Here is a 144,179-nt window from a genome sequence, read left to right as displayed (position 1 = left end):
CAAAGATTGTATAGTTGTATGTATGTTGTGTTGCCTCCAGTGCCTCTGTTTTGTTCCATTGGTCTATATCTCTGTTTTGGTACCAGTACCATGCTGTTTTGATTACTGCAGCCTTGTAGTATAGTTTGAAATCCGGTAGTGTGATGCCCCCCGCTGTGTTCTTTTTGCTTAGAATTGACTTGGCTATGCGGGCTCTCTTTTGGTTCCATATGAAGTTCATGGTGGTTTTTTCCAGTTCTGTGAAGAAAGTCAATGGTAGCTTGATGGGGATAGCGTTGATTCTGTAAATTACTTTGGGCAGTATAGCCATTTTCACGATATTAATTCTCCCTAACCATGAACATGGAATGTTTCTCCATCTGTTTGTGTCCTCTCTGATTTCGTTGAGCAGTGGTTTGTAGTTCTCCTTGAAGAGGTCTCTTACGTTCCTTGTGAGTTGTATTCCAAGGTATTTTATTCTTTTTGTAGCAATTGCGAATGGCAGTTCGCTCTTGATTTGGCTTTCTTTAAGTCTGTTATTGGTGTAGACGAATGATTGTGATTTTTGCACATTGATTTTATAACCTGAGACTTTGCTAAAGTTGCTTATCAGTTTCAGGAGTTTTTGGGCTGAGGCAATGGGGTCTTCTAGGTATACTATCATGTCGTCTGCAAATAGAGACAATTTGGCTTCCACCTTTCCTATTTGAATACCCTTTATTTCTTTTTCTTGCCTGATTGCTCTGGCTAGAACTTCCAGTACTATATTGAATAGGAGTGGCGAAAGAGGGCATCCTTGTCTAGTGCCAGATTTCAAAGGGAATGCTTCCAGTTTTTGCCCATTCAGTATGATATTGGCTGTTGGTTTGTCATAAATAGCTTTTATTACTTTGAGATACGTTCCATCGATACCGAGTTTATTGAGGGTTTTTAGCATAAAGGGCTGTTGAATTCTGTCAAATGCCTTCTCTGCGTCAATTGAGATAATCATGTGGTTTTTGTTTTTGGTTCTGTTTAAGTGGTGAATTACATTTATAGACTTGCGTATGTTGAACCAGCCTTGCATCTCCGGGATGAATCCTACTTGATCATGATGAATAAGTTTTTTGATTTGCTGTTGCAATCGGCTTGCCAATATTTTATTGAAGATTTTTGCATCTATGTTCATCATGGATATTGGCCTGAAGTTTTCTTTTCTTGTTGGGTCTCTGCCAGGTTTTGGTATCAGAATGATGTTGGTCTCATAAAATGATTTGGGAAGGATTCCCTCTTTTTGGATTGTTTGAAATAGTTTTAGAAGAAATGGTGCCAGCTCTTCCTTGTGTGTCTGGTAGAATTCGGCTGTGAACCCGTCTGGACCTGGGCTTTTTTTGTGTGGTAGGCCCTTAATTGCTGCCTCAACTTCAGACCTTGTTATTGGTCTATTCATAGTTTCAGCTTCCTCCTGGTTTAGGCTTGGGAGGACACAGGAATCCAGGAATTTGTCCATTTCTTCCAGGTTTACTTGTTTATGTGCATAGAGTTGTTTGTAATATTCTCTGATGATGGTTTGAATTTCTGTGGAATCTGTGGTGATTTCCCCTTTATCATTTTTTATTGCATCTATTTGGTTGTTCTCTCTTTTCTTTTTAATCAATCTGGCTAGTGGTCTGTCTATTTTGTTGATCTTTTCAAAAAACCAGCTCTTGGATTTATTGATTTTTTGAAGGGTTTTTCGTGTCTCAATCTCCTTCAGCTCAGCTCTGATCTTAGTTATTTCTTGTCTTCTGCTGGGTTTTGAGTTTTTTTGGTCTTGGTCCTCTAGCTCTTTCAATTTTGACGATAGGGTGTCAATTTTGAATCTCTCCTTTCTCCTCATATGGGCACTTATTGCTATATACTTTCCTCTAGAGACTGCTTTAAATGTGTCCCAGAGGTTCTGGCACGTTTTGTCTTCGTTCTCATTGGTTTCGAAGAACTTCTTTATTTCTGCCTTCATTTCGTTGTTTACCCAGTCAACATTCAAGAGCCAGTTGTTCAGTTTCCATGAAGCTGTGCGGTTCTGGGTCGGTTTCTGAATTCTGAGTTCTAACTTGATTGCACTATGGTCTGAGAGGCTGTTTGTTATGATCTCAGTTGTTTTGCATTTGTTGAGCAGTGCTTTACTTCCAATTATGTGGTCAATTTTAGAGTAGGTGTGATGTGGTGCTGAGAAGAATGTGTATTCTGTGGATTTGGGGTGGAGAGTTCTGTAAATGTCTATCAGGTTTGCTTGCTCCAGGTCTGAGTTCAAGCCCTGGATATCCTTGTTGATTTTTTGTCTGGTAGATCTGTCTAGTATTGACAGTGGAGTGTTAAAGTCTCCCACTATTATTGTGTGAGAGTCTAAGTCCTTTTGTAAGTCCTTAAGAACTTGCCTTATGTATCTGGGTGCTCCTGCATTGGGTCCATATATGTTTAGGATCGTTAGCTCTTCTTGTTGTATCGATCCTTTTACCATTATGTAATGGCCTTCTTTGTCTCTTTTGATCTTTTTTGCTTTAAAGTCTATTTTATCGGAGATGAGAATTGCAACTCCTGCTTTTTTTTGCTCTCCATTTGCTTGGTAAATCTTCCTCCATCCCTTTATTTTGAGCCTTTGTGTATCCTTGCATGTGAGATGGGTTTCCTGGATACAGCACACTGATGGGTTTTGGATTTTTATCCAATTTGCCAGTCTGTGTCTTTTGATTGGTGCATTTAGTCCATTTACATTTAGGGTTAATATTGTTATGTGTGAATTTGATACTGCCATTTTGATGCTAAGTGGCTGTTTTGCCTGTTAGTTGTTGTAGATTCTTCATTATGTTGATGCTCTTTAGCATTCAGTGTGATTTTGGAATGGCTGGTACTGGTTGATCCTTTCTATGTGTAGTGCCTCTTTTAGGAGCTCTTGTAAAGCAGGCCTGGTGGTGACAAAATCTCTGAGTACTTGCTTGTTCGCAAAGGATTTTATTTTTCCTTCACTTCTGAAGCTCAGTTTGGCTGGATATGAAATTCTGGGTTGAAAGTTCTTTTCTTTAAGAATGTTGAATATTGGCCCCCACTCTCTTCTGGCTTGTAGTGTTTCTGCCGAGAGATCTGCTGTGAGTCTGATGGGCTTCCCTTTGTGGGTGACCCGACCTTTCTCTCTGGCTGCCCTTAGTATTCTCTCCTTTATTTCAACCCTGTTGAATCTGACGATTATGTGCCTTGGGGTTGCTCTTCTTGCGGAATATCTTTGTGGTGTTCTCTGAATTTCCTGCAATTGAGTGTTGGCCTGTCTTGCTAGGTGGGGGAAATTTTCCTGGATGATGTCCTGAAGAGTATTTTCCAGCTTGGATTCATTCTCTTCGTCCCCTTCTGGTACACCTATCAAACGTAGGTTAGGTCTTTTTACATAGTCCCACATTTCTTGGAGACTTTGTTCATTCCTTTTTGCGCTTTTGTCTCTAATCTTGGTTTCTCATTTTATTTCATTGAGTTGGTCTTCGACTTCAGATATTCTTTCTTCTGCTTGGTCAATTCGGCTATTGAAACTTGTGCATGCTTCGCGAAGTTCTCGTATTGTGTTTCTCAGCTCCTTTAATTCATTCATATTCCTCTCTAAGTTCTCCATTCTTGTTATCATTTCCTCAAATCTTTTTTCAAATCTTTTCTCAAGGTTCTTAGTTTCTTTGCATTGATTTAATACATGATCTTTTAGCTCACCAAAGTTTCTCATTATCCATCTTCTGAAGTCTAATTCCGTCATTTCGTCACAGTCATTCTCCGTCCAGCTTTGTTCCCTTGCTGGTGAGGAGTTTTGGTCCTTTCTAGGAGGCGAGGTGTTCTGGTTTCGGGGGGTGTTTTCCTCCTTTTTGCGCTGGTTTCTTCCCATCTTTGCAGATTTGTCCGCTGGTCGTCTGCGTAGTTGCTGACTTTTCGATTGGGTCTCTGAGTGGACACCCTGAATGTTGATGATGAAGTATTTCTGTTGCTTGGTTTTCCTTCTACCAGTCTAGCCCCTTCGCTGTACGAGTGCTGAGGTCCGCTCCAGACCCTGCTTGTCTGGGGTGCACCTCTAGCAGCTGTGGCACAGCGAGGGATGCTACCAGTTTCTTTTTCTGCTATCTTTGTCCCAGGATGGTGCCTGCCTAATGTCAGTCTTTTGGATATAGAAGGGTCAGGGAGCTGCTTGAGGAGACAGTTTGTACTTTATAGGGGTTTAATTGCTGAGCTGTGAGCTGTGTTGTTCATTCAGGGCTGTTAGGCTGCTATGTTTGATTCTGCTGCAACAGAGCTCATTAAAAAAACCCTTTTTTTTTCTCAAATGCTGTGTTGAGGGGTTTGGGCTTTATTTTTGGATGTCCGTTGAGGTCCTGCCCAGCTAGGATGCAGACTAGCCACTGTTTGCCTGCCGAGGCTCCGCCGTGCTGTTGTGAGGCTCGCCCCGGCTCCGCTGTTCTGCTGTTCTCCGTCACGCCCTGCGGTGGAGTCTCTCTGTTGTAGCGGGTTGCCTTGGCAATGGCAGGCTGCGTCAGCAGTGGGCGTGTATCTCAGTAGGGACGGGTTGCCTCAGCAATGGCTGGGTGCGTCAGCAGTGGGCGTGTATCTCAGTAGGGATGGGTTGCCTCGGCAACGGCTGGCTGCATCAGCAATGGGCGTGTATCTCAGTTGGGGCGGGTTACCTCGGTAATGGTGGCCGCCCCTCCCCCTCAGAGCTTCTCAGGCCGTCTGCTCGGGGCTTGTTTGAAATCGCCGTTTTGTTCGTCCCACTGGGCCAATCCTAACGCTCTGTTCCTGCAATCCCCTGGGCTGGCCCACTGTTCAAGTCTAGCTCAGTCTCAAGTCCAGCCCTCTCACGTCTCCAGTTGCCGGTTCAACGGGGCACCCGGACAAGTGCGCCCTGTGGGGAGCGCTGGGTAGGGCCGGCCGCCGCCACCCCGGCTGCCGGCTTCACCAGGCGTAATATCTGCCTGGTGTCCCGCGTCTCCTCTTCACTTGGGAATTTCCCCGTTCCATGAGCAACAAAGATCAGTCTGGAAATGCAGCTCAGACTCACCTCTCTGCAGACACAATGAGAACTCCAATCCTGGGTTGTTCTCACAGCGCCATCTTGAGTCCTCCCCCTCTTTTTTTTTTTTTTTTTTCAGAAGGAGTTTTGCTCTTGTTACCCAGGCTGGAGTGCAACGACACGATCTTAGCTCACCACAACCTCTACCTCCTGCATCCAGGCAATTCTCCTGCCTCAGCCTCCCGAGTAGCTGGGACTACAGGCATGTGCCACCATGCCCAGCGAATTTTTTGTATTTTTAGTAGAGACGGGGTTTCACCTTGTTGACCAGGATGGTCTCGATCTCTTGACCTCGTGATCTCCCCACCTCGGCCTCCCAAAGTGCTGGGATTACAGGCTTGAGCCACTGCGCCCGGCCCAACAGTCTTTTCTTTAAAAGACATTTCTATGTGGGTTGGCAGCATCAGAAAGGGGTTAGCTCAAGTGCCTGGGATTGGGAGTTGGGGACACGATGAACAGAGAGGCATGGAGAAGGCCGCAGCAGCTAACCCATAGTACATGCAAGTCAGGTCAAGAGGAGCAGGCACTGTGGGGTAGGCCAGGCCAGCTGAACCTGGCCCAACAGAGAGTGTTGCATCCACAGGTCTCTCCACTTACTCAATAAATCAGAGAAGGGAATATGGAAGCTGAGTCATTAATGGTCCAGTCCCAGGCATAGGTCACCTTCTAGGACACGGTTGTAGGCGTCACCAAATTCACTTCTTAGCAGCCCATAATCAAATAAGAGATGCCCTAGAACTATAATAATCCGGTTTCCTTGGAGCATCAGCTTCCCAAACAGATGGGATCCTCTAGATGGAGAAAGGTAATGAATCGCAGCTGCGAAGACCTGGTCAGATTCACCAAGAGACCTGGCCAGAATCAGTGACTATCATTGAAATCAAATCATCAATTTCTAAAAATGACATTTCTGAAGATAAACAACTCTATGACATTAAAATGGCAAAAATGGAAAGAAATGATTTCTGTAATTTGTCATTAAAAATGGAAATGTGAAAACAAACTGGAAAATGAAGAGAAACATTTAAGATAAGACACATTCACACACACAAAGTACATAGGAGAGTCTGTAGAAGTTATAAATACTGGGGATACTGTATTTGTCATGTTCACCTAGTACTTAGAGAGTCTTTCCATAAGCATTATTCAAATGTTAAAAGTTTAAAACATAATTTAGTTTAGTGGTCAGCAGGCAAACCATGTCAGTAACAGTAGTAAATGTACTCAAACCTTTTGTTAGAACATTCACCTGATTCAATTTGGAAGAACTCAGACAGGAGATAAACCATACAGTGATAGTGATAAGTATATCTAAGGGTATAAATAAAAAGACAAACACTATTGATATAAAGAAGATGCAAAATTCTTCAGTGGGGTTCTCACTACATGACATCACATAAATCACACTGGTGAGAAACCATAAGGAGGTAAATAATGCATAAGCATGTGAAAATGTCTTTACCTGGTTCCGTCACTTTTTTCCTATATCAGAGAACTCATACTGGAGATAAACTGTACATATGTAATCAGTTTGGAAAGTATTTGGTTTGTTTTATGTCTTAGTTTCTTTTTTTTAATAAGGCAATAATAAAAATGTAAGAAAACTGTACAATCAACCCTCAACGAAGTTTTTTCTTAAACTCTATCGGTATTGACTTTCATTTTGTATGCTCTATATCTTCCCTATTTTTTTCAAAGAAATAAAAAAAGAAGGAGAGAAAGAAAAAAGGAATGAAGGAGAGGAAGAAAGAGAGGGAGAGAGAACGGGAATGTTGCTTTCTTCTAAAAATGGGTATTGAAAACCTCTTTTATGCCAATAATTGTGCTTAATAATGGCCAATAGATATTTCATTTAAACCTATGAGTAGGTGTGATGCGGTACTGATAAGAATGTATATTTTGTGTATTTAAAGTGGAGAGTTCAATAAATGTTTATTAAGTTTACTTGTTCTGGATCTGAGTTCAAGTCCATGTCTTAGTTTCATTAGACATGAAATAAATCATAGCAAAGATGAACTCAGTGACAGTCCTGAACATGGAAAATCTTTCAGACAGAACACTCACCTCATTATGTAACAGAACTTTTGTAAGAGGGAGGCCCTATGAAGACAATGAATTTAGGAAGTCTTATATACAGAGATCTCATGTTTTTATGCATTATATAATTTACAATGGGATGAAATCATTAAAACGTAAAGGTTGTGGAAAATACTTGAGTTGAAGATGTCACCTTTTCTTCACATCAGAAAACCCTGCTGGAGAGAAGCCATATGAATGACTCAATTGTGGAAAATTCTTCAGCCAGAGTTCGGCCCTTATTGTGCATCAAAAAATAGAGAGAGAGCAATCATATAAATATTGTCAATGTAGGAGTCTTCACACAAAAGAATAACTTCATACAGCATCAAAATATTTCTCATATGGGAGAGGAATTTTTTTTAGATAGTCTTGCTCTGTCACCAGGCACCAGGCTAGAGTGCAGTGGTGCGATCTCGGCTCACTGCACCCTCTGCCTCCTGGGTTCAAGCAATTCTCCTGCCTCAGCCTCCTGAGTAGCTGGGTCTACAGGTGTGTGCCACCATGCCCAGCTAATTTTTGTGTTTTTAGTAGAGCCAGAGTTTTACTATGTTGGCCAGGATGGTCTTGATCTCTTGCCCTCCTGATCTGCCCACCTTGGCATCCCAAAGTGCTAGGAATATAGGCAGGAGCCACCGCACCTGGCCCAGGAGAGCCATTCTTAACATGTCATCGTTGTGGGACAGCTTTTGTTTATATATCTAAACATATTAGGTACCAGATGAAGCACATTACAAAAAACACTTGCTAATATAATGAATATGGAAAATTAGTCACAAGAGTAATAAATTTATTTTGCATCAAAGAGTCATTCTAATGAGAAACCCTGTACTACCCATGGAGAAATGTTTTAAACCATATTATCATCCCTATTATATACCAGAGAACTGATCCTAGAGAAACACACACACACACACACACACACACACACACACACACTCATGCATGCATGCACATTACATTTTAGGAAACAAGTACATCAAATATTCTTCTTTTAACTAATTGCACAAATATGTAAAAAATTAATTGGCCTGGCAGTACTGTTGAGCAAACCTTAAGGCTTGAATCTGGAAAGGAATCATTACGTATACAAGTTGTCGAGATACAACCGAGCTTCCTTAACTTCTTCAAAATAAATAAAAATGCTATTGTAGGGAGAACTGTTGTTGAGAAGACTAAAAAATGTATATAGTTTTTGCAACAGAAGTTGCAATAATATACAATCAATCACTATTCCAGTGAGTTAATGTGCCATTTAGTGGATTGCTCCACCCCTGGGGACAGTTGGTAGTTTTTAAACTGTTACATGTGTCTGCTATAAACCACATTTTGGTTTGTAGCAGGGAAATGAAAAGCAATCAAAGAACAGCACATTTGTACTACTCTTAGTACCTATTTTTAATATATTTGCACACTGGAAAGAATTAAAAGAGCAGCTACAGATTATAAGCAGAAGCAATTTGCCAGATAAAAGGACTATAAGGAAATTACATTTTTATGACTTATTCAGTGCTACTGTAATAATAATTTGGATAAAATTTTAAATATTTTTAAAAAGATGCTTTCTCTATTCTACTATGAAGGATGCTTGAATATAACTAGTTGGAAAACTTTCCCATGAATTCTAACTTGTTTTAGGTCAGAGTCACAGTTCTGCTCTGAGACATGGTTTTAAAAGTTCCTGAGAATTTAAGGATACTAAATTCTCTTTAACTTGGGACCTAGAAAAAACACTGGATGGTTCAAGGGAAGATCCCATTTGAGTGAAAGCATGTGGCTCGGCAATATTTATAGCAACTGGGCTCACATGAATAAACACAGCACTCACTGTACAAGGCTAACTTTCATATTAGTCTTTCAACTTCCTAAAGAAAACAGTTTAGAGCAGTGACTAGAGCTTGACTGCTCAGGTTCAAACCCCACCTCTTCCCCAAGTAGCTGGGCAATCTTGGGTATGGCACTTAGCTTCTCTGTGCCTGACTTACACACATTCTTCTTTGCTAAACAGGGATAATAAGTAGTACTTACTTCATATGATTGTTGTATTAAATGAGTAAATATATCAAGAGCTTAGAATAGTGCCTGACGCTTATGAAATGCTTTATTGTTACTAGTTGTATTTATTAATATTAAAAATATTGCTCTGGACTAATTTAAACCTGTTTGAGTACTTATATGGTGAACATAAACAGGTACGCTTTGACTTCACTTTGAGTCACATGTTTTCCGTCTTTGCCTAAGTCGGGAATTATCAACCTGGAAAATCACTGACACCTAGTGGGTGTATGGATTCATTGGTGAAGACAATAAACTCACTTTGAATACTATTTTTTTTACAGAAGAAAACAACATCCCCCAACTACACAAATGTGTTTTCATCATTTTATAATTTTAGTGTGTTTATAAAGTGTTTGATGTAATTAGGATACGAGGCCACCTGCTATGACAAAAGGCAACAGATCAAGGAGTTAAACAAGTTCCTTTTCCTCTCGTGTAACAGTTGGCATATACATAGTTCATATTTGATGTGGCTGTTCCATATCACAAATGTGGGCACCATCTATTGTATTACTCTGGCATCCTCAATGTACAGCTTCCATTTTGTAGTCTAGGTTCTCTTATTGTAACTCAACCCAGCCTGTGGGTAGTGGGGAAGCGGAAGTGAAGGCATGCCACTTCTCTCTAAGCATAGGGCCTAGAAGTTGCACACAAAACTCAGCTCATGCTTTACTGGATATAACTTTCTGAATAACCACATGTAGCTATAAGGAAGGCTAAAACACATATTGCCCTATGTCCAATTCAGGAGTTCTATCACTAAAAAAGTATGTGAGAATGAGTAAGAGGGCTGACAACTGTCTCTGCAACGGTGCTATCCTGTGAGGTTGAATTTAAATATAATGGAGATATCTGGAATTTGGAAAAAACCTGAGTCTACATGACATATGAGATTCATATTTATATGGCAATAGTTTTGGATATAAGGCATCGTAATATTCATCAGCATACAGGATGTTATTAACAACCTCATAGCATTAGAGAGGATTAAGGGACACAGTGTATCTAAAGCAATCATTCTAGAATAGACACACACTAAAGATCCATTCTCTTCCTTTTTCTCATCCTTCTGGATAGACTTGGCCTGTTGCTACCCCAGGTAATAATAAAACAGAACCGTTATCGTATGCTCTAGTTGGGCACAGACTGGGACTCTCTCTGCAAGTTAGATGTCCTTTGAATGGAGGCTGAAAATTGACAGTTGCTTGCTTCCTCTTCCAAAGTCAGTCTATCTGAGCTTAGAAGTACACCCAGAGCTCAAGCAAGGAAGGCTAAGGGACTGTTTCTTGGTTAGGCCACTTGGACTGTCAATACCTCCTAAGCCTTTTTCTCAGGTAACCTCTAGAATTTAAGAAAGAATTTGTCTTCATTTTGGGTCTCATGAAAAATCAATGTTATTTGTGTCACCAAGAAAAAATTCTGAAGCTATACATATTCTCACCAAGTCACTAAAACCTAATATAGCTATGTCCCTGCACTTTCAAAAACAGCTTATCTTCAACAACTGCCTTTGATCAGTCATGAGAACTTGTCATATCTATCTTCTATGACACAGAAGGCGTCTGAAGTGGCACCTAGCCTAGGAAGTACCTTCTAGACCCCAGAAATCTTCCCATTTCCTATTCTCTTTACACAAAAAAGTTTGTTTCAATTGCTTCACTTACAAAGAACAGAAAAGAAAGAAAAGAAAGCCATATTGGGGGAGGACTCAAGATGGCGCTGTGAGAACAACCCAGGATTGGAGCTCTTCTCGTTGAATCTGCAAACGGTGAGTCAGAGCGGCATTTCCAGACTGATCTTTGTTGCCCACAGAACGGGGAAACTCCCAAGTATAAAAAAAACACGGGACGCCAGGCAGTAGGTCTGCCTGGCGAAGCCGGCAGCCGGGGCAGCGGCGGCCGGCCCTACCCAGCAATCCCCACAGGGCGCGCTTGTCCGGGTGCCCTGTTGAACCGGCAACCTGAGACTTGAGAGGGCTGGACTTGAGACTGAACGAGACTTGGACAATAGGCCAGCCCAGGGGATTACAGGGATTGGGATACCCAGTGGGACGAACAAAACCGCGATTTCAAACTATCCCGAGCAGACGGTCCGAGACGCTCTGTGGGGGAGGGGCGTCCACCACTACCGAGGCAACCCGCCCCAACTGAGATACACGCCCACTGCTGACGCAGCCAGCCGTTGCCGAGGCAACCCGTCCCTATTGAGATACACGCCCACTGCTGACGCAGCCTGCCGTTGCTGAGGCAACACGCTACAACGAAGAGACTCCACCGAAGGGCATGGCGGAGACCACAGCAGAGCCGGCAGGAACAGCGCGAATCACACAACAGCAGGGCGGAGCCTCGGCAGCCAAACAGTGGCTAGTCTGCCGTCTAGCTGGGCAGGACACCTGATCAGACATCCAAAAATAAAGCCCAAACCCCTCAACACAGAGCATTTGAGAAAAAAAAAAGGGGGTTTTTTAATGAGCTCTGTTGCAGCAGAATCAAACATAGCAGCATAACAGCCCTGAATGAACAACAGAGTGCACAGCTCAGCAATTAAACCCCTATAAAGTACAAACTGTCTCCTCAAGCAGCTCCCTGACCCCTCTATATCCAAAAGACTGACATTAGGCAGGCATCATCCTGGGACAAAGAGAGCAGAAAAAGAAACTGGTAGCATCCCTCGCTGTGCCACAGCTACTAGAGGTGCAGGCCAGACAAGCAGGGTCTGGAGCGGACCTCAGCAGTCGTACAGCGAAGGGGCTAGACTGGTAGAAGGAAAACCAAGCAACAGAAATACTTCATCACCAACAATCTGGGTGTCCACTAAGAGACCCAATCAAAAAGTCAGCAACTACGCAGACGACAAGTGGATAAATCCACAAAGATGGGAAGAAACCAGTGCAAAAAGGAGGAAAACACCCGAAACCAGAACACCTCGCCTCCTAGAAAGGACCAAAACTCCTCACCAGCAAGGGAACAAAGCTGGACGGAGAATGACTGTGACGAAATGATGGAATTAGACTTCAGAAGATGGATAATGAGAAACTTTTGTGAGCTAAAAGATCATGTATTAAATCAATGCAAAGAAACTAAGAACCTTGAAAAAAGATTTGAAAAAAGATTCGAGGAAATAATAACAAGAATGGATAACTTAGAGAGGAATATGAATGAATTAAAGGAGCTGAAAAACACAATACGAGAACTTCGCGAAGCAAACACAAGTTTCAATAGCCGAATTGACCAAGCAGAAGAAAGAATATCTGAAGTCGAAGACCAACTCAATGAAATAAAACGAGAAACCAAGATCAGAGAAAAAAGCGCAAAAAGGAATGAATAAAGTCTCCAAGAAATGTGGGACTATGTGAAAAGACCTAACCAACGTTTGATAGGTGTACCAGAAGGGGACGAAGAGAATGAATCCAAGCTGGAAAATACTCTTCAGGACATCATCCAGGAAAATTTCCCCCACCTAGCAAGACAGGCCAACACTCAATTGCAGGAAATACAGAGAACACCACAAAGATATTACACAAGAAGAGCAACCCCAAGGCACATAATCGTCAGATTCAACAGGGTTGAAATAAAGGAGAGAATACTAAGGACAGCCAGAGAGAAAGGTCAGGTCACCCACAAAGGGAAGCCCATCAGACTCACAGCAGATCTCTCGGCAGAAACACTAAAAGCCAGAAGAGAGTGGGGGCCAATATTCAACATTCTTAAAGAAAAGAACTTTCAACCCAGAATTTCATATCCAGCCAAACTGAGCTTCAGAAGTGAAGGAAAAATAAAATCCTTTGCGAACAAGCAAGTACTCAGAGATTTTGTCACCACCAGGCCTGCTTTACAAGAGTTCCTAAAAGAGGCACTACACATAGAAAGGATCAACCAGTACTAGCCATTCCAAAATCACACTGAATGCTAAAGAGCATCAACATAATGAAGAATCTACAACAACTAACAGGCAAAACAGCCACTTAGCATCAAAATGGCAGTATCAAATTCACACATAACAATATTAACCCTAAATGTAAATGGACTAAATGCACCAATCAAAAGACACAGACTGGCAAATTGGATAAAAATCCAAAACCCATCAGTGTGCTGTATCCAGGAAACCCATCTCATATGCAAGGATACACAAAGGCTCAAAATAAAGGGATGGAGGAAGATTTACCAAGCTAATGGAAAGCAAAAAAAAGCAGGAGTTGCAATTCTCATCTCTGATAAAATAGACTTTAAAGCAACAAAGATCAAAAGAGACAAAGAAGGCCATTACATAATGGTAAAAGGATCAATACAACAAGAAGAGCTAACGATCCTAAACATATATGGACCCAATGCAGGAGCACCCAGATACATAAGGCAAGTTCTTAATGACTTACAAAAGGACTTAGACTCCCACACAATAATAGTGGGAGACTTTAACACTCCACTGTCAATACTAGACAGATCAACCAGACAGAAAATCAACAAGGATATCCAGGGCTTGAACTCAGACCTGGAGCAAGCAAACCTGATAGACATTTACAGAACTCTCCACCCCAAATCCACAGAATACACATTCTTCTCAGCACCACATCACACCTACTCTAAAATTGACCACATAATTGGAAGTAAAGCACTGCTCAACAAATGCAAAACAACTGAAATCATAACAATCAGCCTCTCAGACCACAGTGCAATCAAGTTAGAACTCAGAATTCAGAAACAGACCCAGAACCGCACAGCTTCATGGAAACTGAACAACTGGCTCTTGAATGTTGACTGGGTAAACAACGAAATGAAGGCAGAAATAAAGAAGTTCTTCGAAACCAATGAGAACGAAGACAAAACGTGCCAGAACCTCTGGGACACATTTAAAGCAGTCTCTAGAGGAAAGTATATAGCAATAAGTGCCCATATGAGGAGAATGGAGAGATCCAAAATTGACACCCTATCGTCAAAATTGAAAGAGCTAGAGGACCAAGACCAAAAAAACTCAAAACCCAGCAGAAGACAAGAAATAACTAAGATCAGAGCTGAGCTGAAGGAGATTGAGACACGAAAAACCCTTCAAAAAATCAATAAATCCAAGAGCTGGTTTTTTGAAAAGATCAACAAAATAGACAGACCACTAGCCAGATTGATTAAAAAGAAAAGAGAGAACAACCAAATAGATGCAATAAAAAATGATAAAGGGGAAATCACCACAGATTCCACAGAAATTCAAACCATCATCAGAGAATATTACAAACAACTCTATGTGCATAATCTAGTAAACCTGGAAGAAATGGACAAATTCCTGGATTCCTGTGTCCTCCCAAGCCTAAACCAGGAGGAAGCTGAAACTATGAATAGACCAATAACAAGGTCTGAAGTCGAGGCAGCAATTAAGAGCCTACCACACAAAAAAAGCCCAGGTCCAGACGGGTTCACAGCCGAATTCTACCAGACACACAAGGAAGAGCTGGCACCATTTCTTCTAAAACTATTTCAAACAATCCAAAAAGAGGGAATCCTTCCCAAATCATTTTATGAGACCAACATCATTCTGATACCAAAACCCGGCAGAGAACCAACAAGAAAAGAAAACTTCAGGCCAATATCCATGATGAACATAGATGCAAAAATCTTCAATAAAATATTGGCAAGCCGATTGCAACAGCAAATCAAAAAACTTATTCATCATGATCAAGTAGGATTCATCCCGGGGATGCAAGGCTGGTTCAACATACGCAAGTCTATAAATGTAATTCACCACATAAACAGAACCAAAAACAAAAACCACATGATTATCTCAATTGACGCAGAGAAGGCATTTGACAAAATTCAACAGCCCTTTATGCTAAAAACCCTCAATAAACTCGGTATCGATGGAACGTATCTCAAAGTAATAAAAGCTATTTATGACAAACCAACAGCCAATATCATACTGAATGGGCAAAAACTGGAAGCATTCCCTTTGAAATCTGGCACTAGACAAGGATGCCCTCTTTCGCCACTCCTATTCAATATAGTACTGGAAGTTCTAGCCAGAGCAATCAGGCAAGAAAAAGAAATAAAGGGTATTCAAATAGGAAAGGTGGAAGCCAAATTGTCTCTATTTGCAGACGACATGATAGTATACCTAGAAGACCCCATTGCCTCAGCCCAAAAGCTCCTGAAACTGATAAGCAACTTCAGCAAAGTCTCAGGATATAAAATCAATGTGCAAAAATCACAAGCATTCGTCTACACCAATAACAGACTTAAAGAAAGCCAAATCAAGAGCGAACTGCCATTCGCAATTGCTACAAAAAGAATAAAATACCTTGGAATACAACTCACAAGGAACGTAAGAGACCTCTTCAAGGAGAACTACAAACCACTGCTCAACGAAATCAGAGAGGACACAAACAGATGGAGAAACATTCCATGTTCATGGTTAGGAAGAATTAATATCGTGAAAATGGCTATACTGCCCAAAGTAATTTACAGAATCAACGCTATCCCCATCAAGCTACCATTGACTTTCTTCACAGAACTGGAAAAAACCACCATGAACTTCATATGGAACCAAAAGAGAGCCCGCATAGCCAAGTCAATTCTAAGCAAAAAGAACACAGCAGGGGGCATCACACTACCGGATTTCAAACTATACTACAAGGCTACAGTAACCAAAACAGCATGGTACTGGTACCAAAACAGAGATATAGACCAATGGAACAAAACAGAGGCACCGGAGGCAACACAACATACATACAACTATACAATCTTTGATAAACCTGACAAAAACAAGCAATGGGGCAAGGATTCCATGTTTAACAAATGGTGTTGGGAAAACTGGCTAGCCATGTACAGAAAGCAGAAACTGGACCCCTTCCTGACACCTTACACTAAAATTAACTCCAGATGGATTAAAGACTTAAACATAAGACCTGGAACCATAAAAACCCTAGAAGAAAATCTAGGCAAAACTATCCAGGACATAGGAGTAGGCAAGGACTTCATGAACAGAACACCAAAAGCATTGGCAACAAAAGCCAAAATAGACAAATGGGACCTAATCAAACTCCACAGCTTCTGCACGGCAAAAGAAACAGTCACTAGAGTGGATCGGCAACCAACAGAATGGGAAAAAATTTTTGCAGTGTACCCATCTGACAAAGGGCTGATATCCAGAATTTACAAAGAACTCAAACAGATTTACAGGAAAAAAACAAACAAGCCCATTCAAAAGTGGGCAAAGGATATGAACAGATACTTTACGAAAGAAGACATATATGAGGCCAACAATCATATGAAAAAATGCTCATCGTCACTGGTCATCAGAGAGATGCAAATCAAAACCACATTGAGATACCATCTCACGCCAGTTAGAATGGCGATCATTAAAAAATCTGGAGACAACAGATGCTGGAGAGGATGTGGAGAAAAAGGAACACTTTTACACTGTTGGTGGGAGTGTAAATTAGTTCAACCATTGTGGAAGATGGTGTGGCGATTCCTCAAGGCCTTAGAAATAGAAATTCCATTTGACCCAGCAATCCCATTACTGGGTATATATCCAAAAGACTATAAATCGTTCTACTATAAGGACACATGTACACGAATGTTCATTGCAGCACTGTTTACAATAGCAAAGAACTGGAATCAACCCAAATGCCCATTGATAATAGACTGGATTGGAAAAATGTGGCACATATACACCATGGAATATTATGCAGCAATCAGAAATGATGAGTTTGTGTCGTTTGTACGGACATGGATGAATCTGGAGAACTTCATCCTCAGCAACCTGACACAAGAACAGAAAATGAAACACCGCATATTCTCACTCATAGGTGGGTGATGAAAAATGAGAACACATGGACACAGAAAGGGGAGTACTAAACACTGGGGTCTATTGGGGGGAAAAGGGGAGGGCCAGTGGGAGGGGGAGGTGGGGAGGGATAGCCTGGGGAGAAAAGCCAAATGTGGGTGAAGGGGAGAAGAAAAGAAAGCACACTGCCATGTGTGTACCTACGCAACTGTCTTGCATGCTCTGCTCATGTACCCCAAAACCTATAATCCAATAAAAAATTTAAAAAAAAAAAAAAAAAAACACCAACACCTCACAGAACCAGAGAAATCTATTCTAAAATTCATTTGAACTAGAAAAAAAAATAGAAAAAGAAAAAGAAAAGCCTGTGTGTTAGTCTGTTTTCACACTTCTGAGAACGACATACCCAAGACGGACTGGACATTTGCAAAAGAAAGAGTTTTAACTGGACTTACAGTTCTAGGTGGCTGGGGAAGTTCCCATAATCATGGTGGAGGCAAAAGGCTCTTCTTACATGGCAGTGGCAAGAGAGAATGAGGAAGAGGCAAAAGCAGAAACCCCAGATAAACCCATCAGATCTCATGAGACTTATTTGCTATTACAGATTAGCACAGGAAAGACCAGTCCCCATGATTCAATTACCTCCCATTGGGTCCCTCCCACAACAGGTGAGAATTCTGGGAGGTAAAATTCAAGTTGAGATTTGAGTAGGGGCACAGCCAAACCGCATCATTCCAACCTGGCCCCTACCAAATTTCATGCCCTCACATTTTATTATGGGAAGGCAGATTAATTATGCCTTCCCAATAGTCTTAATTCATCTCAGCATTATTTCAAAAGTCGACAGTCCATCTTATCTGAGACAATGCAAGTCCCTTTTGCCTATAAGCCTGTAAAATTGAAAGCCAGTTAGTTACTTCCCAGCTAGTATGGGGGTACAGGCATTGGGAAAATACAGCCATTCCAAATGGGAGAAATTAGTCAAAACAAAAGGGCTACAGGCCCCATGGAAGTCTAAAATCCAACAGAACAGTCAAATCTTAAAGTTCCAAAATAATCTCCTTTGATTCCATGCCTTGCATCTGGGTCACATTGATGCAAGAGATGGGTTCCCATAGTCTTGGGCAGCTCTGCCCCTGTGACTTTGCAGGGTACAGCCTTCCTCCTGGCTGCTTTTATGGGCTGGCATTGAGTGTCTGTGGCTTTTCTAGGCACATGGTGTAAGATGTCAGCAGATGTACCATTCTGTGATCTGGGGGCTGGTGGCCCTCTTCTCATAGCTCCACTAGATGGTGCCCCAGTATGGACTCTGTGTGGGGGCTCCAACCCCACATTTCCCTTCAGCACTGCCCTGGCAGAGATTCTCCATGAGGGCCCCACCCCTGCAGCAAACCTCTGCCTGGGCAATCCAGGTGTTTCCATACATCTTTTGAAATCTAGGTGAAGGTTCCCAAACCTCAATTCTTGACTTCTGTGTACCCACACGCTCTACATGGAAGCTTTGAAGGTTTGGGCTTCCATCCTCTGAAGCCATGGTCCAAGCTATACCTTGTCCTCTTTTAATCATGGCTGGAATGGCTGGGACACAAGACACCAAGTCCCTAGGCTGCACACAACACTGACACCCTGAGCCTGGCCTATGAAACAATGTTTTCCTCCTACGCCTCTGGGCCTGTGATGAGAAGAGCTGCCATGGTGAAGACTTCTGACATTCCCTGGAGACATTTTCTCCTTTGCATTGGGAATTAACACTCAGCTCCTCATTACTTATGCAAATTTCTGCAGCCAGCTTAAATTTCTCGCAGTAAATGGGATTTTTATTTTTATTGCGTTTTTGGGCTACAAATTTTCCAAACTTTCATACTCTGTTTCCCTTACAAAACTGAATGCCTTTAACAGCATCAAGTCACATCTTGAATGCTTTGCTGCTTAGAAATTTGTTCTGCCAAATACCCTAGATCACCTCTTTCAAGTTTAAAATTCTACAGATCTCTAAGGGAGGGGCAAAATACCGGGAGTCTCTTTGCTAAAACATAACAAGAGTTACCTTTGCTCCAGTTCCAAACAAGTTCCTCATCTCCATCTGAGACCACCTACGGCTGGACTTTATTGTCCATATTGCTATCAGCATTTTGGGCAAAGCCATTCAACAAGTCTCTAGGAAGTTCCAAACTTTCCCACATTTTCCTTTCTTATTCTGAGCCCTCTAAACTATTACCCAGTTCCAAAGTCACTTCTGCATTTTAGGGTATCTTTTCAGCAACTCCCCACTCTACTGGAACTAATTTACTGTATTAGTTTGTTTTCACGTTTTCATGACAAAGACTTACTCAAGACTGGGCAATTTATGAAGAAAGAGGTTTAATTGAACTTACAGTTCCATGTGGCTGGAGAAGGTCTCACAATCATGGTAGAGGGCAAAAGGCAATTCTTCAATGATGGCAGCAAAAGAGAATTAGGAGGAAGCAAAAGTGGAAACCCCTGATAAACCCATCAGATATCATGAGACATATTCACTATCATGAGAATAGCATGAGAAAGACCTGCCTTCATGATTCAGTTAACTCCCACTGGGTCCCTTCCACAACATGTGGGAATTCTGGAAGATACAATTCAAGTTGAGATTTGGGTGGAAGCACAGCCAAACAACATCAGCTTGACTAGCCAAAGCAATTCCAAGAAAAAAGAAAAAAGCCAGAGGCATCACATTGCCCAACTTCAAATTATACTATAAGTTTTCAGTACTCAAGAGAGTTTGGTACAGGTATAAAAACAGACACATAGATCAATGGAACAGAATAGGGAGCCGAGAAATAAACACACAATTACAAACATTTGACCTTTTAGAAAATTAACAAAAATAAGCAATGGGAAAAGGATTATTTATTCCATAAATGGTTCGAAGATACTGGCTAGCTGTACGCAGAAGAATAAAACTGGACCCTTACGTGTTACCATGTATGAAAATTAACTCAAGATGGATGAAAAATTTGAATGTAAGACCTTAAACTATAAAAAATCCTTGATGAAAACTTAGGAAAGACCCTCTTTACATTTATTTTGTCAAAGAATTTATGGCTAAGTCCTCAAAAGCAAATTGTAACAGAAATAAAAATTGATAAGTGGGACTTAATTCAACTAAAGAGCTTCTTCCCAGCAAAAGAAACTATCAACAGAGTAAACAGACAGCACGCAGAATGGGAGAAAATATTTGTAAACTATGCATCTGACAAAAGTCTAATATCCAGAATCTGGAATGAACTTAAGCAAAAATAAATAATCCAAATAAGAAAATGAGCAAAAGGATATGACCTGACACTTTTCAAAAGAAGATACACAAGTGGCCAACAAACATATGAAAAAATGCTCAGCATCACTAGTCAACAGATAAATGCAAATAAAAACCACAATGAGATAGCATCTTACACCAGTCAGAATGGCAATTATTAAAAAGTCAAAAACAATACATGTTGGCAAGGCTGCAGAGAAAAGGGAATGCATTTAAACTGTTGGTGGGAATACGAACTACTTGAACCATTGTGGAAATCAGCTTGGAGATTTCTCAAAGAACTTAAAAGAGAACTACCATTCAATTCAGCAGTTCCACTACTAGGATATACCAAAGGAAAACAATTCATCCTGTCATTGATCCATGCACCCATATGTTCATGGTGGCACTATTCACAATAGCAAGGACATGGAATCAATCTAAGTGCCCATCAACAGTGGAATGGATAAATAAAATGTGGTTCATATAAACAGTGGAATACAATGCAGCAATAAAAAAAGAACAAAATCATGCCCTTTGCAGCAACATGGTTGGAGTTGGAGGCCATTAGCCTAAACACTAACTCAAAAACAGAACACAAAATATTGCATGTTCTCACATATAGGTGGGAGTTAAACATTGAATGTATGTGATTGTAAAGACAGGAACAACAGATGCCAGGGGTCACTAGACAGGGGACAGTTGGGGAGGGTCATGGGTTGAAGAATCACTTGATGGGTACTATGCTTATGGCCTGCATGATGAGATCTTTGAGACCCCAAACCTCAGAGTCATGTAATTCACCCATGCAGCTAATCTGTGTGTGTACCCTTTAATCTATACAAAAATTGAAATTAAAAAAAAAAAGATTATGACTCACTGAAGACTCAGATGATTATTAGCATTTTTAGGAATAGAGTGTTTTTAATTAAAATATGTACTATTTTAGACATATTAATGCTATTTCACACTTACTAAACTATGATATAGTGTAAACATGTCTTTTATATGCACTAGGAAATCAAAAGTTGTGTGACTTACATTACTGTGATTTATGTTTTATTGTGGTTGTCTGAAACCAAACCCTAATATCTGAGGTATGTTTGTAACATTGTTTATTTTACTTTATTTTTTATTTGGACGGCTTTCATGTATATTATCTATTTTTTTTTTTTTTAAGGCAGAGTTTCGCTCTTGTTACCCAGGCTGGAGTGCAATGGCGCGATATCAGCTCACCGTAACCTCCGCCTCCTGGGTTCAGGCAATTCTTCCGCCTCAGCCTTCTAAGTAGCTGGGATTACAGGCACACGCCACCATGCCCAGCTAAGTTTTTGTATTTTTTTAGTAGAGACGGGGTTTCACCATGTTGTCCAGGATGGTCTCGATCTCTTGACCTCGTGATCCACCCGCCTCGGCCTCCCAAAGTGCTGGGATTACAGGCGTGAGCCACCGCACCCGGCCATATTATCTAATTTAATTCTCACTAACATTGTAAATACTAGTTAGAATAGAAATGAAAATCTCCATTTCACAGATAATGGTAGACATGTTCCAAAAATTTGAAGGCTTGCCAATTCTGCAGAGACATCAAATGATGGAATAAATGTAAATGTATTACTTCTGCCTTCTAGTCCTACCCCCGGGTTCCTTGCATGCATTGCCCCATGATGTTTGTATGCCCAAATTAAAACTTGCTTGCCCTGTCTGGACAAACCTGGAGGAGTTACCTTTCCCTTTATTCAATCACTGTCAAGAGCATGCATTTAGATTCAGGGAAAATGCAGCTGATTAATATATTTACTCTGAGGTATGAAGGGCTCAAGAGACAGCTGAATGTATTAACCCTCCCAGGTATATTTTCATTTTTAACATAGAACTTTTCAGCAAGTCCAGGCAATGTGCTAAAAGCTGGAGGCTTGATTATATATATATATATATTTTTTTTTTTTGGAGGAAATTTGTCCCAGAGTTCCTGAGAGCTCTCCATCTGAGCAGCTGAATGGTTTTGCAACTACTCAAACAAAGTTCTCAGCAGCGCCTTGGGATACAAATTCATGTTGCACGAGAGCTTGTTGCTAGATGAAGTTACCTGTATCTCAGAAACATTCCCACGAGCTCTGCCATTATAATCATATGACCCTAGAATCCCCTTGTGCAATATTTCACATTTTCACATTCAATCTTCTTTCATGTGTGGATTTTGAACATATTTCAGCCTAATAATAGGGCAATTGAGATTTGTTCATTTACTTTATAGTAAGAGTCCAAAGAATAAGTGGACTATTGTCTTTAGAAAGGGAAGTAATAAAAATATATTGATTAAGTCACATTTAATGATATTTTATAAATCAGCAAATTCTGGCACCTGAATGCAATATCTGTTTTGCTCACTGTATCTGCTCAAATATCTGATACTTTTAATATCTGTGATGTAGAAACAACAGAGAAATGCATCAGGTGAAATTGGCAAATGTGGCCAAAGAAGGTAACACAAATAACTGACACTAACCGAGCACTAATTATGAGCCAGGGACTGTGTTAAGCACTTTACATACATGACCTTGTGCAGTACTCTCAAAATCTCTGTGAGGTGGGTTCTATTGCTATTCCAATTTTATAGATGTGAAAGTCAAAGTTTAGAGACTCTAACTTGCTCAAGAGGCAGATCACGTAAATTCAGTTGTGTCCAACTGACAGTAAAGTTTATTTTTCATGACTGTATCCTGTAAATTTTCAAGGAAAAATAGCTTGCAAGTTGAAGGAGATGAAATTTCAGGCTCGTTTCTGAAAGAATAAAGATGAAATTAGACTCTTCTGAGAATGTTGTCTCCACATGTGTACAGAGCTATCCAGGGTGCTTCCAAGTCCAAAATAACAGAAAACACGGGTAAGACTTTGTCATTCAGTTGATTTCTCACATGGGGCAAGTCTTCTACTAGTAGACAGAGAAGTGCTTTTAAATTGTGTGTTATAAGATTAAAAATGAAACATTAATTTTAAAGAGCTGGAAAAACAAAACAAAATAACAGCCAAGCAAACAAATGTTGGCGAGGGATCTAACGGTGCTGTTGTATTCCATATTAAAGGTTTATTCAATAAAGTCTTACCAAATGTTGCAAAAATCTGCACATAGGTTTTCAGGAGCACGTTCATTGCTTGTGCATACTTCCTGCTTGTTCTGAGTTTAGTACCTCATTCTGGTTATTTTCTCAGTGGAAACCAATCTCTTTCCTGACTTTGTTCTATAGCTCAAATATTACTTATTTACCGAACTCCAGCTTAAAGATGCCCCTAGTAGTTGACTTTGGTAATGGACAACTTTATTCAAATCTTTCAGTACCTTGAGTCAGGTTTAGTCACATGGGCTTTATATTTAATTGTCTCCTACTGTAAATGTTAAGAACATAAACTCCTAAAAGACAGAGGCCATTTTTCTTTTTCTCTCACCTTTCATACATCTCCTAGTAATTCTACACATAAGAATAAACACTCAAACATATTTTTAGAAGTTATTTATGGATGGCTTTGAATATAAAAACAGTGATAAGATTCATTCAAACAAGAGCTGACAATTAGGTTACTTAAAATCCCGGATACTACTGCATACACAGCTTAGGCTAAAATTAAAATGACTGACAATACAAAAGGTTAGCAAGGACATGGAGCAACTGAAACTAGAACATATTGTCCTGGGCCTGATTTGCCCCATCCTTGCCTTGGCATGTCCCTGCCCTGACCATACTATGGTCTTGCTTATCTGCTCTCTTCAAAGCCCAAAAGCCAGAAATCCAGTGGGTCCTCTCTGAAGGAGAGGTGTGTGGACAAGCATCCTTTTACAGTGTATGAGCCCATGCAAGACCACACTCACTTCCTGAAACTGATTAGATTGTACAGGAAGGGGTAAATTGGCTGATTAGATTTAGAGAGTACAGAAGGCCACACTTGGGGGCTCAAAGCTCAATAGACGAGTTTGAGATGAGATGCAAGAAAGTTGACTTAGCACAGGTTTTCAAAGAAATATTTTATATAAAACAATTATTTCATTAAATATATTTTTATTTTTCTCATTTTAATTTGTTTCTTTTGAAACAGTGTCTCACTCCTTTGCTCTGGTTGGAGTGCAATGGCTCAATCTCAGCTTACTGCAACCTCTGCCTACCTGGGTCAAGTGATTCTCCTGCCTCAATCTCCCAAGTAGCTGAGATTACAGGCACCTGCCATTATGCCCAGCTAATTTGCGTATTTTTAGGAGAGACAGGATTTCACCATGTTGGTCAGGCTGGTCTGGAACTCCTGACCTCAGGTGATCCTCCCACCTTGGCCTCCCAAAGTGCTGGGATTACAGGTATGAGCCACCGTGCCCAGCCACATGCAAACTTTTAAAATTTTGTTTCTTACTCTGAGTTTTAAAATTATAATTGTTTAAGTGCCTAGCCATTATTTATCTGAATATGCCCAAAGATAAAACATTAACTAAGATTACCAACACATCTGAACTGTGTAACTCTCTAGTTTCAAAAAGTGTATCGAGGGACTCAACTATGTTTTATATAATTGTATATATAATGCTTAGTGGATTTAGTTGGATCAGTCTTTTTTTCTTATTTTTACTATTTTATGACTATTTCATGATGATTGTTTTATATAAAAATAAAATCATTTTTTCAATTCATACACATTTTTGAATAATTTTAAAACAGATAGTTTACATATACATGTACATAAATATTAATAACAATGTATCAATATTTTTTAAATTATCTATTATTTACACAATAATAATCATTATTATTATTACCTTTTTTTGAGATGAAGTTTCCCTCTGTCACCCAGGCTGGAGTGCAATGGCATGATCTCAGTTCACTGCAACCTCTGCCTCCCAGATTCAAGCAATTCTCCTGCCTCAGCCTCCCAAGTGGCAGGGATTACAGGTGTCTGCCACTATGCCTGGCTAATTTTTGTATTTTTAGTAGAGATGGGGTTTCACCATGTTGGCCAGGCTGGTCTCAAACTGCTGACCTTAGGTGATCTGCCTCCCAGCATGCTGGAATTTCAGGCATTAGTCAAGATGCCTGACTGCTATTTATGCAATAATTATATGCATAATTATCGTTAATAGTGTATAAAAGATATTTTTAACACAGTTGTCATACTAATAGATTTTGTTGTTGTTTACCGTGATTTAATAAATCACCAATGTTTACACATAGTTGAATTAAGAAATTATCTAATGTTTGGGAATTTAGGTCATTTCTATAAACTTAAAATTAACAAACCTGCTAGAAATTGAAAAAGTAAAAATCTAAGTAAAAGTCACCATTTTACATATTAACAGATATTTTAAAAATTACATACTTTAGAAAAGCCAGCGTATTCTAGAAAAAGATCGAGTGGCTGTCTTTTTATTCAATCCATGGCATTGCAAATTAATATGTTTTCTGAAGTGTCATTTGATCAGCATTATGCTTCAAAAGTTAAGTAAAGGTAATCATAGATACATATATGCAGAGTTTTCCAGAAATGTTGTTCTTTGACACATTTAAGTGTCAAACACTTCTTAAAATATTGTATATTATCTACCTAAGTGTAGAGAAGAAAGACTTTCTAGTATTCTAACTTTTCAGTAAAATTTCAATGCTATGTTGTGCAGAATGCCCTGTATTAGACAGAAATAAACAATAAGCAACTTATGAGATGCATAAAAAAGAATACATAACAGTTGCAAATTCTAGTGCTAGAGGCTGAAAAAGTTACCATCTATTATACTACAATTATGTCATCATGCAGAATAGGTAAGAGGGAAAAATTGTATCTGATTACCTAACTAAAAATTATTGTTATGCAAGTGAAAAGATCACACATTTATTAATTATGAATTACATGCTAAAAACCGTTCTAAGTGCTTTACATGTTCTAGCTTACTTAATTCTTACAGCAACCCCATGAAATAAATAACATTTTATACTCATTTAAAGGTTAAGAAACCTAAGAACAGGAAACTACAATAATATGCCCATAGTTATACTCCAATTAAGTAGGGTTTGAACACAGGAAGTCTGTCTCTGAAAACGGCTTTCCTATCAGTGACATTATATATGTTGCCAAAGTATGTTCCTAAGTCACTGATCTGCATACAATATCTTGGGGAAAATGCTTCTTGCATGCTGGCAGAATTGATTGCAAGTTAACAAAGCTTTTTGGTCCATTTTATAGAATAATAATATTCACCTTGTCTCACATCTCTAATACTGTCTAACTCTCTATCAATGACATCACAAAAAGCCTATTGCATGCTCAGCCAAACCCCATAACAAAGGCATTGTTCAATTCCTACTGTGCAGTGCAGCTCTTCTGTTCAAAGCACAGAATGTCTCAGAGGGTCTCATATGTGTGCTTCTCTGTTTACTCACAAAATGAGTGTCTACTATGGACTTTCCATATTGGTAGGAATTGGAGCCAAAATAGTAACAAACCTATACATTCTGCACATGAGTCCCAAAAATTAAAGTAAATTAAAAAAAAAATCAAGACTCAGTCCTTAAGGAGCTCATGGTCTAGTAGGTGATACAAAGGAAGGGACAGTCATCCTGAAAGTCTTCCTAATAGAAGTAACACCTAAGCTGAAATCCAAAGGATGAGGGTAGTCTTATCTTTTCTGAGGGTAAAGTCTACATGACAGCAGTTGCCATGAGAAAAGATTTTGGGACCTAGAATAGTGGCTCATGCCTGTAATCCCAGCACTTTGGGAGGCCTGGATGGATTGACTAGTCAAGCAGCGAAGTTCAAGACCAGCCTGAGCAACATGGTGAATATCCATCTCGACAAAAAATACAAAAATCAGATAGGCATGATGGTGCATGCCTGTAATCTCACCTACTTGGGAGTCTTAGGTTGGATGACTGCCTGAGCCCAGGAGGTAGAGGTTGCATTGAGCCACTGGCTCTAACCTGGGTGACAGAGTGAGACCCTGTCACACACACACACACACACACCCACACCCACACACACACACACAAATTAGTTACGTTCTCTTGCTGGGTTGATGCCCTTCTATTTAATCCAGGCTAGAATGCTTTCTGAAATGCAAATGTGCCTATATTCCTACCTGCTTAACCTTATTTTGGGATTTTGATAAACTACAAGAAAGTAGTTACACTCTTCTGTATGTCTTCCAAAACTTACTTGAAGTATTTGATGCTCAATGTACAAATTATTCTTCCCTCAAATGCCTTTGATTTTAATCAGAGTGAGTTATTTATATTTCTTTAACTTGTCACAATCAACCATACTTCTATTATTTTTATATATGATTACCCTGTTAGTTGAAATATAAATAAATAAAATCACCTTAAAACAGTAAGTGGCATTGCTCAGTAGAATTGACAATCCACCAATTTATAACCCAGATATTCCATCTACCCGAAGATGCTGTCAGGAAAGAGAATCTCTTGAATATTTGCATGAGCAGACATGCTCACAAAACCAAAATATAAAAAGAAATCCAATGTACATCAGCAGAAAATGAATAAATTTATTATGCACCACTTACCCAACTTTGGGTTATCCACTACAAACTCACTCATGATTATTTACATAAATAGATCTGGATCCTTTAAATATTTTTTTTCTTTCCCAAGTGTTAAGATGTCAATCTTTGTGAGTAGAAGACATTGGAGAGAAATTCCAAAAATGTGCTTCCAATCTGCTTTGGAAATAACATCTCCTGTATCTGGGCCAGATGGTATGCAGGGGTACACCAGTTACCAGATTCTGTAGTTAAGGCTGCTGCTATAGCACTCACTTCTTCAAATTCATGGTGGCCAGGAGAACTCAGCAGCCAAGAGCTTCTTCTGATACTGGCCTTTTTTCAAACTTGCAGTGGAGTCCCTCTGAGATGACATTTCTTCCTAAACAGCTTTACAAGTGGCCCAGAAGGCAAGTTTCCAGGGAGTCCTGAAGTGTGGATTTAAACCAAAATTTTCACGTGCAACACCACAGCAACTTGTTAACATTCAGTGAGGCCAAGGTATGAGGGGATTCTTCACTGGCTTCTCAAACTTCACCCTGGAAACAATGGCAATTCCTTATATGTGCTCATCACGTATTATTTAGACTTCTCCTTACATTTTAGTAGACAATATTCCATTGCTCAAATTCTCTTATAATTAGTCATTCTTCATATTAACTTTCCCTATTCACATTATTATATGTTTTCTCTGTCTTGATAGACCATGAATCTTACTTTCATTTGTATAAATGCTATCTATCTATCTGTCTAAACCCTTAAAGATCTGTGGAAAAAAATTAAGTACCATAAAAATATACATGGCATGATTTCATTTATAAAAAAATAGCAAACTACATAAAACAAAAACATAAAACATGTAAATAATATAGCCATGTGTGATAAAATCATAAAGAATAACATAGGAAATAAAGATACAATTCAAGATAGTGAAAAAGCACAACCATTATGAATACATGGGGGACCCAAAGATATTGAAAATATTATTTTCTTAATATAGCTAGTAGGTTCACAAATGTTCATTTCATTACTACTTTTCTCTATCCTTGTGTGTTATATGATAGTGCTTTATGTAAATAAAATACATTTAATAAAAAATTATTTCTTATGCTATAGAGTGATTACATTTACTAAAAGTGTAATTTAATTAGTTTCTCAACCATGTGCTGAGATAGTGATCCTCTGAGCCCTGGGAGGCTAGGCAGGGCATGAGGCCTCTGGCTTGGAGCAGGTGTGCATGTTCCCCAGAGTGCTCTATGACATACTGATGTTTTCCTATGTGTGAAGTGACATGAACAGATTAGACTTGATTCCTTGATAATGCCAGATGAGAGTTTTACCATATTTACCCATTCCTCTTGGATTTAATACTGAGTTGATTCTTCCATTTCAGAATAACCTTGTCTAATTATAAATTGTTTTATATTTTTAGTCCATAACAAGAAAATAAAAGAAAAATATATACACAGATAAATATATAAGCACTCACATGACTGTATATAATGTCTAGCTTTATTTCTAATATACTAATTTAAACTTCATCAATATACCATGATGAGTCTTTCTGAGTGATATACCACAAAAATTCTATATGGGTTCGCTAAAGATTCCTCTCAGGCTGCTTCTTTCAAAGCCTCCGAAGCTGCCTGCACTGTGAAGGCTGCAACAGCAATCTTTCTCTTCACTTCTCCCTCAGTTTTGCAAAGATCCACTTTGGTTTCAGTATCAAACAAAGCATCAGAAATTCCTGAAAATGACTCCCTTGAATACTTGCTGTGGCTGCTTGGAGCATGGCTGACATGCCTGTTGATAAAACAGTATGGTGTTTATTAGTTGCCTAAATGATATAGAAGAGAAACACGAGAACATACTACAATTTTAACATTGAGTATTTCTAATTTGACAATTTGAACAAGTCACTTGTCAACTGAACTTCCACATTCAATCATCTCTAAAGACTAGTCTGGCCAGGGAAGGAAGCATAAGCCTGTAATCCCAGCACTTTGGGAGCCAGATGTGGGCTAATCATAAGGTCAGGGATGTGAGACTAGCCTGGAAAGCATGGTGAAACCCTGACTCTACTAAAAATACAAAAAATCAGCCAGGCATGGTGGCGCACACCTGTAGTCCCAGCTACTCCGGAGGCGGGAGAATTGCTTGAACCAGGCAGGCAGAGGTTGCCGTGAGCCGACCATGCCTGAGCTACACAGAGAGACTCTGTCTCAAAAAAAAATACTAGTCTATGAAATATGTATTAATTAATTATATTTTCACTTTGGGCAAAAACTTAAAGTGGTAAGTGGTTCAGTGCTGCAACAGTAACAGCAATATAGGAAACACAGCAATCATGCTTGATATCAGAGTATTTAGTTACAATTTCCCAAATTCTTCAAAATAAACTACACACAGTTGGTATTAGTATTTCACAGAGGAGAAAACTGAGGTCTGAGAAATCAAGTGACTGAATTATCTGTCTCAAGGCACATTACAAATAAGTCCTGATTTTTTAATGCATTATAATAAGTTATAGCACAACAGTGATCATTAAAGTCTTGTTTGTGATTAGGCAAACTTCTATTGCTTTTTTTGTTCTTTTTTAAAAAGTCACACTATCATGTTAGAATACCTACATAAAACATGAAGAATCATCAGAAACAGTTTTGTAATGTTTCACATGACCACGGCAGAAGAATATTTTATAGTACAAGCTAAGAGAGTTCATGCAACAGACCAAGAAGAGAAGAACAAACTCTGACATAAATAAATAAGCTCCAGAGCAGTGGCTCATGCTTTTAATCCAATAAATTTGGGAGGCTGAGGCGGGAGGACGGCTTGAGGCCAGGAGTTGGAGACCATCCTGGGCAACATAGGATGTTGGGCAACCTTATCCTGACAAATAAAAGTGAAAATATTAGCTGGGCATTGTCGCACATGACTAGTCCTAGTGATTTTGGAGCCTGAGGTGGGAAGATTGATTAAGCCCAGGAGTCTGAGGCCGCAGTGAGCTAAGATTGTACCACTGACCTCCAGCTTGGGAGACAGTGTGAGAACCTGTCGCTTAAGAACAGTGATGAAATAAGTGGGGGCAATGGGTAAGTTAAACATATGCTGTCATTGCCCAACCAATCAAACTTCCTAAAACATCCTCTGATTCCTGAGCCCGACCCTTTGATAATCACTGGACAGAAAGACAGAGCCATTTCTGGCTGTCCAATGACCTAACCCCTTCTGCAATACATATAAGACCAACCTGCAGATAGTCAATGTTTGGCAGAAAAAAATGTAATAATAGTCAAGATGTAGGAGGAAAAGCACCTCTAAACACCAAACATGTGAAAAAAATAAACATATGTTGATTATATACATTACATACAGAAGGATTTACTGAGTTTCATGTATACATAAACAAAAATATATTTAAAATAGGAAAGGGGCTAGAATTATACACATAAGAATATAACAATGATTTTATATTTTTCTGATGGAACTAGGGAGATATTTAATTTCTGCTGTGGCTTTCTTGATCTTTATGTTTTCTTTTTTTTTATTCTTCTTTTTTTATTGCATTTTAGGTTTTGGGGTACATGTGCAGAGCATGCAATACAGTTGCATAGGTACACACATGGCAGTGTGTTTTGTTTGCTTTCACCCCTTCACCCACATTTGGTGTTTCTCCCCAGGCTATCCCTCCCCAATTCCCCCTCCCACTGGCCCTCCCCTTTTCCCCCCAATAGACCCCAGTGTTTAGTACTCCCCTCTCTGTGTCCATGTGTTCTCATTTTTCATCACCCGCCTATGAGTGAGAATATGCGGTGTTTCATTTTCTGTTCTTGTGTCAGTTTGCTGAAAATGATGTTCTCCAGATTCATCCATGTCCCTACAAACGACACGAACTCATCATTTCTGATTGCTGCATAATATTCCATGGTGTATATGTGCCATATTTTCCCAATCCAGTCTATCATCAATGGGCATTTGGGTTGATTCCAGGTCTTTGCTATTGTAAAAAGTGCTGCAATAAACATTCGTGTGCATGCGTCGTTATATTAGAATGATTTATAGTCCTTTGGGTATATACCCAGTAATGGGATTGCTGGGTCAAATGGAATTTCTATTTCTCAGGCCTTGAGATATCGCCACACTGTCTTCCACAATGGTTGGGCTAATGTACACTCCCACCAACAGTGTAAAAGTGTTCCTTTTTCTCCACATCCTCTCCAGCATCTGTTGTCTCCAGATTTTTTAATGATCGCCATTCTAACTGGCGTGAGATGGTGTCACAATGTGGTTTTGATTTGCATCTCTCTGATGACCAGTGATGATGAGCATTTTTTCATGATTGTTGGCCTCATATATGTCTTCTTTCGTAAAGTGTCTGTTCATATCCTTTGCCCAATTTTGAATGGGCTTGTTTGTTTTTTTCCTGTAAATCTGTTTGAGTTCTTTGTAAATTCTCGATATCAGCCCTTTGTCAGATGGGTAAACTGCAAAAACTTTTTCCCATTCTGTTGGTTGCCGATGCACTCTAGTGATAGTTTCTTTTGCCGTGCAGAAGCTGTGGAGTTTGATTAGGTCCCATTTGTCTATTTTGGCTTTTGTTGCCAATGCTTTTGGTGTTTTGTTCATGAAGTCCTTGCCTACTCCTATGTCCTGGATAGTTTTGCCTAGATTTCCTTCTAGGGTTTTTATGGTGCCAGGTCTTATGTTTAAGTCTTTAATCCATCTGGAGTTAATTTTAGTGTAAGGTGTCAGGAAGGGGTCCAGTTTCTGCTTTCTGCACATGGCTAGCCAGTTTTCCCAACACCATTTGTTAAATAGGGAATCCTTTCCCCATTGCTTGTTTTTGTCAGGTTTATCAAAGATTGTATAGTTGTAGATATGTTGTGTTGCCTCCGGTGTCTCTGTTCTGTTCCATTGGTCTATATCTCTGTTTTGGTACCAGTACCATGCTGTTTTGATTACTGTAGCCTTGTAGTATAGATTCAAATCCGGTAGTGTGATGTCACCCGCTGTGTTTTTTGCTTAGAATTGATTTGGCTATGTGGGCTCTCTTTTGGTTCCATATGAAGTTCATGGTGGTTTTTTCCAGTTCTGTGAAGAAAGTCAATGGTAGCTTGATGGGTATAGCATTGATTCTGTAAATTACTTTGGGCAGTATAGCCATTTTCACGATATTAATTCTTCCTAACCATGAACATGGAATGTTTCTCGATCTGTTTGTGTCCTCTCTGATTTCGTTGAGCAGTGGTTTGTAGTTCTCCTTGAACAGGTCTCTTACGTTCCTTGTGAGTTGTATTCCAAGGTATTTTATTCTTTTTGTAGCAATTGTGAATGGCAGTTCGTTCTTGATTTTGCTTTCTTTAAGTCTGTTATTGGTGTAGACAAATGCTTGTGATTTTTGCACATTGATTTTATATCCTGAGACTTTGCTGAAGGTACTTATCAGTTTCAGGAGTTTTTGGGCTGAGGCAATGGGGTCTTCTAGGTATACTATCATGTCGTCTGCAAATAGAGACAATTTGGCTTCCACCTTTCCTATTTGAATACCCTTTATTTCTTTTTCTTGCCTGATTGCTCTGGCTAGAACTTCCAGTACTATATTGAATAGGAGGGGCGAAAGAGGGCATCCTTGTCTAGTGCCAGATTTCAAAGGGAATGCTTCCAGTTTTTGCCCATTCAGTATGATATTGGCTGTTGGTTTGTCATAAACAGCTTTTATTACTTTGAGATACGTTCCATCGATACCGAGTTTATTGAGGGTTTTTAGCATAAAGGGATGTTGTATTTTGTCAAATGCCTTCTCTGCGTCAATTGAGATAATCATGTGGTTTTTGTTTTTGGTTCTGTTTATGTGGTGAATTACGTTGATAGACTTGCATATGTTGAACCAGCCTTGCATCCCTGGGATGAATCCTACTTGATCATGATGAATAAGTTTTTTGATTTGCTGTTGCAATCGGCTTGCCAATATTTTACTGAAGATTTTTGCATCTATGTTCATCATGGATATTGGCCAGAAGTTTTCTTTTCTTGTTGGGTCTCTGCCGGGTTTTGGTATCAGGATGATGTTGGTCTCATAAAATGATTTGGGAAGGATTCCCTCTTTCTGGATTATTTGGAATAGTTTTAGAAGGAATGGTACCAGCTCCTCTTTGTGTGTCTGGTAGAATTCGGCTGTGAACCCGTCTGGACCTGGGCTTTTTTTGTGTGGTAGGCTCTTAATTGCTGCCTCAACTTCTAACCTTGTTATTGGTCTATTCATAGTTTCAGCTTTCTCCTGGTTTAGGCTTGGGAGGAAACAGGAGTCCAGGCATTTATCCATTTCTTCCAGGTTTACTAGTTTATGTGCATAGAGTTGTTTGTAATATTCTCTGATGATGGATTGAATTTCTGTGGAGTCTGTGGTGATTTCCCCTTTATCATTTTTATTGCATCTATTTGGTTGTTCTCTCTTTTCTTTTTAATCAATCTGGCTAGTGGTCTCTCTATGTGTCTCAATCTCCTTCAATTCAGCTCTGATCTTAGTTATTTCTTGTCTTCTGCTGGGTTTTGAGTTTTTTTGATCTTGCTCCTCTAGCTCTTTCAATTTTGATGATAGGGTGTCAATTTTGGATCTCTCCATTCTCCTCATATGGGCACTTATTGCTATATACCTTCCTCTAGAGACTGCTTTAAAGTGTCCCAGAGATTCTGGCATGTTGTGTCTTCATTCTCATTGGTTTCGAAGAACTGCTTTATTTCTGCCTTCATTTCATTGTTTATCCAGTCAACATTAAAGAGCCAGTTGTTCAGTTTCCATGAAGCTGTGCAGTTCTGGGTTGGTTTCTGAATTCTGAGTTCTAACTTGATTGCACTATGGTCTGAGAGGCTGTTTGTTATGATTTCAGTTGTTTTGCATTTGCTGAGCAGTGCTTTTTTTTTTTTTAAATTTTTATTGGATTATAGGTTTTGGGGTACATGAGCAGAGCATGCAAGACAGTTGCGTAGGTACACACATGGCAGTTTGCTTTGCTTTTCTTCTCCCCTTCACCCACATTTGGCATTTCTCCCCAGGCTATCCCTCCCCACCTCCCCCTCCCACTGGCCCTCCCCTTTTACCCCCAATAGACCCCAGTGTTTAGTACTCCCCTTTCTGTGTCCATGTGTTCTCATTTTTCATCACCCACCTATGAGTGAGAATATGCGGTGTTTCATTTTCTGTTCTTGTGTCAGTTTGCTGAGGATGATGTTTTCCAGATTCATCCATGTCCCTACAAACGACACAAACTCATCATTTCTGATTGCTGCATAATATTCCATGGTGTATATGTGCCACATTTTTCCAATCCAGTCTATTATCAATGGGCATTTTGGTTGATTCCAGGTCTTTGCTATTGTAAACAGTGCTGCAATGAACATTCGTGTACATGTGTCCTTATAGTAGAACGATTTATAGTCTTTTGGATATATACCCAGTAATGGGATTGCTGGGTCAAATGGAATTTCTATTTCTAAGGCCTTGAGGAATCGCCACACTGTCTTCCACAATGGTTGAACTAATTTACACTCCCACCAACAGTGTAAAAGTGTTCCTTTTTCTCCACATCCTCTCCAGCATCTGTTGTCTCCAGATTTTTTAATGATCGCCATTCTAACTGGCGTGAGATGGTATCTCAATGTGGTTTTGATTTGCATCTCTCTGATGACCAGTGACAATGAGCATTTTTTCATATGATTGTTGGCCTCATATATGTACTTCCAATTATGTGGTCAATTTTTGAGTAGGTGTGATGTGGTGCTGAGAAGAATGTATATTCTGTGGATTTGGGGTAGAGAGTTCTGTAAATGTCTATCAGGTTTGCTTGCTCCAGGTCTGATTTCAAGCCCTGGATATCCTTGTTGATTTTCTGTCTGGTTGATCTGTCTAATATTGACAGTGGAGTATTAAAGTCTCCCACTATTATTGTGTGGGAGTCTAAGTCTCTTTGTAAGTCATTAAGAACTTGCCTTATGTATCTGGGTGCTCCTGTATTGGGTCCATATATGTTTAGGATCATTAGCTCTTCTTGTTGTATCGATCCTTTTACCATTATGTAATGGCCTTCTTTGTCTCTTTTGATCTTTGTTGCTTTAAAGTCTATTTTATCAGAGATGAGAATTGCAACTCCTGCTTTTTTTTGCTCTCCATTTGCTTGGTAAATCTTCCTCCAACCCTTTATTTTGAGTCTTTGTGTATCCTTGCATGTGAGATGGGTTTCCTGAATACAGCACACTGATGGGTTTTGGATTTTTATCCAATTTGCCAGTCTGTGTCTTTTGATTGGTGCATTTAGTCCATTTACATTTAGGGTTAATATTGTTATGTGTGAATTTGATACTGCCATTTTGATGCTAAGTGGCCGTTTTGCCCGTTAGTTGTTGTAGATTCTTCATTATGTTGATGCTTTTTAGCATTTAGTGTGATTTTGGAATGGCTGGTACTTGTTGTTCCTTTCTATGTGTAGTGCCTCTTTCAGGAGCTCTTGTAAAGCAGGTCTGGTGGTGACAAAATCTCTGAGTACTTGCTTGTTCACAAAGGATTTTATTTTTCCTTCACTTCTGAAGCTCAGTTTGCCTGGATATGAAATTCTGGGTTGACAGTTCTTTTCTTTAAGAATGTTGAATATTGGCCCCCACTCTCTTCTGGCTTGTAGTGTTTCTGCCAAGAGATCTGCTGTGAGTCTGATGGGCTTCCCTTTGTGGGTGACCCGACCTTTCTCTCTGGCTGCCCTTAGTATTCTCTCCTTCATTTCGACCTTGTTGAATCTGATGATTATGTGCCTTGGGGTTGCTCTTCTTGTGGAATATCTTTGTGGTGTTCTCTGTATTTCCTGCATTTGAGTGTTGACCTGTCTTGCTAGGTGGGGGAAATTTTCCTGGATAATATCCTGAAGAGTATTTTCCAGCTTGAATTCATTCTCTTCGTCCCCTTCTGGTACACCTATCAAACGTAGGTTAGGTCTTTTCACATAGTCCCACATTTCTTGGAGACTTTGTTCATTCCTTTTTGCACTTTTTTCTCTAATCTTGGTTTCTCGTTTTATTTCGTTGAGTTGATCTTCGACTTCAGATATTCTTTCTTCTGCTTGGTCAATTCGGCTATTGAAACTTGTGCATGCTTCGCGAAGTTCTCGTATTGTGTTTTTCAGCTCCTTTAGTTCATTCATATTCCTCTGTAAGTTATCCATTCTTGTCATCATTTCCTCAAATCTTTTTTCATATCTTATTTCAAGGTTCTTAGTTTCTTTGCATTGATTTAATACATGTTCTTTTAGCTCACAAAAGTTTCTCATTATCCACCTTCTGAAGTCTAATTCCGTCGTTTCATCACAGTCATTCTCCGTCCAGCTTTGTTCCCTTGCTGGTGAGGAGTTTTGGTTCTTTCTAGGAGGCGAGGTGTTCTGGTTTCAGGTGTTTTCCTCCTTTTTGCACTGGTTTCTTCCCATCTTTGTGGATTTATCCACTTGTCGTCTGCGTAGTTGCTGACTTTTTGATTGGGTCTCTTAGTGGACACCCAGATTGTTGGTGATGAAGTATTTCTGTTACTTGGTTTTCCTTCTACCAGTCTAGCCCCTTCGCTGTATGACTGCTGAGGTCCACTCCAGGCCCTGCGTGTCTGGGGTGCACCTATAGCAGCTGCGGAACAGTGAGGGATGCTACCAGTTTCTTTTTCTGCTATCTTTGTCCCAGGATGATGCCTGCCAAATGTCAGTCTTTTGGATATAGAGGGGTCAGGGAGCTGCTTGAGGAGACAGTCTGTACTTTATAGGAGCTCAATTGCTGAGCTGTGAGCTCTGTTGTTCATTCAGGGCTGTTAAGCTGCTATGTTTGATTCTGCTGCAACAAAGCTCATTAAAAAAAACCTTTTTTTCTCAAATGCTCTGTCTTGGGGGGTTGGGGCTTTGTTTTTGGATGTCTGTTGAGGTGCCCTGCCCAGCTAGGAGGCAGTCTAATCACTATTTGACTGCCGAGGCTCCGCCCTGCTGTTGTGATGCTCGCCCTGTTGCTGCAGGCTCGGTCTCCGCCACGGGCTAGGTCCTGCAGCGGAGTCTCTCTGTTGTAACGGGTTGCCTCGGCAATGCAGGCTGTGTCAGCAGTGGGCATGTGTTTCAGCCGGGGTGGGTTGCCTCAGTAATGGTGGAAGCCCCTCCCCCATGGAGCACCTCAGGGACCGTCGCCACGGCAAGCGTCTGGAATCGCTGTTTTGTCTGTCCCATTGCGCTATCCCGCACACTGTGTCCCTGCAATCCCCTGGGCTGGCCCACTGCCCAAGTCCCTTTCAGTCTCAAGTTCAGCCCTCTCAAGTCTCAGGTTGCTGTTTCAACAGGGCACCCGGACAAGCACGCCCTGTGGGGAGCGCTGGGTAGGGCCAGCTGCCACCACCCCGGCTGCTGGCTTATCCAGGCAGAGCCTCTGCCTGGTGTCCCATGTCTCCTTTATACTTGGGAATTTCCTCGTTCTGTGGGCAACAAAGATCAGTCTGAAAATGCAGCTTTGACTCACCTCTCCGTGGATTAACCGAGAGCTTCAATCCTGGATTGTTCTCACAGCGCCATCTTGAGTTCCTCCCATCTTTATGTTTTCTAAAATAAACATACATTCTTTTAAAATAAGAAACAGAAAGATGCTGAAAATAAAGATATGCAAAAATTATATTATGTTGCATGACAATATATTATATTTATCATTTAATACATATATTTTCAAATGTTCTAATGGCTTGCAAGAAATCAACTATGCTATTTTTCCACAGTACAAAAAAAGAGGAAAATTGATATTATAAGAGGGACTTCTTTTTTCTTTTCCTACCTATAGAAAAGTCTATCTGGTAACCCTAAAGATCAGTAAATGCTCATTTCAGAAACATCAGGTGATCATTAATAATTCTCAAAAATATTGAAATGAAAAATAAAATGAATATAGTTTTAATTTTATGAAAATGTATTTCCATACACAAAATAAAATTTCAGAACAAACCTGAATTTAATCAGTCATCTCTGTGGATTGGTCCCAGGACTTTGATAGATATCAAAATTTGTGCATACTCAAGTTTTGCAGAAAAGACATGTATATATAAAGAGTCGGCCCTCCTCTTCTGTGGAATTAACAGGCTGACAGTGAACAAACCACTCAACAAATCAAACTGATATATCAATATAATAATCCAGATGGTAGTCAAAACCATTTAATATTTCACCTTTTCAAGTGATTTTCAGAATGATTTAAGTACGGCATTCTCAGAGTCAGGTAAGACTTTCTTGATCACATTGCTGTGCCTCAGTGAGGAAATGTAGCTGAGCATGTGAAGTCTGAAGCCACATCTGATCCCGTTGGGCTAACTGGCATAATATAACTCTCACCACATGCTTCATGCCCTTTGACATCCTGGTCTTCACATTGTTAAGACAGTTAAGTAGGCAATAATATAAAACAGAAAATAATTCCAAAAATCATGTCTTAGAGTCCAAATGGAATGTAACAGTTCTGTTTTATTTTGTTTTGTTTTTAGAAACAGATTCATAACTCTCTTACCTTACATTTTTCGTTAGCTCATTAGCTACATCTGAGCTTCTCAGATTCAAGCTCATGTCCTGAGTATCATTCTGTGATGAAAGTTGTAACATAACACAGCTACATGAAAAATGATTGTTGAGATTTGTTCCATAGAAATAAATTCACTCACTTAAGAGCCTTTACACTGAATTTATGTCTTTTCTACTTTGTGATATTTTTAGCAAAATCATTTTCTGTATGCAATACTAATATTTAAAAATACAAGTTAGGAAACAAAAAAAATTTGGCAAGTTAGAGTTCACCATCTTTAAAAGTAAAAAGTTGGCCATTCACATATGTGGTTCATTTCTTTCAATACTGTATTTTATTTTGTTTTCTTAAGAAATGGAGTCTTGCTTTTTCACAAGGCTGGATTGCAGAGGCTTGCTCATACCTCACTATGCCTCAAACTCCTGGGCTCAAGCAATCCTCCTTTCTCAATTTCTGAAGTACCTGGGATCACAGTGAATGATACTGTATTTTCTATCCACCTTTACTTGCTGATGCAAAATCTACAGATAGAAAGGGCTGACTGTATTTATTTTTAAAAAATAATGTGCCTAAGTAGACCTGGACACTTCAAGTTACTATTTTTCAAGCATAAAATGTATATTTTAAGAACCTATAATATGCAAATTAAGAACAATAGCATACATACCTACCATATCTTTAAAACTTATAAAATACTATTCTGCTGAGGCTTACAATAGCACAGAAACAGCTGCATATGCCAATGGGAAAAATGATAGTGATTATTATTTACACCAGAATAAATAGCTGATAACCTACATATGCAAACATAAACAAGACTTTCTTCACCTAGGTATCCTAGTAATCTACTCACAGAAGTAATATCAATATTAAAATAAGATAACCTACTAATGTTTAGTAAGATGCCTGACAAATTATAAATATTTACCAAGTGATAACTAATAATATTCTTATTTTTAAAACTAAACCTATTAGGAGCACGCAGCACAGTGTTTATTTCAGTCTTTCTACAATTTTTGGCTGTCTGCTATGATTTAAACACTTTCACAGAACTCACATTCCAAAAGGAGTGATGGTGTTGCTATTGCAATAAGAGTGATTCAACATAACTGAAAGTGTATCAACATGCCCTGAGTAGATGAACACTGAGTCACTGAATTCAGTGTACCAATTCCGTCACAACTTAATTAACTAATGAGAAACAATCATTACATTAAAAAAGCATTAATTATTTTATTCATTAATTTACCTCTTTCATTTTATAATTTAGTTTTACTAACAGTTAGCATTTACAACTAGCTGATCACTTTCTGTGAGCCAATTACTGTTTTGAATATTTACGCAATACGTGATTTTTAATCTTCAGAGCAATTCTGCAAGTTGGGCAGAGTAGAAGCCTCATTTCATAGTTGAGATAACAAAAGATCAGGAGTTAAATAACTTGCCTAAATTTGTACTAGTTTTAGAATGGAATAGGAGGTCTTTCAGTTGTACCCTGTTGACAAAGGAAAAATAGAAATAACTAAAACCCCCATAATTTGAATTTTGGCTAGGTTCAATATTTATGAATTTAGTATCATGAACTCAGATTCTGTAGTAGTATGTGGTAAATGAAACACAGAATCCCTGTTAGCAGCTCCCATAAACAGATGAGACAATCAAATGAAACAAAATTTTAATAAAATGCAATGGGCTTCTGAATCAAAATCACAATTAAAACATAATTTTAATAAAATGCTATGGGCTTCTGAATCAAAATCACTTTTGTAGGCAAAGGCAGGTGGATCACTTGATTTGGCTACAAATACAAAAATTTGATGTGGTTACACATATGTAAAGCATGTACACACACACATACACACACACACATTCTCTTTCTCTGTATCTTGTGTTAACACCCTGTATCCTTTGTTACAGGGGAAAGAAATGATACAAAAAAGAAAGATTAAGATATAGTTCTTCCTTTGTTTTCAAAGTTTTGGTTGGAAATTCAACATTCAGCTTAATTTACTTAGTGAGAAATTATTATGTGCAATGCACTGCTCAGTTGTTTCAGGAATTGTAAACATCAAATAGAGACACAGACTGGATCTTTACTATCATTTGGAGAAAATGAAACAAATATAGAAATGCTCAAGGAAGAAAAAGCTGTGTGTCCTAAACAAACCATATTTCTAATGATGAGGCATTTTGTCAAGGAGATAAAACATCGTTTTTCTTTTAAAGTTAGAAAATCAGCTTCATGGAATACACCGTGTTTGAAATTTACTGAAATTGTTATTCTTGTTATTGACTTCTTACCCACAAAAGAAATTGGAAAGAATTATAAACAATAAGGAAACCATTTTCCCAATATTTCCCTAAAGGTAACACAATTATTATACTAATTGATTAAATACCTTTAATTTTTTCTATATTTGTTAAAGTAATGAAGTTCTATTTACAATTTTATATGCTTTCTGCTTATTTTATATTTTGTCATAAATGTCTTCTTGTATTTATAATCATCAATTTTCATTTTTTATATTTCTTTATTGATTTATGTTTTTTTGGAGACAGAATCTCACTGTATCACCTAGGCTGGATTGCAGTGGCACGATCTCTGCTCACTGCAACCTCCACCTCAGGCACAGGCGATTCTCCTGCCTCGGCGTGTACTGTAGCTGGGACTACAGGTGCCTACCACCGCACCTGGCTAGAGCTTTCTAGAGTTTCTCCCTATACCCCTTGAGCTGGGATGAGCAGAGCCAGGTAATATAGGAGGGAATCCTATGTCGCACGGCTGCTTCTCAGCCTTTGGAAGGCTTCATCTGGAGCACTATGAGCAGGAGAAATAACCCTTCTGGAGTGGGGAGGAGAGGAGTGTCCTTAGATTAAATTCTTACATAACGATAAAAGTGAACTGCTGGGGGCTGGGGCTCAGGCTGTAATCCCAGCACTTTTGTAGGCCAAGGCAGGCGAATCACTTGAGGTCAGGAATTCCAGATAAATCTAGCCAACACGGTGAAACCCTCTCTCTACTAAAAATGAAAAAAAAAAAAAAAAAAAAGTTAGCCATGCCTGGCAGCGGGCACCTGTAATCCCAGATACTTGGGAGGCTGAGGCAGGAGAATTGCTTCAACTTCAGAGGCGGAAGTAGCTGTGAGCCGAGATCGTGCCATTGCACTCCAGCCTGGGTAACCAGTGAAACTCCGTCTCAAAACAAAAACAAAAACAAAAACACTTTTGTTTGGAAGAAACTTAATCAACTATGTTAACACCCACTACGCCCCCTGAAATCCAGTCAATTAGAGGAAAGAGGTGTGGTCTTCAGAGATGTATAAAAAGACACTTCGGGAGCCAAGCTCATTCTTCTCCAGCACCCACAGAGAGGCTTTGCAACTGGCCTTGGAGACTTCTAAAAGCTACTGCCACTGCACTGGGAGACCCTGATGCCTGAGCTGACTTCATCTTATTGGACAGCAAGCTTTGGTGAGGCGTAGATCTATTTCTGAGGTAAGTATACACTTTGCAGAGTAGGAGCTGCTATTAGGTTACAAACCAAAGCAAACAAAATTTGGGGACTTTATCTGCAAACTTAGACTTTTTTTAGATGAAAAGATGTCATTTTCTGAGTTTTATAAACAGCTCCATTTATTTTTTTAAATTATTTTAAACATAATCCATAAGTTTACAAGCTCCATTTAACCAATTTACAAATTAAACATCTTTGTCATCTGTCTTGCTGCATGATCCTCAAATTAATGTTATGATTAATATTTTACTTAACCTATTTCTTAGTTGTTTTGTAGATTATAAGCATTTTGCAGTAGTTTGCAAATATCTAGTAATTCTTTAATCTCTTAGACTCTGTAAATGGGCTAGGGGTATTGTAATCTATGTGTATAAATGTGTTACATTCTACTCTACCAGTGAAAATGTGCCTATGTTGCAATGTATGGCTATACACAGGTAGATTGCATTGAATGATTTGGGCAAACACTTTTTTCTAAAACGCAGTAAAAGTCTCTTCAGAAACCTCAGTTACTCTGTCGAAGAAAGTCAGAAATGGGTATTCATGCAGAAAAGTCTCACTGGCAGCCATGCAGAAATATCAGAAATAGAGGGGTTCTGTATTTATACTGTGTAGAAACCAGGATTTTAGATTTTTCCTTTCTTTCTTTTTTGTTTGTTTTAGATAGGGACACACAGCCTAGAGTGCAGTCGTGGAAATAAGCCTCACTACTGCCTCTAATTCCTACCTCAAGCAATTCTTCAGCCTCATCCCCAAAGTAGCTGGGACTATAGGCATGGGCCACCATGTTGGGCTTTACATATATAATCTATCTATCTATCTGTCTATATATAGTGTGTATGTGTGTGTGTGTGTGTGTGTGTGTGTGTGTGTGTGAGAGTGTATGTATGTATGTATGTATTTTTAGAGACAGGCTGATCTAGACACTTTGCCATCATGACGCCCAGTCTAGAATTCCTGAGCTCAAAAAATCTGCCTGACTTGGCCTCCCAAAATGCTGGGATTAGAGGTTTGAGCTACCTTGCCTAACCTACTTTTTTTTTCCTTCCATTTAAAATACCGCCTTACTGTCTAGTGCCTATTATTATTGCATGATACTTAGTATTTTTCCGACTGTGTGAAAGGGTAATGGCAATGCTTCCAAAAGGCTTAGAAAATATTTCTATCCTCTGTGTACACTTCTACATTTTACCAATATATCCCCAAATTAACAGTCTAGGAATAGTAAACATGCCAGCAAGTTTTTGTTGATTGAATGAACACAGCAGCCTAAAAAATGATTGTTTGTTCTATCTTGGAGAAGTACGTTTACCTTGGTTTGTTTCTTTCGCCTTGTAGAGTAAAGGCTAGCTTGGTCTGGTTTTGGTCAAAGGATGAGCTCTGCTCTAACATTTTCAAACAGGGGCCCTCTGGAAAACTCCGATGGATCCTTGTTACAGTTAAATCAAACAATGAGAGTAAAAGAGCTTAGTTAGCTTCCCTTCTCTAAACCAGTCACTGGTGATTCAGAGTGTGACTGAGTTTCAGACCATTCAAGACTCACCCCATGAGTTGATAGCTTGATGAAATCCTAGAAGCCCAAGCAACTTGGTGGACACTAACACCTCAAAAAATCTGACATTCTTCTATGCAAAAAGTAGCGTTTGGAAAGCTGGTTGTGTGTTGATTGGAGAACAATCACATTTTTCTACAGAGGTTGATGGCTCTTAGTGCCTTCGTTTTCTATTTTTCCTATTTCTGTCATTGCAAATGAAAGCCTATTCTTCTCTAGAAAAAAAAAAGGTGTTATTCAGTCACAACCTGATGCAAACTTTGCTTGGATCTTTGTCTCTCCAGGGTAGAAGATTAAATTCTTGTGGTTTTCTTCCCTTAGAAAAATAGACTCAGACTTCCCACAGGCCTTCCAGAAGGAACTCAGCTATGTCATCTGCCTGAACAACCTGGTAGACCCTGTCACCATAGGCTGTGGGTACAGCTTCTGTAGACCCTGTCTCTGCCTTTCCTGGGAAGGAGCCCGAAGTCCTGCCAACTGCCCTGCATGCAGGGAACCATCACACCAAATGGATTTCAAAACTAACATTTTTCTGAAGAATTTAGTGACGATTGCCAGGAAAGCCAGTCTCTGGCAATTCCTGAGCTCTGAGAAACAATTATGTGGGACCCATAGGGAAACAAAGAAGATGTTCTGTGACACAGACAAGAGTCTGCTCTGCTCACTGTGCTCTAACTCTCAGGAGCATGGGGCTCACAAGCACCGTCCAATTGAAGGGGCAGCTGAAGACCACCAGGTAAGAGACAGTGCTAATTAGAACTCCAGAGAAGTTGCATCAACATGTATCAAAAGAAGAAACACTTGAAAGAAATGTACCGGGAACTAATGGCAATGTGCCATAAACCAGATGCGGAGCTGCTCCAGGTAAGAACTGAGGATGTCCCTTGAGACACTTTGTATTAGCTGACATTTGCCTTTCACTGGGTACCAAAGACATACTTCTTTATCTCCTGTATTGATGGTGAGAGACATTCCCACCTAGTTATAGAGATAAACTCACAACTCCTAACCTAATCATAAAACAAAGCTTTATGGAGCTGTGCAAATAGATTTCCACAGAACATTTTCTACCTCAAGCTTTCTTCTCCAGTTCATTTCATTAAAACTCTGGAAGAAAAAAATTTCATGTGAAAATAATATTTTTGTCTCCATCGGATGATACATAGAAATTATGGAGAAACTAATATTTTCTTCTTCCTTTTTTTGGGGCAGTCCTAGGTTTGAAATGCCCTTGACTTGAGCTACTTTACCCCTCAGACACTAGCCCTGAAAAAGACCACATTGTAGACAGCTGCAGCAATGCACAGTCACCACTCAACCTTTCTCTCTCACTCATATCCTGGGTCCTGAATTTATCAGAAATACATTTCGTCAATGTATAAATGTTAGAAATGAGAATACCTTCTAAAAGAGCTGCAGTGATATTATGTAGTACTTCTAAAGTTTTCAAAACCTAAAGACTAGACAGGCAGAATAACAACTTGTTTCTTCATTTGTTTCCTTGTTTTGAGACAGTGTTGTTCTGTCACCCAGTCTGAAGTGCAGTGGCCCAATCTCAACCCACTGCAACCTCTACCTCCTGTGTTCAAGTGATTCTCCTGCCACACCCTCCCCAGTAGCTGGGACTACAGGCATGCACCATGACACCCAGCTAATTGTTTTGTATTTTTAGCAGAGATGGGGTTTTGCCATGTTGGCCAGGCTAGTCAGGATCTCCTGACCTCAGGTGATTCATTCACCTTGGCCTCCCCGAGTGCTGGAAATACAGATATGAGCCACTACACCCAGCCAGCATAGCAACTTTCTAAAGAAGTATTTTTTTTATCTCTCTTTACAGGATTTTGGAGACATCATGGCAAGGTATGTTTTTAGCCATCATTGCAAGCTGAAGCACAAGGCATGCTATGAAAAACATCAAGCTATTTTCAACAAAGTGGAAACATAATTTGTTAACAACACAATGTGTCAGTGTGATTGTGTGTGTATGTGTGTGTACTCAGGTGTTTGTGTGTTATGTTGAATATCTTTTCTTATGCCCTGTATCAGATTTTAATCTTTTCTTACTCTCCCAAGTGACTCGGGGTAATGTTTTGAAGAGTTCAATGCAGAAGTTACTAGGATATAGTTGCCTAATTTTAAGATTCAGAATTGTAATTAGAGACAAATAAACTATTTGGTGGCAGATAGGGAGGGAGGCAATTATGTTTCAGTGGCAGTAGGTTAGAAATGAAGTGAATCCTTAGAAAGATTCCCTAAGAGAGCCACAAACCCATGCTAGGATTGTGGAGTTACATTACAGTATCAGAAGTGGGTGTGAATGAAGCATTTCCTGTTGGAATCTATTTCTTAAACACAGACACCAGAAAGGTTAACCAACTGCACCTGCTTCCTTGCAGGAGTGAGTCTGTGCTGCTGCGCATGCCCCAGCCTGTGAATCCAGTGTTCACTGCAGGGCCCATCACTGCACTGGTACACAGGCTCAACTGCTTCCGAGGTGAGTGTTGCCCTCTTGCTGGGATTAACATGTAATGTCTTCAAATATGGTTTCTATGGGCAGTTTTCCTAGTGTAATGATATTCCATCTGGAAGAAAATAGTCTGTGAATAGGTCTTTATATTTATAGTTTCGCTATCATCAAACAGACTAAACTAAAAGCTGGTAAAATGTCATAAGAATCGGCCATATAACAAATTACTTAGAAAAACATAAAACAGGCAGAATGGCTCCTTAGGACTTAGAAACATTCTCTGACACAATTTCATGTATACAAGTATTATGTGAGGTATACAGAACTGAGTTAATTCAGGACATTTCAACTTCAAATTAAGTGCTGTTAATGATTGTGATTTGGTGACAGTGTTCACTTTTAAGTACATTTCAGGTGAAGTTTCATAGCATTTGTAATTTTAATCTTGTGCATTTTAATCAACCGAAACATACATGAGCAACTTAAATAACAATGCAAATCTGAGGATCTGCAAACAATAGGAAAGTGATTTGGTGGTTGCTGAGCCCTTAGACAGAACTCCAGGACAGATCATGATCGATAGGCAGATAAAAGAAGTCTGTGCCGAAATCCAGCATGAAAGTCAGATAATTCTTGCAAGGAATCTGTGCTTTTCAGAAGATGGATTCAGATTTTCTCTTTAAGTATGAATTTGCTTGCTTAAGTGGCAGATCATATTTCTGGCAAAGTAGTGATAACTTATTAAGGTGTAAGAATGGCTCCCCACCTCATCTCCTGTCCCCAGCCTCCTGCTCTGCCCTGACAGGGAAGAGGCAATGGACATATATTTTATTGCTACAGACTTGGCTGCAGTGCAAGAGCTTCCAGTTTTTCAGTTGTTATAAAAAGTAGCTGACTAGACGTAGGCATGACAATCCTCCCCTTCCATATTTGAGTTTATAGAAGCTGTGATCATTGTAGTTTAACCATGTACTTGTGCAGATATCCTAACACCCTCTGATGCCAACATTTTTCCAGACAAAAGTTGCCTTTTAATCTTGACCTGTGTTTTCTAGTGAGAGTCTCTTTCTTATCTGAACCTAAGAATGTATAAACTGCTTTTCACTGGAACATTCTCTTTTTTTCTACAGTGGAAATTTCCTTCAATTATGAAGTAAGCAATCACAATATCAGCCTGTTTGAGGATGTGAGAAGTTGGATGTTTAGACCTGAACAGGAAGGTAGATCTTTGGATTCTGACAGACCTGACTATTTTGCTGCATGGGGAGTCCGGGGCTTCTCCTCTGGGAAACACTCCTGGGAGCTGGATGTGGACGACTCTTGGGATTGGGCTCTGGGCGTCTGTAAGGAGTCCCAGATAAGGAAGAATGGCACCATGATTACATCTGAGGACATATTTCTTCTTTTATGTGTGAAGGTGGATCATCATTTCCGTCTCTTGACCAGCTCTCCAATGCTTCCTCACTATGTAGAGAAACTCTGGCCTGGGTTGGTATGTTTCCGGATTTTGAAAGTGGAAGTGTGAGTTTTTTTAACGTCACCAAGAATTCCCTCATATGGCGTTACCCAGCTGGCTCCTGAAATTTCCCTGCCAGTCCTTTCTTGTACACTGGCCACAGATGATCAGGACGAAGAAACCTGACTGTGTGGGAACTGCTTGTACAAGGGAGCCCTCTACTGTTGAAGCAAGGAATCATACTGTTCAGGCTTTTTTTTTTCTTCTCACTTTATTACAGTTAAATAAAAAATATATAAAATGCAAAATATTTTTGTGCACTTTCTTACAATTAAAATAATCTCTGATGGCCCATTACCTAAAATGTATATTGTGATTTCCAACTGCTTTGTGAATGTATGGGATGGAATTCTGGAAATACGTGGGTGTGTGATTCCAGCTGAATGATCTCATGCCGGAACACATTTTGCGCATCATGGATGGACAGGATTTTGTACGCTGTATTTGCAAGTGTGAGAGCTCCCTCCTATTGATAACAGCAAATTCTACACCTCATCACTTTAGGGGGAAAATTCATTTTACACCTAAAATTTTCACTGACTCTTTGGGCAAAAATAGGGATTTAACAGTCATGCGTTCTATAACGACAAAAATACATTCCGAGGAATGCATTATTAAGTAATTTTTACACTGTGTGAACACAAGAGTGAACTTACAAAAACCTAGATAGAATAGCCATCTACAGACATGGGCCAAATGGTGCAGCGTATCGCTTCTCTGAGAACTTGCTAGCAATGCCCGAGCAAGAACCCAAAAGGTTTAACCCACATTGATTTCTGTAGCTGTTCAATAAAGCAAACAGCATCATCCAGGGAACAATAGACAGATGAGCAGACTGTCTGCTTTAAAATGTGTTTATACTTACAATTCACACAGATTGTGAATTCTCACTGATGAGCTAGACCTGAGACATAATCATCATGTTACAGTGGGAACATATTAGTAACAGGAAAACAAGACAAAACAAGCAAAACCCAGTTCTGATGAAAACTCAGATTCTAGTGAGTCAATTGAGTCTATCTACCCACCAAATGGTCATTTTCATGATCACTTGCCATTAAATAATGGCAACAGATATTCTATTTCCCGTCTAGCAGATAATTCTGACTGATGTCTGGGGTTCCTTAGTTGGGGCTGTTACCTCGAATATATTTAAACGACCTCTCCAGGTAGCCACTTGAGCTTGCTCACAGCATGGTAGTTAACTTTCCACAGTGAAGATTCCCACAGAGTCAGGAGAAGTGCTATTATGCTGCAGACTAAAACATCAGCAATAGTCACAACACTACATAAAGTAAAGGGACTAGAACACTCAACAGTATCAGTCTTGAAGTTACATCATAGGAAAAGAATGTGGGATGGAATATATATTTAAGAAGTGGACATTGAGGATCTACATTCAGAGATCGGGGTCCTATAAAACATGAGATCTCACGAGCCTCTTAGATCTGCCCCAGATTCGTGTAAAAGGGCAATTGACTATCGAGACCAAAAACGAATTAAATATTCTTTTGGAATTTTTTTTCAAGATTTGGTATCAACTGGACAATCATTATGAACACAACATGGCAAAACCATTGAGGAAGATGCGCAGGATACTGGAGTAGAGGAAGGAAGGGATGATCCATATCCTTCAAGATGACCAGAGACAGACCCAGTAATTCTAGGACAGTGAGATGAAAAAGGTCAGTGCACCCTTGGCAGGAACTCCTCTGATGTCTCTAAGTGGCTGGAAACTATTCATGTAGGCCTTCTGAGTGCCTTGTACTTTTCCAAAACTCCCAACTTTGCCGTGTCTTCAAATTAACCTAATGTAAACAAATCACTCACTATTTTATAAATGTTCAAAAAAACAAAGTATGTCATTGACTTTAGATGGGGAATATTTATGGGGCTGTTACCTTGACCATTCCCCGTTTTGTGGCTGGCGGATAAAGAGAGACCTTTGTTCTGGTAAAATACAGGAAGTTGGATTAGTTATGCAAATGTGTTTCTGGAAACAAATAATAGAAACGAAAGGAAGAATGCACTTCAGGAAAGAGGAAAAACACCGATGCTCCTGAATGTTCAACATCCTGATGCCCCATCGTCAGTCAGTGCCAGGAGTAGCCCCACATCTGGGTTATAGTGCATTCCTTCAGCTCCTCATACATTTCTTTTAAAATCTCCCTCCTATGGGTCATTCTGGCATTGCTTTTATTGAGTTGTTAAAAAATGTCTTTGCCCTCCTTTAGACAGGCATGTCTCTGAACCTGGACCACTGTTACTGTTTATTCACCAGCAAAGTTTCCATTCATCCTTCAAGACTCATCCAGAGTTGATCTTTGATTCTGTGTGCCTAATAGATGGATATTTGTGGCAATTATCATGTTGTACTGAGATTATTGTTTTGTGTGTCTGTAACTTCTACTAGATTGTGAGGTCTGGCTGAAGTGACAATGCCAACAAGATCAAGAGAAAGATTGAATCACAGATTCACAGTCTAATCCCATCACTTTTAGGTTTCAAATAATGACAGCAAAATTTTATTTTATACTGCTGATTTTGAAACTTCACCTGGGTCTTCAGTACAAACAAAAGAAAGATAAAGTGATAGGGAATGAGAAAATCAGATATAAAATTATGGAGACTGTCATCATTTAAACCATCATAAATTCCATGGTTTGGCTTGTCCCTGTGAAATCACATGTTGAAATTGATCTCCAATTGGGCAGTGTTGAAAAGTAGGGCTTACTGGGAGGTGTTTGGGTCATGGGAATCAATCCCTCACATATAGGTTAATGCCTTCATGTTGTGGGGTGAGATGGGTGGCGAATTTTAGCTTTAGCAGGAATGAGTTTGTTCCAGAGAACATACTGTGGAAAGGAGTCTGTCTTCCTGGTTCCTCTCTCTTGCTTTCTCTCTCACTGTGTGGTCGCTTTGGACCCACCTGCTCCTTCTCCACTCCCTTCCATAAATGAACTCAGTCTGAGTCCCTCACCAGGTCCAGCTGTCCAATGGTAGACTTTCAGCCACCAGAATTGTGAGCATAATAAACTTCTTTCTTTTAAAATTACCTGACCCCAAGCATTCTGTTACAGAAACACAAACTGTAATAAACCAATATAAATTACTAAATCAAAGGCAATATAAATCACTTATGGAGTAGATAGTATAAATCCTATATACATTTGAAAGAATAAGGAGATAGAGAATGCAGAACTATATAGTAAAGTGAGATACCCATGTCTCCAAAAAAAAAAAAAAAAAAGTGAGAGGGAGAAAGTGATAAAATAATTTGGAGCATAGCTGCAGAATGAAGGACGACTTAAAAATGAACGTATGTCTTCAAAAAAAGAGAAAGTGATTTAAAAAAATGGAGCACACTCATAAAATAAAGGTGGAATAAAATGTGAAGACATTATATAATCTGTAATATTCTCAACCCCGTGAAATCAGGGTTCATTTCTCACAGATATTCAGTAATGTAAAACCTTTCATTGAACCTGTTAAGCTTGAAGCTAGACCTCCCTAAGCTATGGGAGCTTATTTAAAGACACTTGACCATCATGACTGAACAAAAGGAAAGTTGAGTCCTGAGTGTGTTCCCACCTGGGTGATTGGGGAAAACGTCAAGGCCAGAACACATGGCTTTAGTCCTTTATACTTCCTATGCCCAGTGTCCTCACACAGCCTCATTAAATCTCTCAGGTTTTTTTTTTTTTTTTTTGGCTCCACTATAAACTGGAGGAGGTGTCTGTCTCACATAGTTTAAGTATAGCCGAGAACCACCATGGCTCTCAAAACAAAGACAAGGAGCCACAGCAAGGTTTGCAATCCTTAGGTGAAGTGGTATAATTGTTGGGGGAGGTGAAGCTGGAAGAATACCCTTGGTGATAAGGAATCCAGCAAAGATACTGCCGATTGTTAGGTACCTGATTGAGTCAATCAAAAAGAGGTTATTTTCATTAATGATAATCAGAGTTGATAAGTGAGGTTGTCATATCAGAGCTAAGAAAATTCTCTGGTTACTGTAGACAGCTGTCAAGGAGGTGGCTATAAGACTATGAGAAGGTTTCTCGTAGTCTTAGAAGGTTTCTCATATGCCAAGTCAGGTGCTGGCATATGATGTATTTCTCGTTTTCATAAGAAGGTCTCTGGAGTCAAAGCCTGTGAGGAAAGGCATACTTGTAAGTGCTAGGCTAACCAAAATAAGAGAAGAGGAGGTGAAGGGTAAAGTTTTGAGTAATCCTCCTATTTTTTGAATGTCTTGTTCATCATTGAGATTATGGATGATGGATCCTCAACCATATAATTAATATAGCTTTAAAAAGGCATGGGTGCAGATGTGAAGGGATGCTAGATATGGCTGATTAATGCCAATTGTGACTATTATAAGACCCAGTTGCCTTGAGGTGGAAAATGCAACAATTTTTTAATATCATTTTCTGTTAGAGCACAGATTGCTGTAAATAGGTGGTAATAGCCCCTAGGCATGGTGTAAACGTTTGCATTAATGGGTTATTTTCTGTGAAAGGGTAGAAGCCGATAAGCAAGAAAACCCCTGCTGCAACTACACTGCTGGAGTGGAGCAGAGCTGAGACTGGCGTTGGGCCTTCTGTGGCACATGGAAGTCAGATATGGAGAAAGAATTGAGCTGATTTTCCTGCTGCTACTAAGAGAAGGCTAATTAATGAAAGGGAGTCGGGGGCGAGATTTAGAATAAATGCTTGTTGAAAGTCTTATGTGTTGGAGAATAAGAAGAATCGTGCTGTAGCTAAAATAAAGCCAATATTGCCAATGCAGGTGTGCAGAATTGCTTCCAGGGCTGCTGTTTTAGCATCTGCTCAACCTTATCATCAGCGAATTTGTAAGAAGGATATGATTCCTACACCTTCTCATCCGATAAAGGGTTGAAAAAATTGTTGGCAGTAACCAGAATTAATATCATAATGAGGAAAATAAGTAGATATTCAAAAAATTGATTGACATTAGGGTCTGAACTCCTAGATCATATTGAATCATATCATTACAATGATAGTGTGATGCTGATTTAATCATCGATAATACAGCATGTACTAAATATTGCATAAACCTAAATACCCTTAGAGAGGTGTGGTCTTCAAACATTCATATAAAAAGATGTAGAAGGTTCATATTTTAGAAAGCTCACTGTTCTCCAGAGGAGAAGGGCAGCACTTAGAGTTAAGTGCACTCAGGCGACCTCTGAAGGTCAGCACTGCAGTGAAGGAGCTCCTGACCTTGAGGAGGGCTGAACAGAATTTTTCTGGAAGAATCACTGTGGGAAACATTAATAGAACTCTGGGTTGAGTGCAACTTATATGGAGAAAATTATGTCTCTTTTCCTTTAAAAATAATAAATTACAGTGACAAAAAATTTCTAATTATCTAAAACCTACTTAATGATATTATTTGTAACCATTATTACTATTTATTTTATGACAGGAGGTTATTAATTATTGTTATTTCATGTATTCCATAATTGTTCAGTACATTTTTAAGAATTTTAAATACCTAGTATTTGCTGCAATACACTTGTATGCATCTGGAATATATGGAATTGACATTAAAACATATCTGTATATATAGGCATGTGTATATATGTGTGTATGTATAATGCATGTATTAATATTGGTGCATTGAATTAAGTAAGAAGAGGTAATTATTGAATTCTGTAAATGTTGTGCTTTCATAACCTTCAGCTTTTAGACATGATTTTAATTGCTAAGGCAATGACAAGATGAAAAATAGTGACACTAAAGAAAATAAGAAGGCTCTCCGAAAAACCCTAACTTAGAAATCAAAACACAATTGATGAGCAGATAAATGTCTAAGGCATTATTTAAGACATGATACTGGTTGTCATTATAATTGAGACTTTAGTCAGATTAAACAATAAAAAATTTCTGGAAATGGCTCAGATGACCTCTGAAAAATATTTGCAATTCTTAGATGTTCACTTTTTGCACTTATATTCAGCAGTATTTTTAAGTAAAAGAGAGTTAGGTAAAGGACTTCAAACTGTCAAAGCAAAGATTACAGTTCGTATTGGTCAGGGTTCTCCAGAGAGAAAACCATAGGGTGTGTGTGTGTGTGTTTGTGTGTGTGTGTGTGTGTGTATTTGTTCATATATGTAGGTTTTGAGATGGAGTGTCACTCTGTTAACCAGGCTGGAGTGCAATGGTGCAAGTGTGGCTCACTGCAACCTCTACCTCCTGGGTTCAAGTGATTCTCCTTCCTCAGTTTACCAAGTAGCTGGGATTATAGGCACATGCCACCATGCCCAACTAATTTTTGTATTTTTAGTAGAGATGGTGTTTCGCGATGTTGGCCAGGCTGATCTTGAACTCTTGACCTTAGGTGATCCATCCTCAGACTCCCAAAGTGCTGGGATTACAGGTGTCAGCCACCATGCCCAGCCTTCAGCTTTTTTCTTTGTGTGAGGGTAGTAGTTATGACTTCTAAGGTCTTACACGTATATGCTGGATTATAAACCAGAAGTGCATAATTTATCTTCAATTTCCCATTGTTAGACATTTACATTAATTCCCACCAAACATATCACTATACATGCATCTTTCCTCAAGTATCTGACCATTTCCTTTTGACACATTCCCAGAAAGGCCTAAGGTCAGAGTTTGTGCCAGTCATTAGGCTCTTCATAACTATTTGCCAAGTAGCTCTCAAGGAGAAATGAAGACAAGCAGGAGAGGGCTTTCTATTCACTTTTTAAAAATGTTTTATTCAATCATAACATACAGAAAAGTGTACATATCATGAGTATACAGTTCACTGAATTCGAAGAAACTGAACACACCCACATAACCTGGACCCAGATAATGAAATAGTGGAACATTTCCAGCAGCCCAGAAACCCCCTTGCTGCCTTCCCCTAACTACTCTCTGAGAGATGGGATTTTATTTTATTTTTATTTTTGCAGGCACAGCATCTTTCTGTCACCCAGGCTGGAATGCAGTGGTGGATCTCTCCTGACTGCAACCTCTGTCTCCTGGGTTTAAACAATTCTCATAGCTGGGATTACAGGGGTGTGCCATCAAGCCTGGCTAATTTTTGTATTTTTTGTAGAGACAGGGTTTCACCATGTTGGTCAGGCTGGTCTCAAACTCCTGTTCTCAGGTGATTCTCTCACCTCAGCCTCCCAAATTGCTGGGATTACAGGCCTGAGCCACTGTGCCTGGCCAAAAGAGATGGGATTTTAAAATCCCAAGACATAGCAATCCAATTACATCTTTGGATTCTTAGTTTATTAATACTTTTTTTTGAGATGGAGTCTCACTCTATCGCCCAGGCTGGAGTGCAATGTTGTGATCTTAGATTACCTCTGTCTCCTAGATTCAAGCGATTCTCCTGCCTCAGCCTCCCAAGTAGCTGTGATTACAGGCATGCACCACCACATCTGGCTAATTTTGTATTTTTTGTAGAGACAGGGTTCCAACATGTTGGTCAGGCTGGTCTCAAACTCCTGACCTCAGGTGACCCACCTGCCTCAGCCTCCCAAAGTGAAATGGTGTGCTTGAACTCGGGAGGTGGAGGTTGCAGTGAGCCAAGACCACAACATTGCACGCCAGCCTGGGTGATGGAGCAAGACTCCATCTCCAAAAAAAAAGAAAGGGTACAATTATCTATGTTGCAAGCTAGCCTAAACTGAATTCTTCCTGGGGTGAGTGAGGAGTGGGTATTTGAGGGGACCCTTACCGATAGGTGCCTGGCTGCTGGGTGAAAGGGAAGGCAGAAAAGAGGGGGAAGTAACTCAGTACATTCTGCTTCTTATCTGGGCAGGTGTTAGCCACCATGCCCAGCCAATTATTTAAACTTTGATAAAACCTGGACCACAAAATGTGATATGTTATGTTTGCAAATATTTAACAGTCTGAGGTCTGGCTTGGCAAGTCATATGGGTCCATTTGGGCAAGTTTAAGGGGAAAAGAATTGTTTTCTTTCCTCTTTTTCCAGCTCATATTTAGAAGTGTGAGAAGTAGTCACACATTCTCTCTTTTATTTTTCTTTTGAGATGGAGTCTCACTCTGTCACATAGGCTGGAGTGCAATCACACCATCTCGGTTCATGGCAACCTCAGTCTCCTGGGTTCAAGTGATTCTCATGCTTCAGCCTCCTGAGTAGCTTGGACTACAGGCATACACCACCATGTCTGGCAATTTTTTGTGTTTTTAGTAGAGACAGGTTTTCACCATGTTGGCTAGGCTGATCTTGAACTTCTGACCTCAGGTGATTTGCCTGCCTTGGCATCCCAAAGTGCTGGGATTACAGGTGTGAGTCACAGTGCCTTGCCTTTTTTAATGATATAGGGTAATGCTCTGTTGCCCAGGCTGGAGCACAGTGGTGGTGTGATCATGGCTTCTTGCAACTTGACCTGGACTCAAGTGATCCTCCTACCCCAGCCTCCTGAGTAGCTGGGACCACAGGCGTACCACCATGCCTGGCCAATTTTTTCATTATTTTGTGGAGACAGGGTCTCACTATGTTCTCCAGGCTGATCTCGAACTCGAGTTCAAGTGACCTGCCTGTCGTGGCCTCCCAGAGTGCTGGGATTGCACCTGTGACTGGCCAGTGCAGAGAAATGTCTATCTTACCTTCCTTTCCTGCCTCCTTTCTCCCTTCTGTCTTTTAAATCATTGTGTCTCCTCTATTCTCTATTGTATTCTCTAATTATGTCATTCTGAAAGTATTTTTTTAAATTTATTTTTTATTACTTTTTTTTTTTAGTAGCTTGGATTACAGGTGTGGGCTATCACGTCCAACTAATTTTTGCATTTTTAGTAGAAACAGGATATCACCATGTTGGTCAGGATGGTCTTGAACTCCTGGCCTTAAGAAGTCCAACTGCCTCAGATTCCCAAAATGCTGAGATTACACTGTGCCTGGCTGTTCCATTTTTCATGGATGGTGTCTTTGAATAAAAAATTTTAGGCCGAGTGCGGTGGCTTATACCTGTAATCCCAGCACTTTGGGAGGCCAAGGCATGTGGATCACCTGAGGTCAGGAGTTTGCGACTTGGCCAACATTGACCAAACTTGACTCTACTAAACATTTGGCCAACATTGACCAAACTTGACTCTACTAAAAATACAAAATTGGCTGAGCACGGTGGTGAGCCCTGTAAAGCCAGCTACTCGGGAGGCTGAGGCAGAAGATTCACTTGAACCTGGGAGGTGAAGTTTGCAGGGAGCTGAGATCACACCAGTGCACTCCAGCCTGGGGTACAGAGTTAGATTCCATGGGAAAGAAAAAGGAATTTTGTTCCATTTTGTATTAAAATGTTTAGCTTTACTTTGGGAGGGTGAGGTGAGTAGAATGTTTGAGCTGAGGAGTTCCATACCAACCTGGGCAACATGGTAAAACATAAATACATATATATACACACACACACAAACACACACACATGCATATATATATATATATATATACACACACACACACACACACACACACACGCATATATATATATATCAGGCTGGGCATGATGTCTGACATCTGTAATCCTAGCACTTGGGGAGGCTGAGGTGGGCAGATTATCTGAGACCAGCAGTTTGAGACCAGTCTGGCCAACACAGTGAGACCCTATCTCTTCTGAAAAAGAAAAAAATGCAAAAATTAGCTGGGCACAGTGGCAGGTGACTGTAATCCCAGCTACTCAGGAGACTGAGGCAGGAGAATCTCTTGAACCAGGAAGTGGAAGTTGCAGTGAGCCAAGATTGTGCCATTGTGCTCCAGTTTGGGCAACACAGTGAGACTCTGTTTCAGCAACAACAAAAATACCAAAATTATCCAGCGTTAGTGGTGGCACAGGCCTGTAGTTCCAGCTACTCAGGAGGCTGAGGTGGGAGGATCTGAACCCAGAAGGTTGAGGCTGCAGTGAGCCATGTTCATGCCACTGTACTCCAGCCTGGGTGACAGAGTGAGACCCTGTCTCAAAAAATTTTATAAAGTTTCACTTTCACTTTTCTTCTAGCTGAAATGTTAGAATTATGTAATGTAGGTGTTCATCTAATTATCTGATCCTGAATATAAAAGTAACACACAAGGACCCAACATATACTTATCTTTCTTAGGAAACTGGGAAGTTGAGATCTATCTGGAAACATTTTGGTACTCGTTGGCAGATATTATTATTATTATTTATTTGAAATGGAGTCTCACTCTGTCACCCAGGCTGGAGGGCAGTGATGTGATCCTGGCTCACCACAACCTCCACCTTACAGGTTCAGGCAATTTTCCTGTCTTAGCCTCCCAAGTAGCTGAGATTACAGGCAGTAGCCAAGATGCCTGGCTAATTTTGTATTTTTAGTTTGGCCAATTTTGGCCAGGTTGGTCTTGAACTTCTGATCTCAAGTGATCCACCAGCCTTGGCCCCCAAAAATGCTGGGATTACAGGTGAGGGTCACAATGCCTGGCTTATTTTTTTTTTAATGAAGTTTTTGCTCTGTTGCCCAGGCTGGAGTGCAATGGTGTGCTTGAACTCAGGAGGTGGAGGTTGCAGTGAGCCAAGACCACACCATTGCACTCCAGCCTGGGTGATGGAGCAAGACTCCATCTCCAAAAAAAAAAGAAAGGGTACAATTATCTATGTTGCAAGCTAGCCTAAACTGAATTCTTCCTGGGATGAGTGAGGAGTGGGTATTTGAGAGGACCCTTACCGATAGGTGCCTGGCTGCTGGGTGAAAGGGAAGACAGAAAAGAGGGCGAAGTAACTCAGTACATTCTGCTTCTTATCTCTTTATTTCCATGTAGCTGGCTTAAAACTAAGGCACTTAGAATTGAAAATAAACCATCACATATAGGTCATTTTCTACACTATTACATTTTCAGTTGGCATTCTTTTGTAAAAAGTAGCTTTCTGTTTTCCCTACATATCATTAAAAAATTTAATTGAGTTTGTGAGGCCAAGGCAGGTGGATCACTAGAGGTCAGGAGTTCGAAACCGGCCTGGCCAACATGGTGAAACCCCGTTTCTACTAAAAATATAAAAATCAGCCAGGTGTGATAGCACATGCTGGTAATCTCAGCTACTTGGGAGGATGAGGCAGGAGAACTGCTTGAACCAGAGAGTTGGAAGTTGTGGTGAGCTGAGATCATGCCCCTGCCCTCCAGCTTGGGCAAAAGAGTCAGACTCCATCTCAGAAAAAAAAATTGTGATATCAAATGCATATATAGGCCAGGCATGGAGGTTCACACCTGTAATCCCAGCATTTGAGAGGCCGAGCTGGGCGGATTGCCTGAGGTCAGGAATTGAAGACAAGTGAGCGTGGCTAACATGGTGAAACCCCATCTCTACTAAAAATACAAAAATTAGCTGGGCATATCTGCCTGTAACCCCAACTATTTGGGAGGCTGAGGCAGGAGAATCAATTGAACCAGGAGGCAGAGGTTGCTGTGAGCTGAGATTGTACCACTGCACTCCAGCCTTGGCAACAGAGTGAGACTAAGTCCCGAATAAATAAATAAATTTTTTAAATGCATACTTTTTTTTTTTAGTACAGGGTCTTGATCTGTCACCCAGGCTGGAGTGCAGTGGCTTGATATTAGCTCACTGCAACCTCCTCCTGGGCTTAAGGAATCTTTCCAGCTCAGCCACCTAAGCATCTGGGACTACAGACATGCACCCTCATGCCCAGCTAATTTTTGTATTTTTTGTAGAGATGGGACTTTATTATGTTGCCCAGACTGATCTTGAACTTAGGCTCAAGAAATCCACCTACCTCGGCGTGCAAAAGTGCTGGGATTACAGGCATGAACTATCATGCCTGGCGCGCGCTCTCGCTCTCTCTCTCTCTCTCTCTCTCTCTCTCTCTCTCTCTCTCTCTCTCTCTCTCTCTCCTTTTCTGTGACTGGATCATGCTCTGTCACAGAGGCTGGAGTGCAGTGGTGTGATCATAGCTCAATGTAGCCTTGACCTCCTGGGCTTTAGCAATCCTCCTACCTCAGCCTCCTGAGTAGCTAGGACTACAGTCATTTACCACCATGCCTATATCATTTTTTTGATTTTAGTAGAGACAGGGTCTCCCTCTGTTGTCCTGGCTGGTCTTGAACTCCTGGGCTCAAGCAATCCCTGGCCTTGGCCTCCAGTGTGCTGGGATTACAGGTGTGAGCCACTGCATCTGGTCCATATATTGTTTGTCTAATCAGTTTTTGGTGAATGCATACATACGTGTGATTCAGACCCCATGTGAAGGTAAGTTCTAAAGTTCTCTCTTGCTCCTTCCTGGTCAACCCATCTTCTACAGAAGCAGCCACTGGTCTAATTTCTACCACCATTCGCCAATATTGCCTATGCTAGAGCTTCCTATAAATGGAATCATGCAGTATCTATTAAGTCTGACTTCCTTCCTTCAGTATAATGTTTCTGAGCTATTCAGGATGTTGCACTCACACCTTTAAAAAATTTAACCATTTTTGTTATCCGTATTAACTTTAGGAATTTTAAATATAACCTTTTAGTGCTGTTACCCATTTTGAGTTCAAATTGTTCTCAAATTCTACTAGTGAATTTGGGATAAAGAAAAGAAACATTGTTCTAAAATTGGCCAGTGGGAGCCTCTTAATGCTGAAGCTTACATCCTGTTCTCTTGTATCCATCAGTTTCCACCTTCTTCTCTTGTATCCATTAGTTTCCATCCTGTTCTCTTGTATCCATCAGTTTCCATCCTCTTCTCTTGTATCCATCAGTTTCCATCCTCTTCTCTTGTATCCATCAGTTTCCACCTTCTTCTCTTGTACCCATCAGTTTCCATCCTCTTCTCTTGTATCCATCAGTTTCCACCTTCTTCTCTTGTACCCATCAGTTTCCATCCTCTTCTCTTGTATCCATCAGTTTCCACCTTCTTCTCTTGTACCCATCAGTTTCCATCCTCTTCTCTTGTATCCATCAGTTTCCGTGCATTTCCTTACTTTCTCGCACAAAGGTATGATCTAAGTTCCTCCCTTTCTCTTCTCTTTTTCTCTTCTGTTTTTCTTTCTCTCTTTTCTTCTCTCTCTTTCCTCTTTTTCTTCCTTACTTTCTGGCACAAACATATGATCCAAGTTCCTCTCCCTCTCTCTTTCTTTATTTTTTCCGTTCTTTTTCTTTCTCCTCTCTCACCTTTCTTCTTCCTTTCTTTTTTCTTTCTCCTCCCTCACTTTTCTTCTTCCTTCCTTTCTCCTCTCTCTCCCTTCTTTCCTTCTTTCTCTCCTCCTTCCTTCATTTTTTCCTTCCTTCCTTCTTTCTCTTCTTCTTCTTCTTCCTCTTCTTCTTTTCTCTCTCTCTCTCTCTCTCTCCTTCCCCCCCCCCTCGCTCTCTCTCTCTCTCTTCCTTTCTTTCTTTCATCTTTCTTTCCAGGGTTTCTCTCTGTTACCCAGGCTGGAGTGCAGTGGCATAATCTTGGCTCACTGCATCCTCTGCCCTCTGGGTGTTCAAGCGATTCTCTTACCTCAACCTCCCAAGTAGCTGAGATTAGAGGCATGTGCCACCATGCCCAGCTAATTTTTATATTTTTACAAGAGATGGGGTTTCAACATGCTGCCCAGGTTGGTCTTGAACTCCTGGCCTCAAGTGATCCAACTACCTCAGCCTTCCAAAGTGCTGGAATTACAGGCATGAGCCACTTTGCCTTGCCTAAAAGTGTCTTTTTTTTTTTCTTTTTTTGAGACAAGGTCTCACTCTGTCACCCAGCCTGGAATGCAATGGTGAGGTCTCGGCTCATGGCAACTTCTGCTTCCCAGGTTCAAGGGATTCTCCTGCCTCAGCCTCCATAGTAGCTGGGACTACAGATGCCTAGCACCACACTCAACTAATTTTTGTATTTTTAGTAGAGATGGGATTTCACCATGTTGGCCAGGCTGGTCTTGAACTCCTGGCCTCAAGTGATCCACCCACTTCTGGGGATTACAGGCATGAGCCATTGCTCCCTACTAGTCCAGGTTTATCTATACTTTCCCTGCCCCAGTCATTGGATCAGAAGTTTCTCAAAGGAAAAGTTTCAGTGGGAAGTAGTACTTAGCAACAAAGCTCTATTGAAACACAGACACAGACACATACACACACACACACACATGGACACACAGACACACACACATACACACACACACACACCCTACTTTTAAACACCAGTGGGTTCCTTCTTTTTCTTCACCAGTTCTGTATTTTTATCTCCTTTCTTCCAGAGTTAGAACTCTGGTCGCTACCCCAGCAACATCAATGATGAATGCTAAATCCTACAGTATACACTAAATGCTTTTGGAATGTGGTAACAATATCCCAACTAAAAACAAACTGTCTAAGTGATGCATGAGATTGTGTTCTATGGTTCTTTCTGTCCCTGGAGTGTACGATGACAGCACTGTGTTAAACACTTCTTGTATTCTTTTTTTCTTCTGTATGGTTATATCAGTATTCTACACAATTAGATTCATTTATATCTGTTTGTATATAATTTTGTATTTGAGGATAGAAAAAACCCTATCCTTTCAATCGTAGTTTTTGAAGATGTAAATCATTAAAATCATTCAAAACTTAAAACTTTAAGGCCAGATGCAGTGGCTCCTGCCTGTAATCCCAGCACTTTGGATGGCTGAGGTGGACATATCATGAGGTAAGGAGATCGAGACCAACCTGGCCAACATGATGAAACCCCATCTCTACTAAAAGTACAAAAATTAGCTGGCTGGTGCCTGTAGTCCCAGCTACTTAGGAGGCTGAGGCAGGAGGCTCTCTTGAATCAGGGGGTCAGAGGTTGTAGTGAGCTGAGATCCCACCATTGCACTCCAGCTTGGTGAGAGAGTGACTCCATCTCAAATTTAAAAAATGAAAACAAAAAAGAATACATGGTAGAATAACATAAATCCAGCCAGGCACAGTGACTTACACCTGTAATCCCAGCATGTTGGGAGGCTGAGGCAGGGAGATCACTTGAGGTCAGGAGTTTGAGACCAGCCTGGTCCACATGGTGAAACCCCATCTCTACTGAAAATATAATTAGCTGGACATGGTGGTGCCTGCTTGTAATCCCAGCTACTCGAGATTGCGGCACAAGAGTCACTTGAATGCAGAAGGCAGAGGTTGCAGTGAGCTGAGATTGTGCCATTGCACTCCAGCCTGGGCAATAGAGTGAGACTCTTAAAAAGGGGGGGGGGGCGGGCGCGGTGGCTCACGCCTGTAATCCCAGCACTTTGGGAGACCAAGGCGGGTGGATCACGAGGTCAAGATGGAGACCATCCTGGTCAACATGGTGAAACCCTGTCTCTACTAAAAATACAAAAAATTAGCTGGGTACGGTAGCGCGTGCCTGTAATCCCAGCTACTCAGGAGGCTGAGGCAGGAGAATTGCCTGAACCCAGGAGGTGGAGGTTGTGGTGAGCCAAGATTGCGCCATTGCACTCCAGCCTGGGTAACAAGAGCGAAACTCTATCTCAAAAAAAAAAAAGGCAGGGGTGGGGGGGCCGGGCGCGGTGGCTCACGCCTGTAATCCCAGCACTTTGGGAGGCTGAGGCGGGTGGATCACGAGGTCTAGAGATTGAGACCATCCTGGTCAACACGGTGAAATCCCGTCTCTACTAAAAATAGAGCCAGTGTTTCACCATGTTGGTCAAGTTGGTCTGGAACTCCTGACCTCAAGTGATCCCCCTGCCTCAGCCTGTCAAAGTGCTGGGATTATAGGTGTGAGCCACTGTGGGGCCTCATTGTACTTGTTCATCAGAGGAATGTATTCTTTTAAAAAAACGTTTGAAATTTTAAAATCAAATCAATGCCTGCTGCAGCAGCCAGGAAGATGGCCCTTTACAAAGCTCTGCTGTGGCCAGGGCATGGTGGCTCAAACCTGTAATCCCAGCATTTTGGGAGGCTGAGGCCGGAGGATCACGAGGTCAAGAGATCGAGACCATCCTGGCCAACGTGATGAAACCCGGTCTCTACTAAAAAATACAAAAATTATCTGGGCGTGGTGATGCGCGCCTGTAATCCCAGCTACTTGGGAGGCTGAGGCAGGAGAATTGCTTGAACCCGGGAGGTGGAGGTTGCATTGAGTTGAGATCGTGCCACTGAACTCCGAAAAAAAAAAAAAAAGAAGAAGAAGAAAACCTGCTGTAAGGCACCGAGCAGAATGACATGACAGCCCCCAGCTGCCACATCTTTGGATTTACCGTGGCATTCATGCTGAGCCACAGCCTCCTGTTCTCAGCCAGTGACTGAACACTGCAGAAGTGCCAGGATGAGTGCTGGCCCATCCTGCCAGACACAGGACTCTGCTAACGGGCAACTTTTGCTTAGACACTCCCTATCAGCCCAGTAAATCTTTCTCAGAACTGTTTTGAGTTCTGAGGCTCTTCCTATCCAGCCTTTCCTTGGCTCCTCTCTTCACAGGTGGCAGACCTGATTTCAATCCCTGCTCTCTTCCTGTCTACTCCTCCTTCCTCCTCCCTTTATTCTTCACAGGCTAAGCATTAAACATCAAGTAAGTAAACATCAAGTCTTATCTGAGCATCTCTTCTCTGAGTATCTGAACTGACATACATACTCACTGTTAAAAATGAGCAAATCCAGAAGAGCTTCTATGAAGAAGAAACAGTTCCTCCCCTCATTCTCTCCTTCCCTGCATTTCCTCACATGAGGAAACACTTTCAACAGTTCCCCTTACAGCTCTTTGGCAGTTACTTTAATATTCCTAAAATAATAAGTTTATGCCATGTTTATTATTTATTTGTTTTATATATGAATATACGTAATATATATATTTTTAAATAATATGTTTATGCCATGTCTTTCTTTTCTTTTTTAACCATTGAAGTGTAATGGACACACAATAAACTGCTTATATTTAATGTGGGCTGTCTGATGAATTTTGACATTTATACCACAATCAAGCTTTTAATAGGGTCAAGAGGAAACTGTCAGGGGTGTGCATATCCATCGTCTCTGAAAGTTTCCTCATGCTCTTTTTAGTGACCCTACCACTTTTCTCCACACTTGCTGATCTGTTTTCTGTCACTCAAGCTTAGTTTTCATTTTTCTAGAATTTTAAATAAATGAAACCTTATAGTATGTGCTACTATTTTTCTGCCTTCTCTCACTCAGCATAATTAATTTGAGATTCAGTCACATAGTTACATGTACCTAATTCATTCTTTTTTGTTACTAAGTAATACATCTCATTGCATAGATGTAGCATGATTTATTTATTCATTCATATTTTGGTAGATATTTGGGTTGTTTCAAGCATGGGACTATCACAAATAAAGTTGCTATGAACATTTTTACAGAAGTGTTTGTATAGATTTATGTTTTTTTCTTTCTTTTCTCAGCAATCATTGTTCTTTATCATGAGGTGTTCAATGTCTTGAGTGCATTGTTTCATGTATTTTATCCGGTATTTTAGTTGTTTCAGGCATGATAAATCTTATCCTTCTTACTCCATTCAACTGGAAGTGAAATTATCACATACTTCTCTAGCTAATCATAATCTCCCTTTGAGTGATCCAATGCCACTTCATGTGTAGTGTATGAACCCCTAATATACCTATTTTTCCCTCCCATATTTTTGTGCTATGTTTGGCATACATTTTGCTTTTCCTTGTTATAAACTCTTCAATACATTATTATTAGTTTCCTATTTCTTTAGTCAACAAGTTTAGACATTATCTGCTGATTTCTACAATGGTAGCTATGGATTTAACTCACTTATCTTTATCTTTCAAATCTGGCCTTTCTTTTCTCCACTTCCCACTATTAACAGTTACCTTTGTAATAACAAAAAATATATTCCCATCCTTACTTCTAATTCCATCAACCATTTGACAGTACCTCTTAATTCTTTGCTTTGTGAGGTGAAAGTATGAAAGCCCCAACACCTTTCTTCATTTCTTGATTCCTCCTGATTGCAAGCAAATGCTTCATTTTAGCTTATGATGTCAAGAAAAAAGAAAACAAAAAACATGAACCTCATTCTGCAACTACCCCTAAGTCTTGCATTTTAGGCTGATTCCATGGGATGATTCTAAGAGTTGAAAATTGATCAGCAGTGATGATAACATTATGACTATGTAAAGATTGTTCAACACTTAGCTGCATAAGATACTATGATTTTATACCTTTTTTTTACATAACTTTGCAATTTTCTTGACATTTCTAATTATTTCCTCCTCTCCATTCCCATCTTTTCTATTATGTGACTTTTTGTACAACTCGATATTTCAGTTTTTTAAAGATAGCATCAAATATGTGGATCACTTCAGTTCATATACTTTTTTTTGGAGACTCCTGCCTTTCAAAGCTCTTGTCCCACCAGCTTCAAACTGGACTTTTTTTCTCTATATTTATTGAAAAGTTAAAATATAAGAGACAAATAAGCCATGTCTTCCTTCCATTATTCTCTTTTTTGTTCTTCAACTCCATATTTTTTTTATTATTTACTCTCTTGTTTTGCGGGAACGTATCCTTGAATCACTTCTATAAGAAGGTAAATTTACTGAGTCCTTCCATGATTTAGAATAACTTTATTCTACTCTCCAATTATATTGATAATTTGATTGAATATTGCCTTTTTCATTTAAAATTATTTTTCCTCAGAACTTTAAAGGCAATGTTTCATTGTCTTTTATCATCCATTGTTCCTGAGAAATTAGATGACGATCTGAGTTTTTGGAAACAGAGGCATTTTTTTTTCTTTTTTTCGTTGCCTTGGAAAAATCTTTAATATTCTTAAATTTTACCATTCTGTGACTGAATATGGGCTACTTTTCATTCATTTTGTCTAGTATTCCACTTTCTTTTCTCTTTTCTTTCTTCAATCTAGAGACTCTTGTCTTTCAGCTCTGATAAATTCCCTTTTAAAAACTGGTTTGTATTCTCTCATTTTTTTTCCAGATACTTTTAAAAAAATTTATTACTTTTTATTTATTTATTTATTTATTTTAGGTTCTGTACATGTGCAGGTCATGCAGGGTTGTTGCATAGGTGCATACATAACCAGGTGGTTTGCTGCCTCTATTCCTCCTTTGACTATATCCGGTATTTCTCCCCATGTTATCCCTCCCCACACCCTGCAGTCTCTCCCCTAGCCATCTCCCCAAATGCCCCCGTGTGTAATGCTCCTCTCCCTGAGTCCATGTATATTTTCTCATTTTATTTGTACTTTTTAGAGCTTCTATTCACTGGACGTTAGCCTCCTGGATTTGTACATTACGATTTAGCCTTTCTTTCACATTTTTGATCTACTCCTATTTTTTACTTTCTTGGAGATTTCCTTGATTTTATCTTTCAATCCATTTATTAAAACTTTGCTTAAATTACCACATTTTTAATTTCTAAAAGGTCTTTCTTATTTTGGGTTATTCCTTTTTTATAGTATCCTTTTCTTAAATTATAACCTTAGTATTGTTAAATTCTGTCAGAGGAGAATTTCTATAGTTAAAATATCATTGTCTAGTAAGTATTTCTTATTGTTATTGCTGTTGTTTTGTTTTTTGAGATGGAGTCTCACTCTTTTGCCCAGGTTGGAGTGCAGTGGCATGATCTCGGCTCACTGAAACCTCTGCCTCCTGGGTTCAAGAAATTCTCCTGCCTCAGCCTCTTGAGTATCTTGGATTACAGGTGCATGGCACCATGACTGTCTAATTTTTGTATTTTTAGTAGAGATGGGTTTTCACCATGTTGGCCAGGATGGTCTCTATCTCTTGACTTTGTGATCCACCTCTGCCTCATAAAGTCCTGGGATTACAGGCATGAGCCACCCCCACCAGTCCCACCCTTTGTCACTTTAAGACTGGAAAAAGAACAGCTGGAAATGACATTATCAGAGCCCAGGGCCATTCAGTGTGTACTAGAACCCTAGTAGAGAGCTCCATTGGAGCTGAGACCACAGAGGTGACATTACTGGTGCTTGAAATACTACAGGGAACACAGAAAAATACTCTAGCTTCTTTAGTCCTTTTACCCCTCATTCTAGTGTTCATGACTTCCATTGGCTGTAGCTAGCTGGACCAGAGGTCCGAGCAGCCTGGGAAATGTAGTTTCTTTCAGCCAAAGCAGAGTACTGGATTCCTATGAGAACAAACTGCAGGTGGACTGCATAGCACAACAAATTTAAGTTTTGTGTAATGAAGAATGTTGCCAAAGTGCCTTGGAATTATTAGCCCCTTATGTGGTCAACCTTGTAATAATGTCATAAGGTGACTAGAAAGTATTACTGTCTTATTAGTGAAATTCTTGAACTTAAACTTCATTATTTTTGATATGAAAATTTTAATGAATAGGTAATGCAGGCACATAAAACAAAATTCAAAATAATGAAAATGTAATGCTTCCAGCTTTGCAGCTTTGTTTGTTTCTTTCTTTTTCTTTTCTTTGTTTTGTTTTTGCTTAGAACTGGTTTGGCTATTTGGACTCTTTTTCAGTTCTTTATGATTTTTGGAATACTTTTTTCTAATTCTATGAAGAATGATATTAGTAGTTTGATAGGAATAGCATTGAATCTGTAAATTGTTTTAACAATTTTTTTTTTTTTTTTTTTTTTTACAATACTGATTCTTCGAATCCATGAGTGTGGAATGCTTTTCCATTTATTTGTGTCATCTCTGATTTCTTTCAGCAGTGTGCTATAGCTCTCCTGGTAGGACTCTTTCACTTCCTTGGTTAGCTGTATTCCTAGGTATTTTGTTTCCTTTTGTGGCTATTGTGAGTGAGATTGTGTTCTTGATTTCGCTCTCAGCCTGGATGTTGCTGATGTATACTAATTCTACTGATTTGTAGAACTACTGATCAGGTACTATGCTCACTACCAGGGTGACAGGATTTGTACTCCAAACCTCAGTATTGATTTTGTATCCTGGAACTTTACTAGGGCCATTCATCAATTCTACAAGCCTTTCATGGAGTCTTAGGATTTTCTAGGAATGGAATCCTTTCATCAGTGAAGAGAGTTAGTTTGACTTCCTCCTGCTCTATTTGGATGCCTTTTATTTCTTTCTCTTGCCTGACTTCTATTTCTAAGAATTCTGGTAATATGTTGAATAGGACTAGTAAGAATGGACAATCTTGTCTTGTTCTAGTTCTCAAAGGGGATGGTTCTAGCTTTTGCCCATTCAGCATAATGATGGCTGTGAGTTTTTCATAGATGCCTCTTATAAAGCCACAGTAACCAAATAGTTTGGTACTGGTAAAAAAACAGACACATAGACCAATTGAACAGAATAGAAAACTCAGAAATAAAGCCACACACCTACAACCATCTGATCTTCAACAAGGCTGACAGAAACAAACAATGGGGAAAGGACACCCTATTCAATAATTGGTGCTGGGATAACTGGCTAGCTATATGCAGAAGATTGAGACGGGACCCCGAAGTGTCACTATATCCAAAAATAACTCAAAATGGATTAAAGGTTATATGTAAGGCCTCAAAGTATAAAAATCTTGGAAAACAATGCAGGAAATACCCTTCTCAATATCAGACTTGACAAGAAATTTTTGGCTAAGTTTCTAAAAGTAGTTTCAACAAAAACAGAATTAGAAAAGTCAGACCTAATTAAACCTAAGAGCTTCTGCTCAGCAAAGAAACCATCAACAGAGCAAGCAGACAACCTGTATAATGTGAAAAGATATTTGCAAAGTATACATCTGACAAAGACGTAATATCCAGAATCTATGGGGAACTTAAGACAACAGGCAATGTACAAATAACTTCAGTAAAAAATGGGCAAAGGACCTGAACAGACACTCTCAAAACAGGGCATACACATCACTAACAAGCAGAAAGAAATGCTCAGCATCACTAATCATCAGAGAAATGCAAATCAAAACCTCAGTGAAATACCATCTCAATCAGAATGGCTGTTAGTAAAATGTCAAAAAACAGCAGAAGTGGGAGAGGCTGTGGAGAAAAGGGAATGCTTATACACTGCTGGTGGGAATGTAAATTAGTCCAGCCACTGTGAACAGCAGTCTGGGGATTTCTCAAAGATCTTAAAACAGAGCTACCTTTCAACCCAGCAAACCCATTACTGGGTATGTTCCCAGAAGAAAGTAAATCATTCTACCAAAAACATACATCCACTCATATGTTCATCGTTATTCTGTTCATAACAGTAAAGACATGGAATCAATCCAGGTGCCCATCAATTGTAGATTAGATAAAGAAAATGTGGTATATATATACCATGGAATACTATGCAGCCATAAGAAAGAATAAAGTCATGTTCTTTGCAGTAACACAGGTGGAGCTGGAGGCTATAATTGTAAGAAAATAAATGCAAGAACAGAAAACTGAATTCTTCATGTTCTCACTTATAAGTGAGAGACTGCAGACCACTAGCGGGCCATGGTGAGGTTAAAAAACTACCTATCAGGTACTATGCTCACTACCAGGGTGACAGGATTCTCCAAACCTCAGTATCACGTAATATATCTGCACAGCTTCTGCACGGCAAAAGAAACAGTCACTAGAGTGGATCGGCAACCAACAGAATGGGAAAAAATTTTTGCAGTTTACCCATCTGACAAAGGGCTGATATCCAGAATTTACAAAGAACTCAAACAGATTTACAGGAAAAAAACAAACAAGCCCATTCAAAAGTGGGCAAAGGATATGAACAGATACTTTACGAAAGAAGACATATATGAGGCCAACAATCATATGAAAAAATGCTCATCGTCACTGATCATCAGAGAGATGCAAATCAAAACCACATTGAGATACCATCTCACGCCAGTTAGAATGGCGATCATTAAAAAATCTGGAGACAACAGATGCTGGAGAGGATGTGGAGAAAAAGGAACACTTTTACACTGTTGGTGGGAGTGTAAATTAGTTCAACCGTTGTGGAAGACAGTGTGGCGATTCCTCAAGGCCTTAGAAATAGAAATTCCATTTGACCCAGCAATCCCATTACTGGGTATATATCCAAAAGACTATAAATCGTTCTACTATAAGGACACATGTACACGAATGTTCATTGCAGCACTGTTTACAATAGCAAAGACCTGGAATCAACCCAAATGCCCATTGATAATAGACTGGATTGGAAAAATGTGGCACATATACACCATGGAATATTATGCAGCAATCAGAAATGATGAGTTTGTGTCATTTGTAGGGACATGGATGAATCTGGAGAACATCATCCTCAGCAAACTGACACAAGAACAGAAAATGAAACACCGCATATTCTCACTCATAGGCGGGTGATGAAAAATGAGAACACATGGACACAGAAAGGGGAGTACTAAACACTGGGGTCTATTGGGGGGAAAAGGGGAGGGCCAGTGGGAGGGGTAGTGGGGAGGGATAGCCTGGTGAGAAAAGCCAAATGTGGGTGAAGGGGAAAAGAAAAGAAAGCACACTGCCATGTGTGTACCTATGCAACTGTCTTGCATGCTCTGCTCATGTACCCCAAAACCTATAATCCAATAAAAAATTTAAAAAAAAATATATATATATATCTGCACATATATCCCCATATCTATAATAAAAGTTGAAATTAAAAATTAAATTTTTTAATGTTATGGAATGTTAATGAAAAGTCTCAGCCAGTTCTTGCCCTCCCATATAGCTATATCATATCTCTATATGCATATCTTAATCTATATCCTTTTTTCTAGGTACAGAAGATGTACAGTTTCTCTTTCACAAGTAATAGCATACCACATATGCTGCTCTACTGATTCATTTGGGACCTACCAATTTAACTCCACAGATATTTCTTCTCTGTAGAAATACAATGGGTGTGCCCATTGGGTCAGACATGTGCCTGTCTCTAAACCATAAGACTTGCAGTCATCCAGTGTTCAACCAGCCAGGCAAAGAATTCTCCAAGGCATGAATTCAACAGAAGCTTTATGGATTGGTCAGAATAATTCAAGGGTTTGGAATGACTTACTGGGGCTTGGATTAAGTAATCTCAGCTTAATCATGTCACTTGGAGCAAAGATAAGTTGAAGATTTAAATCCTGATGGCTCAGTATCTCATCTAAACAGTAGAGTAATTCTCAGCCCAGCAACAGTGTCAGGGTCAGAAAAGCAGCCCCAAATACGTTGTATTATTGTACAGCAAGACAATGTCTGCATGGGTTAAAAAGAGTATGTATATATGTGTTTATGTGTATATTTGCACACATACAAATACATACATATATTCAATACATATATTTGTAATACTACACATGTATGTACACATGGGAAGAAAACAGATTTAAAAAATTCTCATGTCTCTGGAGCAGAGACACATTTATAAGCTTGAAACAATAAAAATGATTACAAAAATATGAAAAATCTGAGTTGATTATAATAACATCAATATGTTCTGCATATAAAAACAACAATAAAAATACAAAACACTTTTGATAAGTATGACAGGTAAAGAGATGACATCTTAATTATTTAATATATTCATATATGGCTGTATACTGAGGTACCGTATACTGAGGTGACAGTACAAGCCTCAGCTTTGATGGTAGACTTCCTATGATATGAGTTTATCTGGGCCCCCAGTTCCTCCATCTGTAAAATGGTTATAATAGTAATAGATTTTGGAGTTTTGTGAGGTTTAAATGTGATATATATGTAAAATACTTAGAACAGTGCCTGGCACTTGATAAACGTTCAGTAGGAGTTACCTAATATTGTTATTAGTAAAAGCAAAATTAATAAACAAATAAATAAAAAATGACAGGAACCATCAACTGCAGTTAATAAATTGCAATACAAGTGAAATGTTTTTTGTAACCGAGCGAGTTAGAAGGAAAGCAGCACTCTCTGAGTTCCAAATTAAGAGTCCTTCATTTGCTGGTGACTGAGACATGACTAATGCTCCAAATTCTCTTGGTCCTAAGGAAGGGGCTTGATTTCCCTTTATACCTTGATTTAGGTAAGGGGAGAAGGAGCTTAGCTGAAGTGGGATTTTACAGAAGCAGAACAAGCAAGTTAGATAAAGAAGCTGGTAACCAGGGGACTGGAGGTTCCCAGGATTGTTGTTTGCTAAGGATATTTCCATATAATCATCAAGGGGGTAGCAGGGGGAACTTTCCACACAATCAATCGCCAAGGAGGGTATTCACAATAGCAGGTAGACTTGCCAAGCAGGTACTGTGAACAGTGTGAACCACTCTTAACGGTTCAAAGCTTTGAGTGCAGCATGACCCAGTAATACAGCCGAGGGGGCCAAGGCAGGGAGGGAGAGGCTAGAGAAAACTTGTTAGGTTTGCAGCTAACATGGAGTCAGTTAGGTTAGTACAAGTTAGGTTATCACATGTTCAAATTTATAATTTACTCAAGAAATATATTGTTCTATTTTGGCCAGAGTAGTTAGAAAATTAATACCCAATGCTAATTAAAATGAAGTAAAGCTAATACACTTTTTGTGGCAATAAGGTTAAAACTCTACTTTTGAAAAGAAAATTGGCAATGTATATTAAAGAGTTATGCGATGTTTAAATTCTTGTTTAATTTGATAACTTTGCTGCTTATAATTTTCCTTAAAGATATAATCCAAAGACAGAACACATTATAAACTATGTTTTTTCTGCGTTGTTTATGAGAAAAGCATAAAGTCCAAAGCAGCTAACATATGTACCTATAAAATGGTGGATTACATTCTGGTACAATAATCGTATGTATATTTATCAATACCAGATGATAGTTATTTGCAACAAAATGGTAATTCATATACCGTAGATATGTAATTTATATTAAAACTATAAAATTCAAAGTTGTAATGACCATACAGCAACATTCTTATTATGTAATTTTGAAATTTTGTATGTTTTACCCATACTTAAACCAGTATTAAAAGCTTAGGAGGCAACATATATGAATGAAAATTGTTCTGTTTGGGTAACGCAATCATGAGTAATCTTTTTTCTTTTTTTGGGTCTTTAAAATTACTTTTAAATTATAAAAGTAATACATGCTTATTGCTAAAAAATTGCAGAGACATATAGAGCAGAAACTAAAAGTCCCCTCTCCCAATTTTCTACCCTCCCATCTCTATTCCAACTCTTCAAATCTCACACTCTTTTTTAGCAATGACCACTTAGGACTATGTCCTCATAAATACCTCTCTACATGTTTACACATACATACGTACATCTGCACATTTACAGCACACATTTTTCTTATGTTAGTGGGATTTCTACTATTCTGCCATTTGCCTTTTTTGCTTCATTAATATATTTTCTTTGGTCTTATTCCTTGTCAGTTCAAACAGAATCATATGATTATCACATTCACAATATGAGCTCACAATGATTTGTTTTATCAACCCATTATTAATGAATGTTTTTGCAGTTTTTAATTTTTTGCTATTGGAAATAATGTTACCACATTTGTACTCTTTGTTAATAGGTGTATTTCTTTCCAATATATTTTCAGAATGAAATTGCTGAGCCAAAGATTTGCCCATTCAGATTTCTAAGAATTGCTTCCAAACCACACTGTGAGAAGACTTTATCAATTTTTATGTCCATACAATTTTTTAAAGAAAATAGTCAAAACCAAAAGTCCCATGAAATTAACTTATATGAGAGATAAGCAAAATGTTTATACCCTATTGGTTTCCATCCCAGAGGCAGGTAATTTAATTTTGGTATTACTCTTTCAGTTACCTTCATAAATTTGGCTAACTCATGATTCTACCATACCCCTCATTCATTTCTAACTTTGTCTTTACTTTGACATTCTTGTCAGAATGCTGATTTCTAGGTTTTGTCTTAGAAATGTGTTTGAACTGCTTAGATCAACTTAGTAAATAAAGATGAGTAACTTTGAAAACAAAGTTCATTTCTACACTGTTTCTAGAGCTGCTAGGCATGTTTGTGCAGTCATACTTTACCAAAGGGGCCTCAGGGGCACTGACATCCTGTCTGTGCTCCACTCACTAAGCCCTGTACCCTGGGCACAGGCAGGGGAGGGCAGAGTCTAATAGGAGAAAATAGTTTTTTTCAAAATCATATAAAAAATGGCTTATTCAGGTCTCAGCTGCCCTGATGATTCCTAATTTAAAAATTTAAATTTAAATAATTCTTCACCTGTCAGTAAGATTTGCCATATTAAAAGGATGATGAAAAAAATTACAATCAGCCTTAGAATTTAAGGAGTAAGTATAGTTCAAACATAACTCTGTCAGAATTTGGATATGATGGAAAGAAGTTTTGGTGAGATAAGAAGCCCAATGAGAATACACATCAGCAGGAAAAGAACTCTAGTTGGAAATTCAAAAGCAGTCTAATAATTTCCTTATCACTAATAGATTTTGGAAAATCATAAAATGAACTCATGCATAAACTGCCAAATAAAATAGAATAGGGCTAGGATACATCTAGTTTATAATTATTGTAGCTCTTGAGTATTTTTCCACTGCTAAATGCCTTCTTTTTTTGGCAAGCCCTAACTGAGATATATTCAAGCGGATATAATTATTGCTATTCCATAGATGCTAAACAAGATATTTCATGTTATCTCTAATGAGGCATGAAGTAAATAACAATTTCAATGGTGAGCACTTGATAAGTTATAGATCATCTTCCAGTGTAAGATGACATCCTCACTCCCCTTTATAATGTTTAAACTAGAACACACACAGTGTGCCTGTTAAAGCGGTCAGCAGTGAACAATTTAGAGAGAAAATACTGAGCATAGACTTGATGGACTGATATACATCGACTGGACAAGAGTCCCATGAAAATCTTAACATGAGCTGATTCTATGGGCATAAATAACATCAGGAAAGGCTTAGGTTATACCCAAAGGTAGGAAGGAAGAAAGGAAATGAAAAGGACAGACTTGTCAAGGGAAGAATTGTTACCTGAAGATTCCAAGGTAACAAAATTATCCTTTGGGGATACCTTTTTAATAAGACACATGAGTTTATGAACGTAGGCTTTAAACTCTTTTTTTTTTTTTTTTTTTTGAGAAATAGGGTCGGCTGGGCCCGGTGGCTCAAGGCTGTAATCCCAGCGCTTTGGGAGGCCGAGGCGGATGGATCACGAGGTCAAGAGATCGAGACCATCTTGGTCAATATGGTGAAACCCCGTCTCTACTAAAAATACAAAAAATCAGCTGGGCATGGTGGCGCGTGCCTGTAATCCCAGCTACTCAGGAGGCTGAGGCAGGAGAATTGCCTGAACCCAGGAGGCAGAGGTTGCAGTGAGCCGAGATCGTGCCATTGCACTCCAGCCTGGGTAACAAGAGCGAAACTCCATCTCAAAAAAAAAAAAAAAAAAAAACCTATAATTCTCTATGTACCTTCAAATATACCCTTTCATATAATAGTTTAGAATATTTATGTTATATTATTCCATTTTCAAAAACATGTATATTACAATTTTTATGCTCTGAGAAATATTTTTACATGTGTTAAATATGTTAACTTTTTAAAAATATCTCTACATATTGGGAGGCTGAGGTGGGTGTATCACAAGATCAAGAGATCAAGACCATCCTGGCCAACATGGTGAAAACTTAATCTCTACTCAAAATACAAAAATTAGCTGGGCATGGTGGCGCACACCTGTAGTTTCAGCTGCTAGGGAGGCGACAGGAGAATCGCTTGAACCTGGGGCGGAGGTTGCAGTGAGCCAAGATGACGCCACTGCACTCCAGCCTGGCGACAGAGCGAGACTCTGTCTCAAGGAAAATAAAAATCCCTACATAGAAGAGAGATACCTTAGTCAGAAAAAAAGCTTATCCACAGAAAGTTGGATTAACTTGCTCAAGGTCACACATTAGCCACAACATGAGGCATAGCCAGAATTCAGACCCAATGTACCTGACACCAAGGTCTATGCTCTTTATTTCTCTGCTCTATTGCCCATTCTGCAGTTCTAAAATTCTGACACAACTGGTAAGAATGAAAAGTTTTTGGTAGATGGGATCACATATTGTTCCACTCCCTCTCATAAGGAGACAGGTATTCAGATAATTTTATTGTCTAGTTTAGACACTAAAATTGGATCCCTCCTCTCTAAAGAGAACCACTGTCCAACAGTGATCAAACAAAATCCTGAAATTCCAGTCCACTTCCCAGTCTGCGCTTCCTTCCTCCACTTTGCCCTTCCTTTCCCTGAGGACTCCAGCAGCTATTTTACTTTGTGGTCATTTTGTAAAAGCTTCCCATCCACAACCTCATCTCCACATGAAAGCTGGAGTTATACCGCATCCTCTGAGTGTCTATAGTCTCTCAGTTTCCTTAACCACCATCCCACTTCCTCCATTTATTATGCACTTCACAGAAAAACAGAGTCAAACTCAGTTTTGTGAATACCTTGTCTCTGCGTCCTAGTCTCTGGGCCAGGTAACTAATCAACGGAGGTTGCTGACGGGGTTTGACTTATTTTTGTGAGACTTCTAAGGAGGAATTGCTCTGTCAGGGACTGCTACCAACTTTCTATTATAAGCCTATGGACTGGAGGGCAAAATTTGGTTTAGGGAAAGCTCCAAGAACTCTGATCCTCGACTTCAGAGTGAATTATCTTTGGGAGGAGTATTGGATTCCTGAACCCTAAAACACGAAAAGCTAAACATATAGCCATGGTCAGAGCCATCATCTGTCGAACAACATTGGACTTTTAAAACACACATTGAAATTAGCTTCAGGACTAGCACAAATATGAACTGCCCTAAAATATGAGAGTTAAAGAATAGAAGTGGAGTTTGGAGCTCAGATTTTATTCCCTCTCATGTGAAAAGATTGCTTCTTCAGAGGAACAATGGCCTACCTCAAAGATGTAGTAAATCCACAAATCTAAACTGAACCCATAATGGACATCTTGCTATGGAATTAGAAAAAATGTAGAAATAGAAGCCAAATAAAACTTTAAAAAATACCAATATGTTAATTGAGATGACTATTAACCAGAATCCAGATAAATCAAAAAGGAAAACAAAAGGAAGATATGTGTTTCCTCCAAAACTTTTGTTGAAATTTGATTGCTCTTGCAATACTACTAAGTCATGTTACCTTAAAGAATTAATTGTGCTATGAGGCCTCTGTTCTCATGGGGGGGATTAATGCCATTATAAAATGGCCCCTTTTATTTCCCTTTCCTTTTCTTGTCACTCAGTCTTTCACCTTGAGATGACACAGTAAGAAGGCCATTGCAAAGTGCAAGCACCAAGATATTGAACTTAGTCTCTAGAGCTGTGAGAAAATCCATTTCTGTCAGTTACAAATTCCCTCATCTCAGGTACTTTGTTCTAGCAGCACAATAAAGACTAAGATATAAACGGGTACCAGAAGTGGTATTCTTACCATAACAAATACCTAAAAATGTGTGTCCGCTTTGGAACTGGGTAATGAACAGAGGCTGGGTGGGTTTGAAAGAAGAGGCTACAAAAGTCTAAATTGCCATTAAAGGAGAGCTAAGGGCTCTTCTGATGAGGGCTCAGAAGAAGGAGAGCTAACAGCCAAGCCTACATCATCTCTGAGTTACTTAAGTAAATGTAAACATAACCTTGTTAGCAACATAGACACTAGGAGTAATTCTGGTATGGTCTTAGATGGAAACAAGGAGCATGGTATTGCACGATGGAGGAAGGGCCATCCTTTATATAAAGTGGTAAAGAACTTGGCTGAATTGTCTTTATGTCCCAGCAGTTTGTGAAGGCAGAATTTTAGAATCATGAACTAGAGTATTTGTTAAAAGAAATATCTAAGCAGTAACTTGTTGTTGAGGATGGTGCATGGCTCCTCTGACCTAATAATAGAAAGAAGCGACTTAAAGCTTATGGATGCTGGGCTTAATACCTAGGTGATGAGTTGATCTGTGCAACAAATCACAATGGCACATGTTTACCTATATAACAAACCTGCATATCCTGCACATGTACCCTGGAACTTAAAATAATAGTTGATGAATAAAAGAAGACATAATTTATAAAAGATAACCAAAATGTAAGTATTTTTAAAAATCTGAGTTGCTTTGTTTTTAAGAAAGAAAAGGCAAGTCAACAAGAGAAAACTGAAAATATAGCCAAGTAACCATTTGATAAAGAGACTAGTATGTATAGAAGAGGCCAACTGCTTCTTCAGCAAGACAATTCATCAAGACAATAAAAGAATGAGCCTAATGGCACCTTGGAGATTACGGGTGCTGCTTCTCCCATCACAGGTCCAGAATGCCAGTATCTAGGGGATAGAATTACACTGAAAGCTGGACCCTGGAAGCCTTTGACACATTGATGCTCAATGTCTAGAGCTACTTCAAGTCCCTGATGCCTACATTCCTGAGCAGCAAGTCTTATCATTTCATAAGTGGCTTAAAGGATCTCATATGTGGCTCCAGCCACCACTCCAGAAGGTTCAGGATATAAACTTTGGCAGTGTCTACTGGGTGCTAATTTTGTAGGCTTACCTACTACAGATTTCAAAAGATGCCTAAGAGAGGCTGAGGGTTCATACAGAATTGACACAAGAAAAGGGTCACCACAGAGTTTATCCATGAGGGCAATTTCTAGTAGAACTTTGGGGGATGGGTTGTCACCAAAATGCTAATGTAGATCCAGCAGTGTGAGATGCCACCTGTAGAGGGCTTCATACAAGAGACTCTTGCCTGTGATATCTACTTCCTGGGATACACCCAGCAAAATCAAGGGGGCCCAACCCTCATCCCAATGTGTAGAGAAGATTTGACTTGGAACCAAAGACAATTATTCTCAAACCTCAGGCCTTGCCTGCCTTCTTCTTCTTTTTTTTGCCTTGCCTGCCTTCTTCTCCTTTCTTTTGCCTTGCCTGCCTTCTTCTTCCTTCTTTTGCCTCTCCTGCCTTCTTCTTTTCCCTTGCCTGCCTTCTTCTTCTTTTGCCTTGCCTGCCTTCTTCTTTTGCCTTGCCTGCCTTCTTCTTCTTTTGCCTTGCCTGCCTTCTTCTTTTCCTTGCCTGCTTTTTTTTCTTTCTTTTTCCTTGCCTGCATTCTTCTTCTTCTGCCTTGCCGCCCTTTGCCTTGCCACCTTTCGCCACCTTTTGCCTTGATGCCTTTTGCCTTGCCGCCTTTTGCCTTGCCACCTTTTGCCTTGCTGCCTTTTGTCTTGCTGCCTTGCCTTGCCCTGCCCTGCCCCGCCCTGTTCTGCCCCACCCCACTCCACCCCGCCCTGCCCTGCTTTGCTCTGACCTGCCCTGCCTTGCCTTGCCTGCCTGGGATTGCCTTGCCTGTGATTGCCTTGCCTGGGATTGCATTGCCTTGCCTTGTCTTGCCTTTCCTTACTTTGCCTTGCCTTGCATTGCCTGGAATTGCCTTGCCTGGAATAGCCTTGCCTTGTCTTGCCTGGAATTGCCTTGCCTTACCTTGCCTTGCTTGGAGTTACCTTCCCTTGAATTACCTTGCCTTGCCTTACCTTCAATTGCCTTGCCTCAAATTTTCTTTCCCTGCCTTGTCTTGCCTTGCCTTGCCTGAGATTGCCTTTCCTGTAATTGCCTTGCCTGGGATTGCATTGCCTCACCTGGGATTGCATTGCCTCACCTGGGATTGCATTGCCTCGCCTTGCCTGGCATTGCCTTCTCTTGCCTTGCCTTGCATTGCCTAGAATTGCCTTGCCTCAAATTGACTTGCCTGAAATTGTCTTGCTTTGCCTTACCTGGAATTGGCTTGCCTGGAATTGCCTTGCATTGCCTTGCTTTTCATTGCCTGGAATTGCCCTGCCTTGACTTTACTGGAATGGCCTTGCCTGGAATTGTCTTGCCTTGCCTTGCCATGACTGAAATCATCTCATTTCAAATTGCCTTGCCTTGAGTTTCCTCGCCTGGAATTGCCTTGCCTTGCATTGCCTTGCCTTGCCTTGGATTGCCTTCCCTGGAATTGTCTTGCTTTGTCTGAATTTGAGTTGCCTCGATTGGACTTGCCTTGCCTTGCCTTTTGCCTTTTGCCTTGCCTTGCCTTTTGCCTTTTGCCTTTTGTCTTTTGCCTTTTTTGCCTTTTGCCTTTTGCCTTTTGCCTTGCCTTACCTTTCCCTGCCCTTCCCTGCCCTGTCCTGCCCTGCCCTGCCTTGCCTTGCCTTGCCTGGAAATTTTAGCCTTTCCTTTCCTTGCATTGCCTGAAATTGCCTTGCCTGGAATAGCCTTGCCTTGCCTTGCCTGGAATTGCCTTGCCTTGCCTTGCCTGGAGTTACCTTCCATGGAATTACCTTGCCTTGTTTTACCTACGATTGCCTAGCATCTAATTTTCTTTCCATGCCTTGTCTTGCTTTGCCTTGCCTGAAATTGCCTTTCCTGTGATTGCCTTGCCTATGATTGCATTGCCTTGCCTTGCCTTGGCAAGAATATTTTGCCTTTCCTTGCCTGGCATTGCCTGGAATTGCCTTGCCTGGAATAGCCTTGCCTTGTCTTGCCTGGAATTTTCTTTCCTGGAATTGCCTTGCCTTGCCTTGCCTTGCCTGGAGTTACCTTCCCTGGAATTACCTTGCCTTGCCTTACCTGCCCTTGCCTTGCGTCGAATTTCCTTTCCCTGCTTTGTCTTGCCTTGCCTTGCCTGAAATTGCCTTTCCTGTAATTGCCTTGCCTGGCATTGCATTGCCTTGCCTGGGATTGCATTGCCTTGCCTGGGATTGCATTGCTGTCTCTTGTCTTGCCTTGTCTTGCCTGGCATTGCCTTCTCTTCCCTTGCCTTGCCTTGCCTTGCCTTGCATTGCCTTGCATTGCCTAGAATTGCCTTGCCTTGAATTGACTTGCCTGGAATTGCCTTACCTTGCCTTACCTGGAATTGGCTTGCCTGGAATTGCTTTGTATTGCCTTGCTTTTCCTTGCCTGGAATTGACATGCCTTGACTTTCCTTGTCTTGCCTTGCCATGACTGAAATTGCCTCAGTTCAAATTGCCTTGCCTTGACTTTCCTCACCTGGAATTGTCTTGCCTTGCATTGCCTTGTCTTGCCTTAAATTGTCTTCCCTGGAATTGCCTTGCCTTGCCTGAAATTGAGTTGCCTGGATTGGACTTGAGTTGCCTGGATTGGACTTGCCTTGCCTTGCCTTGCCTTGCCTGGAATTTTTTGCCTTTTTTTGCCTTGCATTGCCTGGAATTGCTTTGCCTGGAATAGCCTTGCCTTGTCTTGCCTGGAATTGCCTTGCCTTGCCTTGCCTGGAGTTACCTTCCTTGGAATTACCTTGCCTTGTTTTACCTGCAATTGCCTTGCCTTGAATTTCCTTTCCCTGCCTTGTCTTGCCTTGCCTTGCCTGAAATTGCCTTTCCTGTAATTGCCTTTCCTGGGATTGCATTGCCTTGCCTGGGATTGCATTGCTGTCTCTTGCCTTGCCTTGCCTTGCCTGGCATTGCCTGGAATTGCCTTGCCTGGAATAGCCTTGCCTGGAATAGCCTTGCCTTGCCTTGCCTGGGATAGCCTGGCCTAGAATTTGCCTGGGATAGCCTGGCACCAACTTTCTTTTGGAGGGGGGGGTCAAGGCTAAAGCGGCTGGATCTGAATACGGACGAGCCTGCTTCAAGCCGCGGGTTCCCTGCTGCTGTCCATGAAGGACCGCAGGTTTGGGCTGAGTGATGGCTGCAGCCATAACGGCAAGTTTCCGTAGTGAGGTGCTACCACTGACCCTCGGTCTGGCCAGGGCGTTGATGAGAGAGGCAGAAGATGTGTTAGAAAGGGTCCCAGCCAGGCCTGCAGCCCAGGTCAACTTTCTTTTGGAGGGGGGTGCTCAAGACTAAAGCGGCTGGATCTGAATATGGATGAGCCCACTTCAAGCTGCGGGTTCCCTGCTGCTGTCCATGAAGGACCACAGGTTTGGGCTGGGTGGTGGCTGCAGCGGTCACGGCAACTTTTGGTAGTGAGGTGGGACCACTGATCATCAGTCTGGCCACGGCGGTAATGAGAGAGTCAGAAGATGGGTTAGAATGGGTCCCAGCCAGGCCTACAGCCCAGGTCAACTTTCTTTTGGTGGGGGGGCTCAAGGCTAAAGCAGCTGGATCTGAATATGGATGAGCCTGCTTCAAGCCACGGGTTCCCTGCTGCTGTCCATGAAGGACCACAGGTTTTGGCTGGGTGGTGGCTGCAGCAATCACGGCAACTTTAGGTAGTGAGGTGGGACCACTGATTGTTAGTCTGGCCATGGCGATGATGAGAGAGTCAGAAGGTGGGTTAGAAAGTGTCCCAGCCAGGCTCCAGGTGAAAGTGGTGGGTAAAGAAGCCCCTGCAGCTGAGGGTGCCGTGGTGCCCTGGGCTGGCTGTGTTGGAGCAGAAGATGAGGCCTGGGCTGCAGCTGAAGCAGCTGGATGGGAAGATGGATGAGGCTGCCTCAAGGAGCGGGTTCCCTGCTGCTGTCCATGAAGGACCACAGGTATTGGCTGGGTGGTGGCTGCAGCGGTCATGGCAACTTTTGGTAGTGATGTGGGACTACTGATCGTTAGTCTGGCCATGGCAGTGATGAGAGAGTCAGAAGATGGGTTAGAAAGTGTCCCAGCCAGGCTCCAGGTGAAAGTGGTGGGTAAAGAAGCCCCTGCAGCTGAGGGTGCCGTGGTGCCCTGGGCTGGCTGTGTTGGAGCAGAAGATGAGGCCTGGGCTGCAGCTGAAGCAGCTGGATGGGAAGATGGATGAGGCTGCTTCAAGTTGCGGGCTCCCTGCTGCTGTCCATGAAGGACCACAGGTTTGGGCTGGGTGATGGCTGTAGCGATAGCGTCAAGTTTCTGTATTACGGTGAAATCACTGACCCTCTGTCTGGCCAGGGTGGTGGTGTGAGAGGCAGAAGATGGCTTAGAAAGGGTCCCAGCCAGGCTCCAGGTGGAAGTGGTGGGTAAGGAAACCCCTGCAGCTGAGGGTGCTGTGGTTCCCTGCGCTGGCTGTGTTGGAGCAGAAGATGAGGCCTGGGCTGCACCTGAAGCAGCTGGACGGAAATATGGATGAAACCGCTTCAAGGTGCGGGTTCCTTGCTGCTGTCCATGAGGGACCACTGGTTTGCCTGGGTAGTGGCTGCAGCAATAGCATCAAGTTTCTGTAGTACGGTGAAATCACTGACCCTCTGTCTGGCCAGGGTGGTGGTGGGAGAGGCAGAAGAGGGGTCAGGAAGGCTCCCAGCCAGGTCTGCAGCCCAGGTTGACTTTCTTTTGGTGCAGTGGCTCGAGGTGGAAGTGGTGGGTAAGGAAGCCCCTGCAGCTAAGTGTGTTGTGGTGCCCTGGTCTGGCTGTGTTGGAGCAGACAATGAGGCCTGGGCTGAGTCCTGGGAATGTGCAGAGGTGGCAGGAAGGGTGTCTGAGGAGGATAACAGGGGACCTGCTGACCTGCGTTTCCTCCCAGACACAGGAGGTCTAGAGGGGGACCCTGCAGCAGATGCTTGGAGGGCCACGTGGTCCAGGCCATCTTGGGACTTGCGTCTCTCCTGCTGTGCCTCTGTGCTGGATGCTTTAGAGACAGCAGACAGAGAAGACGTCCCTGTTGCCAGTCCCAAAGCATGGGACAGCAGTGAGGCTCTGCACTCCCAGAGGGACTTTTCCTCACCCTGCAGTGCACAATTAAGGCACATGATTTCGGCCTTTATCTCCAGGTCCAGGTCTTCAGCGGTGACCCGGAACCCCAGCTGTAAGGGAGATGGCAGCCTCAGAGGCTCCCCTCACCTGCGTCGCAGCAGAGGGTACTTTCATCTATGAGGCCTAGAGGCCTGAGATGTCGGGGAGCCACTCCTGGGGGCCAGTTTCTCCCCAGGTGCTGAATCTGCTGCCTTTTCACACTGGGCCTGACCCTGAGAGACAGCCTGAGGGCTGACCTCAGTCACTGCCTTTGAAGAAGTGAGGGGCAGCTGGCAGTCGGATGAGGCTGGCCCCTTCCCCCTCTTTACCCACGGGAAGCCTCCTGCGGAGCTGGAGGAGCTGGAGATGGAGTTGCGGCAGTAGCTCATCCCGGAGGGCTGGGATTTCTTTTCAGATGGCATTTTTGACCTCTGGGTATGGAGGTCTCTCTGCAGGGGCCCAGGCCTGGGTACAAAGGGAGAGAGGCCTCCACTGTCCCGCAGGGGTCTAAATGCAGACCCTGCATCCCTGGTGCCCTCAGGGCCCCCTTTCTGATTATTGGGCTTTTCTTGGACTCTGGGTTTTTTTTCCTGCTTAGGCATCCCTGCCCCACTCCCCATGAGGGCCCTCTACATGATCTCTGGATGGGAGTGTAGGGTAGAGCTGGGTGTTCTGGGCCACAAAAAGGCGATTACCTTCTCCAGGGCCTCTCTGAGAGTCCTTAGGGCACTGGCTTGCTGTGGTACCTGGGCCTCAAATTGAAGGCAGGATCGCCGTACAGAAGGCAGGGCTTGAAGAATAAATCCTTGGAGTTGTTTTGACACCAGGCTGATTACAAGTGTCTGGGTAGGAAGGCTTGCCACTCCGTCCAGGGGCAGAAGCAACGGAGAGATCCCGCAAGCCAATGAAGTGAGGGATGCGGGCAGCAGGCTCAAGGAAACTGAGTCCTACTGCTGGGTCCTCGGCCCCGGAAAGGGACCGGGACAGGGATAAAGGGCACAGAGTGCCCAGGTAACTGCTGCTGGGTGCAGTGGCTATTTTCGGATCGTTGAACTCTTGACAGCTGGACTCTGAGCGTCCTGCGAGCAATGGCGGCGAGGGATGGAGCGGGGTAGAAGGGGCGCCTGATAGGTACTGGAAGGAGAGGCGCGCGCACAAAGGACGCCAGACGTTAACGGTTTGGCCGGCAAGGTTCGCGCACAAGGCACCAGATGGCAATGGAAGGGGCGACGCGCGCGCGCGCGGTGTACTGTAGGGAGAGGCGCGCGCACTAAGGACCTGGGACCTTAACGGATGGGCGCGGCAAGGTACGCGCACAAGGCAGCTACTGACAACCGTGGGATTGGGGGCGGGGTAGGGAGTGGCGCGCGCGCTAGGTACTGGAGGGAGAGGCGAGCCCAAAGGGCTCGGATTCTTAATGGATTGGCGTGAAAAGGCGCGCGCACCAGGCCATGATTATCAGTCTACGATTATTAGTATCTCTAAGCTTTTGCTCATGCTATCGTCTCCCTTCCTGGAAAACCCTCCCCACCTCAAGGGTTACTTCCTCCAAGAAGCATTCCTGGTGGTCTTCCGGCTGCCGGCCTCCTAAGCACCGCTGCCGCCACTGCCGGGGCCCAAGACCTCTGCAGCACTACGGACAGCGCTCACTCGCTCATTCACAGCCGGCGCCTCTGCCGGCATCGTTTCAGAACCATGGACAGCTCCTGGCGCAACCCCAGCCAGGCCCTGGCGGCAGGGCTCACACACCCCAAGGCGCTCCATCAGCACCTGGGCACACTTGGGGCCAAGGCCAACAATACAAAACATTGGCCGGGTGTGGTGTCCCACACTTGTAGTCTGAGATATCTGGTCGACTGTGCGCCCCTCTCCTCCCGCCTAGGCTCTCCCCCGACCCCCATTGCCAGCAGGTGCCTTTTGCGCATACCTTGCCGCACCAATCCCTTAGGTCCCGGGTCCTTTGTGAGCGCGCCTCTGTCTCCAGTACCTATTTTGCGCACCCGGCCCTGGACCCCCCTTTTCCCGTCCTTGCCAGCAGGTGCCTTGTGCGCGTGCCTTGCCACGCCAATCCATTAAGCCCTTTGTGCTCGCCTCTCCCTCCAGTACCTAGCGCGCGCCGCTCCCTACCTCGCCCCCAATCCCACGGTTGTCAGTAGAGACGGGGTTTCACCATGTTGACCAAGATGGTCTCGATCTCTTGACCTCGTGATCCACCCGCCTCGGCCTCCCAAAGTGCTGGGATTACAGGCTTGAGCCACCGCGGCTTTCTTTCTTATCTTGAAAAAATAACAATTTTCCAAGGAAAGACTGGCCAAAAAAGAGAATTTACAGGCTCTATGAACATCCAAGAGGGAAAAAGCTAAGAGAGTAAATAATATCCATGAACACATTATTAATGGCTATTGAAAGATTGAACTGTTAACACTAAAATTATAAAATAAATTTCAGTAGTAGAGATAAGAACAAGGTTTATTTAAGCTAAGACTATGATGTGGAATGAGATAAACCATTCAGAGGGGTAAGTCTTCCTTTACTTCCTTACTTCTTAATAATCTGTGAGCAATGAGCAGGTCATGGTGGGAGAGTTCAGCTGCAACAGTCTCTGTCCCATGCCAGGCTCTTCCTCCAACCTCTTGTCCTCTGGTGCCCTCTGTGGAGCTCCTTTCCTCCGTATCTACCCAATCCTTCAAAGGCAACTTCAAATCTTCATTTTCAACTACACATCTTCATTTGAACAAATTTTATGACATGGCACCATCTACTTGTCTTTATATTTACATTTATCTATATATAAGAAGATTGTAGTAGTAAATAATTATAGCTAAAACTATTGTGTTAGTTACTATGTGGCACACAATATAAACACATTAAACTTCATTACAGCTTTATGGGATTGATATTAATATTATGATGTCCATTTTAAATATGTAGACATTATGACCCTGACAGAGATGTCAAATGGCTTGTCTAAGAGGGAACTGAGGGAAAAACTGATAGATCTGAGATTTTATTGGTGTACAAGCTCCCTGAGGAAAATGTAAATTTAAAATACCGTGACAAACCACTACTCTCATTTACTAGAAGGGACAAAACAGAAAACCTGATCACATCAAGTGCTCTCAAGAATATGGAGTAATTGGAGCACTCATACATCACTAATGAGAGTGCAAAGTGGTATAGTCATTTGGGAAACAGTTTGGTAGTAGTTTCTTATGAAGTTAAACTCCATATGACCCGGCAATCTCACTCCTAGGTATTCATACCCATGAAAGATGAAGACATATAGCCACATGCAGAAAATTTGTATGCAAATATTTAAAGTAGCTTTATTTTTAATTTCCCAAACCTAGAAACAACCCAAATGCCCATCAATTTGTAAATGAATAAATACATTGTAGTATATCTATCAAATAGAATTCAGTGCTCCTCAACTTATGGGGGGTTATGTCCCCAGAAGCCCATCATAAATGGAAAATATCATAAGTTGAAAATGCATTTAATATACCTAGCCTTTTTTTTTTTTTTGAGTCAGGGTCTCACTCTGTTGCCCAGGCTGGAGTTCAACGATGTCATCATGGCTCAATCCTCCCACCTAAGCCTCCTGAGTAGCTGGAACTACATGTGTGTGTCACCACATCCAGCTACTTTTTTTGGGCGGGGGGATAGAAATGGGGTCTTGCCATGTTGTCCAGGCTGGTCTTGAACTCCTGGCCTGAAGCGATTCTAGCACCTTGGCCTCCCAAAGCGCTGCAATTATAGGTGTGAGCCACTATGTCTTGCCTACAACTAGCCTACTAAACATAGCTTAGGCCAGCCTACCTTAAACCTATTCATAACACTTTAACATACAGATGAGCAAAATAATATAATCCAAAGCCTATTTTGTAATAAAGTATAAATATCTCATGTAATTTATTGAATCTGTACCGAAGTATACTGTCTACTGAATGGGTTTTGCTTTTGCAACATGGTAAAATTGAAAAATCTTGAGTAAGTCAGGGACTGTTTGTACTATTTGGAACAAAAAGGAACAAACTACTGACACAAGCAATGGCATGGGTAAGTCTCAACTGCACTATGCTAAGTGAAAGAAGCCAGACTCAAAAGGCTCCCTACTGTTATAATTCCATTTGTATGACATTCTGGACAAAGCAAAACTGCTGGGAAGGAAAAACAGGTGTGACTGCCTGAGGCTGGAGCTGGGGAGCTGACTACAGAGGGACATGAGATAACTTTTTAAAGTGAGGGAAATACTCTTTATCTTGATTGTAGTGGTAATCACATGATGGTATACATTTGTCAAAAAGCAAAGAACTATAAACTAAAAAGAGTACATTTTACTGCATGTAAATTATATCTCAATAAACTTGATATTAAAAAAAGTTCCCTGAGGGTATAATCAGGCATTGGTAAGCCCCATTTAGTCAAGTCTTCTATTTACTAGTTAGCTCAAATGACAGATTTGGTTAGAAGAGCTAACTAGTAAATAAGAAGAGTAAGCTAATTTCAGCTTTATTACCCATTTCCCTACCTACCTTTGGCAGAAGAATTAAAGAAAACAAAAATATTATAACAAAAGATGACCAAATAGGAGGAGAAGCCAAAAGCAGAGATGGTCTCCAAGTGCTGAATGATCCCCAGTTCACTGGACAGGTAAAAGCAGGTACCAACCTTAGTACATTTCTTGATCTTCTGTTCAAAGATCTCAGTTTTACTAGAAGTTGCGGCTGCCTTCTCATTGCCATCATCTGGTAGAAAACACTGCCGTGTGCTTTTAAGAAAAATCAAAACTAAGTCACAAAACTTTAAATAATTGAGACAATGAGTATTTCATGAAAATATACCAACCAGTAGTACTGAATTAAATGAAAGGCAAGAGTCACCCACATACCCTAAACCAGCTGACAGACATCCCTAAGGACACAGGATTGTTTGCTAAATCTGATGAGTCACGGCATTATTGCTGCCAGATTACAAAGGAAAACAGCATGTCTGACTCCAGGAAGAACCAACTGCATCCCACACCCTGAACTCCTTTCTGTTCCAAGAAGGCAGGACTGGCATTGTGGGGCAGCAGAGGTGGTGTGTGTCCAGAATCACCAAACAAATGGGGTGGATGAGGAGTGGAAATAGAATTCCAAATCTGTCAGGCTCTGAGCCCCATAAGGCAATGACTGTATCTGTCCTGCTCTTCATTCTCCCATTTTCTAGCACAGTGCCTGATTAATGAACATAGCAAAAGATGCTTAGTATTTCTAGAGGGCAATTTGGCATGCACATTACTCTTTCAAATGTCTGCATCCTTTGACCTAGCAATAGGCACCCTCTGTATTACCCTATTCTACTACTTCTGTACTGAGGAGGAGACCCTTAATGCTTTTCAGCCTTCTGCATTGCATCTCAAAAGGAGAAGCTAGAAGTCAGCCAGAAGGGGGACTGGTTGGTGCTGCCAGCCAGGGTGAAAATATGACCTCTACTGATTACCACAATCTCTCCTATAGATCGCAGGCATGGTATGGAGGAATCTTTCTGGAAGGCATTGTTTTTACCTAAACAAGATCAAACCCCCACATAAGCCACATACCCCATGCCTATTCCATGAACCAAGGCCCTTTCACATGTAACTTCTGAAGCTGTAAACCTAAGAGCCATTCACATGTAATTTCTAAAGCTGTAAACACAAGACCCTTTCACGTATAATTTCTAGAGTTGTGAGCCTTTAGAAGGACAGAGATTTTTGTTTGTTAGACCAGCTTGGCTATTAGGCAGCTATGCCACCTTGCTGCCGGCCGAAAGAAATCATCCCTTCCCTCCTAGCTCAGTGTTTGAGAGGTCTGTTTCTCGCTGCGGTTCCTGCTTTAGTATCAATCACAAGTATCAGTTCAGCGGTCAATGAAAAGGAACAAATGCAGGGTCCTCATTCTTCATGATTTCTTATATTAGAGTCTCATATGTGTTATCAAGAAAGTAAGTACTTAAAAATATTAAAATTTTACTATCAAATGATATATTTTCAAAAGTGTGAATACAAGTGAAAAATGCTATGCTTATTAGAGTGTAGCTGCCTCTCAGTTGCATCTTCTATTTGTTTAATCTTTTTTTTACATCACAACATCATTTATTATGTGAATTTTTTACAATACAAACAAAAAAATACAGAAATGCAATATATGAATACAGCTAAATGCAAAATGGTGACTTTTTTCTCTTCAAGGGGCCATGATTCCCATTTCTAGTAAAATAAAGAGACTGCATATAGGTAGAAACAGGTTGGTCATTAGCTTTACAATTTTCCCTAGAAATGATCTATAAATGCATTTTTCCCCCTGCTACTAACCATAAAGTGTAAAAAGGGGGTTAAAGGAAAGTTTCCTTGTTGGTTTCTATCATATGAAAAATGCTATATTCTATTTTAGCAGGGCCAATATATGGAAAATATCTAAATTAAATTTTTATTACAAAAATGAAGCAGTAATGAGATTCTGGCTAAAGAGCGCACTAAATGAGAATAATATATATTTAAAGAATCCAAAACAAACAAACAAAAAGAGGTTGTTATAAAAAAGCTCTAGGTGCCCTGTAAGCATATAGGGTTTTTTTTTCCCCATGTGTATTTTTAAACAATGGAAGTGTCAAAAAATAGGGTCAACTGTGTTACACTAAATTACATTATTGCATATGCTGTACTGAATGGAACCTTTGTATTATAATTATCATAGAGAAGCATAGTTTGCATCATATTATGGCAATTCATCCTCAATGAAAACCTTTCAGAGTCCTTTTATTTTGTAATATTCTATAAACAATAAAAACCACCAGAACATGACTGTACAACAGTAAGATGTTCTCTTGCATTTAACTGAAGATATCTGTTAAATAAAAAAAGAAAAAGAAAATGTAGGAAAGGTACTTAGAGCTGTTACTTTCTAAGTACACAACACCCTAGACAATTCAAGGCATCTTAATCTCCATCAAGAACAACAACAAAAAATAATTTTTGTCATGCTGTTAAATCCATCGTTATGGATAAAACTGGTGCGAATTGCTCACACGGATCCAGCAAACACTGATGTCCAAGCTGGCATACTGGCAACTAATACATAACTGGTGGTCAATAGAGTTTAAAAGATCTTCCCTTTCTTCTTGTTCTTTTCCAAGGTTCTTGAAGAGTTCTGTTGTTCTAAAATACGCTGTTGAGCTTCCCAGTTTGCTTTCTCATCCTCAAACTGATGACGCTTTTCCTCTAATTCTTTGTGCTGTGCTTCCAAATTCTTTTTCATCTGCTCCTTGCGCTGCTGGAGCTCAGCTTCAGAGTCCTTCAGTTTTTGAACTTTTTCTTTGACCTTCATCTCAAACAACGGCTCCATCTCCATCTCCATCTTCTTCATTTTAGCTACACGCTCCCTTCTTTCTTCTTTCATCTGTGCCAGGGGCTCTGAGTCAGCTGCCCTTATTCTTGTTGTTATCAACTCCACTATAAGTCACAGCTGCCAGTTTTCTGCTTCTGTAGTTCTCATAGTGAACATTATTAGTAACATCTTTCAGGTCCTGCATGTGTGTTCTTATCAACATATTTCTTAGAATTGTAAAATCACAGTGTTCACCATTTTCAACTTCAGCAACACCCCAAGGATACTGCCTTCCTCTGACCCTTTTGCCATTAACTTCAATGATAGTATTACTACTGACCACAGCAAGAGGTAAACGGTCCTTTATCTTTTTAACAAGTTTATTTTCTTCTTCATCATCTGTTTCTGCAAATTCATGTATTTTAATTTTATGTTCTTGGATTTCTTTCATTATCTGTTTTTTAAACTGTTGGCATTCCTCTATGTGAGTGTGTCTGCTTTGGCAGTAAGTGGGATGATATTCACTTTTTCATGCGAACGCTTCATAAACTCAATATCCAATGGTTTAAGTCCATGTCCTGAAGGAGCAATGAAGTATAAACAACACTGCACCCTATTATCAGGCATCTGGCGTCTGTTCACTCGAGATTCTGCATTTAGGTAGTCCTCAAATTTACTATCAATGTAGTCGATAACAGGCTGCCAGCAATTACTAGTATCCACTGCATCTCCAAATCCTGGGGTATCAAGTATTGTGAGCAGCAACTGAACACCACCATCTTTGATTAAAACGTTGGATTGTTCCACCTGTACAGTCTTTTTAATTCTATGAGAAGGACCTGGATACTCTGGAGAATACAGATCTGTGAGGAACAATGAGTTGATTAATGTCAACTTTCCCAATCCAGATTCGCCCACTACCATAAGCGTGAATTCAAAACCTCTCTTCACTGATTTTCTATATACTTGATTTGGGAGATTGGCAAATCCCACATAGCTTTCAAGGTTCTTCCATTGAGCTGCTGTATACTTGAAGTCTGAAATACTCTCCTCTCCAACTTGCACATAAATTTTAGGGGGAAAAACTGACTATACTTATCACACCCGTCCCCACCCCTCCTCGCCAGGCCCACTGCCCCACGAGGGAACCTCTGCCGAGGGGGCTGCGGGCAGCCACAGGAGGAAGCGGAGCTACTGGCGCCGGCGGGCGCGGGAGGAGGCTGAGGGAAGGCGAAGGGACGGAAAGAAGCAAGGGCAGGGCTGAGACCGGTCAGCCTGCCCCGGCCGGCCGCGGCTCCACCCCGAGCCCAGGCCGGTCCACTGCGGCACAGCTGTTTAATCTTTTTTCTTTCTTTCTTTTTTGAGATGGAGTCTCGCCCTGTCACCCAGGCTGGAGTACAGTGGGGCGATCTTGGCTCACTGCAACCTCTGCCTCACGGGCTCAAGCGATTCTCCTGCCTCAGCCTCCTGAGTAGCTGGGACTACAGGTACACACCACCACACCCAGCTGATTTTTGTATTTCCAGTGGAGATGGGCTTTCACCGTATTGGTCAGGCTGGTCTTGAAATCCTGACCTCCTGATCTGCCCACCTCAGCCTCCCAAAGTGCTGGGGTTACAGGCATGCCACCACACCTGGACTATTTGTTTAATCTTTAAGGAAAGGAAGACAACACATGGAAACCATACCTCTTCTGGATACTGAAGGGTCCACGTCAACACCCTTTTCATAAGGAGTACCACCATTCAAGAAGAGCTCGGCCGGGCGCGGTGGCTCAAGCCTGTAATCCCAGCACTTTGGGAGGCCGAGGCGGGTGGATCATGAGGTCGGCAGATCGAGACCATCCTGGTCAACATGGTGAAACCCCGTCTCTACTAAAAATTACAAAAAATTAGCTGGACATGGTGGCGCGTGCCTGTAATCCCAGCTACTCAGGAGGCTGAGGCAGGAGAATTGCCTGAACCCAGGAGGCGGAGGTTGCGGTGAGCCGAGATCGCGCCATTGCACTCCAGCCTGGGTAACAAGAGCGAAACTTCATCTCGGGAAAAAAAAAAAAAAAGAAGAGCTCATAAATTCTATAAAAGAATAACATTCGATGACAGATACATGCCGTGGCCATTTAGAAAACACTGGAATCAGTAGTTAAAAATTATTTAGCACAGATACACTCATAGACATTTTATTTATGGCTCATTGGTAAGTGAAAATAATAATTATTGAACCCTGTGAGGTACCTCCTGGGCAAATAAACGGTCTTTCTTTCCTAATTATAAGCCTCAGAAAATACACTTTTTTCCATGAAAATGAGAAAAATTATCTTTCCTAACTGTACCCTGTAGAAAATACATTTTTCCTTGAAAATGAGAAAAATTAATTCAAGTCATTAAAGTGTTCACACTTTAATGACACATGTTAATGATGAACAACTGTTTTTTAATGTATTTTTCAAATGTGTTGAATCATTATTTGAAATACGACCATTAGGAACTAGGTTATTTTTAAAATATAGAATGTAGATTGTTATAAAAAGTTTGAATGGCAGAGAAATGATAAGTAAAAAGTGAAAAATTCCTCCCCAGGCCTTCTTCTCTAGTTTCTTTTAATCTCCTGCCCTATCTTTTCTATGTAAATGCAAACAAATATATAAACATGGTGAATTTAAAAACTAACACATGCTTCAAAACTAATATACTACATACTTTTCTTCTGAAGTCACATACTGAGTGCAGAAAGAAGGTAAAAGAGCCCTTCAATTGCACTGCACCGCCTCAATTCTGTTCCTCAGGGGCAGCTTCTGGGAACAGATTACCTAGAGCCACCCACGGAGGCTAATAAATAGTTTTACTTTGTTCTTTCCTTTTTTGAGACAGAGTCTCGCTCTGTCACCCAGGCTAGAGTGCAATGGCATGAAAACTGCTCACTGCAGCTTTGACCTCTAGGATTCAACCAATCCTCCCAGCTCAGCCTCTGGAGTAGCTGGGATTACAGGTATGTGCCATCATGCTTGGCTAATTTTTTTTTAATTTTTGTCAAGATGGCATCTCACCATGTTGCCCAAGCTTGTCTGAAATTCCTGGGCTGAGGTGATCCTCCCGCCAAGGCCTCCCAAAGTGCTAAAATTACAGGAATTGTGAGCCACCTCACCTGGCCCACAAATAGTTTTTAATGAAAAAAGTGGGGTCACAGAATTCAAAATATTCTGTAACTTTTTCCATATACTAATACACAGAAAATGTGTTTGTATTAATACACAGAGTTCTACCTCATTTTAAAAAATAGCTGTGACTTCACTTTCAGAAAGATGGAATAGGTATACTATTCCTTATTTCTTCCACTAAGCACAATTAAAAACCCTGAGCATATTAAAAGACAAAAACAAAAAAGCAAAAAACAATCACAAGAAACCTTGCACCCAGGGTAATGCAGTGTCCCTCCCCACCCACTGTGATGACATCAATGGACTTATAGACTCAGGACTTCTACGTCTGCCCAGTGGCAAGGAGGCCATATAAGGAGCATTATCTAAATTAATCCTCACAAGCCTTCAGAGTAAGAATTATTACAATCCTCCAGATTAAAAATAGGTAAAATTCAGACTTGGAGATGTTAAGAAATCTACCTACAACTACGTGGGTAGAGCTGGGACTGGAGCCCAGAATTTTATAATCCAAATTTGGGATCTTAATCACCATCCTACTGCCTGCCTATTTGTGTCCCTTCTTGAATTTCTTATTTATATCCTAGATTTAGATCTTTCTTTTCCTCCATGTTAAAATTTGAATTATCTTTTTCTTATTAATTTTTGAGAGCTCTTTTTATATTAGGGATAATGATCTTCTAACTCTTCTATATATATTGCAATATTTACTTCCAGTCTGCCTTTCAATCTTAAAGTTTAAATCATTTACCATGGTTGCCACTATGATTTCAATGTCCCACCTACAGGAGGAGGGTAGAGACTCACAGAGGACCTCAGGACTCTGGACTTAGCTTTCCCACTCTTTGAAGACAACTAGACTCTGTTTTCAGCATGGTAAAATCTGTTAAAACCATAGCAAATTACTGAAAGAATATTCTCAGCAGACAGCTAGTGCAAACATCTTTTAAAATACCTCTTGTCTAGGGGTCATTTCTTCCCCTTAGGATGAGAATGTGCATGCTAAACAACACTAAAATCAACATAAAAAGCCCTTCCCAAAGTTACTGGCATGCTTGCAAAACAAACTTGAGGTATCTAGATCTAAAAATTGAATTTCTACAGAAGTATTCATTCGTTAGGAATATTTAGCCAACTTACTTTGCTGGAATAGGAACTCCACTGGCATCAAAAAGTTTAAGAAATACCCAGCCACAACTTAACTCTCCTCTTTCACCAGTTGACTAGGAAATAAGACAAGTATATGAAACTTAATGTCTGAACTAGTCAAATTTATAAGCACATAACAAGTACTTTTAAAGGAACAAAATTAGTATTCACCTTTAAAACTAAAAAGTTCTTCACAAGAAAATAAAATGAAACATAGTAGAGTTCCATTTTGCCTGCAGGTCAGATATTAAAGGTAGTATATCAAGAGGCAATCATATTTTCTCAAAATTGTTTTCAAAAATCCCTTAAACCAATGATGTGGCAACTGTTGCCATTGTCTCTTGACTGATGTAAGCATTCTGTGGAGTGATATCAAATCACATCAGTACTATATAGGATTAGGAACCTTAATTTCACTGACAGATATAATGCAGATATTAATCATTCACGGGGCTTTCTGCTTAGAATTTTACCCCTATGTCAATTGCTAGAGGCCCCCAAGGCTTGCTTGGGGTCCTGCTCCTTTCCCCAGTCTGACCCCCTCCACAGTACATATGGATGAATTTGCTTTAAACAAATGAATGAACAGCATAATACCATTAATGTAACATCTCTGGAAGGCTCTCTGGGTTACCATGAGGTCAAGTATATATACTACACCTCTCAAGCTATTATTAGTATGCGGAAACATTTAATTAGTAGCACAGAGCCCCACCCACTGGTTCAATCGTTTCTATGACATAAGTTAACTGAAATTTCTGGTGTTTGCTTATAAAAATCGCTACTCTGCCAAGTACCTTAATTAGAACCCTCAGTTACAAGGCTAAGTGTATTCTTCCCCTGGAGGCCAGAGGTGAACCATGATGCTGGAATGCCAGTAAGCATCTTTTATCACTTTATGCAAAGTCCCATCCTTTTTGAATTTTTATTCTTCAAAATCACTGGAGTTCCCTCAAGCTATAAATGTAAATAAATATTCTTTTATTTTAAATGCTATGAAAAAATCAGCACACACAAAATTAGAATCACTGGCATTCTTATTCCTCAAGGGATTATAATTCTATTACACATAAAGACCTCAAGAATTTACTTGTCAATAGACATGTTTTAACCTTCCCTTTTAACTGATACATTAGGAAGCCTTATCTTTTAATGGACATACATTGCGAATATAAGAAATTCCAAGTTCAAATAATATTCCAAGATCTGGAGACACAGAATTGGACCTGATAAAGCAATCACCATCAAGCAAACATGGCAAGATACGAGTAACCTGAAATAATAAAGAAATTAAAGTTATTGATAAAAATAAAAAATGGGAAGTAGGTTTCATATGGTTTGAATAAATGTCCCCATCAAATTTCATGTTGAATTACAATCCCCAGAGTTGAAGTTGAGGCCTGGTGGGAGGTGTCTGGGTCATGGGGGCAGATCCCTTATAGTTTGGTGCTGTCCTCACCATAGTGAGTTTGTTCTCAGGAGATCAGTTTTTTCAAAAATGTGGCTGGGCGCGGTGGCTCACATTTATAATCCCAGCACTTTGGGAGGCCGAGGTGGGTGGATCACTTGAGGTCAGGAGTTCGAGACCAGCCTGGACAACATGGTTAAACTCTCTCTACTAAAAATAAAAAAAATTAGCAGGGCACTATGGTGGGCGCCTGTAATCCCAGCTACTCGGGAGGCTGGCAGGAGAATCACTTGAACCCAGGAAGTGGAGGTCACAGTGAGCTGATATCATGCCACTGCACTCCAGCCTGGGCAACACAGTAAGACTCTGTTTCAAAAAAAAATAATAAATATGTGGCACCTCCTTTCTCCTTCTTGCTCCTGTTCTGCCATGTGAGATGCCTGCTCCCCCTTCACCTTCTGCCATGATTAGAAGTCTCCTGAGGGCTTCCTAGAAACTGATGAGATGCCTGTGCCATGTTTCCTGTACAGTCTGCAGAACCATGAGCCAATTAAACTTCTTTTCTTTATAAATTAACCAGTCTCAGGTATTTCTTTATCGCAAGAACGGATACCATCTCAGGTATTTCTTTATCACAAGAACAGGGTTTCAGCCCTATTTGTTAGTAAATAGTTTATTCATTTGCATTATAATAAGGGCCTTTTAAGAAAAACACAAAGCAAATGGATTGAATTAATCTATGCCAATGACTATACATTTTAAAAATTTAATCTCTCTTTTAAAGGGAAAATACCTTTACCTTCACTTATTCCTTGCTTAGAGGCTAACATGAAACAAGTACTGTACCTAGGTTTCCAGAGGTGTTACAAATAATAGTTTATACACATTATAAGATATTTATATTAACCACTGTTCTTTGTAAACAGAACAAAAATTCAAGACTTTATACACATATTTGCTCAACTTTTCTGATGTGTGCCTTGTGAATTTTCATATATCTTCCTTTTTGCTCATTCAATTCCCTCTCCCTAGACAACCATACCCCTCCTTTCTTGCCTGTAAAATCTACCCATCCTTCAAGGTCTAGCTTCTCTTTTATAAAACCTTCCCTGAGCCAAAGGACTAGAATTAACTTTACCTTCCTATGTGCTTCCAAAGCACTTGGAGTGCCAAAACCATTACAATCTGCCTGAGGGGTAGTTAACATCAGTACTCACCCCACGAGACTACTCTGATTAAGTAAGATAATGCACATAAGAGCCTGGCACAGGGCCTAGCACACAATTAGGGTTCCATAAATAGACAATATTGTTATTCTTCATGTATGTATTTTCCCCTACTAACTTTGCTGGAATAGGAACTCCACTGGCATGAAAAAGTTTCCACATGCCTAGGAAAAAATGCTCGCATGTAACAGATGTCTACTTTCATTCAGCAGAATAACACATACTCCCAAAAGTTTACGTTTCTACCCCAGGAAAAACATTAAAAAATTCTACCCTAAACACTTCACATACACAGATTCGCAATAACAGAACTGTGAAGTACTGTGCCAAAAGAGAAGTTGTGCCTCTCACTGGAGGAAGGCTGCTAAGAAGATCAAGCTGGAATTTTAGGAGGTGTACTCTCGACAAGTGTGCACAGACACAGCACATGATTGAGGTGACTGGCTTCATCCACAGCCTGAGCCCTGTCATTGAACCTCCATCTTGCCTTAAGATCTTCTGATGCAATAAAAGGAAAGGTAATTAAGGGTTTTTAGGATGCAGTTATATGAGGGAGTTAGCTGTGGGAGGGAAGTAAGTACTAAAGTAACGAGACCTTGGAGGCAGACGAAAGTAACATAAAATAAAATATAGACAATTGATATTATAAAAACAATATGAAGACATCTTTGTTCTCTCTAGCATCTATGCAATGCCGACTCAGTGGTTTGAACCCTCAAAACCCTATTCCAGTCTTGACAGTACGTGGGTTCAACGTAGCAGTCCCCTAGGCGTCACCCCTGACTTTATCTGAAGAAAGTACAGCTTTTATTAGCATAGTTGGAAGATTTCATCTTTGAAAAACACCTCACTTCCTAAATGTAATCTTTATGTTTTCATTTTTATCAAATAAGAATTTTCTAAAAATGAACCCTGAAATTCACTGAATGGGATGATTCACAGGAATTATAACACTGGTGAGTCAGAGACATGAGTAATTTTTATCAATATCCTCAAATAACACCAAAGAATCTAAAGATTTATATCTGTCCCCACATACTCTGTGCAATTTATGTAAATATAAATATGTTCAACTTTGACAGTCTTATATTAGAAATTAATTGCTTAACATTTAACAGGTAAAAGAAATTCACTCATTCCACTCATTCAGCAGATTACTTACCTGGGGAGAAAAGGTCCATGTTTTGGGCTTTTTAGATTGCCATGTGGCTCTGACTGTATGAATGTTGCTCAGAACCTGGAATGAGATTTTACCTTTTGAACTCATGTAAAAAGCTCTTTGAAACATCACCACTTTCCTGTCCCAAAGAGTTAACAGTGCCTATACTGAGTGAGGAAGATGGGGAAAAGAGTACTTTCATGTTTTACTTAATGCAATTCTGTAATGTTTTTCTTTTTGTATCAGGTATGACATAATGAATTCAGAGTTGGACCCTTATGCTAGTAACAAATTATATTAAGTGAATTCCCTAATATCTGAGATAGGTTTACCAGGAAAGTAACTAAAATTTTAGGTAAAAATGGCCTTTTATAATTTGTTTTGTTTGAGTTAAGAGTCTCACTCTGTCGCCCAGGCTGGAGTGCAGTAGCACAACCTCAGCTCACTGCAACCTCTGCCTCTCAGGTTCAAGCAATTCTCCTGCCTCAGCCTCCCAAGTAGCTGGGATTACAGGCACCCACCACCACACCCAGCTAATTTTTGTATTTTTAGAAAAGACAGGGTTTCACCATGTTGGCCAGGCTGGTCTCGAACTCCTGACCTCAGGTGACCTGCCCACCTTGGCCTTTCAAAGTGCTGGGATTACAAGCATGAGCCACTGCACCCAGCAAAAAAAAAAAAAATGGCCTTTTAAAAGATGTGACCTGGTTTAGCACAGTAGCTCACGCCTGTAATCCCAGCACTTTGACAGGCTAAGGCAGGCAGATCACTTGAAGTTGGGAGTTTGAGACCAGCATGGCCAGCATGGCAAAAACCCTGTTTCTACTAAAAATACAAAAATTAGCTAGAGGTGGTGGTATGCACCTGTTATTCCAGCTATTCAAGAGGCTGAGGCAGGAGAATCACTGGAACCTGGGAGGCGGAGGTTGCAGCGAGCCTGTATCACAACACTGCATTCCACACTAGGTGACAAAGGGAGACTCAGTCTCAGGAAATAAAAAATAAAAAAGATGTGACCCATACAAGCATTACATAAGCATTCCATTACTCTGTCACTAAGACAGACAATGCTAACAGCTCAGATACAGTTATTTTTTTTCCTCTAGATCTCTAGGCCCATAAATTATATTCTTTTTGAAATTCAATCTCTTATAAAATGTTCTATGCAAGAAGTTCATTCTACAATTTACATAAAACAATGAAACACAAAGCAAGCAAAAACTTTATGGAATGAAGAATTCAAATTCTATAATGTTAAGGCCAAAATTGACATCTTCCAGAGGAATGGATAATATGTAACTTTTACTTTAGATGAAAATATTTTAGGGTAACACTTCTAAAACTGATCTTTAAAAATAATAATTTAAAATCATCCCAAACGTGTTATATTAGGTCAAATCCAACTCACTGTATTCCTCATTCCTAGTAATAGGCATATAGGAGTATTTCATGGGTAGCCAGATTGTGTTCCACATCAGCAAAATCCACTTTCTTCAATTACTAATATATATTTGGTTAAACTTGTCCTGAAATTATGTGTATTTACCACCTGGAATACTGGAGTATAAACTCCTTGTAATTATTACCTTGTGATTCCTGTAAGACTGTATTTTATGAAGAACTCTAAGGAGGTTCTTCATTTTTCAAGAAATGTTTCCAACTTCTAATGGCCAAGAAGTCCTTTGCTATCATCAAAACTGAAATTTTATACTATCTCTGCTTTTATCTTTTCAATTTGGAGAATCCTGATTTTGAAGTTTGGAATCAAGAATAACCTCTTCTGCTTGATAATTTTCTTATCTTTCTTGACATATAGACTATAAGAACCAAAATGAACATAGTCCAACCATCTCACTAGGCATTTCAGAAAACTGCAGCCACAGAGGGTGAATAACTGGCTTAGAATCACACTGCTTTCTGTGCAAAACCAGATGCAAAGAGTGAAGAAATTGAAGAGTCAAAATAACTTAGAGAATTCATTCAGCAAACTGCATTAAGAATGCAAGAGGGGCTGGATGCAGTGGCTCATGCCTGTAGTCTAATCGGGAGGCTAAGGCAGGGGGATTGCTTGAACTCAGGGGTTTGAGACCAGCTTGTCTCCATTTTTTATTTTTTTATTATTATTTTTTTTTGAGACGGAGTTTCGCTCTTGTTACCCAGGCTGGAGTGCAATGGTGCGACCTCGGCTCACCGCAATCTCCACCTCCTGGGTTCAGGCAATTCTCCTGCCTCAGCCTCCCGAGTAGCTGGGATTACAGGCACGCGCCACCATGCCCAGCTAATTTTTTGTATTTTTAGTAGAGACGGGGTTTTTACCTTGTTGACCAGGATGGTCTCGATCTCTTGACCTCGTGATCCACCCGCCTCGGCCTCCCAAAGTGCTGGGATTACAGGCTTGAGCCACTGCGCCCGGCCTCCATTTTTTATTTTTAAAGAATGCACAAGAACTTCTCAACCAATTTATGCTTCAAGACAGCCATTTTGCTCCAGACATAGAGCGATGAAGCAGTGATCGTTAAAAAGACAGATCAGTACCCAAAAGTAAGATGAATATGTCAATGGACCACAAATAGAAGACAGAAGAGTAAGGTGAGACTAAAGCCAGAGGTTTCCTGGGCTCTGAGTCCAGAAGGAGCATGTGGTGTCAAGGGCTGGATTTGTATGTTACAGAGGCTGAAGGTACTCATCCCATGATAGAGAAATAGATTGCCTTACTGCTGGAAGCCACTAAGGTTTAAACAACCACAACAAAAGGTTGCCCCTCCTTCTCATAAAAAGTAGTGAGCCTAAGCAAGTAGGAAGACAAAGACATAGCCATGACACCAGGATCAGAACCATGTCAACAAGTGGGCCTTTTAATCAGTGACATATCTGACATCATTTTAGATCAAGAACTCTAAACTCGACTGCAAGATCTGGTTCTGAACTGGGGTTGAGAGAGCAAGGTGGGTACTGGTAATAACAACCACATTACTACTAGATAGAGGGAAAAGACAATGGAAGAAATAATTGGAGTTGCAAAGGTATTTGAGAAAATAATGGCTGAAAAAAAATCCCCAAATTTGGCAAAAGACACAAACCTACAGACTGAAGAAGCTGAGCAAACCCCAAACAGAGTAAATCAAAAAAATTCATGCCATATACACCATAAACTTCTGAAAACTGAACACAATGAAAATACATTGAAAACAGTAAGAGAAAAACAACATTTGGGTTAACCAACAGGAAAAAAAAAGTGAATGATGATGAATTTCTCATTTGAAGCCATGGAGGACAGAAGGAAATGACACAATATTTTTCAAGTGTCAAACAAAAATAACTGTCAATTCAGAATTCTCTATTTAGTGAAAATATCCTTTTGGAATGAAGAGGAAATGGGGACAATCTCAGAAAAAGTCTAAGAGAATCTGTCACCAGCAAACCAACCATAAAAGAATGTTTAAAGGAGATTCTCTAAACAGGACATGATAAGAAGAGCCTTAGAGAATTCGGAAGAAAGAATGAACAATGGAAATAGTAAAAATATAAGTAAATACTATATATTTTCTTTCAGGTTTGGTGTTGTGTGATAAGATTCTCAAAGCATGTAGAAAAAATGTTTAAGACCACTATATTATAAACTAGGAAAGGTAAAGAACTAAAGGTGGGTAAAGTTGTATAAATTACTCCAACTAGAATGTTAATACTAGTAGACTGTGGTAAGTTATACATGTATAAAATTAATACCTAGAACAACCACTAAGGAACCTAGCCAAAAAGATACACTCATCAACACTGCAGATAATTTGGAATGGAGTTCTAAAAAATGTTCAAATGGGCCAGGCATGGTGACTCATGCCTGCAATTCCAGCACTTTGGGAGGCCGAGGCAGGTGGATCACCTGAGGTCAGTAGTTCAAGACCAGCCTGGCCAACATGGTGAAACCCCGTCTTACTAAAAATGCAAAAAATTAGCTGGGCATGGTGGCATGCACCTGTAATCCCTGCTACTTGAGAGAGTGAGGCAGGAGAACTGCTTGGACGCAGGAGGTGGAAGTTGCAGTGAGCTGAGATTGTGCCACTGCACTCCAGCCTGGGTGACAAGAGCAAAATTTGTCTCAAAAAAAAAAAAATGTTCAAGTGACACACGGGAAATGATATGGGTTGCTGTGTCCCCACCCAAATCTCATCTTGAATTGTAACTTCCACAATTCTCACATATCATGGGAGGAACCCAGTGGAAGGTGATTGAATTATGTCGGGGGGTCTTTCCTACACTGCTGGGAGGAACATGATGGTCAATGAGTCTTGTGAGATCTGATGGTTTTAAAAATGAGAGTTTTCCCTGCACAAGCTCTCTTCTTTTGTCTTCCAACATTTGAGACATGTCTTTAACCTTCTGCCATGATTGTGAGGCCTCCCTAGCCATGTGGAACTGTAAGTCCAATAAACCTCTTTCTTCTGTAAATTGCCCAGTCTCAGGTATGTCTTCATAGCAGTGTGAGAAAGAACTAATACAGGAAATTGGTATCAGGAGTAAGGTGTTGCTGAAAAGATAGCCAAAAATGTGGAAGCAACTTTGGAACTAAGTAGTAGAAAGAGGGTAAAACAGTTTTGAGAGCTTAGAAGACAGAAAAATGTGGGAAAATTTGGAACCTCCAAGAGACTTGTTGAACGGCTTTTTGACAAAAATGCTGATAGTGATAAGAACAATAAGGTCCTGGCTGAGGTAGTCTCAGAGTCTCAGAGGAAGATGAGGAACATGTTGGGAACTGGAGCAGAGGCAACTCTTGTTTTGTTTTAGCAGAGACTGGTAGCATTTTACCCCTGCCCTAGAGATTTGTGGAACTTAGAACTTGAGAGAGATGATTTAGGGCATCTGTTAGAAGAAATTTCTGAGCAGCAGAGCATTCAAGAGGTGACTCGGGTGCTATTGGTTTTATAAGGGAAACAGAGCATAAAGGTTTGGAAACTTTGCAGCCTGACAATGCAATAGGAAAGAAAATCACATTTTCTGAGGAGAAAATGAAGCCAGCTGCAGAAATTTGCATAGGTAACAAGGAGCCAAATGTTAATCCCCAAGACAACGGGAAAAATGTCTCTAGAGGATGTCAGAGGTCTTTGCAGCAGCACCTCCCATCACAGACCTAGAGGCCTAGTTGGAAAAGTGGTTTTGTGGGCCAGGCCCAGGGTTCCCATGCTGTGTGCAGTCTAGGAACTTGGTGCACTACATCCCAGCCACTCCAGCTGTGACCAAAAGAAGCCAAGGTACAGCTCGGGCCCTGGCTTCAGTCAGTGCAAGCCCCAGGCCTTTGGCAGCTTCCACATGATTTTGAGCCTGCAGGTGCACAAAAGTCAAGAACTGAGGTTTGGGAACCTCTGCCTAGATTTCAGAAGATGTATGAAATGTCTGAATGTCCAGGCATAAGTTTGCTGCAGGGGTGGGGCTCTCATGGAGAACCTCTGCTAGAGCAGTACGAAAGGGAAATGTGGGGTTGGAGCCCTCACACAGAGTCCCTACTGGGGCACTGCCTAGTGGAGCTGTGAGAAGAGGGCCACTGTCCTCCAGACCCCAGAAGAGTAGCTCCACCAACAGCTTGCACTGTGCTCCTGGAAAAGCTGCAGACAATGTCAGCCTGTGAAAGCAGCCAGGAGGGGGGCTATACCCTGCAAAGCCATAGGGGCTGAGCTACCCAAGACCATGAAAACCCAACTGTTATATCAGTATGACCTGGATATGAGATGGAATCGAAGGAGATCATTTTGGAGCTTTAAGATAGAACTACAAACCACTGCTCAAGAAAGTAAGAGAGGACACAAACAGATGGAGAAACATTCCATGCTCATGGTTAGGAAGAATGAATATTGTGAAAATGGCCATACGCCCAAAGTAACTTATAGATTCAACACTATCATCATCAAGTTACCTAAGACCCTCTTCACAGAACTGGAAAAAAAAACACCTTAAACTTCGTATGGAACCAAAAAAGAGCCCACATAGCTAAGACAATCCTAAGCAAAAAGAACAAACCTGGAAGCATCATGCTACCTGACTGCAAACTATACTACAAGGCTACAGTAATCAAAACAGCATGGTACTGGTACCAAAACAGAGATATAGACCAATGGAACAGAACAGAGGCCTCAGAGGCAACACCACACATCTACAAACATCTGATCTTTGACAAACCTCACTAAAACAAGCAATGGGGAAAGAATTCCCTGTTTCATAAATCATCTTGGGGAAACTGGCTAGCCATGTGCAGAAAGCAGAAGCTGGACCCCTTCCTGACACCTTACACTAAAATTAACTCCAGATAGATTGAAGACTTAAACATAAGACCTAACACCATAAAAAACCCCAGAAGAAAACCTAGGCAATACCATTCAGGACATAGGCATAGGCAAGGACTTCATGACTAAAACACCAAAAGCATTGGCAACAAAAGCCAAAATAGACAAATGAGATCTAATTGAACTCCAGACTTCTGCACAACAAAAGAAACAATCATTAGAGTGAACTGGCAACCGAGAGAATGGGAAAAAATTTTTGCAATCTATCCATCTGACAAAGGGCTAATATCCAGAATCTACAAAGAACTAAAACAGATTCACAAGAAAAAAAAAAGCAAGCCCATTCAAAAGTAGGCAAAGGACATGAACAGACACTTTTCAAAAGAAGACATATATGAGACCAACAAACATGAAAAAATGCTCATTATCACTGGTCATTAGAGAAATGCAAATCAAAACTACGTTGAGATACCTTCTTTTGCCTAATGGTGATGATTAAAAAATCTGGAGACAACAGATGCTGGAGAGGATATGGAGAAGTAGGAACACTTTTACACTGCTGGTGGGAGTGTAACTAAGTTCAACCATTGTGGAAGACAGTATGGTGACTCCTCAAAGACCTAGAAATACAAATTCCATTTGACCCAGCAATCTTATTACTGGGTATATATCCAAAGGATTATAAATCATTCTATTATAAAGACAAATGCACATGTATGTTAATTGCAGCACTGTTTACAATAGCAAAGACCTGGAATCAACCCAAATGCCCATTGATGATAGACTGGGTAAGGAAAATGTGGCACATATACACCATGGAATACTATGCAGCCATAAAAAAGGATGAGTTTGTGTCCTTTCTAGGGACATGGATGAATCTGGAAACCATCATTATCAGCAAATTGACAGAAGATCAGAAAATCAAACACTGCAAGTTCTCACTCATAGGCAGGTGTTGAACAATGAGACCACAAGGACACAGGGAGGGAAGCATCCCACACTGGGGTCTGTTGTGGGGGAATAGGGGAGGGACAGTGGGGGCTAAGGAGGTTGGGGAGGGATAACATGGGGAGAAATGCCAAATGTAGATGACAGGGAGATGGAGGCAGCAAACCACATTGCCATGTGTGTACCTATGCCACAATCCTGCATGTTCTACACATGTACTGCAAAACCTATGTTAAGAAAAAGATTTAACTTTTTGGCTGGATTTCCGACTTGCATAGGGCCTTCAGCCCCTTTGTTCTGGCCAGTTTCTCCCATTTGGAATGGCTGCATTTATCCAATGCCTACACCCTTATTTATCTAGGAAATAATTTGCTTTTGATTTTACAGGCTCATAGGTGGAAAGGACTTGCTCTGTCTTAGAAGAGATGTTGGGACTGTTGACTTTGAGTTAATGCTGAAATGAGTTAAGACTTTGGGGGACTGCTGGGAAGGCATGATTAGTTTTGAAATGTGAAGACATGAGATTTGGGAGGAACCAGGGGTGGAATGATATGGTTTGGCTGTGTTCCCTCCCAAATCTCATGCTGAATTGTAGCTCCCATAATTCTTTTTTTTTTAACCAAGGATAATGGCTAGGTTTTCTTTTTTTATTATAATGCAGAAGGATAACATCTATAATAGGTGATATAATTACTATCTTGACTGTTTTTTGGGGATGGAGAAAAATCAAAAGAGCCATTAGTATTTTTTTTAGAAAGAGGAAAAAGAAAGAAAGAAAAAGAAAGAAAAGAAAAAGAGAGAGAAAGAAAGAAAGAAAAAGAATGAAAGAAAGAAATAAAGAGGAAGAGAAAGAGGGAGAGAGAATTGCCCAGGCTAGAATGCAGTCTAAAAATGGGCATTGAAAAACTCTTTTATACCAATAAGTGTATGTAATGATGGAGACAGGAAGAAATAAGGAAGGAAAATAACAAACAAGCAGCCAACCAATATTTCATTTAAACCTGTGAAATGCTATGCAATTGCTGAGGAGTGATTTGCTTCCAATCTTGTGGTCACTTTTAGAATAGGTGTGATGTGATACTGAGATAAATGTTATGTTTTGTGGATTTGGGGTAGAGAGTTCTGTAAATGTTTATTAAGTTTACTTATTCCAGGTCTGAGTTCAAGTCCTGGATATCCTTGTTAATTTTCTATCTTGTTGATCTGTTACATATTTAGGATCGTTAGCTCTTCTTGTTGCATTGATCCTTTTGCCATTATGTAATGTCCTTCTTTGTCTCTTTTGGTCTTTGTTGCTTTAAGGTCTATTTTATCAAATGAGAATTGCAACTCCTGCTCTTTTCTCTCTCTCTCCATTTGGTTGGCAAATCTTCCTCCATCCCTTTGTTCTGAGTCTTTGTGTAACCTTGCATGTGAGATGGGTCTGGATGCAGCATACCAATGGGTTTTGGCTTTTTATCCAATTTGCCTGTCTGTGTCTTTTGATTGGGGCATTTAGTCCATTTAAATTTGGGATTGATATTGATATATATGAGTTTAATACTGCCATTTAATGCTAGCTGGCTGTTTTGCCCATTAGTTGATGTAAATTCTTCATTATGGTGATGCTCTTTACCTTTTGGTATGTTTTTGGAATGGCTGATACTAGTTGTTCCTTTCTATGTGTAATGCTTCTTTCAGAAGCTCTTGTAAAGCAGGACTGGCAGTGATGAAATCTCTGAGTACTTACTTGTTCGTAAAAAATTTTATTTTTCCTTCACTTATGAAGCTTAGTTTGGCTGGATATAAGATTCTGGGTTGAAAGTTCTTTTCTTTAAGGATGTTGAATATTGGCCCCCACTCTCTTTTGGCTTGTAGGGTTTCTGCCGAGAGATCTGCTGTGAGTCTGATAGGCTTCCCTTTGTGGGTAACCTGACCTTTTTCTCTGGCTGCCCTTAGTATTTTCTCCTTCATTTCAACCCTGGTGAATCTAGCAATTATGTGTCTTGAGGTTGCTCTTCTTGAGGAATATCTTTGTGGTGTTCTTTGTATTACCTGGAGTTGAGTATTGTCCTGCCTTGCTACATTGGGAAAGTTTTCCTGGATAATAACTTGAAGAATATTTTCCAGCTTGGATTCATTCTCTTTATCACATTCAGGTACACCTATCAAATGTAGATTAGGTCTTTTCACATAGTCTCATATTTCTTGGAGACTTCACTCATTCCTTTTTAGCCTTTTTTCTCTAACCTTGTCTTCTTCTCTTATTTCATTAAGTTGGTCTTCGACCTCTGCTACCCTTTCTTCTGCTTGATCAATTCGACTGTTAAAACTTGTGCATACTTTGTGAAGTTCTTGTATTGTGTTTTTCAGCTCTATTAATTCACTTATATTCCTCTCTAAATTATCTATTCTCATTAACATTTCATCAAACCTTTTTTCAAGTTCTTCATTTCTTTGCATTGGGTTAGAACATGCTCTTTTAGCTCACAGAAGTTTCTTATTATCCACCTTCTGAAGCCTGATTCTGTCAATTCATCACACTCATTCTCCATCAGGCCTTGTTCTGTTGTTGATGAGGAGCTGAGATCCCCTGTAGAAGGAGAGACATTCTAATTTTGGGTGTTATCAGCCTTTTTGCACTGGTTTCTTCCCATCTTTGTGGATTTACCCACCTGTCGTCTTTGTAATTGCTGACTTTCAGACTGGGTCTCTGAGTGGACGTCCAGCTTGTTGGTGATGAAGTTTTTTCTGTTTCTTAGTTTTCCTTTGGCAGACACCCCTCCCCCACAGTGCTGGACTTTCCTGGGTTCAGCTGTGCTTGCTGTGAAACTCTCTATCTTCAGCACTTCCAATTGCTGTTTTTTTGTGGAAGTGGTACCAGTCAAGCCCAATCACCTGGCTCCCTGTCTCAGAGCCTCTTCTTCTTTTTTTCTAGTTGAATGGACGACTCTCTCCCAGGCGTTCCTGTCGCCTCTTATATATGAGAACAAGGAAAAACTATCAAACCAGATGTATGAAAAAGAAAGCAATTCAGCTCTTCTTGGTCACTGAGGACCCCTACTGACTCATTTGTGGCAACGATTTTGTGCAGTATGTATTACAGAAGTGAGAGAGGATCCCTATCATAAGTTCATTTATTTACCCCAAGTTCAGATGAAATAAAGGCACTTTCTTCATACTGGGTGTTAGTAGTATACTCAGCATGAGCAAAATCAAGCCCACATAAACTCCTCCAAACCTGGTCCTCTTCCAGTGTTCCCCATCTCATTGAATGTTACCACCATCCATCCAGATGTGGAAGTCAGAGTGTTGGTGTCATGCCTATACCCCCACTTCCCTTCCCCCTTCCATATCCAATCCATCACCAAATTTTGTTGACTTTTACTCCCAAATAACTTTATCCACATCTTTCATTTCCACCTCCACTTCTCTAAGTTATCATCATCACCTCTCATCCACTCTTCAAAAGTACTTACTACGCTCTTTCTATGTATAATATCATGTTCTTTCTATGCATAACATCATTCTGATAACTTCCATTACATTAACTCATTTAATCTCACATCAGCTGTTATCAGCTCAAGCAGCACTGCCTTCTCAGGAAGGAGCTTTGACTATTGATTTGAGAACTATTTTTTAATATAAAATCTAGTGCTATAAATGTCCCTCTAAGCAATGCTTTAGCTAACATCCCACAAATCATGATATGCTGCATTTTCATTTTTTGTTCGATTCAAAATATTTTCTAATTTCCCTTGAAATTTCCTTTTAACCTTTTGATTATTTAGAAGTTTTAAATTTCCAAGTATTTAAGTATTTTTCCATTTATTTTTCTGTTACTGATTTCTAATTTAATCTCATGCAATCAATGATCATATATTGTATGATTCCAATTCTTTTAAATTTGACTAGGCTTGTTTTCTGATCCAGGACCATCCATCTAGGTGAATATTCCATATGTATTTAAGAGAATGTGTATTTTACTATTTTGAGGTAAAGTATTATGTGTATATCAATCTAATCATTTGTTTATATGTTAGTTCTCTTACATCCTTACTAATTTTGTCTGCTTGTCCTAGATTACTGAGAGAAAGGCATTACACTCTCCAACTATAATGGAGGCCCCAACTATAACTGTGGCTTTGCTGGTTTCTCTTTTCAGTTCTAACCATTTTTTATTTCACGTATGTTAAATTTTTGATGTTAAGTACATACCCACTTAGGATTATTATGTCTTCTTGGTGAACCATCTCTTTTATCACTACCTAGGGCCTGAAGTCTACTTTGTCTGATATTAGTATATTTTGAATGGTATATCTTTTTCCATCCTTTTCTCTTAAGTTACCTATAGCATTATATTTAAGGTAGGTTTCTTATATATAATATATAGGTGGATCTCTTTCACCATGGTTTTCATTTGCATTTCCCTGATGACTTCTTACATGCTGAGTATCTTTTCTGACTTCTAGTGGCTTTTCATATTTCTTTTTTGAAGGGGCTGTTTGAATTTTTTGTCCCTTTAAAAACTGAGTTATCTTTTTATTTCTTAGATATCTTTGACTTGTTCTTGGTCTTAGGAAAAAAGTGTTCAACATTTCACAGTTAACTATGATAATTCTACTTTTAGATTTTCCTTGTTGCATTTTATCAATCTGAGGAATCTCTCTTCTATTCCTAGTTTGTAGAGAATTTTTAAAAACTCATAAATGGGTGTTGAAATTTGTCAAATGTTTTTTCTGTCTCTCTTAAGATGATCATATGATTTTTCTTTTGACAAATTATAATGATTGATTTTCAAATGTTAAATGTGGTTACCCAGGTATATACATTTGAATTCCTGAAATAAACTCCAGTTGGTCATGATATAATGTCCTTTTTATATACTGCTAGATTCAATTTAATAATATTTTGTTAAGAATTTACTTTCTACATTTATGAAGAATACTATCTGGTAATTTTCCTTTCTTGTAATGTCTTGTCATATTTTGGGGTCATGTTTTTCTGGTCTTACAAAATGAGTTGGGAAACATTTCTCCTTCATCTATTCCTTGGGAGAATTTCTGTAAGATTGGTATTATTTCTTCTTTAAATGTTTGAAAAAATTCACAAGTGAAGCCAGCTAGACCTGAAGTTTGTGGGAAGATTTTTGTGAGTAGATTTTTTAAATTACAGTTTTAATTCCTTCACAGAGGTTATTCACATTTTATATTTCTTCTTACGCTAGTTCCAGTAAATTATGGTTCTCTAGAAATTTATCTATTTCATCAATGTTTTCAAATTTACTGATAAAGTTGTTTATAATATCTCCATATGGGACTCTTAATGTCTGCAGGATCTGTGATAATGTTTCTATTTCCATGACAGATGTTAATAGTTTGTTTTCTTTTGCTTTTTTTTTTGAGATGGGGTCTTGCTCTGTCACCCAGGATAGAGTGCATTGGTGCCATCTTGGCTCACTACAACCTCCACCTCCCAGATTCAAGCAATTCTCCTGCCTCACTCTCCTGAGTAGCTGGGATCACAGGCATCCACCACCACACTACCCTAATTTTTGTATTTTTAGTAGAGATGGGGTTTTACCATATTGTCCAGGTTGGTCTCAAACTCCTGACCTCAGGTGATCTGCCCACCTCAGTCTCCCAAAGTGCTGGGATTACAGGTGTGAGCCACCATGCCCAGCCTTCTTTTACTTTTTTTAAACATGTCTTGATCAGTCTCACTGTGCATCTTTCAGTTTTATTAATGACTTCAAAGAATCAACTTTTGTCTTTTTAAAATTTTCTCTTTGGTTCATCTGTTTTCTATTTCATTAATTTCTACTCTCATCTGTATTATTTATGTTTCCTTAATTTCTACTCTCATCTGTATTATGTTTAACTCACTCTTCTTTTTCTAGCTTCTTGATTTGCTAACTTAGATCACTGACTTTAAAACTTTCTTTTATCTTTTTTTCTAATATACACAATTAAAACTATAAATTTCCATGTAAGTACTTTTTAACCTGTATTTCATTAAAAATGAACTTTTTAAAGAGTCATTTAAACTTTTATTTGGTACTGGGTAAGAAATACTCTCTTAGGAATTGGAGAGGAGTTGAATGGAAAATAATATAAGGAAATGTTTCTCCATAATCCTAGTATGAATTGATTTAATTCTTACTAAGCTCACCTTATTACCATCAAATAGACAGAGGCGTACATGTCTGCTGAGAACCTGTATGCTCATTCCTGGAAGAGGAATCATTTTACAGCTCCGTAATGTCAGAATCAATGAAATACGACTTGGTCTTGACCTAATCTGAGAGAAAAAGTAGTTTTAAAAAAAGTTTATTTTTCTGATTTATAACACAAATCTGTCTTTTGTAAATTCAGTTAAGAAAATGTATACAGAATTTTTAAAGAAGAAAATAAAATTTACACATATATAAGAAAAATTTCAATACTTTGTTCATTGAATATTAAAACCAGTCATTTTAGGTAAATTTTTCATAGTGCTACATTTGAAATATTGACATTTTTCTTAAATACTTAAAAACTGTTATGAAAGGAACAATAAATACTAGCAGGTAAAATGTCTATGATCTGACTATAGAATCACTGTATTCTAGTCCCCAGGTTCACTCCTACGGAATGTGGTAAGTGTGGAAGATTAACACAGCATAAAACCAATGCCACCTGGTATTAAGATATCCTACGATTTTCATTCCAAGCAATTATCTACATTGTCCTTTAGTTTCTTAACAGGTGTTTTAACAGAATGCACTATTTGATATAGTTATTCAGATTTACTTCATAGGTATAGTTCAGATTGTGAGTAAATAAATTGGCATTCTATTTTATTTTTAAAGAACAGCTTCAATTAATTAAACTTTGCATTCTGCTTTATGGTCATAAGCCTTTTCATTTAAACAACTGATATTAGACAAGAATTCGTGGCTCATACTTGTAATCGTAGCACTTTGGGAGGGAAAGGAGGGCAGATTGCTCGAGCTCAGGAGTTTGAGACCAGCCTGGAAACATGGCAAAACCCCATCTCTACAAAAAATACAAAAATTACTCGGGCATGGTGGTGTAGGCCTGTGGTCCCAGCTACTCAGGAGGCTGAGGCTGGAGGGGCATGTGAGCCTAGGAGTTCAAGGTTACAGTGAGCCAGGATCATACACCTGCACTCCAGCCTGGGTGACAGAGGGAGACGCTGTCTCAAAAATACTGCTACTGCTGCTACTACTACTATAATGATAATACTGGATAACATCTACTGAGTTCTTTTCATATGCCAGGCATTATTCGAAGCTCATCACGCACATAATTTTCAAAATAACTCTATGTTGGAAGCATTATTATTATTCCATTTTTACAGATGAAGAAATTGAGGCAAAGAATAATTAAGATAGAAGAAATCCAGTATTATTTCCTTTTTAACAACGAGAGAAGAGTGTAATGAAGAAAAGAAACAAGATATTAAGTCAAGGTAACAAGTCCAAATTCTGTCTTAGTTGTAAAAATATCACTATTTCAAATTTATCATATAGAAGCTATTGTTTTTGTTTTTTATAATGCATTAATCAATTAACATGTTTGTCTGCTTGCAACCATGACAAAATCTGGAAGATTTACAGTTTTACTGATAGTAACTATACTTACAGTGCCTTCTGTAGCATCCCACATCAGATCTCTGAAGGCCCGTTGAGAAGGCATAAGCTCTGGTTGTAAGAAGTAACTTGCTCGAAATTTATTCCCTGAAAAACTCATTTTTCTTTAATTTTCTTACCAAAAAAAAGAACTCAAAATTAAAAATCCATAATACTATTTTTTATCAATGCTTTATTAAAATATACTAATTGCTGAGAAATCTAAACTTATTGTGGAAAAGTCACTGGGCTGAAGTTCAGGAAATCCAGCTTGTTCTAGCCTTGTCATAAATTAGCTATGTCCTGTATAAATCATTTAAGTTTTTCTGGACCTTAGTTTACTCTTTCCTAAATTGAGTTTGGGATGGCACAGAAGTTAAAAAGCCTCTATCAATTTTAAAATCATATAATTCTAAGTTATTGAGTTACAGTCCAAAGATAAATGCAGAATATAAAATAATAAATTTATATAAGGAGAAAACATTCAAATCATGCAATCTCTTACGTGTATGGTTACTACTGACTTTAAAAAAGAATAAACAGTGGGAAGAGTCTGCTTCTATCATCCACTTAAGATTTACATTTTTATACATAATTTTATTATAGTTCTTATAAGTAAACATGCGTTTCATTAATTCACTTAAGACACCTGATTGAACCAGATTAACTCAGAACTCTGACTTTTCTTGTAATAGTAGCTTTGAACTTTAGAACTGAAGGAGACTAAAAAGATAACTACTTATTCGTTCCCAATTTAATGGCTAGAGAAACACAACATAAATGAGAGATGATTCTAAGTGACAGACAGTTGGTTCTGATCCTAGGTTTACTGACTCCCAGACCACTCTTTTTCTACATCACGTTTTACTACTTACATGCCTTAATTTTTTTATTGCATTTTAGGTTTTGGGGTACATGTGCAGAACATGCAAGATAGTTGCATGGGTACACACGTGGCAGTGTGTTTTGCTGCCTTCCTCCCGTTCACCCACATTTGGCATTTCTCCCCAGGCTATCCCTCCCCAGCTCCCTATTTTATAGGGTACAGACACTTTCAAAATGCCACTCTGCTTACTAAAAACCTGCTTTCCAAAATAGAAGCACCAATATAGATTTATGCATAAAACCATAGTACAAAACTTACAGATAAAACACAAAAAAGATCATCTTAAAGCACCTTTAAGAAAGACTTTTAGGCCAATAACATGCCCCATGATGAAGACAATTCATTCAAATATTTTTGTAAAATGTAGAAATCTGTAAGCACTTTTTAGAGACTTTAGAAAAAATACATAGTCATTAGTTTTACTTCTTAACACAAAAGCATTTTATACTTCTTCAACAATATAATAGAAATATAGGTGTTTTGCCTATAATAGAAAAATTAGACATGGACCTTGATCGCTTGGCTCAAAGAGTGCCGTGGCTGATATGTACACGTTACCTTCCTCCAAAAGCTGCGAGAGTGTAAAAGGCCTGAACCCTGCAGGAATAGCTCCCATTGTGGTTAACACATCAACAGTGTTTATCTGCTGAAGATAGTAACATCAAAATAAATTTGTTTTCAGTCATGTTTCTGCGCCTCTATAATACTTTCTCTTTATCACTAGAGTAACTATAACCCAAAAAAGGAAAATATAAACGTACAGACTTTAGTGGAAGATTAATATGATTTAGCCCCAAATTCCTGAGAGGATGCCATCACTGAATCGGCCTCTCCTAAGGACCTAAGCCCCATACAGTGCCTAGCATGCAGAGCTCTGTGTACCAGAGCAGCTGCTCCAAGTACACCCTTATCAAAATGTCCCTGCTCCTGTCGTGCTCCACAGTGCACTTCCATTTCACAGATAAGTTAATCTCTATTGGCAAATTATACGCACTAAATAATTAATGGATTTTTTTTGTATATACATACACAAAACTCACACCCTCATACATACAAGCATGTACTCATAAGTAATAAGTAAAGAAAAAGGTCAGAAAGGATACTTGCTAAATTGTTAATGATGATTACTTATGAGTTTGAGGAGGAGAATTTTCATTTGACTATGCAATTTTTTTTTTGAGACAGAGTCTTGCTGCATCACCCACAATGGAGTACAGTGGCATATTCTCAGCTCATTGCAACCTCCGCTTCCCAGGTTCAAGTGATTATTCTGCCTCAGTTTCCCCGGTATCTGGGATGACAGGCATGCATTACCATGCCCAGCTTATTTTTGTTTATATATTACATATTGAAAGAATACATCTGGCAGGTGGTGGACGCTGGTGAGGGTCGGGGGCAGCGTGGCCCCTCGCTTTTGGGGTGCGAGCAGAAGAGAACTCTGGGGGCACCTTTTTTTTGAAGATAAGCTAATAAAATACCAGAAATCTCTTTTACTAGATGAAGCATTTATCACTTTAATTAGCGTTATGATTTAAGGCTTTCATATTTGGGAAACAATCACCAGCATTCCACATGCTTGGGTTAAAGAGGATCTTAATCATTATTATGCAGAGGCCAAGGGCAAGGAGACAAAGTTTTAGACATTGCCTGTGTTCTGATAGTCATCAGACCTTTAGGGAGATACTACAATGCTGAAGACCCTGTCCAAGGTTATAAGAAAAAGATAGAACCACAGTCTAGTATTGTGTGCTTGTAAAAAATAACTTCCAACTTTTATCTTTCTATGGGTTGCACTATAAGGTAGGTCTGCACAAAGTGCTAGTGACTCCCCTAAAGTAGGGAGGGGTAAGTTTTGCCGACAAAGTCACAGATGAGCTGAGTTAGAAGCCTACTCAGCTAGTAGGTGCTATTAATTCCCCTAATATAGAGAGGGGTAAGTTTCACGGAGAAAGTGACAGATGAGTTAGAAGCCTACTCACCTACAGAACAAAGTGAAATGGAAGGCCATTTACATGTGACAAGGGAATATAAATTCCTTGGCAGGAGAGCCAAGATCTCAAGAAGGTCTCTGGGACCCTCTGCTCCCCTTCTTATCAGTCCCACCCTGGGAAGGTAGTTGGTGGATGTGAACCTCTGACTAAGACCCAGGAGCTGGTTTTCAGCCTCCAGCTGCTCGCCTGTAGGAAGAGGGGAGAGAAAGGAGGGGGTAAAAGCCTTCACGCGCCTGCGCTCAGCAGCCTGTTGGCTCAACCAAGAACTCTGCCCTGGCTCACTCCCCACCTACTCGCTTCTCACGCCTCGCCGGTCCCAGAAACCCAGACCCGAGAGCGAGCGCGTCGCTCTCCCGTGCAGACTTAAGGTCCCAGGCAGGCGCCTGCACACCAGCTTCTATTTTTTCTTTTTTTTACTCTATTAGAATAAAGTAAAAATTTATTTAAAAATCTCAATAGAAACCGTACATTATTTACTACATACATCCAAACTTATGAGTGAAAATAGCAGTTGCCATTTAAGATGACAATCTTTAGGTAGTATCTTAGAGGAAAGATGAGATCCGGTAGTATGTTAGAAGAGTTAACTCCACATTAAATTAAAAGTAACTCCAGGTCCAGACGGGTTCACAGCCGAATTCTACCAGACACACAAAGAGGAGCTGGTACCATTCCTTCTAAAACTATTTCAAACAACCCAAAAAGAGGGAATACTTCCCAAATCATTTTACGAGACCAACATCATCATGATACCAAAACCGGGCAGAGACCCAACAAGAAAAGAAAACTTCAGGCCAATATACATGATGAACATAGATGCAAAAATCTTCAATAAAATATTGGCAAGCCGAATGCAACAGCAAATCAAAAAACTTATTCACCATGATCAAGTAGGATTCATCCCGGGGATGCAAGGCTGGTTCAACATACGCAAGTCTATAAACGTAATTCACCACATAAACAGAACCAAAAACAAAAAAAACATGATTATATCAATTGACGCAGAGAAGGCATTTGACAAAATTCGACAGCCCTTTATGCTAAAAACCCTAAATAAACTCGGTATCGATGGAACGTATCTCAAAGTAATAAAAGCTATTTATGACAAACCAACAGCCAATATCATACTGAATGGGCAAAAACTGGAAGCATTCCCTTTGAAATCTGGCACAAACAAGGATGCCCTCTTTCACCACTCCTATTCAATATAGTTCTGGAAGTTCTAGCCAGAGCAATCAGGCAAGAAAAAGAAATAAAGGGTATTCAAATAGGAAAGGTGGAAGCCCAATTGTCTCTATTTGCAGACGACATGATAGTATACCTAGAAGACCCCATCACCTCAGCCCAAAAACTCCTGAAACTGATAAGCAACTTCAGCAAAGTCTCAGGATATAAAATCAATGTGCAAAAATTACAAGCATTCCTCTACACCAATAACAGACTTAAAGAAAGCCAAATCAAGAACGAACTGCCATTCACAATTGCTACAAAAAGAATAAAATACCTTGGAATACAACTCACAAGGAACGTAAGGGACCTCTTCAAGGAGAACTACAAACCACTGCTCAACGAAATCAGAGAGGACACAAACAGATGGAGAAACATTCCATGTTCATGGTTAGGAAGAATTAATATCGTGAAAATGGCTATACTGCCCAAAGTAATTTACAGAATCAACGCTATCCCCATCAAGCTACCATTGACTTTCTTCACAGAACTGGAAAAAACCACCATGAACTTCATATGGAACCAAAAGAGAGCCCGCATAGCCAAGTCAATTCTAAGCAAAAAGAACACAGCGGGGGACAACACACTACCGGATTTCAAACTATACTACAAGGCTACAGTAATCAAAACAGCATGGTACTGGTACCAAAACAGAGATATAGACCAATGGAACAAAACAGAGGCATCAGAGGCAACACAACATATCTACAACTATACAATCTTTGATAAACCTGACAAAAACAAGCAAGGGGGAAAGGATTCCCTGTTCAACAAATGGTGTTGGGAAAACTGGCTAGCCATGTGCAGAAAGCAGAAACTGGACCCCTTCCTGACACCTTACACTAAAATTAACTCCAGATGGATTAAAGACTTAAACATAAGACCTGGCACCATAAAAACCCTAGAAGGAAATCTAGGCAAAACTATCCAGGACATAGGAGTAGGCAAGGACTTCATGAACAAAACACCAAAAGCATTGGCAACAAAAGCCAAAATAGACAAATGGGACCTAATCAAACTCCACAGCTTCTGCATGGCAAAAGAAACAGTCACTAGAGTGGATTGGCAACCAACAGAATGGGAAAAAATTTTTGCAGTTTACCCATTTGACAAAGGGCTGATATCCAGAATTTACAAAGAACTCAAACAGATTTACAGGAAAAAAACGAACAAGCCCATTCAAAAGTGGGCAAAGGATATGAACAGACACTTTACGAAAGAAGACATATATGAGGCCAACAATCATATGAAAAAATGCTCATCGTCACTGGTCATCAGAGAGATGCAAATCAAAACCACACTGAGATACCATCTCACGCCAGTTAGAATGGCGATCAATAAAAAATCTGGAGACAACAGATGCTGGAGAGGATGTGGAGAAAAAGGAACACTTTTACACTGTTGGTGGGAGTGTAAATTAGTTCAACCATTGTGGAAGACAGTGTGGCGATTCCTCAAGGCCTTAGAAATAGAAATTCCATTTGACCCAGCAATCCCATTACTGGGTATATATCCAAAGGACTATAAATCGTTCTACTATAAGGACACATGTACACGAATGTTCATTGCAGCACTGTTTACAATAGCAAAGACCTGGAATCAACCAAAATGCCCATTGATAATAGACTGGATTGGAAAAATGTGGCACATATACACCATGGAATATTATGCAGCAATCAGAAATGATGAATTTGTGTCGTTTGTAGGGACATGGATGAATCTGGAGAACGTCATCCTCAGAAAACTGACACAAGAACAAAAAATGAAACACCGCATATTCTCACTCATAGGTGGGTGATGAAAAATGAGAACACATGGACACAGAAAGGGGAGTACTAAACACTGGGGTCTATTGGGGGGAAAAGGGGAGGGCCAGTGGGAGGGGGAGGTGGGGAGGGATAGCCTGGGGAGAAATGCCAAATGTGGGTGAAGGGGAGAAGGAAAGAAAAGCACACTGCCATGTGTGTTCCTACGCAACTGTCTTGCATGCTCTGCTCATGTACCCCAAAACCTATAATCCAATAAAAAATTTAAAAAAAGTAACTCCATATTAACCAGACTTTTTAAAACAAAACACTTATTTCCTGTTGATGCTTAAAACAGTTGACTTTGTTTTACAATATTTTAAATGAAAACACAGAACAGACCTATTTTCCAGTTTTATCTCCTTTAAATTCCCAATTTTGATTAATTAAATATCTATAACAGATATTTAAACTGTACCCCCCTTGCCAGACACCTTGGATGAAAGCATCTTGGACCTCAAAAGCTCAAAGCAGTCTCAATATTCATACACATAGTAAATTATTAATAAATAAATAAAATGAATATGGCATTCACCAGATTAACATAAAATGAGTTCTCACTTCTATTTTTTCCTCTTTCCAAATCATTAGCAGTCACTATGCTATAGGAAACAAGACATACCCATGTTTGTTTACTATGGTATTTCCTTGGTAAAGAATAGACTTCCAATAAATGATTTGGAGATTGTGGAAAATTTTCTTATACTACAAATAACTGGGCCATGATGTGAAAGTGGTCATCAGAATGTTCTTGTGGCTTACTGCCAAAGGCAACACAACAGACACGATAGGAAATGCAATGATCCAAGTTAATGACTTGTTAATAAGCATGATCTAGGAGAAGAAACATTAAGTGTAGAAAAGAGGCTAAAATGAAGATTTTATTATTTCAATCACAAATGCAATAGAACTTTAGCAGATTTTCCATGATGCAATCAGGACACTGGCATGCTGCCATCACTGAGTGTACTGATTACAGGCATGGAAATTTTTTGTTGTTTGAAAAAGTGCTATTACTTTTTAAATGACTGAGAAAAAATATGTTATTCCTCCCAATTTCTTAGATAATTAGCACTTGACTATAATCAGTGGGGCCTAAATGCTTTTTTATAGGTGGAGGAATTGCTATTATTGTCTAACATGGTGTCTGGTACATAATAGGGAAAAAAGAAAGTTTTGACTAAAAGAAAGAATGAGATAACCTTTAAAAAACAGGTTTCTTTTAAAAAGTGAAGATAAAAAGAATTTGAAAAAAGCAAAGCTGTAATTTTTGGCTTATAGACTTCAAAGTCTTTAGGATATAGAAATAATAATAGAATGTTTTCTCCAAAAATATAATTCTTTGACTGCAAAACTAAAACATTACTGTTAAACAATGTTTTTGAATAACATTTTGAGGTAGATTAAAGGTAGCTACAAATTCTTTCCTACTGAGAGATAGGGTCTAATTCCCCTTCCCCTGGGGTTTTGATTGACTTGTGTCATCCAAAGAAGATGGCAGAAGTAGAGAATGAGCATTGGGGTGGCACCTGGTGTGAACAGGCAACAAGTGTCTCTGCTAGCTCAGAGGCTCTCGGGGGGACCTGGCAGTGATCTGGAGAACAATGTGGCAGCTGGGAGTGTCCAGGAGCATAGTGCTGGTGATCCCTCCTAGCCTCGTCCCAACCTGCCTACTTTTACTCAGGGAGTTATCAGTGAAGCTGACCAGTGGCAGTATGAGGAGTGGCTGTTCCATACCCAGCAGCTCTTACAGATGCAGCTGCAGGTGCTAGAGGAGCAGATTGGTGTACGCCACAAGAAGGCTCTGTGTGCCAAGCAGCGTACTGCCAAAAAAGCTGGCTGTGAGTTCCCAGAAGCTGATGCTGAGAAGCTCAAGCTGGTTACAGCGCAGCAGAGCAAGATCCAGAAACAGCTGGATCAAGTCTGGAAATAGCAGAAGGAACACACTAATCTCATTGCAGAATATCGGAACAAGCAGCAGCAACAGCAACAACACTCAGCTGTGCTGGCTCTCAGCCCTTCCCAGAGTTCCTGGCTACTCACCAAGCTCCCTGGTCAGCTGCTCCCTGGCCATGGGCTGCAGCCACCACCGGGGCCTCCGGGTGGGCAAGATGGAGGTCTCCACCTGCCCCCTGGGGTTATGGCACTATCTGGACAGCCTGGTGGCCCCTTCCTTTACACAGCTTTGGTCCAACAGCAGCAACAGCAACATTCTGGATTCCTGGCTGGCCCCTCAGGAGGCTTCTTCCCTGGCAACCTTGCTCTTTGAGGCCTCGGACCTGATTCAAGGTTTTTACAGGAAAGGCAGCTGCAGCTGCAGCAACAATGCATGCAGCTGGCCCAGAAACTGCAGCAGCAGCAGAAACAGCAACAGCAGCAGCAGCACCCCCTAAGACAGGTGGCAATCCAGCAGCAACAGTGGCAGGGTCCTGGAGTACAGACAAACCAGGCGCTGGGTCCCAAGCCCCAGGGGCTTCTGCCTCCCAGCAGCCACCAAGGTCTCCTGGTCCAGTAGCTGTCCCCTCAACCATCCCAGGGGCCCCAGGGTGTACTAGGCCCTGCCCAAGTGGCTGTGTTGCAGCAGCAGCACCCTGGAGCTTTGGCCCCCCAGGGCCCTCATAGACAGGTGCTTATGACCCAGTCCCGTGTGCTCAGTTCCCCCCAGCTGACACAGCAGGGTCAGGGGCTTATGGGACACAGGCTGGTCACAGCCCAGCAGCAACAACAACAGCACCAACAGCAAGGGTTCATGGCAGGACTGTCCCATCTTCAGTAGGGTCTAATGTCACACAGTGGGCAGCCCAAACTGAGCACTCAGCCCATGGGCTCTTTTTTTTTCTTTTTTTGAGACAGAGTTTCGCTCTTGTTACTCAGGCTGGAGTGCAATGGTGGGATCTCGGCTCACCGCAACCTCCGCCTCCTGGATTCAACCTGCCTTAGCCTCCCGAGTAGCTGGGACTATAGCCATGTGCCACCATGTCCAGCTAATTTTTGTATTTTTAGTAGAGACAGGGTTTCACCATGTTGACCAGGATGGTCTCAATCTCTTGACCTCGTGATCCACCTGCCTCAGCCTCCCAAAGTGCTGGGATTACAGGCGTGAGCCACCGTGCCCGGTCCAGTCCATGGGCTCTTTACAGCAGCTTCAACAGCAGCAGAAGTTACAACAGCAATAGCTACAGCAGAAGCAGCAGCAGCAGCAGATGGGCCTTTTAAACCAGAGTTGAACTTTACTGTCTCCTCAGCAACAACAGCAGCAGCAGATGGCACTTGGCCCTGGCATGCCAGTAAACCCTCTTCAACACTTTTTGAGCCCTGGAGCCCTGGGCCCAACCCCCCTCTTGATGGGCAAGGAAGAAAACACCGTAGAGACTGCTGTTTCTTCAGAGGTCACTGAGGGGCCCTTTACACATCAGTGAGGGCAGTTAGCAGTAGAAACTACCCCTGAGTCAATGGCCACTGAACCAGGAGAGGTAAAGCCCTCACTCTCCAGGGACTCACAACTCCTCCTTGTCCAACCCCAGGCCCAGCCTCAGCCCAACTCTTTGCAGCTGCAGCCACCACTGAGGCTTCCAGGACAACAGCAGCAGCAAGTTAACCTGCTTCACACAGCAGGTGGAGGAAGCCATGGGCAGCTGGGCAGTGGATCATCTTCTGAGCCCTCATCTATGCCCCACCTGCTGGCTCGGCCTTCTGTTTCCTTAGGGGAGCAGCCTGGGTCCATGACTCAGAACCTTCTGGGCCCCCAACAGCCCATGCTAGAGCGGCCCATGCAAAATAATACAGGGCCACAACCTCCCAAACCAGGACCTGTCCTCCAGACTGGGCAGGGTCTGCCTGGGGTTGGAGTCATACCTACAGTGGGTCAGCTTCGAGCACAGCTCCAAGGAGTCCTGGCCAAAAACCCACAGCTGTGGCACTTAAGTCCTCAGCAGCAGCAGCAGCTACAGGCACTCCTCATGCAGCGGCAGCTGCAGCAGAGTCAGGCAGTATGCCAGACCCCACCCTACCAGGAGCCTGGGACCCAGGCCTCTCCCCTCCAGGGCCTCCTGGGCTGCCAACCCCAACCTGGGGGCTTCCCTGGATCCCAGACAGGCCCCTCTAGGAGCTGGGGACAGGGCCTCGACCTCAGGGCCCACCCCAGCTCCCTGCCCCACCAGGAGCCTTATCTAGAGGACCAGTCCTTGGCCCTGTCCACCCCACACCTCCACCATCCAGCCCTCAAGAGCCAAAGAGACCTTCACAATTACCTTCCCCCAGCTCCCAGCTCCCAGCTTCCCACTAAGGCCCAGCTCCCTCACACTCATCCAGGGACCCCCAAACCCCAGGGGCCAACCTTGGAGCTGCCTCCTGGGAGGGTCTCACCTGCTGCTGCCCAGCCTGCAGATACCTTGTTTGGCAAGGGTCTTGGACCTTGGGATCCCCCAGACAACCTAGCAGAAGCCCAGAAGCCAGAACAGAGCAGCCTGGTACTGGGGCATCTGGACCAGGTGAATGGACAAGTAGTGCCTGAGGCACCCCAACTCAGGATCAAGCAAGAGCCTTGGGAAGAGTCATGTGCCCTGGGAACCCAGTCAGTGAAGAGGGAGGCCAATGGGGAGCCCATAGGGGCACCAGGTACCAGCAACCACCTCCTGCTGGCAGGCCCTCACTCAGAAGCTGGACATCTGCTCTTGCAGAAGCTACTCCAAGCAAAGAATGTGCAACTCAGCACTGGGCGGGGGTCTGAGAGGCTGAGAGCTGAGATCAACTACAGGGTACCCCCAGCAACAAGGAGGATGCAGCAGCAAGGAAGCCTTTAACACCGAAGCCCATGTGGGTACAGAAGGCAAGCAACAGGTTGGTAAGCTCCTGAAAGAAGCTATGGGAGGACGGGGACAGGGCCAGCAAGGCCTTGCTGAAACAGCTGAAACAGGAGCTGTCCCTGCTGCCCCTAATGGAGCCTGCCATCACTGCCAATTTTAGCCTCTCTGCTCCCTCTGGCAGTGGCTGTCCAGTCAATGGGCAGAGCCAGCTGAAGGGGGCCTTCGGAATGGCCCTGACTACTATTCCCAGCTACTTACCAAGAATAACCTGAGTAATCTGCAGACACCACCCTCGTCACTGCCCCCCATCCTACCCCCATCAGTGCAGCAGAAGATGGTGAATGGCATCACCCCATCTGAAGAGCTGGGGGAGCACCCCAAGGATGCTGCCTCTGCCTGGGATACTGAAGGGGCACTGAGGGATGCTACAGAGGTGAAGAGTCTAGACCTACTGGCCATCTTGCCTACACCCCCTCACAATCAGACAGGATGTCAGGATGGAGAGTGATGAGGATAGCGATTCTCCTGACAGCACTGTGCCAGCTTCATCCCCTGAGAGCATTCTGGGGGAGAAGGCCCCTCATTTCCCTCATCTGGGCTCAGGCTGGTGGGAGCAAGAGGGTGGGAGCAAGAGGACTGGGCTCTCTTCCCTGTCATCCCCCTCATTCCTCGGGCCAGCATCCCAGTCTTCCCAGATACCAAACCTTATGGGGCTCTCGACATGGAGGTTCCTGGAAAGCTGCCTGCCACGACTTGGGAAAAGGGCAAAGGAAATGAGGTGTCAGTCATGCTCACAGTCTCTGCTGCTGCAGCCAAGAACCTGAATGGTGTGATGGTGGCAGTGGCAGAGCTACTAAGCATGAAGATCCCTAATTCCTATGAGGTGCTGTTCCTAGAGAGCCCCGCACGGGCAGGTGCTGAGCCTAAGAAGGGGAAAGCTGAGGATTCTGGTGGGAAGGAAAAGGGTCTGGGAGGCAAGAGTCCAGACACTGGCCCTGATTGGCTGAAGCTGTTTGATGCAGAGTTGCCTGGCTGTAGCCTCAAGAGCCAACTAAACATCTTGAGCCTTTTCAAACAGGAGAGTCCTGCCCCAGAGCCACCCACCCAGCACAGCTATACCTACAATGTCTCCAATCTGGATGTGCAACAGCTCTCAGCCCCACCTCCTGAAGAACCCTCCCCTCCACCTACCCCCTTGGCACCCTCTCCTGTCAGTCCCCCTGCTGAACCCTTGGTTGAACTTCCCACTGAACCCTTGGCTCAGCCACCTGTCCCCTCACCTCTGCCACTGGCCTCATCCCCTGAATCAGCCCAGCCCAAGCCCCATGCCTGCCCCCCTGAAGAAGATGAAGATTTCCATCCCCCTCGCCTCAAGAAATGAAAAAGAGTGCGCTGGAAGTGGTTGTGGCTGCTCCTGACCATCCAGAAGGGCAGTGGGCAGCAGGAGGATGAGCGGGAAGTGGCAGAGTTTATGGAGCAGCTTGGCACAGCCTTGCAACCTGACAAGGTCCCTCGAGACATGCGTCACTGATGTTTTTGTTGTGAGAAGGGTGACGGGGCCACTGATGGGCCTGCCCACCTGCTGAACATGGACCTGGACCTGTGGGTGCACCTCAAATGTGCCCTTTGGTCCAAGAAGGCGTATGAGACCCAGGGCAGGGCACTGATGAATCTGGAAGTCGCTCTGCACCGAGGACTGCTAACCAAGTGCTCCCTGTGCCAGTGAACTGATGCCACCAGCAGCTTAAATCACATGCATTACCCCAAAGTCTACCATTTTGCTTGTGCCATCCATGCGAAGTGCATATTCTTCAAGGACAAGACCAAGCTGTGTCCAATGCATATCAAGGGGCCCTGTGAGCAAGAGCTGAGCTCTTTTGCTGTCTTCTGATGGGTCTACATTGAGCGGGACAAGGTGAAGCAAATTGCCAGCATCATTCAGTGGGGAGAACAGCTGCACATGTTCCATGTGGGAGGCCTTGTGTTCCGTACCATTGGACAGCTGCTACCTCACCAGATGGCTGACTTTCATAGTGCCACTGCCCTCTATCCCATTGGCTACGAGGCCATGCGCATCTATTGGAGCCTCCGCACCAACAACCATTACTGTTGCTATCACTGTTCTATTAGTGGGAACAACGGGCGGCCGGAGTTTGTAATCAAAGTCATCGAGCAGGGCCTGAAGGACCTGGTCTTCACTGACGCCTCTCCCCAGGCTGTGTGGAATTGCATCACTGAGCCTGTGGCTGCCATGAGAAAAGAGGCTGATATGATGTGACTCTTCCCTGAGTATCTGAAGGGCGAGGAGCTCTTTGGGCTGACAGTGCATGCCGTGCTTCACATAGCTGAATCACTGCCTGGGGTGGAGAGCTGTCAAAATTATTTATTCCGCTATGGTCGCCACCCCCTGATGGAGCTGCCACTCATGATCAACCCCACTGGCTGTGCCCGATCAGAGCCTAAAATCCTCACACACTACAAATGGCCCCATACCCTGAACAGCACCCGCATGTCTAAGGCATATCAGAGCACCTTCACAGGCAAGACCAACACCCCATACAGCAAGCAGTTTGTGCACTCCAACTCATCTCAGTACTGGCAGCTGAAAAACAAATGGAAGAACAATGTGTACCTGGCTCACTCCCATATCCAGGACCTGGGGCCTGGTGATCTATGCAGCCAAGGACCTCGAGAAGACAGAGCAAGACCACATCTCAAAAAAGAAATATACTGTTTTTTGTTTTTTTGTCTTTTAGATGGATTCTAACTCTGTCATTCAGGCTGGAGTGCAGTGGTTTGATCTAGGCTCACTGCAATCTCCAGCTCCCAGGTTCAAGTGATTCTCCTGCCTCAGTCTCTTTAAAAATATTTTTTTCTTTAAAAAATTTTTAAAATATATATATATATTTTTAATTTTTTATTGGATTTTAGGTTTTGGGGTACATGAGCAGAGCATGCAAGACAGTTGCATAGGTACGCACATGGCAGTGTGCTTTGCTTTGCTTCTCCCCTTCACCCACATTTGGCATTTCTCCCCAGGCTATCCCTCCCCACCTCCCCCTCCCACCGGCCCTCCCCCTTTCCCCCCAATAGACCCCAGTGTTTAGTACTCCCCTCCCTATGTCCATGTGTTCTCATTTTTCATCACCCGCCTATGAGTGAGAATATGCGGTGTTTCATTTTCTGTTCTTGTGTCAGTTTGCTGAGAATGATGTTCTCCAGATTCATCCATGTCCCTACAAACGACACAAACTCATCATTTCTGATTGCTGCATAATATTCCATGGTGTATATGTGCCACATTTTTCCAATCCAGTCTATTATCAATGGGCATTTTGGTTGATTCCAGGTCTTTGCTATTGTAAACAGTGCTGCAATGAACATTTGTGTACAGGTGTCCTTATAGTAGAACGATTTATAGTCTTTTGGATATATCCAGTAATGGGATTGCTGGGTCAAATGGAATTTCTATTTCTAAGGCCTTGAGGAATCGCCACACTGTCTTCCACAATGGTTGAACTAATTTACACTCCCACCAACAGTGTAAAAGTGTTCCTTTTTCTCCACATCCTCTCCAGCATCTGTTGTCTCCAGATTTTTTAATGATCGCCATTCTAACTGGCGTGAGATGGTATCTCAAAATCAGAGAGGACACAAACAGATGGAGAAACATTCCATGTTCATGGTTAGGAAGAATTAATATTGTGAAAATGGCTATACTGCCCAAAGTAATTTACAGAATCAACGCTATCCCCATCAAGCTACCATTGAATTTCTTCACAGAACTGGAAAAAACCACCATGAACTTCATATGGAACCAAAAGAGAGCCCGCATAGCCAAGTCAATTCTAAGCAAAAAGAACACAGCGGGGGACATCACACTACCAGATTTCAAACTATACTACAAGGCTACAGTAATCAAAACAGCATGGTACTGGTACCAAAACAGAGATATAGACCAATGGAACAGAACAGAGACACTGGAGGCAACACAACATATCTACAACTATACAATCTTTGATAAACCTGACAAAAACAAGCAATGGGGAAAGGATTCCCTGTTCAACAAATGGTGTTGGGAAAACTGGCTAGCCATGTGCAGAAAGCAGAAACTGGACCCCTTCCTGACACCTTACACTAAAATTAACTCCAGATGGATTAAAGACTTAAACATAAGACCTGGCACGATAAAAACCCTAGAAGGAAATCTAGGCAAAACTATCCAGGACATAGGAGTAGGCAAGGACTTCATGAACAAAACACCAAAAGCATTGGCAACAAAAGCCAAAATAGACAAATGGGACCTAATCAAACTCCACAGCTTCTGCACAGCAAAAGAAACAGTCACTAGAGTGAATCGGCAACCAACAGAATGGGAAAAAATTTTTGCAGTTTACCCATCTGACAAAGGGCTGATATCCAGAATTTACAAAGAACTCAAACAGATTTACAGGAAAAAAACAAACAAGCCCATTCAAAAGTGGGCAAAGTATATGAACAGACACTTTACGAAAGAAGACATATATGAGGCCAACAATCATATGAAAAAATGCTCATCGTCACTGGTCATCAGAGAGATGCAAATATTTTTTTTTTTTTTTTTAGCAGAGATGAGGTCTTGTTACATTGCCCAGGCTGGCCTCGAACTCTGACCTCAAGCAATCCTGCTGCCTCTGCCTCCCAAAGTACTGGGATGGATTACAGGCATGAGCCACCACGCCCAGCCAAATGAAAGTTTTAACCAGAGTAGTGTGAAGTAATGTGAGTAAGAACTCTTCTGATCATGGTATATGATCATATTTGGAATTTCCTGGTAGCAATGTAGAACCACACAACTTCCACCCAGGTCTGTCTTTAGGCCACCATCCCTGCATTCCTAGAGCCTCCCTCCTTTTTTGAGACAAGGCCTCAAGGCTGGGTGGTGTGCAGTGGAGTGATCTCAGTTTACCAAAGCCTCAGCTTCCCAGGTTCAAGTGATTCTTTCACCTCAGCCTCCAAGTAGCTGAGACTACAGGCACATGCCACCACACCCAACTAATTTTTCTGTATTTTTTGTAGAGACGGCATTTCCCCATGTTGGCCAGGCTGGTCTTGAACTCCTGACCCCAAGTGATCCACCCTCCTTGGCCTCCCAAAGTGCTGGGATTACAGGTGTGAGCCACCTAATCTGGCCAAGATTTTTTTTAACTTAAAAAATTTTAGTTTTAGAGCTGAGGCCTCACTATGTCTCCCAGGCTGACCTCCAACTTCGACCTCAAGCAATCCTGCTGCTTCAGCCTCCCAAAGTGCTGGGATTACAGGCATGAACCATCATGCTGGCCCCTAGAATCTTTCTGCATTCACCTTGTCTTGGCCTTCAACACCCCTGCAACTTGTGAGAATAAGCAAAGTAAATACAGTGACCACGTGTATGTCCCTCCTGAAGCCCAGCTATGGCTGAACAGAGAGCATCTGGCACCCATCATGTTATGGAGTCATGGTCTCCAAAACCCCAGGAGGAAAGAGGCCTTACAATTTGCCCATTGTGGAGAAGAAACTGGCCAGTCCTTTAAGAGCCTGATGTCTCTCTTACCAGCAACAGGAGTTACAAGCCATGAATACTAGTTGCTGTGGGAGAAATAAAGGCATTTTCACAGATAGCAAGGGAAAAATAATAGCTCCTTTCTAAAAGAACATTGCCTGTCAGGCACGGTGGCTCATGCCTGTAATCCCAGCACTTTGGGAGGCCAAAGTAGGCAGATCACTTGAGCTCAGGAGTTCAAGACCAGCCGGGCAATACAGTAAAATCCTGTCTTTACAGAAAAATAGAAAAATTAGCTGGGCATAGGGGCACATATCTGTGGTCCCAACTACTGGGGAGACTGAGGCAGGAGGATGGCTTGAGCCCAGGAGGCAGAAGTTGCAGTGGGTGTAGATCATGCCACTGCACTCCAACCTGGGCAACAAAGCAAGACTCTGTGTCAAAAGAAATGATAATAACAATAAGTTAAATAAGATAAAGAAACATTATCTTATTGCAATTCCAAGTTTGCTAAGTAGCCTCAGTCTAAACACTGGGGAAAGCACAATTCTGAAATAATAGGCCTTTTAGATATGAAGTATGAAAAACATCCTATGCTTATTTAATCTGTATTTTGGCTGGGGATGGTGGCTCATGCCCATAATCCCAGCACTTTGGGAGGTCGAGGCGGGTGGATCGCTGGAAGCCAGGAGTTCGAGATAGAGATCATGGCAAAAGCCCACCTCTAATAAAAATATAAAATTTAGCTGGGCATGGTGGCACACATGTGTAATCCCAGCTACTCAGGAGGTAGAGGCAGGAGAATCACTTGAACCCAGGAGGCAGAGGTTGTAGTGAGCCAAGATCGTGCCATTGCGCTCCAGCCTGGGTGACAGAGCAAGACTCTGTCTCAAAAAAAAACCAAAATTCCAGAAATGGAACTCTAAAAAAAAGAAAAAGAAAGTTGATACATGAACCCATCTACTTGGCTCCAGTGCAAGAGATGGTCACGAACCATGATGACCCAGTGCCCTGAATGTGTCTGGAGTCCAGGTGAGTGAACTGGAGATGTCCAGAATCTTCTAGGCAGCACCATTCTGGTGGCCACCAGGGGACGCCAAGGGCCTGCCAGGTTCCAGCCACAGGGCCCCAGGACCATGCCACAGGGTATGTCCTAGAGTTCCTGGTGGCTTCCAGCTGGACCTCTCCACACAGGGGCAGTGGTGGAGGTGGCGCTAGATCTCTGCAGAGCACACAAAAGGGGAGAAATGGGGCAGGGCTGCACAGGTCCCAGTCTGAACTGGGCATACCCTGCCCTGAGAGCCCTGTAGCCACAGGCTGGCCCCCACTGCTGGAGAGGGACTTAGAGGAAAGTGCAGGACTCCCACACAGTGCAGGACTTGTGAGAGAAACAGTAAAGTCCAGCATTTCCAGACTTGATTCCTCCAGGATTTCCAGTCATGTTGCCATTGACTGGGAAGGGGAATGGGGCAGGAAAATTAGGGCTTACTTTTGGGGAAACTGAGGCTCAGAAAAGTTAAGCCCAGAAGCACAGAGCAAGGGTGTGAAACAATTTGTCTCATAACCCCCAGGTAACAGCAACTGCCCCAACTCCACATGAGGTTGTAAAGTGTTGGTGATGCTAAATATTTTCATCAATGACTTCATTTAGTCTCATCAACAAGGGGCATTTTGATTCCCATTTAGGGGAAATAAAGGGAGGCCCTAAAGACCTTGCTGAGGCAGTAGATGGAGGAGGTGGCAGGTGTTAGTGCACTCTGAGTCCAGGCCCATATTAGGCTCACAGAGCCACCTCGACACCTTCCTGCCCCAGGCCAGGCTTTTCTGAGCCTCCCTCTGCTCCCTTCCTTCCTCCTTCCAGGAGCCAGGGCACTTGGGGGGCTTCCTGCCTGCCAGCAAGGAGCCACAGGGCCTTGATTTCATCCATTCCTGCCTCTGAGCCTTGCTCTAACCCAGCTGGCTGCAGCCCCACCCAGCCCAGGTGCCACTGGCCCTGCTCGGTCCCCTTACAAAGGCTAATTGAATATTTTTCCATGTCTAATTCAGGTAATTTTAATTGAGACTGCTTTCTATGTGCTATCACATCTTACAGCATCAGATCTGTATGTCTCTCTCATATTTCATCTCCAGTCTTCCCTTTGAGGGGATGTGTATATACATGTAGAAATGTAGGTATGCATGTATTTGTTTATTTGTTTTTCCCAGGTGTAATACAAGTATTGCATACATAAACCTGGTAATATAAGATTAACAAAGCTTTTTTTTAATTATTATTACTTTGTAAGTAAATGATTTTCTAAAGGAGTTGAGTGGGGATAAATAGATCTTAAAACTGCAAGGTTAGAAGAGAAAGTGAGCATTACTAACAAAAAATATTTTCTAACATTTTTATGTTTATTTTTAATAGCCTTGCTGATGACACGTTGCCTGTTATCAACTGTTTATGGGGCAGTTCTCTGCAGTATACTGGCCATCCAAATCAGCAACGATGATATTATTATTAGGCTACCGCCAATGGAACTCTTTTATGTGATAATACGGCATTTCTTAGAAATTATCTCACGTGCAGTGGCTCTGGCATTATTCGCTGCATCTCTGAAACTGAAGAGCCTACCCCTTCTATTGGTCATATATTTTATATCAGTGTTGACACCGTGGCTGGAGTTTTGGAAAAGTGGAGCTCATCTTCCTAGCAGCACAGAAAATAATTCCAATGTGGTGGGTACAGTACTGATGCTTATCGTCATCACACTATTATATGCTGCCATTAATTTCTCCTGCTGGGCAGCAGTGAAACTGCAGTTGTCAAATGAGAAAATATTTGACAGGACAGAGAGGTGGAGCCATAGAATTCTACACTACAGCTTTCAGTTTTTAGGAAATGTGATAATGATATTCACATTTATATTCTATAGAGGGGAAACTTTACTGAATTGTTGTTACACATTAGTTGCCATACACGTCAACCTAATCTATTTATTAGGCTTTTCCTTTATGTGTCTTTTCTATCACGATTTGCACTCAAGGAAGTCAGAAAAAATATCGTAAAGACATACTAAAAATTAGTCAGAGTCACTGTGATATTATGTAAACATCTAAAGAAAACTCAATTAAAAGAATAAAAATAAGCAGCTAAGGAAATATTATCACTCTTGCAATAGACAGGTAATTTTCATTCAACAAAGTATGAAATAATCACAAAGTATTCATATGTACTTCCACAGAACAATGAGTAAAGATGCTGAATGTGACTTTTTAAAGATACTCTTCCATTAAAAATATTATAAACAGCAAGATGGTGGGAGTAGTTTTCAATAAAATTGATTTTTCTCCTGTGACCGTGTATTAGTAATTTTTGTTTCCTTCCTTTCTTCCTTCTTTCCTTCCTTTCTTCCTTCCCTTCCTTCCTTCCTTCCTTCCTCCCTCCCTCCCTCCCTCCCTCCCTCCCTCCCTCCCTTCCTCCTTCACTCCCTCACCCCCTCTCTTTCTCTCTTTCCTTCTTTTCTTTTTGTTTTGTATTCTTATCCTATCACCCAGTATTCAATGTAGTGGCATGATCTCGGATTACTGCAACCTCCACCTCCCAGACTCAAGTGATTCTCTTGCCTCAGACTCCTAAGTAGGTGAGACTATGTCACCTGCCAATACGCATGGCATTTTTTTTTTAAACTAGAGACAGGGTTTCACCATCTTGGCCAGGCTCGTGTCAAACTCCTGACCTCATGATCCACCCACCTCAGCCTCCCAGCATGCTGGGATTACAGGTCCTAGCCACAGCAACCAGCCTAATTTTTTAAAAAAAGTATAATTATACAATTTGTTAAATCAAACAAAATCAAAAGTCCATCTGGGTCCAAAAGCTGAGCAGGAAAATAACCATAATGCAGTTTTCACCTAATACATTTTTGGAACCAGTGTGTCATTAATTTAACAGATGTTTGGAATCTGCTGTATACATTTTGAGCTTATGAAAATGCTTTTGTTTATATTAATTTAAGGTAACTAAGGTCATTCTCATTGAACTTTGACTGACAGAAAACAACTCATATTAATACATCTGAAAGTAAAAAATATGTTGAATTAAAAAGAAATCATGTTGGTAATTTAAATTACTAATTTAGATTTCTGCCAACAGTGCACAAGCTTTCTCTTTACAGTCTCAAGAACACTTTCATCTTTATAATAATTCTAACATTTGTGAGAGGAGGGCTCATTATAGGTTTTAATTTACATTTCCTTGATGATTGGTTGTGGTAAGCATTCAGTTGTTCAAAAATCTGCTGGGGTAGTAGTGCACACCTGTAATTCCAGCTACTAGGGAGGTTGAGGCATGAGAATTGCTTAACCTGAGGGATGGTTTATGTGAGCTGAGATAGCACCACTGCATTCCAGCCTTGGTGACAAAGTGAGACTCCATCTCAAAATAAATAATTAAATATAGAGTTGTTGGCCATTTGACTGCCTTCCTCTGAGAAATGTAAATTCAGATTCTTTGACAATTTTAATAGGCTTCTTTGATTTTTGTTAAGTGGCTTGAGTTACTTCTACGCATTTATTATTCACCCTTTATCATATACATGAGCTGCAGGTATTTTCTCCAAGTGTGGTTTATCTCCTCACTCTGGTTATTGTTTCTGTTGCTGTGCAGAAACATTTTAGTTTAATGTGCAATCCAATTGTTCTTTTGTTGTGCTTCTGTAGCCTGTGCTTTTGCTTGCAGGGTCATAGAATAGATGTTTTAAAAATAAAATAAAATCGAAAATTGAATTACCAGATGGTTCAGCTACTCTACTTCTGAATATGTACTCAGAGGATAGAAAATTAGTATGTCAGAGATATTTGCACTCCTATATTCATGTTACCATTATTCACAATAGCTAAGTTAGGAAAACAACCCAAGTGCTTATCAAAAGATTAACAGATTGTGTGACACATATACACAGTGGACTATACTATGCAGCTGTTATTTATTTGTGATAAAATAAATGGAATTTGAAGACATTATGCTCAGTGAAATAAGACAGGCATAGACAAATATAGCATGATCACAATTATATGTGAAATCTAAAAAAGTTGAACTCATATGCGAAGTATGGTGGTTCCTGCCTGTAACTCCAGCACTTTCAGAGAATGCGGTGGTTTGAACACTTCACATAACAAGTTTGAGGCCACAGTGAGCCATAGCTGTGCCCCTGCACTTCAGCCTGTGAAACAAAGCAAGACCCTGATTTTTTAAACAAACAGAAGGTAGTCAGAGATTGGAATATGGGGTGGTGATGGTAGTGGATAGGGAAAATTAAGATGTTCATCAAAGGATAAAACATTTCAGTGAGACAGGAAGAATTCCTGGTAATCTGTTGCACAGAATAATGATCACAGCTAATAAATGTACATGTCAAAATTGCTGAAAACTCCAGTCATGGTGTCTCAGATCTGTAATCCCAGCACACTTGGTGGCCATGGCAGGCAGATCACTTGAGTTCAGGAGTTCAAGATTAGCCTGGCCAACAGAGTGAAACACTGTCTCTACTAAAAATACAAGAATTAGTCAGGTTTGGTGGCACACACCTGTAGTCCCAGCTACTTGGGAGATTGAAGCAGGAGAAGCAATTGGACCCAGACTGCAGATGTTGCAGTGAGCTGAGATTGCACCACTGCATTCCCACTTGGGTGACAAGAGCAAAACTACATCCCCCCAATAAAAAAGTTAAAGATGGCAAAATAGCAACAGTCCCAGTCTGCAGCCGACAGAGAGCACCAGAAGATGCGTGATCTCCACATTTCCAACTGAGAAATCAGTCACTGGGACTGGTTAGACAGTGGAAACAGCCCAAGTTGGGCAAGCTGAAGCAGTGTGGGGCACAGCCTCAACTGGAAGGCACATGGGGCTAGAGAACTCGCTCCCAGCCAAGGAAAGCCACTGGGGAATTTTCTGGACACTGGCACTCTGGCTCAGATACCATGCTTTTCCCACAGGCTACACAACTTGCAGACCAGGAGATTCCCTCTGGCACCTACAACACCAGTGACCTGGGTTTCCAGCACAAAACTGGGTGGCTGTTTTAGTCAAGTGACACCTGGAACACTGATGAGACAGAACTGCTCATTCTCCTTGAAAAGGGCTGAAGCCAGACAGCCAAGTGAGCTGACTTTGTGGGTTGCACCCCCACAAAGGCTGGCTAGCTAACATCCGCTGGCTTGAAATGCTGATATCCCACACAGCAGTGTGAGCTGGACCTGGGGTGTTAGAGCTTGTGGAGGGAGGGGAGCCTGCCATTGCTGATTCTCTGGTAGGTGGTTTCAACATCACCTGTGTAAACAAAGCACCCAAGAAGTTTACACAGTGTGTGGGTGGAACCAAGGAGGGCAGTTCAGCAAGGCCTCTGAAGACAGACTGTCAAGTAGATTCCCTTCTTGCTGGGCAGGGTATCTCAGAAATAAAAAGACAGCAGCCCATCAGGGTCTTACAAAGCCCCCACCATCCTGGACAGAGCACCTGGGAAAAGGGGCAGTCAGGGAGGACTCAAGATGGTGCTGTGAGAACAACCCAGGATTGAAGCTCTCGCTGGATGTGCGGAGAGGGTGTGTCAGGGACGCATTTCCAGACGGATCTTAGTTGCCCACAGAACGGGGAGATTCCCAGGTATAAAAGAGACGCGGGACGCCAGGCAGAGGTCTCGGCTGGTGTAGCCGGCAGCCGGTGCGGCTCCGGCCCACGCCGGAGCACAGAGGCGCTCCACAGCACTCCATACAAAAATGCACTGTTACGGGTGCCCTGTTGAACCAGCAAACTGAGACCTGAGAGGGCTGAACTTGAGACTGAATGGGACTTGGGCAGTGAGCCAGCCCAGGAAATCCCAGGGACAAAACGTTTGGGCTAGCACAGTGCGACAAACAAAACGGCGATTCCAAATGCTCCTGATGAGGAGGTTTTCTTAAAGCGCAGCTCCACAGGGGAGGGGCGTCTGCCATTACCGAGGCAATCAGCTCCCACTGAGGTACACGCCCATTGCTCACATAACCTGCCATTGCTGAAGCAACCCGGTACAACAGAGAGACTCCACTGCAGGGCATAGCCCGTGGCAACAGGGCGGAGACCGCAGCAGAAGGGCAGAGCCTGCAGCAACAGGTCGAACCTCACAGCAGGGCGGAGCCTCGGCAGACAAATAGTGACTTGACTGCCTTTTAGCTGGGCAGGACAGCGAGGCGGACACTCACAAGGAAAGCCTCAACCCCCCCCCACAGACAGAGCATCTGAGAAAAAAAGGGTTTTTTTCAGCCTAACAGCCCTGAATGAACAACAGAGCTCACAGCTCAGCACTTGAGCTCCTACAAAGTACAGACTGTCTCCTCAAGCAGCTCCCTGACCCCTCTATATCCAAAAGACTGACATTTGGCGGGCATCATTCTGGGACAAAGATAGCAGAAAAAGAAACTGGTAGCATCCCTCACTGTGCCACAGCTGCTATAGGTGCACCCCAGACAAGCAGGGCCTGGAGTGGACCTCAGCAGTCATACAGTGAAGGGGCTAGACTAGCAGAAGGAAAACCAAGGAACAGAAATACTTCATCACCAACAATCTGGGGGTCCACTCAGAGACCCAATCAAAAAGTCAGCAACTACGCAGATGACAAGTGGATAAATCCACAAAGATGGGAAGAAACCAGCACAAAAATGAGGAAAACACCCGAAACCAGAACACCTCACCTCCTAGAAAGAACCAAAACTCCTCACCAGCAAGGGAACAAAGCTGGACGGAGAATGACTGTGATGAAATGATGGAATTAGACTTCAGAAGGTGGATAATGAGAAACTTTTGTGAGCTAAAAGAACATGTATTAAATCAATGCAAAGAAACTAAGAACCTTGAAAAAAGATATGAAAAAAGATTTGAGGAAATGATAACAAGAATGGATAACTTAGAGAGGAATATGAATGAATTAAAGGAGCTGAAAAACACAATACGAAAACTTCTTCCTGTCTGCTTATTTGCCAAAAGGAGAAAGAGATATAATGTCTCTTCCCTTTTTTATGAGGTCATTAATCTCATCTAGTGGACTCCACCCTCATGACCTAATCTAATCTTCGTTACCTCACAAAGGCCCTATCTTGAAATGCCATCACATTGAGGATTAGGGTTTCAACATACGAATGTTGGGGTTAAACACACATTCTGTCCATAGCACCCTGCATCAAGTCCTCATCTCAGGGTCAACTTTAAATGGTAGGGAACACGTGGTTGAATCCAGACTAGAACATCATAATTATAAATTTCTAGGTTAAAAAGAGTCCTTCTGTTGCTAATGACAATAGTGTGACTAATTACAACTGGAGCCTAAATTTTACTGATTAGAATTTAGTGAGCAAAGCAAACTGACTGTGTAAGCAACCTCCTCATATGATGAGGCTGGAACAAAGTTCCTTGCCGTTTGGATGTACTGTTTGCACACAGAGCTGTGACTGGCACTGAGACAAAGTAAGCAAGTATTTTCACCAGCCAATGGATAAGACCCATTCTTGTTCTTAACTTTCAGCCATGAAGAACTCAAATCCTAGGAACATGGAAGACTTAATTCATTCAACAGTCACTGCCTCTTTTTAGCCTAAGCTTTGGCAGCCTAAAAACAGAACAAGAATTATGTCAGCTTTTCTGCTTAGCATGAGCTCTGCCCCAGAACCAATGACATAAAATATGTGTGTTTGCTTTCCCTGCCACAAAGCTGTGACACATTATCTTTTTTTTTTTTTGACACATTATCAAAGCTTTACAAAGTCACTCTATCTTAGGACACCCTTAGACAATTTGTTTCCATCTAATTTCTGGGACAAGAATATTTACTGAATCCTGCTTTCATTGGCTTTGTGAATATTACATTAAATGTTGACATGTGCTTGTCAACTCAAATTCATTGGTTAAATGTTTTTCTCCTCTCAAAATTATGTTTAATATAATAGCCTAATAAATATGAATCCCAGGTTTCTCACTAAACATGTGACTTTGCCTTGTTGAACCTCAGTATTTTATTCTATAAAACACGTGTAACTAGGAAACTCCTATTTAACTTGTGAAAATGGCAAAGATCCCAAAAATGTGTCTAGTGCAGTCCATGTCAGAAAAGCACCTTTAAATGTTAAATATTATTATTAAAATCAGATTCAATTATAATAACTGCATAATAAAAAAATACAAAGTCAGTATTGCACTTAGACTCTGGAGACACTTTAACTAAAAGACATATAAGTCCTTCTCATTCTAACCCTTTCATTTTGTATGCAACTTAACATTCATTAAAATTGAACTATAATGTGGAAAGAGATAAATTTCCCAAAAAAGCAAAAATAATGAAGATGTCCATCTAGAAATTCACACTATAGAAAGGAAAGCAGAAACATACATAGATTTAATCATGCACTAGACACTTACTGAATGCCAGCCAGCTTTGTACTAGAAAGCACTAGGTGGTAGAGACAAAAAGATGAACAAAGCTCTATCTCCTCTAATGGAAGCAGTTGTCCAATAAACCAATAAGAGCCCTATATTAAAATGATAAATATTATGTTCAAGGTAACATGAGAAGACTTTAAAAGGAATAACCAGCTCTATTAAGGGGAGCTGGAGGTAGGAGCAAGTTAAGTAAAGCTTCTCAGTTAAGACAGTTAAACTGGAACATGAAGGATGAATAGGAGTTCATAAGTTAATTGAAGGGAGAAGAGGGTTCTAGGGCACAGCTTAAACAATAGCAAGGAATCACACAAAAGCATAGCATCTTCAGGGAACTCCAAGTAGATCAGTGTAGAGTCAGGAGAAAGGGGAGAAATAAGGAGGAGAAATGAGAAAAAAAAACTTTCAGAAATGTTAGGTTGCGATTTTTTTAGACGACCATAATGTAGTTATAAACAAACTTGAATAAAATGTTAATGTCACATAAGGATAAATCACTTGTTCATTTTTTCCTAACTAGTTTGTGACAAAACTGAAGCTAGAAGCCATCTCCCAACTCCAAGCATGGTGCTCTATCCTTTAGGACGGTAGTTCATAAACAGGAGTCCCAGGACTAACAGCTTCAGCACTACCTGAGAGATTATTAGAAATACATATTCTTAGGCTTCATTCCAGAACTACTGAGTGAGAAACTCTCAGGATAAGCCAGAAATGTGTGCCTTTAAAAGCCCTCTGGTTGATTCTGAATTACACTAACATTTGAGAACCACTACTCTCGACCATTTGTGATTTTCACATTCCCAAGGAATTTTCATGAAGGAAACTAAAGGAACAGCAAAGATTGTCTTTTTTTTTCCTTTGATCACATTCAGAAAACAGCCTATGTTCATAATAAAACTATCAATCAAGCACTTTGTGAAAACGGTATGAAACTATTCTGTTTGAGGAAGTCCTTGGGTCGCCAATACCTTACCAGTCACAACAGGGTCAGGTGACTGGAAAAATCAATTACAGATATCCTTTAGGTGCTAGCTACATGGAGACCCAAGATAGGTGCCCACCAGTATACCTGCTGGAAGGAGTAAGGAGGGAGAAAGAAAATTATAAGAAACAAAAGAAGATGGTAACCTCTTTTCCCTAGAGTTTACTAAATGTATACTTCATGAATTCAAGTAAGTCAATTCCCAGCCTCACACCATCTTAGAGTTTAAGGCAATGTTAATAAAACTCTATTGGACAATTTTTAGCATCACTCACCTCTGTGTTCTCAGTGCCTGGCTTAGTTTCTTGAATATAGTATGTATTCAATAGAAGATTGTTAACTATATAGATGACATAATTAGTACAAAGAATAAACTAATACTTTGAGCATATGTCTACAGAAGACTAAAAAAGTTAAAAATAGACAAAATGAAAATTAAAGCCGATTTTAAATAATCGAACATAAAATGTTTGAAGAAATGCAGTCTGAACACAAAGGTTATAGCATTGCTTTTTCTGAAATTAGAACCATTCTGCATCCAATCAACCTGTCTCTCTATTGCTGACATCAACCATTGAGGAGATGAAGAAAAATCTCATTTGTGCCACTATCTGGCAAACTAGCACAAGTTAATTTGTCAATTAAACTATCAGTGTAATAGGGAATGTTACAAACTAACATTAGCAGGTTAAGAGTGGCGAGCGGTATAATTCACAAAGAGAAACATAAGTCCACAACAGGAATTCAGATATAGCTTAAATAAAGATGAACCATGGCAAAACTAAATTAAAGACAGGGTCTTAGTGACCTCTAGTGTTACTGAAAAGCACATGAAGAAAGTAAAAGAAAATAGCCCATGGTTCTGAATCCCGTGTGTGTGAGTGTGTGTGTGTGTGTGTGTGCGCGCCCGCGCGCGCGTGTGTGTTATAAGCTTCACAGCAACATTGTTATCACTTCATCCATTTGAAAGTCAACTAAGAAACAGCATGTAGAATTTCACATTTCAGTCTTCATCACAGAAACTCTCTGTACTGACTTACTGACATAGTATTAAGATGTCTTCCTTTGTATACATACAAAAGTTTAAGATCTCAGCCTTACTATTCAAATGCCTTTGGGGAAAAAAGTCTTGAATTAAATTTTAAATAACAAAAGTTTTCCCAATTGATATTGGGAAAAGGTCAAGGGAATACAGAGAAGCAATAAAGTCATTCCAATTTTAGTGTTCAGAGAGAATGCTTATATTCAGTTGCTTCACCTTCTAATGTATGCATTGATTTTTCTAAAAGCACAAGCTCTGATCACCTTCCATCAAGGTTCTTCAAAACCCTCTGACTGCCTACCAAATTAAGAACCAATTCTTAGGTGGATCATTCAAGGGCTTCTATGAAATGACCCCCGACTTTCATTTCCTCTGAAGAAGGCATTGCTCTATGTCACCACACTGGTACCATTCTTGCACATGCAAACTTCCCACATACTAATATATTTTTTAACTTCTAGAATTGTGCAAACCTTTGTGTAAAGATAGTCCCAAATCTTGGAAGGGCTTGCAGCTTATTTTTAATAATGTTCTGACTTCAACTCCTATTTCTATCACTTGCTAAATGTGTAATTTTAAAAAAATTGCTTAGCCTAACTTAACTCAGTTTGATCATCCCTAATATAAGGATCATGAATATATTACCACTGCTATTGCTGCATAACAGAAAGTAAAGAACGGTAGAATGAAATCAAGGTCAAACACCATCTCTGTCATTGATTAACTTTGGGATCCTGAAGAAGACGGTTAATTGTCTCAGTTTTAGTTTCCTGTCTGTAAAACAGGTACAACTATAACCAACTTCATAATATCAACATGAGTATTAAAATCACATGACTTGTATGAAAAAGAACCCAGTGTATCCTAGGCACTCAATAAGTGCCTACATCTGCACACTCTGGGACCAGTGCCTCTGCCCAACTCTTCCATTTGGGGTAGTGGCATGGATGTTGGGTGATGCCATCAAGCTTTCTAGCTGGAGTTTCTGCTTATCCTAGACCTCCTTTTCCATTGCAAATGTAGGTCAAAGATTCAATAAGATGTTAACACTACATCTGAGGCATGGTTACTATGGGCCATCTGATCATCACATTTAGTTTTCACCTATGATCTTGACCGCTTGTGTCTTCTGCTATAACTTATAGGATGGCTTATTCAGCTTTAAGCTATATGCAGTAAAATTATTTTAGCCTTAGTCTTGGTCTAGTCAGGCTCAGGATGAAAAGTTAAAACAAAGCTTTATTGTGTGCTTCCACTAATATGAGGCATCTAGAGTTGTCAGACTCATAGAAACAGAAAATAGAATGGTGGTTTCCCCAGTGGAAGAAATAGAAGGTGGAAAGTTGTTTAATGGGTAGAGTTGCTGTTTTGTAAGATGAAGGTTCTGGAGACTGGTCGCACAACAATGTGAATATATGTAACACTACTGGACT

General features: G+C 40.9%; 2 protein-coding genes and 3 pseudogenes across 8 annotated transcripts; 3 read left to right on the top strand and 2 right to left on the bottom strand.

The window, feature by feature from the left end:
• Nucleotides 1-25,471: 25,471 nt before the first annotated feature.
• LOC144579144 (uncharacterized) lies at nucleotides 25,472-85,901 on the bottom strand. Of its 6 annotated transcripts, XR_013526058.1 has the most exons (6): nucleotides 85,461-85,901; nucleotides 44,349-44,572; nucleotides 44,118-44,234; nucleotides 38,251-38,330; nucleotides 29,280-29,532; nucleotides 25,477-28,268 (listed from the first exon to the last, which is right to left on the bottom strand). XR_013526058.1 is itself a non-coding variant. In XM_078348412.1 (5 exons), the coding sequence occupies exons 2-5, from the start codon at nucleotides 44,351-44,353 to the stop codon at nucleotides 29,411-29,413; spliced, it is 324 nt and encodes a 107-aa protein (XP_078204538.1). In that variant the 5' UTR covers nucleotides 44,354-44,572; nucleotides 85,461-85,901; the 3' UTR covers nucleotides 25,473-29,410. The 6 variants fall into 6 exon arrangements, 2 of the variants coding, with proteins under 2 accessions (XP_078204538.1, XP_078204537.1); XM_078348412.1 differs by having other exon boundaries at nucleotides 25,473-29,532; XR_013526060.1 differs by lacking the exon at nucleotides 44,118-44,234 and having other exon boundaries at nucleotides 25,474-29,532.
• Nucleotides 46,629-48,574, top strand: LOC118142816 (tripartite motif-containing protein 43-like; annotated as a pseudogene). The gene is made up of 2 exons (XR_013526034.1): nucleotides 46,629-46,851; nucleotides 47,955-48,574. The product of XR_013526034.1 is annotated as a tripartite motif-containing protein 43-like (transcript).
• On the top strand, nucleotides 84,202-84,996 carry LOC144579117 (uncharacterized). Its single transcript, XM_078348357.1, is given in 1 exon segment — nucleotides 84,202-84,996. A coding segment is annotated over 1 exon segment (795 nt).
• Nucleotides 85,902-91,758: 5,857 nt separating the features above from the next.
• On the bottom strand, nucleotides 91,759-93,129 carry LOC103787830 (septin-7 pseudogene; annotated as a pseudogene).
• A 29,233-nt stretch (nucleotides 93,130-122,362) lies between these two features.
• Nucleotides 122,363-128,526, top strand: LOC128929525 (histone-lysine N-methyltransferase 2D pseudogene; annotated as a pseudogene).
• The last annotated feature ends 15,653 nt before the right edge of the window (nucleotides 128,527-144,179 follow it).

Source organism: Callithrix jacchus, chromosome 14 (assembly GCF_049354715.1).
Source record: "Callithrix jacchus isolate 240 chromosome 14, calJac240_pri, whole genome shotgun sequence".
NCBI lineage: Eukaryota > Metazoa > Chordata > Mammalia > Primates > Cebidae > Callithrix > Callithrix jacchus.
This window is presented reverse-complemented; position numbering and strand designations above follow the sequence as displayed.

Coding starts and splice junctions, on each gene's coding strand:
- LOC144579144 (XM_078348411.1), bottom strand. CDS start 83,682: ATGGCCAGACTAACGATCAGTAGTCCCACATCACTACCAAAAGTTGCC.